This window comes from Camelus ferus, chromosome 3, assembly GCF_009834535.1.
Source record: "Camelus ferus isolate YT-003-E chromosome 3, BCGSAC_Cfer_1.0, whole genome shotgun sequence".
NCBI lineage: Eukaryota > Metazoa > Chordata > Mammalia > Artiodactyla > Camelidae > Camelus > Camelus ferus.
Window position 1 is genome coordinate 823,419 of NC_045698.1, and position 138,872 is coordinate 962,290.

The window sequence follows — 138,872 nt, forward strand, 5'->3', positions numbered from 1 at the left end:
CTCATTTTCATCACCTGCCCTCACCTGGCCGGCCTGCCCTGGTGTCCGTGGCCCTGGCCCCCTAGCTCTTCATTCCCGCTGCAGAGGGTGGAGGGTGTCTGCGCACGCCGGTTTTGTGGCACCACACCGGGAAACAAGGTCGGTGCCGGGTGCCCAGTGCCCTGGTCCCAATGCCCTCTGCTCGGGCACACGGCGGCCGCCACCTGCTGGGACTCATGCAGTCTGCTCTCCTCAGCCCCACCCTGGGGGGCACCGTGGCTCTCCGCTGACCTACCCGCCCTGGGCCTCCTCCTCCCCAGCTCTGGGTCCGCCTTGCCCTGGCCCGTACAGGGGGACAGAGGGGCCCCGCGGGGCTGCAGCCTGGGGTGACCAGCCATCCGGGGAAGTGCGGGGAGGACTGGGGTGGTCGGTCACTCTACCCAGGACAGGGCCCCAAGCGTTTGACCCGGACCTGCGAAGGCCTGTCTCCCCTCCCTGTTCCCCACCCACCCCTCATCTCCCTGTGTCTCTGTCATTCTCTGTCTCTGACCTTCGGTCTCTGTCTCTCCTTCATGCAGGTGAGGCACACACCTGAAACATCCCCAAAGCAGAACTTGCCCTTCTCGGATGCACTGACTCTCATATTTTCCGTTTTGCTAAATTAAGAGAAAAATCAAGCCAGACTTAGGACTAAACTGAAGTAGTCTGACGTTTTCCACTCTATGTGATGACGCCAAAGCTTGCCTGTCGTGGCCCGGGGCCTGGGTGGCACAGGTCACCTGGGGAGTGGTTCAGGGGCCGGCCCGTCCAGTTACCTCAGGGCCAGCAGGTGAGCAGGTGGAGGCCGGCTTGTGGCCATCAGCCTTGGCTTTGTTTTCCCTGGCTCTGGGGCGAGCCCTCTGTGCAGCCAGTTGGTACTGGTGCCCAGTGGGGTGTCGGTTTGCAGGACCCTGGTCTGCTGGGGGGCACCTATGCCTTGGGCTCTGTCCGCTGTGCCAGGGACCCGGGGTCCTGGGAGGAGGAGGGGAGCAGGTGGGCTCCCAGGAGGAGGGGGCGTGGTGGTGTCTCCACAGGGGACCACGGAACACAGGACTTGCTAATTAACTGTCTCGAAAAAGGTGACCTTTCCCTGCTGTCAGTGACTGGGAGACAAGCAGAGGCCACGGACGTGGCTGGTCGGGAGCACTGCAGAGAGATTAAAGGATTGGGGAACAGAGCAGAAAAAGCCAAACACGGAGGAATCCGTTTACCCTTTAAATCACCTGTTTCACTGTTGCCAAACCTTCACTAAAATGATTCTCTCAAAGGAAAAAATCACACGGCTTTTCTGGGCTTTAACACCCAGACTCTGTCTAAAGGTCACTGGGTGAAGAGCGTCAATCAGACGACAAAGTGCAGTGCGGACTGAGGCGCCGAGGCCTCCCGTGGGCGGAAGGCCGGGCGCAGGAAGCCCCTTCCTTCCGGGAGCTTGGTTCCCGCGCCGCATCAGTGGGAGAGGAGAATACTTCAGGTGTTCTGAAATGAACGCATTTCACTTGTGTTACAGCCTTACCTGTCCTTGGGGAACAGACACCAAACACAGCATTCATGTGTCTAGCCCGGCCGGGGGTGAGATTGGACCAGAATCACAGACTTTTAGATGCGATACAGGGCCTTCCATCATCTGTGCTTCCATCCACCCGCCTGCCCGTCCACCCACCCAAGTGCCCCTCCATCCACTCACCATCCGTCTACCCGTCCACCCGTCCACCATTCATCCATTTATCCACCCATCAACCCAACTACTTGCCATCGAACCTCCCTCCCTCCTTCGTCTGTCTAGACTTCACCTACCCATCCATTCTTCCACCCCTCTTCCCTCCCTCCTTTCTCCCCTCCTCCTTCTATCCACCCGCCTGCCCAGCCATCTAAATACCTACCCCTTAACTCATTCATCTGTAAATGCACATTAAGCCCCACTGTCTACTGTGTACAGGTCCATTGTAGACGCTGGCAGAAGCGAATGGGGCCAGCTCATTCCCAGGGGAGCTCTCCTCACACCGGGGAGACAGTGAGCACGCTCCCTCCGATGGGACACCTGCTGGGGAGGCCTGGGGAGAGTGGGGGGAGGTTTGAGGAGTGCTGACCAGGGGCCCAGCGCGGAGGCAGGGGTCGGAGCAGACTTCCAGAGGTGGTGTCCCAGAGAAGCTGTGATGGCGTTAGAGGTAAGTGGCTGGAAAGCAGGGGCCGGGAGTACGAAGGAGATTGTTCCCGGTGGAGAACAAGGTGAGGCACCAGGCAGGGAGAGGCATCAGGGGAGGCGGGTGGGTCTGGAGAGCCGAGGCGGTCCCGGACGTCTGGCAGGCTCACGTCTGTGCCAGTGTCCTGGGGCTGCTGTAATGGAGCACCGAGACCGTGGGCCGGGACCGCCAGGAATTCGTTCTCTCTGGAGGCGAGTCTGAAGTCAGCTGTGGGCGGGGCCGGTCCCTCCTGTGGGGCCCTGAGAGGGCGTGCGGCCCAGCCTCCCTCCCTCCCAGCGTCTGGTGCCCGGTGACCCCGGCATCACTCTGGCCTCTCTGGAGGCGGTCACACGCCATCTCCTGGGTGTGTCTTTGTGTCTCTCTCCATCTGTAAGGTCACCAGGCACATTGCTGCTCGTCTTAACTAACCCACCTCTCACATGCGTTGCCTGTGCGGGAAGATGCCTCCCCATCACCGCACAGCTAGCCCTGGAAGATGGCAGCCCCTGTATCGTGAGTCTGCGGGACAACAGGGGCTCCAGCCTGTCCAGCCCTCTGATGCTTCCTGGCACAGTGACGACCACGTGCTTCCAGCAAGGTCGCGGTCTGAGGACTGCCGCCCCGCGCCGCCCTGCTGGTCAGTGCCGTCTGCCGACAGGCCGGCCTCGCTGAGCTGAAAAGTGTCCGCTCAGCACCGGCCTGCGTCTCTGCGGTTCCAACTTGGGCTCGAGAACCCTCTCACATGTGTGTCCTGACTGCCGGCCGTGCTCGTTCTGCTGGGCGTGCAGTTAGAGGTGGAACTGTGTTCAGGGACGTGCACCTTCTCAGGCTGGGAATCCTGAGAAACAGAGCCTGAAACTGGGGTTCCCCCGATTCAGTGGCGGGGTGTTCAGGAGAGACGAGGAGGTGAAGGAAACAGGGCAGGGGAGGAGGGATCAGGTGAAGTCAGCCCAGCCTGACCCACGGGGAGCCCGGAGCAGGGACCACGGCAGAGCAGACCTGGAGCGGGGATGGTAGGCTCAGCTCAGACAGTGGTGGGCCAGGGCGGGCCGCCCGGCAGGCGCTGGGGGGGGGGGTCCCGGCGCGAGCGCCGGAGCTGCACCTGCAGCAGGTGGGGAGTGGCCACACCCAGCGGCAGGAGGAGTCCCACGTGACAGGGATGCGCCTGCAGACAAGGCCGGCTCTTCCCCGCTCACCACGGGACGCCTCTCCTGTACAGATGTGCCTGTTCCTGTCGCCCCTGCTCACTGGCGGGGTGTCAGCTGCTGAAACCGGCTGGGGCGGCGGGTGAGGGAGGTGTCTTGTCGGGGTTCCTCTGTGTGCCCTTGGCGACTGAGCTCAGGCGTCTCACACAGGCTCAGTGCCGGGCCCCCACCAAGGGTCCCGCCCGTTCCCTGTTGGGCTGTTAGGCAGCTGTGTGTGACTGTGACGCTGTGAGCAGTTACGCCGCCTCCCCCCCCCCCCACCGCTCAGGGCTGCTCACAAAACCCTCGGAACTTCCTGCGCAGTAACAGCAGCAGGCATGTCTTTCGCAACGATATTTGGTGTCTTGTCCACAGCTTCAAAGCAAGGATGGCGAGGGGGTGTCTCACTGTCCGTGCCGAGCCCCTCCCCCCACAGCGGGCGTGACGTGAATGAAGCAACTTGGAAGCGTCTAAGGTGGAGCTGGAGGCCGGGAGCCGACCAGAGACTAGAGGGTTGGAGCTTTCAGCCCTGACCTCCGAGGAGGGGAGAGGGGCTGGAGGTTGAGCCACTCCCCAGTGGCCAATGATTTAATCAATCGTGACTGTGTAATGAAGCCTCCATAAAAACCTGCAGAAGGGTGTTCAGAGAGCTTCTGGGTTGAGGACCCAGAACACTTCCCTGGGGCCCCAGCCTCCGCGAAAGCAGAAGCCCCTGTGTCCTGGTGCCGCGGTGGGAACAGCGGGTTCCTGAGTCTCGGGAGCCAGGCCAGAGGGTTCATCGAACCTGAGGAGTGGTTGTTGGCACCCCTGACCTCGAGCCCTCGGAAAACACAGGTGACAGCCTGGACTGTGACTGGCATCTGAGGCGGGGCAGTCGTGTGGGACAGAGCCCTGAACCCATGGGGTCGGACACCACCTCCAGGTGGGCGGCATCAGAGCTGAGCTGAATTGTCGGACACCCAGCTAGTGCCTGAGAGCTGCTCGGAGGGGTGGGAAACCCCCCACACACTGGACTTGGGTTCAGAATCGTAGTTCTTCTTGGTCTTATTGATTTGTGGGAGTTCTTTACATATGCAGGCTGTAAGCCCTTTGTCACTTCCTGATGTGGCTCAGCTCCTGGGCAGGACCCCAGCCTAGACACTTGAGGACGGGACACCAGCGAGACCCTGTCAGGACCCAGGGGCTGTGGAGGCAAGAACCCCCCGCTGTCCCAGGGCGGCCTGGCTCCCCAGAGCAGCCCCAGACTGTCCCGAGAGGCCCTGGGCACTGCAGCTGAGTGTGCACGCACACTCTCGTGTGTGAGGGGCAGCTGGCCGTGTGGGCTTGCGTGTGCGTGTGTGCAGGGGCTCGTGTGCGTGGGCGTGATGTGTGTGTCCTGCATGTGTACGCGGGCATGGGTGCCATGTTCAGCATGTCTCGAGGTGTGTAAGACACGTGCAGCACGCGTGGGGTGTGTCTGTGGGCACGTGTGTCCCCGTGGGTCGGGGGACATGGAGGAAGGACAGCCCTGGGAGCTCTGGGACGTCTTTTCCACTCTGAGCCTCCACCCTCACAGCTCCGCTCGCCTGGGGAGAGGCCCCTGAAGCCTCTGGGTCTGGGGCTTGACCCACAAACTTCTTCCAGGAAGCTGTGGGGTGAGGGGACCGCAGGGACAGAAATGGCCAGGGTCCTGCCCGCGCCACGGAGGCTGAGAACGGTGAGTCACAGTGGACCTCAGCGGTGGGGGGAGGGGACTGGGTGGCACTGAGATCAGGCCTTTGTCCCCTTGGGGTGAGTTTTGTGCCCAGCCCAGGATCGGCTATGACGTCTTCACCTGTGACACCTGGAGGCTGACCCAGAAGCAAACCCTGGGGAGACAGGTCCTGGAGACGGGAGAGCTACATCCGGGGGCAGACAGGACCCCAGGAGAGCAGCACCAGGAGGTGCTGGATGGTCCAGGCGAGGCCCGTCAGTATGTGGCTGGTGGGGAGGAGCCGCCAGGAGCAGCTGGTGTGGGCTCTGTGGTCCCTGGGAAAGGAGGATGTGCTCGGGGGATTTGGGAAAAGAAAGGTCATGTGGGCCCGGTATGGGTGTGCCCGCGGGATCCCCTGGCTGGGGCAGGACGGGGGCCTGGCAGAGAGACCAGTGTCCTATCAGGCGGGTCACAGCTGCCCGACCACTGATCACATCAGGGGCGTCAGTGTCTATTCCAGGCACCGTGACCCACCACAGGGGCCTCCTCTGGGCTGCAGCCAGAGCTGACTGGTGAAGAGAAGGACCCCTTTAGCCACAGAGTGGACAAGGGATCTTTAGGGACCTAAGGCAGGGAGCCACTCGGGACTCTGGTGTCATGTCCCCAGAAGAGGCACTTGGGCTGGGCAGTGGCGGTGGTCACACTGCAGGGCTGGAGTCTGGACGTGATGCAGGATGGGGTGGGGGGGCGGGACGGGGCAGCACTGAGCCAGCGGGGCCCTGGGCGGGTTCCAGGTAAGCCCAGCAGACCTGCAGGGGCCCCAGCTGTGCTCCCTTTCGGCTCAGGAGAAGCGCGTGAAGGCAGTTCTGGCGGGAGGGGAGTGGGGCCCGAGGCGGCCGGCCCTGGTGAAACGGTGGGCTGAGCAAGAACGTGGCCACGGAGCCACGGCCATTTTCCCACGGGTTTCTTTATTGTTGGTGACGACCGCAGGAGGCCCCGGTGGAGACCGACGGACATGGATGACACAGGGTTTTACATGAGCACGGGGCGCTCCTGGACAGGACAAGGGTCCCGGTTCCCCCCAAAACTGCACGCAAGCTCCGGCTGACAAGCTGGCTCCCCCCGAGCGGCTGGTTCCACCGCGCCTGGGCTGAGGTCCGCTCGCAGGGATGGCCGAGAAGGCTCCGCGGGCTGGAGCCGGCCCAGAGCGCACGGCCAGCCTCCGGGCGGCCGTGCCAGGAATGGTCCTTGGTCAACAGTCCAAAATCCTCGTCAACAGCAGGACACGAGCAGGCAGATTTCAGAAACCAGCCTGGATTCTGAGCACTGGTTCTGATTCACAGGTAAGCAGGATTCTAAAAGCCGTCCCCTAAGGAAACGAGTGCAGTTACTGATGTGACAGGTGCCCGGAGAAATCCCGGCAGGGTCTCCACCCGAGGTCGGGGTGTCCAGGCCGCAGCCTCGGGACAGGGTCTGCGCGGTCAGGGCCCACATGGGGGACGGTCTCCCTGTTCCCGGAGAGCTCGCTTTCTCCAGGGCAGGGTGTCCACGGTGAGGTGGCCAAGAGCTCTCTGGGACCCACATCGGGCAGGGGTGGTGGCAGCCCACGCGGACTTGGCGGAGCTCTGTTCCCTCGGCCGCAAGGAAATAGACAGCGCTCCCACTGCACACCCGGCCCCCACCCTCAGTGGGGGCTGAGCGGACGGGTGACGTGGGGACGTGTGGCCCCACGCTGTCATCTTCTGTGCGGACTCCTCCGTCTCACCTCTGCACAATCAGGCAGAATAGACACCTGGTTTTTCAATATGAGCGAAACAAAGGGTCCAGGAAGCTACTGTGAGCGCTGGGATTCTCAGCAGAGAATCTGTAATCTACAGGCATGGTGCTTCTCAGCACACGGGTGACAGCAGGTGCGGGCTGTGGGGGTGCTGGGGTGGGCGCGGCGGGGAGGGGCCAGCTCTACACACACGGCACAGGACTCCGACGTTGCTACCTGCGGAGCAGCACAGGCTACGTGAGTTACACAGTGGCGCGGACGGGCGGGGCACCTCCCCGCGGCCGAGAGGGCATGGGCGTCAGGGGTGAAGACGCGTGTGTCCAGTGGAGCAGAGGCTACAGAGAGGAGCAGCCCTCCTTTCTCTTAAGCTCAGGTTTTCCTTCTTCGTTTTCGTCTGTCCTGCAGCGGTCGGCGCCTGGGGTCTCCCTTCTCTGCTCCCCTACACCACGAGCCAGTGGCGGAGCTGAAAAGAAAAGAGGGTTGGTTCAGAAGCGAAGTGAGGAGCTGCTTGGATAAGGGCGGCTCCTCGGCTGAGGGCCCGGCTTGTCGCTGGGGACCCCTCAGCAGAGTGGATGGTGGGAGTGGGCGGGGGGCACAGCACTGCTCCCGGTGCACGACAGACCTGGTGCCTGCTTTAACCTTATGAAGGGAAGTCATCGCTTCACACAGAGCCATCAGGGAGCACAGAGGGGCCAGAGCACAGACCAGCAGCCTCTGCGGCCCCCAGACGTCGGCAGTGACATCAGCTGCTGGGTGGACGCTGGGTGCTGGCAAGCCTGGGCTGGTCTCAGGGCACCCCCGCCAGCTCACACAGGACCTGTGATGCCCCAGGCCCCCCGCAGCCACTCTCCTGGGGCCTCTGATCATCCCCGTGAAACCCGTGCCCTGCGCTCCATCTTCTCTGTGTGGCCCCAGGCGGTGTGGATGAGGCCTTGTGTGCCCCGCGGGGCGGACGAGATGGATGCGGCCGCTATTTAGTTGTCCACAGATGTCACCGCCTGTCATTACACAGCTGCTCCTTCAGCCTATTTTTGAAGCATAAGCCATTCGATTGCACTAAATGGCAAGAACTGTTTTTCAAACATTTCCAATTGAGAGCACGAAGGCTTGTTTCTGACACGCCACGCTGGGGACGGGGAGGTGCCAGGTCTCCCGCTGGCCCCACGATAGGCTCTCTGCTACCCCCGGAAGCCTGTGCAGCGCCGCCAGCCCTGCTCAGGTCACACCTGCGTGTTCACGAAGGGAGCCAGTGGGCGGGGCCTGACCGCGAGCAGCAGGAGCGGCCCTGTGGCCGGAGCAGTGGCTCCGTGGTGACGCCAGAGCCATGCAGAGGCTGGGGAGCCACACTCGGGCCCCAGCTGAGGCCCGAGCCCCTGTCCTGCCGCAGATGAGCCAGAGGTGACCCTCTCTGGAGGAGGTGAACTCACAGGCCGCTCAGAATTCCCACAACTGAACCAGCCCTCAACTAGAAGGACCGGACACACGGACAGCAGCCCACTGTGCGTGGATCAGCCGACACCAGAGCTCAGCTCAGACCCCCATGCACCAGCGGTTGTGGTCGTCAGATTTGGGGGCAGCTATGTAAGAAATGATTTAAAAAGTGAAATAAGTGACTTACAGTGATGCACTGTTCACCAGAAACAGGCAGGCCAAAGGCAGCTTCCGGAGACGGAGTCAGAATGGGGCTGGCGGTGAAACGGGACAAGGCAGGGGATACGAGAGGAGCTTAAGTAATGACGTAACATGGGTGCTGGGCAGCCTCGGAGGGAAGGGACCAGAGCCACATGCAAAGGTGCTGCTGGTCCAGATGGAGTGACTCTATCCCCTGAAGCAGTGTAAAATGAACAAAGTGCACATAATACGATTTCCCAGACTAGGACGTCAGACGACAAAGGACAGAGAGCCCAGAGAGATGAGCAGGGTGAGCCACCCCGCTGCCCCCAGCACGGCCTCCGGGGACCTTCTAGGTTCATCACGGGGAAGGGGAAGCCCAGGTAGGGCCCAGTGACCCCCTAGGCTGATGGGATGGGCTGAGCACTGGGAGCCCAAGGCTGCTGAGTTCACAGGCTGGAGTTTCAGAGTAAGTGTGCAGGGTCGCCGGGGGTCAGCTATTCTCAGTGCCCCCAAGGCCAGGGAGACCCTCCTGGCAGGATTCGGGGGACACCTCAGAAATGCACAGGCCAGGAGCTGTGTCCCCCTGTAGGTGAACAAGAGTATCACATGGAGGCTGGGGTCCTGGGGATGGTGTTCAGGAAGGTCTCGCTCCAGCAGCGGGAACCTTTAGCCTCGCACCAAACTCTGCTCTGTTCCCACCTCGCAAGTCTTAAAAAGCAAGCCCCCCAAAGATCAAACCGTCTCCAGGTAACTTAACAACATCCCAGAACAAAGCTCAAGAGCATCAAAAGGAATGCATCTAACAAGGTAAAACTCACAACATGTGGCGCACGATGAAAAAGGACTGAACACGAAAAGTGGCAGCAGAATCCAGCCCCTTGTGAGGAAAGTGAGCCAGGACGGACGCAACACAGACACAGACACCAGCGCCGGCGGACGAGGGCCTTCCGGTGGCCACAGCTGCGCTCCACGCATCCCAAGAGGTAGGCGGCACGAGGGACACAAGGGACCCAGCTGGGCCTCTAGGGAGGAGAACCGCCACGTGGGAGACGGCGGCTGTGCTGGGCGGGTTTTCAAAGAGTCGGGCTTTGCAGAGGAAAACACTTAGTGAACTAAACAAGGGCAACAGAAAGCATGCAAAATAAAACCACAGAGCAGAGAGAATAAGGCGACCGAAGATATGTGTGTAAGTGGAAGGGGTGGAGCAAAAAAATTGAAGAAACAATAGCCAAATATTTCTGAATATTTGCTGAAAATTGTGGGAGGAAAACTGAAGTCCTTGTAATATTCAGGATGGGGGTCAGAAAATATTTAACTTTATACTTGAAATATACATGGTACAATTTCAAAAACAACTATAAAGTTAATAGAATAAAGTATGTAAGTTCATAACAGAGAGGAAAGAGTAGAATAAGGAAAAAAACAATCATAAAAGGCAATAAAGAGCAAAAAATAAACATTAAAAAATGCAAGAGTTACAAAGAGCAGACTCAAGCCCAGCTGTATTAGTAATCACAACATGTAAATGGATTAACCTGCCCGACTGCCGAGGGAGGCATTCCAGTGTGCTCGAGGTCTGCAAAAGACACCTACGTTTTAAGATGACTGCAAAGCTGGAAGTTAAAAGGTTACAAAAGATATTTCAGGTAAACTCCGAAGAAACCTAGTGCGGCTGTGGTCGTCTCAGACAGACAGGGTTTCAGGGCAAGACCGTCACAAGGGGGAGAAGTCACCAGAAAGATGTGATAATTCTGAACACGTCTCTGTCTCAGAAGACAGGCTCAAAATAGAGCAAAAACTGGGTAAACTGGACAAATACACTTTTAAGGTGGGGTAGCCCGTTAAATATCTCCCAATTAATAACGGTCAGACAGAGCCAGAATCAGCAATGTTGTAGAAGGTCTGAACATGACTACAAGTCTACCCCAACGAACAGAAGGAGATCAACCGCTGAAGAATGCACCACATCTAAAGGCGCACGCACCACGCATGAGAGTCCACTAGGTACTGGCCATAAAGGAGGCTCAACGTTCTTCAAAGAATGAGTGAAACGGTGTCTGATCACAGTGCAATTAATTTAGAAATTAGTAACAGAAAGATAAAACATCTCCATGTATTTGGGAATTCAAAAGCTGACTTCTAAGCGACTCTTGGGATGAAGAAGTCACAGTGAAAATTAAGATGCATTTAAAATTAATGATAAAATGCTCCGTCAGAAGTTGTGGAATGCAGCCAACAGGGTATGTTGAGGGAAATTCTTAGCCTTGAATGCTTACATTACAAAAGAAGAAAGGTTGAAAATTGACGATCTAAGGTGTAAACTAAGAAGTTAGTAAAGGTGTAACAGAGTAGACCTAATGAGAAAAGGGAGCAATCAGGACACAGCTGAAATTAATGAGACAGGAAGTGCAGTGGGGACCGAGCATCCTGCGCCTTCAGTCTGCATAATAGGAGGTTTTCTGTCCCAGTAGGCCTCCCCTCCCCCACCCCTGCCTACAGTCGTGCCTTGTACATGGTTTCGAGTCAACGTGTCCGTGTCCTGGAGGGACTCGGCCATGCAGCACCCACGGCTGATACTGGTGCCCTGACCAGGCCCCTCGCTGGGGGAGTGGAGGAGGGGGCACCCACCCAGGCCGCCCCTGCGACCGGCATGGGGAGAGCGGCACTCACCGTGAACTGGCGCACCTCCCCGCTGTCCGCCCGCTGGCGCTCCTTCTCGGGCGTGATGGCATAGGCCAGTTTCTAGAAGAGAGGGAACAGCTGTGGTGCCTGCCCCGCCCAGCAGGGTGAGTAGGCCCAGGTGGACCGAACTCAGACGCGGAGCTGTCGGCTCGGGTCTCCCCAGACCCCGGAGCAGAGTCCAGCCCAGCCTGAAGGAAGCCGCTGCTGGAGGGGGTTTTGTCCCCACGTGAAGCTTGCAGGGCCTGAGTAAAGGTGGACCACGCTCTCTCCCAGCGGGCAGGCGAGGAAACCGCTCTCTGCCACTTTCCCTAGGGAAGCTCTCCTTCTGCCTCCTGCCCACGTCAGCAGCTCAGGCTTGGCCGTACTGAGCAGCTGGCTCTCTGGCCCTGAGGCCAGGCTTCCCCTCCAGGTGTCACTACCCTAGGGACTGCCCCACATGGCAGTGGCAGCCTCACCTGTCTCAGCACCGAGACTCTATGTGGCTTATGTTCAGGGTGTGGCTGGCAGAGGGTCAGGCCCTCCCTCCCCCGGTGACACAGAGGGGTCTCCCACAGAGATGACCTGTCACCTGCTCTTTCCAGGGCTGGTCCCTGCTTGCCAGCGAGGGGGGCTGTGGGAGGGGTCTCTATCACACAACACCATCTGGCTTTTCGGGGACCCCGAGGAGGCGGGGGCAGCCTGAGGGACTGGTGACCCTGCCCTGCTGCTGTGCCTGTCACCTCTGGTCCGTCTGACTGCTGTGGGACCAGCTGGACACCCACCTTGGGCAACCAGACCCTAGGGATGCTGGGTGGCCCCAGGGGGGGTCCTTGGACCAGTAACAGGTCTTCACTGCCCACTGTTCCCAAGAGAGACTGCAGAATTTGGGTACAGAGCAGCTTCCGAGAACTCCCAGCCACAGCTCTGAGCAGGTTTGTAAGTGGTCCTTCCAAGGAGGCCCATGTCCTCTGTCACTTCCAGGAATCTCAGTGCCAAGATATGAAGCGGAGGGACCCCTGCGACCAGCTCAACCCTCCCAGCAGGTGCCTGACTGCAAGGCCCGGAGCAACCCCCTGGTCTACATGACGGCTCCAGCCTGGGGGTCCCGCTGGCCCTGCTCGGCCCCAGGAGAGAACTTGGGGCCCCCTGATTCCACTCCTCCAGACCTCTGCCCTTCTCACCTGGACCACACTCTGTAGAGCACATATGCACACATGTGGCGTGGACACAGGCAAGTCCACACACATACGTGCCCCTGTGAGGACGCAAACACACACAGGGCCACACACACAGACACACAGACACAGACGCCCACACAGGCGCAGCCCCCTTCCTCCCACGGCCAGTGTCTCCGGCATGGTCGCTATCCTCTCCGGCCCTCCTGCAGTCAGAGGTGAGCAGGCTGGAGCCGGCCTGGGACGAGGACACCCACCGGACCCCGCTGGTGGCCTCACAACCGGGTGGAAGGGCAGGGCAAGGGAGCCCTGTCCAAATACGCACCTCCCGCAAGGACCCGGGAAGGCTGCAGAGCTTGTAGGCCGCGTAGACGGGGACCATGCACATGGAGGACGCGGCGATGGCCCAGCCCAGCACGTTGGCCCACTCGGGGAAGACGTAGGCGCCGTAGTGTGGGGGCCTGTAGGTGGCGATGCTGACCACAACCACGAACTGAAACCAAGGGACAGGGGTCAGGCGCAGCTCCGGGCTGGGGCCAGGGCGAGGTGGGGAGGAGCGGGTCTCTCTGCTGGAGGGTGCCCCTTCACGCCCAGGCCCTGCAGACAGCAGACCCGGGCAGCGGGAGGCTGTGGCAGGACCGGGCCGGGGGGCGCACGGAACCTCCAGCTCTTAGGTCCTAGGGGCAGGCATTCTCCCACTGTCCTTTGCAAGCCTCCCACATTGCCGCCCCAGGAGAAGCAGGACCGCTCGCTGGCCTGGAGTGACCCCTTGGGATGAGCGGTTGAGAAACAGAGCCCAGGCTCCCAGGTGGGCAGGGTGACGAACAGGTCCTGAAGCTCGGGGGTAATGCCGCTTGGCCAGGACCTGCACCCCCACTGCACCCCCCCTCACTGGCCATGGTGGGGGCTGCCCGAGCTGCCTGCCCAGTCCACGCACACCCTGAGCACTGCTGGGCTGGCTGGGCGGGAGGAGGGTCATGGAGGCGCTCGTCTGCCCACGGCGCTGTTCTCAGACCTGGACAGCCCCTGAATGTCTGTTTGTGGCCACCAGGCAGGGCAGACGGTTCAGGCTTCGTGAGCCATCAGGGCTGGGTCACAACCACCCTGCTGTGCAGCCAGACAGTCGTAAATGACCCTGCACAGCCATGCTCCAGTGTGACAAGTGAGCAGTGGACTTGGCCGTGGGCCTGAGCTTGCAAACCCCCGGCCCAGACGACAGAAGCCAGGCAGGTGCTGGACGCGCTGGTGCCCGTGCCTGGGGAGGCCCCCAGGGCCGCGCTGTGTCAGTCCAAGTGGCTCCTGTCCTCGAGGTCTGAGTACCTGTCGCCCCTGAGCTCTAAATTTCATCATGGTCCTTCAGGCAAAGGTCAGCTGACAGCCTTGCTCATCTCTGGCCTCCCCTCCAAGCAGGATGCACATGGCTTTAATCGGGTAGGAGACCCCCCTGCACCCCATGTGAGGTTTCTCAGTGGGTCCAGCAGGGAGCCACACCTTCAGGAGACCAGAGGATTCTAGCGGCCAGCCTGCCCTCCTGCAGCGTCCTGTGACCTGCCAACTGCTGTCCAGAGACCCAGGTCCCCAGGCAGCGCTGAGCCCCACCCCAGCCTCAGGCTTTGCTTTACTCAAGGACAAGCCTGGGTGTGGCCACTGCTGGCTCTGGGGTGGCCTGAGGACTGGGCAGAGCGGGCCCTCACCAAGAGGAAGCAGGGGCTGATGAACTTCCAGCACAGCCGCCAGTACAGGCTGGGCCGCTGCCCGGTCATCTGTCTGATGTCCTCGCCGAACTGCCACACGCCTGTGGGGAGGCAGCCGAGTAGGGCAGGTCAGCACAGCGCATTCCTGGCACTGCGGGCGCTGCTGGTCCTCGCTAACCCCCGGGCCAGTCCCCATGACCTCAGGTGCCCAGGCCGCCCCACTCAGGCCCCCCAGGGGTCTTGCTGACCAGGAGTCCCCATGTTTGTCCCCCTGCTGACACTGGGATCACCGACGCCCCCTAAGGGAGACCTGTGGGGCCCCGGCAATGCTCCCTGCTGGTCCCCGCCCTCCTCCCGCCTCGGGTGATCTGCCCCTTGCCCCACTGCTGTCCCTGCCTCCCCTCTGCAATCATTTTTCTTCACTTACAAAAGTCACGCTAAATACATATATAACGTAGAGTTGACCACTTTAGTGCACAGTTTGTGGCATTAAGCACGTTCACATGGTTGTGCAGCCATCACCACCATCATCTCCAGAACTCTCTCATCTTCCCAAACTGAAACTGTTCCCATGAAACACCAGCCTCCCAAAGCCCAAGGACGCCAGCCAGCCAGTCGCATTGCCGGGGCAGCAGCTGGGTCTTAGCGGTTGGAGCACACCGGCCCCCAGGGAGGCTCCATCTGTCCTTACCGTAGAACCAGGCCACCCCGATGACCTCGACGAGCACCCCGAAGAGGATGGACGTGCCAGCCGCGAAGTGGTCCAGCAGCGTGAAGACGTAGATGCCGCCCTGGGAGGGAGGGGAGCGCCTGCCGACGGGGGTGCCCCCACCCCCGCCTCGCCCACTAAAGCACTCTCCCCAAATATAAACCTGGCCTGCAGTTTCTGTTGACAGATATCTTCTGCTTTAGTCCCTACAAAGTGTCATTCAAGTCACTAAGATTCATTCGCAAGCAGCTTCTTAGGGACCTGTCTATCACAAAAACTAAAACCCCTCTCCTCCCCTTTCCCAGCGCTCCGGGCATAATTAGCAGTGAAAGCAAGCAAGCAAATGCCAGAGAGCAGAGCCCCCGTGGGGGGGAGGGCACCCGGGCCCTGCACCCCCAGACAGGCCTCCCTCCCCCACCAGCCCCACAAGCCCAACCAGCAGGAGCTCAGCCAAGGGCACTGCCCGGGAGCTGTCCAGGTGCTGAAGTAACTGGGGCTTCGGCGACCTCCACCTGCCAGTGCCCAAGGTGGCCCCTCCTGTGACCGCAGCCCGTGAGTCATCATGAGTCATGGGTTGCTCGGGGGATGCAGCCCTCGGGAACGCTCTGGTCGCTGCCCGGCCCCGAGTGCTAACAGACATCAGCCGGTGGATTGAGCGCTGGTACGTACGTTGGTGACACAGAAGAGGGAGAGGAGGAAGGTGGCCAGGACCACGAAGAGGGTGAAGAGCTCGCGGTGCCTGTGCAGCAGCTGGAACTCGTCAATGAGCCCGGTGATCACCGATTCCATCCCGCCCATCTGCAGGCAGCACAGAGCAGGGCTGTGCTGTGCCAGGGCCCTCGGCACCATGCCTGGGCCCGTTTGTGTGTAATTCAATGGACATGCACCGAGCAGGGAGCTGTGCAGGCAGCAGCCAGGGTGCAGAACACACCCTCGGCCAGGGCTCCTCTCCTGACATGGCTACTGGAGAGAGAGGACCTGGGGTGGACTCTCTGTCCCCTGGTGGTGATTTGCACAGCCACTCTGGAGGCCCTGGGGGTGGAGTGCTACCTGGCTGATGTAATGCCACCCACTGCATCGCCACAAAGGCTCAGCTCTGCTGGGCTTCTCTAAGCAAACCTCTGACCCACAAACAGCTTAGTTTTGCTCCCAGGGAGGACCTGGCCGGGCCACTGGCTATGTCCTCACTGGCAGAGCCTTCCTGACTCTCGGGACTGTCGTGATGGGGTGTCACCCACGAGGCCTGGCCCGCAGGGGAGACTCTGCCCTGCTCTGTCGAACCGCCTCCTCCAGGAAGAACTGCTCATGAGATTTGTCTCCCCAGACATGCAGCTCAAAGGCCGTGTCCGCCCAGTGGGCGGGCGGCCAGGCTGGCTGGGAGATGGAGGCGGAAGGCGGAGCTGTGTACCCAGCATTTACAAGGGGAGGGTTCGTGGTCCTCTGCACTTCCCAGGAAGCTCGGGTGAACAGGGGACCCCAAGTTCTCAGCTGTTGGTCTCCAGTAGGAGGAGCGTGAGAAAGTCCAGAGGCCAGAGCCGACCCATCCACCCGCCTCCTGAGTGCCCATGGCCACCACAGGACGTTCACTGGACCAGGCTTTGCCCCCGCCCTCACCCCGAATGTGCACCCCTTCCTCCTGGTGGCTAAGGAACAGGGAACACGAGTTCCTGGGCCTGCCTGGGCTCTGCGTGGTCTCCCCACCCCATTTCCTCATTTTCCTACACTGCCCGCTGGCCTGACCTGCCCTGTTGTGTGTGTGTTTAGGACCCTCAGAGGGCTCAGGGAGAGGGCGGCTGGCACCCCCGAGGGAAAGAACAAGGGGTGAGCTGGTCACGTAATTGTGGGACCCCTCCGTCCTCCCATGCAGGGGCTGCGTGAGCACAGGAACTTGGGGGACCCCCAGGGAGAGCCCGGGGCCGGTCTGGTCTGCGAGGCGGAGGTGAGCCACTGCCACCGGCGGGCCCCAGGGCACGTGGAGCACTGAGGTCACTCACAGCACTGTCAATCCCCAAGGTTAGCAGCATGATGAAGAAAACCACGGCCCAGACGGAGGACAGCGGGAGCGTGGCCAGCGCCTCGGGGTAGATGATGAAGATCAGCCCCGGCCCTGGAAGCAGACCCCCCGGTCGCCCCGCGCTTTGGCTCCAGGTCAGCCCCCGCCAGGGAGGCCGCCCAGCGCCCCAGCAACAGGACCGTGGAACCCCTCCCAATGCCTTCTCTCCTGCTCTCCCTGGAAAGCCCTCCCTCCGTGGGCTCAGGGTCAGGACCCCGGAAATGGGGTCATCTGGGGGGAGGGCCTTGTTCAGCCCCCACTGTTCCGCCAAACCTCTCCCATCCATGCGGGTCTGTGGGGGCGCAGGGAGAGGAGGAGGGCGGGGGGCCTCTGGGGGTCCTGCCCTTCATCCCTGAAAACCCCGGGGGCGCCTGCTGGCTGGTTCTCCCCACGCTCGTCGTGGACGCACGTGCACACGCTCACACGCGGGCTTGCTGTCATTCACGCAGCCACCACCGTATTTTTCCGCACCAATGTCTGACTCTAAGATGATCTTTAGAAACCCCGTGATGAACGCAGAGCTGCCACAATCAGTGAGTGCTTCCCACATGCTGCTGCTTGCAGAGCGTGTATCTCTGCTCACACACGAGCCCCCTCGACGGTGCCTCAGAGACGTACTGGGAGTGGGAGTGCTGGGTCAGGGCACACGTGGGGGCCACACTGGCTCCCTCAGCCCCAGCAAGTGGGGGCTGGGCGGAGGTGGGGGACGGGAGCAGTGCAGGACTCAACCCAGACTCCAGGCAGTTTGGCTGCTGTCGATCCCAAAGTCAAAAATATTCCCACAGGAGAGTGCTAGCTGACCATTTTCATGGTTAATTTTCAAAGACGTGCACACGTAGGTCGCTGGCACGGCCTCCTGAGCTAACAGAGGTGTAGGGCACAGCTTTCCTGGTTCTCCCAGCCTTAGTGGGGGGGCCTGTGTCTGGCACCAGCCCATAGGAACGGGGCACTTCCTGATCCTTCCCGAGAATCAAAGGCCAGAGCCAGGGTCCACCTCCCAAGGCCCTGGTGTCAGGCCGGGCACGCCCCACGGAAGGGGCAGGGTTTCCAACACGGGACTAGTGGGTGGCTGGTTTGAAACACTCTGAAGTCTAAACGCCATGAACCAGGAAGCCAGGAAGACACCCGCTCGCTCGGTAGAACGTAGCAACATCCTCGCCTTTCGTTTCTGTTCCCGAGGTAACATTTTACCGTTTCCCTGAGAATTAGGGCTATAAATGACATTTACTTTGCTTGTCAAGGAAACGCACAGAAGACATTCAGCTTAATCTCAGGGGTTAATGGAGGTTCTTGCCAGCTACGGCTATTTACCATAATAAAGGGCAAAAGAGGGTCAAAATGCACAAATGCGAAGGCGAGCACATTTCTCTGCTCTGAGTTTTGTTTGCGTTATGTTCCCTTTCCCCTGTCTTAATTGAAATTTTTTCCTAGAGGAAAGAATGTGGACCTGGAAACGTACTGAGATTTCATCCCAGCCCCCAACTTTCTTGCCGTAGTTTCAGAGGGGCCCGTCTGTCCATCCTCCCTGTCTCCAAATCTCTGATTCCCAACACTCAGCAACTCGAGAAGCCGGTGGGATGATGGGCTGAATGGCCGAGAGCTCAGGGCTCAGTGGGGCCGACCCCTCCCTGAACGCCACCCTCCCACCCAAGAGCAAGAAGACCCAGGAGGTCAGCAGCTCCCCGGCCCCCAGAGAAGAGGGGCCTCCCAGGGGAAGCAAGGGCCCAGCCCTGATCTGGGGCTGGTCTCAGGGATCCCGGAGGCCCTGGAGTCCTGGACTGACCTAGCTTCAGGCTGCCCAAGCCGTGACTCTCCCCACAGGTTCTAGAACCAGCAGACCTTCCCCCAATGCCTGGGGGGCCCCAGCACTCAGAGCCTCTCGGCACCGCATCTGTGCCGGGCCCCGGGCTCTGTCTCCCTGGGGCCAGGCCTGCTCCCTGCCTCACCTGCACCCATGCCCTCCGCCCGCCTGCGCCCCCTCCACTGACTTCAGTTTGCAGACACGCCAGGCCCACGTTGGCTGGGTGAGCAGGTTGGGAACATGGCTCTCTGTTGCCACCTTAAGACTTCAGGGGTTTCCTGGCTGTTACCATCTGAATGTGTCGTGGCCGCTGGATGTTTGGCGGAAAAGCTTTAGAACAGTTTAGCTGCTCGTGTCAAAAACAGCCCAGCTTCCTTCTGGCTGACCACGTTGCGGTCCGGATCCTGGCTCTGCGGCCTGGCCGTCTGTGCTGCTTGGAGCAGCCCTGTGCAGCTGCGTGTCCCCTCCCCGTTGTGAACAAAGACTGCGGACTGCTGAATGAGGGGAACCAGGAACCGGACCCTCGTCCTGCAGCCCGAGTGGCCTCCCCAAGGGGCAGCGTGCCCGGACCTCGGCATCCCAGCACGGCCGTCCGAGAGGCAGGGGCAGGGAGGGGGCGGGGGAGGTGGCCGCGCCCCTGAGCCTCAGTGGAGTCGGCAGTCTTGGGAAGGGCTCTGCAGGCCTCTGCGTTTCCCTGTCCTTTTGCAGGGAAACCCCTTTTGAGAACTGGGCGGCCTGAGCCACGAGGTCAGGCGGGGGGCTCACCGTCCTTGGCCACGTCCCCGATGGGCACGCTGTGCTTCTGCGCCATGTAGCCCAGGAAGGAGAAGACCACGAAGCCGGAGGAGAAGCTCGTCAGGGAGTTCACGGAGGTGGTGATGACCGCGTCTCTGTGAGAACAAGACACGCTGTCCCAGCGCCCCGGCCCCGGCGCCGCTGCAATTTCCTGTCATTATTCGTAATTTGCTGTGTCTGGGAAGGCGCTTCCCCAGACGAGTGCCGCAGCCGCTCCTGCAGCCACAGCGCCTGTCCCGGGCCGCCCTGCAGGAGGCTGCCGCCCGCTGGGTGACGGGACCTTCCACGGGACCCCCGCCGAGCGGCTCTGGGCTCTGGGCTCCGGCCAGACTTCGGCCGATCCAGGCCCTATGGTGACCAACTGTCCATGTTTGCCTGGGGACCAAGAGGATCCTGGGACTCTCGACTCAGTGCTGAAGGCGATACTGCCCCACCAGCAACGCTGGGGCTCCGGGTGGGCAGAGCAGCTGACTGGCGGGGGAGTCCCCACCCCTGTTCCACGGAGGCTGCCAGGCGGGGCTTCTAGGTGCCTTCCAGGGACCTAGTTAAAATGCAGGCTCTGACGGGGTGGGTCTGGGGAGCCACAGATGCTGCATTTCCCACATGCTCCCAGGGTCTGAGGCTGCTGGCCTGGGGACCCCACTCCAAGGGCTGGGGATTCAGAGGGCCAGAGCAAGGGAGGGGGTAGGTGTGGGGTCAGCCCTCCGGGTGCCAGCTGCAAGGACGTCCGCAGAGCGCCCAGACGCAGGTGGGCCCGGGTTGGCTGGCAGAAGCTGCCCTGCCGTGCGGAGGGCACCCTTGTACTTTTACTGAATTTTTATCCTCATGATGTGAAAGAAAATAAACAGAGGCTCGTAAAGGTCAAAGAAAGCGGCCCCAGACGGAATTCTTGTTCTGCTTTCAGAAGGATTTCGGGTCCAGCAGGTGGCTGCGGGTCACTCAGGGCATCCTGGGCCTTGTGGCACCAGCGCGGGTGTGGGCGCTCAGTGCTGCTGCTGTCCTGCCTGCCTGGTGCTGGGGCACCAGGGTGCCGCTGCACAGGGTCTGGGACGTCCCCCGGGGCCCAGGCTCCCTTGGTGCAGGCCCTTCCTCATGGGGGCGACGTCTGGAGAGGAGTGGACCCTGAGCACTGGGAGGACGAGCTGGAGCCGGGCAGGGGATGGAGGAGGGAGGCAGAGGGAAGGGCCTGGGGGTGGGGGGATCCGGGAGACTTCCTCCCAGGGGGGCGCCAACACCTTCCCTGCTTCAAAACCTCCCTTGAAGCAGGAAACACTGTGCCTGTAGCTTCCCTGTTTCATTTCCATTTCAACAGCCATTTTGGCTTAGAGGTTTGCAAGCACAAATTATTCCCTTCTCCCTTCATCCAGGGACACAACATTTCCAAAAGTCAGTGACATGCCCCCACATCAGCAATGCCCCCGCCTGACTTTGCAGACCCTCCTCCGGCACCTCAGGACTCACCTGTAGCAGTTGTTGGTGAACTTATTGTAACTGGAGAAGGCAATCAGGACCCCAAGCCCAACTCCCAGCGAGAAGCATATCTGGATGGCAGCATCGATCCAAACCTGCAGGAGCCCGAGGGAGACAGGGTGGTCAGAGGTCACGGCGGACAGGGTCGGACTGAAACTCAAGGTCATGGTCAAGGACAGATGGCGTCAACCACGTGGTCCGGGCAAACACCTGTCTCAGGGAACAAGCCCTTCCCGGGTCGCCGGTGTGAAGGAACCTGATGAAAGGAGCGCAGAGCCTGCAATTTCCTGTTGCCGGCGTGACGACCCGTGACCCTCGTGACAGCACTGATCTGTCAAAATGCTGTGTGATGCTGGTGCCTCGACAGAGACACCCACTCATGTCTGCTTTCTCCCCAGACCGCGGCGCCAGAAGCACACAGGAGGAGCAGCACGCAGTGGCCAGCTCCTCCCCTCCCAGGTTCCTGGGGCCGGAGCCACGGCGCCCTCCCCCGCCCCCTCCACCCACCACGAGCCCCACTCCCCACCCAGCACCACCCAGCAGCACCGCCAGCTCCCACTCCCCTCCCCCGCTTGCTTCTCCTGGAGTGGCTGACGGGGCCCCCACCATTTGCCAGAACTAGTCCACTGGAATTTCCTACAATTCCCGCCTCCTGCCAGTGGCCACTCCCACTTCTGGGCCTGGTTTCCCTGCAATGCTGCTGCCTCTCCCTCTCCCGCTCCCGTCGTCTCCTTCAGTTGCCCAATCGAGCCTTGTCTCTGCATGAGGTTGTCGCCAAGTATTTCAGGCCAGATTTCTTTCTTTCTTTGCTGGAGAAATTTGCAGCTTGACTGGGGACTCAGTTTTGGATGGGATGTGATTAGATCACTCCCTGGTTCACACAACGTCACCTTGTCCCAGTCTAGCTCGGAACACCCCCACGGAGCCAGAGCTCAGGGCTGCGAGCCAGGTGAGCAGCCCCCAGCCCCAGCCCCCTAGCGCAGACTGGCAGCCCCACAGGTGCTGATCAAGGAATGAGGAACCGGAGCCTTCCTCCAGGAAGTGGGATGGGCCAAGGGGGGGAGGTCGAGTGGCAGCAGCCTTCCGCTCTCTTCCTGCAGAGACCGAGGTGGCGTCCCCCAAACTTCCTTATCTGGTCCATTCAGCCCCTCCTGTGCCCACCGTCCCCGTCTCAACTGGATGGTGAGCTCTCCCTGGCGGGCCAGGTCTTCCCACAGAGCCGGGCGCACTGCAGGGCGAGTGAGAAGTTCCCGCCCAGCAGCTGCCATTGGGGTCTCCTGCTGCGGAACGCCAGTGCCTGTGGACCACGGGGCGGCGAGCCATGGATGTACTCACGGAGGCCTCGCAGAGCCGATGGAAGTCCACACTCAGGTATGCCCTGATGCCGTCCATGGCCCCAGGCAGAGTGATTCCTCGCAGGAGCAGAGCAAAGAGGACCACGTACGGCATGGTGGCTGTGATCCACACGACCTGGTGAGAGGAGGCATCACTGGGCGGCCCCGGCCACCCGTGGGCAGGAACAGGCACAGGGTCACCCTGAGGGTTTGAGGAGGGGCCTCAAACTGGGAAGCCCGACACCCCAAACATCTACAGGACACCAGCTCAGCAAATGCCGGCTGGAGCCAGACTGCTAAATGCCCTCTGCCCTGCACGTCCTTCCCAGGGATTAAAGCAGGACAAACAGCTTGGCAGGGAAGGAACATTCCTAGTCTGCATTCGCCCTGCTGCTGTAGGAGTGGCTGCACTTCCGGTGAGTGAGGTGGGGATGAATTTGCACTGACTGTGAATGTGCACCTGGATTATGCGTGAAAGGTGGCCTCTGGGCTGGGGGTGGTGAGGAGGAGGGCGCCTGTCGTTGGAAGGCTCGTGTGCTGGAACTGCACTGCGAGTATTGTCCCAAGTGATGGTCACGGCTTGGTCAGTGTTGCTTTGGGAGCCCACATATTTTCATGGGCAAAAACCAATTCGTGTTGTGCTGGTCTTCATGCTGAAAACACTCTGCTGTGGGTGCATTTCCCCTTGACACCGTTTCTCAGCCAGAGCTACCTGCCCACTCCCTGACCACGCCCACCTGTCCACTCCCCGACCACGCCCACCTGTCCACTCCCCAGGGGGCAGCCCTGAGCCTCACCTTCCCAGAGGTCTTCACTCCCTTCCACAAGCTGAAATAGAGCAGGACGATGACCAGCACCAGGCAGGATGCGAGCTGCCAGCGGGGCGGGCCCAGGTCGTCGATGCCGTGGCTCTCGTGCAGATGCAGCACACCACGCCTGGACAGGAGGGAGGAGGTGGGGTCCTGCAGGGGTGCTGCCTCCTGCCCAGAGCCAGAACTGGATGGCCGAGCCTGCCCCAAGACCCACCTTCCCCAACTTGGCTTGGCAGGAAGGGCCTGGCCTGATGGGCCCGGAGACCCCCTACCCACCCCAGAAGGGCCAGGTGCCCCCAGCCTAGAGGAGATGCAAGGTCCATCTTCAAGGCCACTGGAGGAGACGGGCCAGAGCTCTCCGGGAGCCCACAGAAGCCCAGCCTTGGCCTCTGGCCCTCAGCACCCCTGCTTTTTGGAACTGGAAGAGGGAAGGGCACCGGGGTCTTTGAAGGAAAGGAGCTGCAGAACCAGGGGACGCTGCTCCGTGGGGCAGAGCCGCTGCTGCCTGCTGGACGGCCCAGAGCCACTTCTGGCAGGGAGGAGGCCGAGTGGACTCAGAGCAATAAAGCAGGACGCACAGTGCCTGGCTGTTCTCTAACGGTGGCAGCGGACAACACCTGCTCCCACAGCTCCAGCTGCGTCAGGGGGGATCCCACAGACTCAGGACGGCCCCGCTTAGGGACCCGTCTTGTGGGGGCTCCGTCACAGGGGCAGAACAGGAGGCTGTGCAGAGGGGACGGAACTCATGGCCAGAGGTGCACGCCCTGTGCCAGGCAGGGATCTGGGCACTTGTCTGCACAGGATCCTGTTAAGTCCTGGTGACCATCTGTGGGGAAGGAGGCAGCACCGTCATGTCCCCGGCACACCTGCTGCCTCTCCTTCGCAGGCAGGAGTTTTGAATCAATCGAAGGCGACTCCATGGCTGTCCTGCTGCCTCAGGGAGTGGAGGAGCCGGGCTGTGAAAGGAGTCGCTGGCAGCAACCGAGTTTGCCTGGATCCCTAGGAAGTAATTCTGGCTCCAGGGTGGGATGCTGCAGACCCAGCTTTCCAGAGCTTTCCGCCAGCTTCAGGCATTGTGGTGGCATGTAGAAGGAACTCGGGTCTTCAGAGCATCACAGTCTCGCAGCAGGGGAGGCAAGGGAGGCCATGACAGGCATGGAGAGAGGTCTGGGAGGCGCACCTGCGCACTCCAGGGTGGGCGCGCGGGAGGAGGCCACTGCGGGACACCGCTCAGCCTGCCGTGCCTGCCTGTCCTCCCCGGGGCTGCCCTCCCTGGCGTCTCCTCCAGATTTCTGGGGCGGTAGAACTCCCAGCATCTTCCTCTCCTCCCCCTAGCTCAGCGCTGGCGCTGCGCCTGCTGCCCAGTGTCCCCTCTTGTCCCACCCACCCCAGCCAGGTCTTATCACCCCGACCTTCTCTCCAGCAACGGGCTGGCACCGCCAGGTGAAGCCACACTGTCAAAAGGTGGCTGTGTGAGAGACGGACCCTCTCCATGCAATCCAGCTGCACCTCAGCCTCCTCACACACGCACCTGCCAGGGTATGCACCCACACCTGGGGGCGGACGGCCCTTTACCATCGGCCTGCGAAAGGAGCACTGCGGCCCACAGGCATCCGTGGCCTCCCAGGCCAACAGGGCGGGGCTCCACAGAAAGCGCTCAGCTCTCCTGGTGAGGGCAGGGGGAGGGGAGGCCCAGGCACTGGTTCCACGTTCAGACATTTCAAATCCAACTGGTTCGATGCTCTTCTCCAAGACTAAAAAGCCATCTTGCTTTGAAGTTGTGTGACGTCCCACAGACAGAGGCCAGGCCTCTCCAGGTTGCTGTCAGCCCGGGAAGGGGCCACTGTGCCCCTTCGCCATGCGGGGCAGCCCCCCCCAGTCAGCAAGGACAGCAGCGGGGCAGGGACGATGCTGCCTAAGAGCAGGAGCACGGCCTGGAGGGACGGTGGGGGACAACGGGGCAGCTGGTCTGGGGCTGAAACAGGCGTTTCTGCAGCTGTAAGTGGTCTGGGGCATCCGACGGAGAGGCCCGGGCCGTGGCCAGCCTTGGGGAAGGCACAGACTCCCACTGTCGGCTGGGCTCCTTTTCCAGGTGAGTTTGTGGTTGTGCCATCCTGCATCTGGATGACGTGAGAGCACCTGAGGCACAGCCTCGCTGAACCTGCATGGCGGCCCCCTCACCCATGCACAGATGAGGGCCCCGGCACCAAGGGGTGAGGCCCCAGCCTAACCCAGAGGCAGAGAACAGCAAAGCGGACTTTGGCTCAGGGAACGCCAGATGCCGTGCTCTGCCAGGAGGGAGATGGCTGCTGTGGGGAGGGGGTGGGGGCCCTCTGCTCCGGCCATGAGAGAGCGACATCGCCGAAGACCAGAAAACTGGACAAAGCAATGAAGCGAGACAAACCAGGCGAGGGTTTTCAGACCCAGGCCTGGAGGTGACGCATGGCTAAGCCCTCCTGCCCAGCTTCCTGCCTGGAGGCCCCTCCCGATGGCCGGGCAGGGGTGCTGAGCGCGGCGCAGGGTCTTGCTGGGCGCAGGAAGCAGGGTTGGAGCCCGGGCAGCCCGAGGCGCTAGAGCGGGCCTCCCCAGGACCCCCAGACTCCCAGGAGGCCGTGCGGGTCGGCAGCGCGGCTGCAGAACAGCCCTCAGAGCTCGCGCGCCCCGGCCCTGGGAAAGCCGCACTGCAGCAGGCGAACAGACTGTCCCCAAAGCAAGGGCCACCCAGGAACCATGTCAACAAGCTTTAAAGCCAGCTTCAAAAGGATAACCCGATACAGCGAGCAAATTAACTTCCTGCCAGAACAAATCTCATGTTCTTTAAAGAAAGACAAGAAAATCTAAACACCCACAAATGTGAAACTCCTCAAGTTGAGCGTGCGGTAAAAAAATCACTAGACACAAGAAGCAGCAAGGAAAAGGGACCCACGACCAGCAGAAAGACAGTCACTGGCTCCCTCACACCAGATGCAAATCTGGTTCAAAACCGGTGAGAGACTAAATGCAAGGGCGCAAATGATAAACCTCCTGGAGGAAATGGGGGAAGTCTTCATGCCTTTGGGTTTGCCAATGGGTTTTTGATATGAAGCCCAAAGCACAAAAATAGATAAATTAACTTTGTCGAAACTGAAAATTTTCCTGCGTCAAAGATGCTACTAGGAGAGTGAAAAGGCAACCAACAGAGTGGGAGAAAACACTTGCAGGCCACGCATCTGATAAGGGTTAGTATCCAGAATATGTAAAGAGCCCCTAAAATGCAACAACAGCAACAGGAAACCAAACCACTCAGTTTGAAAACAGGCGAAGGGCTTGAATAAACATTCCTCCGAAGAAGACACACAGACGGCCAGTAAACACAGACAGTGATGCGCGAGTCACTAGTCATGAGAGAAAAGCAAGTCGAAACCACAATGGGAGACAATTCCATTCTCATCAGGATGGCTACTGTTGGGAAAAAATCAGAAATCAAGGACCCAGGATGTGGACAAACTGGAGTCCTTATGCATCGCTGGTGGGAATGTACATAAAATGGTCCTGCGGAAAAGGGTATGGTGGTTTCTCAAAAAAATAAACAGAACTATCATATGACCCAGAAGTCCCACTTCTGGGTCTATCTCAAAAGAACTGGAAGGAGGGACTCATGCACCCATGTTCACAGCAGCGCTATTCACAGTAGCCAAAGGGTGGAAGCAACCCCAGTGTCCACTGGTGGATGATGGATGAACTCAGCGTGGTCCATACACACAGCAGCATGTGATTCAGCTTTAAAGGAGTGGATTCCTGACACCTGCTACAACATGGATGAACTTTGACAACATTATGCTCAGTAAGAGAAGCAAGATACGAAGGACAAATACTGTATGAGTCCACCTATCCGAGGTCCCCAGGGCCACCAGATTCACAGAGACACAACGTACAGTGTGGGTGCTGGGGGTCGGGGAGGGAGACGGGGAGTTAGCGTTTAATGGGTTGAGTTCAGTTTCAGGGGATGAAGTTCTGGAGGCAGATGATGGTGACGGTTGCACAACCGTGTGACTATTTTTAATACCACTGAATTGTACATTTAAAAATGGTTAAAATGGTAAATTCCATGGGATGAATGTTACTACAATTTTAAAAATGCCCCCTAAAGAAGGCAACATGCTTTTCAGAAAAACTAAGGCTACAAGAGTTCATTGCCAGCACGACTACCCTGTAAGGAGTCTACACTGCAAGAAACGTCAAAGGGAGTTCTTCAGATGGAAGGAAGCGATGCCAGGTGGGAACCTGGATCTGCATCAGGGGAGAGGGGTCCCGGAAGCGCTGACTACGTGCATAGATAGAAAAGATCTTTTTCGGTTTTCAATTTATTTAAAATGTTTAAAGCAAAGATAGTAACAACATATGGAGTTTATAACATATAGAAACAAACCCTATGACAACAGTTGCACAAAGGACATGAGAGAAAAATGGAAACACATCGTTGTGAGGGCCTTACATCATACGTGAAGCCGTGTGATGTCATCCGAAGGCGGACTGTGGTGACTGAAAGCTGTACCCTGCAGACCCTAGCGTAGCCACCAGGAAAGTAGAACAGAGAGCTACAGCTTATTAGCAAACGGTGCAGATGAAGCGGAAGCCAGAAATTAATTCGAAAGAAGAAGTAAACAGAGGAAACAACAATAAACAGTGAAGAGATGGGACAAATTGGACAAAAAATAGCAAGATGAGAGACTTAACCCCAACCATACTGACAGTTACTGACTGGACACTGGAACTAACGGACAGAGATCGTCACAGTGAACTAACAGCCAAGAGCCAACTCTCTGCTGTTTACGTGAAGCCCTCTCTAAATATGACACGTACGGTGGGATTTAACAGGATAGAAGAAGAAATCTCATGTGAACACTACTCACAGGAAAGCTGGGGTGCTCATAAGAGCACCAGGAAAAGCTGACATCAGCAGGGTGAGTATCACCAAGAGGGACACTTCATAAGGGAGCGGAGTCGATTAAAAGGCTTGATGTTACCTATTCTGGAGGTTCCTGTCTTTTCATAGCGTATTTATTTTTTCACTTAATAGAGGGTTTCACTCTTTATTCATGACCAAGGTGGCCCTGTTCCGGTACCAATGTCTGGTCCACCAATTACGTCCTGGAAAATTCTTAAAGGTACTAATAGCTAGGGAGCACTCTTCATCACCTTTAAGTAACTCAGTATAGTCTCGGTTCATACATTTGAAACAAAATCAAACTCAATAATGATCACTTTTATAGGCTTATAATTTCCATTAAACTTTCAGAAATATTAAAAGCAAAACCAAGAAAGCAGAACAAAAATAAAAGACTTGATATTCACAAACATCCATGTCCTTCAGAAAGAGAGCTTCAAAATACATGAATGAAGCAAAAACGGATAGAACTGTAAAGAGAAGCAGGCAAATCCATGAGAGATTATGGCTGAGATTTCTGACCCCTCCCTCAGTAACTGGCGGAGCAAACAGGCAGCGAGGCTGTGGGAGGCCCGGGCAGACCGGAGCCAGCACGACCGGGCTGGACACACGTTCTTCTTAAGGGCATGTGGAACATGCGCCAGGATAAACCACATCCTGGGTGACAAGTCTCAGTGTATTTTGAAACAATGGAGCTTTATAAACATATTATCTCACCGAGTCAGAATTAAATCAGAAATCAGTAACAGAAATATGTCTAGAAAACCTCTAAACATTTCAAAATCAAACGACAAACTTTTAAAATGTCCTGTAAGTCAAAGAAGAAGTCACAAGGCAGATCAGGGGGTACTTTAAACTGATGACAGTGAGACCCCACTGTGCCCAACATGCAGGAGGCAGCTAAAGCCGCCTCTTGGAGGCAAATCTGTAGCTTTAAATACATAGCTTTCTAGTTTATATTAGAAAGAAGGTGAAGGAGGCTTTAATAAGTATTTATGGAACTGAGGGAAATCTAAGGCTGGTTGGTGTTACGGGGGCCTATCTGGGGGTTTCCAAAGCCACACACGCTTTGCAGGACGTGCAGCTTTCCTACTTCAATGGTCACAGCTACCTTGGCCTTTGTGGCATTTCGTGGTGGGACGTGCCTTCAGAAACATGCAATGCTTCTCACGATGACCCACTTTATAAAGTGAGTTTCAATTCCAGAGAACCCTTGCAGGCCTGACAGTCACTGGGGCCTGTCTCGGGGCAACGCAGTCAGCACCGTTAGTGAAGTCACCCGGGGAATCCTCAGCACAGTTTAGTAACTCACCGTGTTGTTAGTGATCGATGACTTCGCCACAGACCTTCCACGGCCCCGCCTTTGCCCCGGGGTCACCTCCAGCCTCGGAGGGTCACCTGCCACTGTGACAGCCCTTCCCGGGGAGGGTCCTCCCTTCCAGGCTGGGAGCTTCCAGACGGACTCCACTGGTCTGCTCTTTTTTTCCTTTCAATTCACGGGTCGCATATATTCTTCCTTTCTAGCATTCTTAATAACAAATCACTAGATGGATCAGGTTTTCCTCCTATTTTTCTTACCTGAAAATCACTTGGGTAACTCGGCCCCTCCTACGTCCCCAACAGAAGACGAGTGTCCCCAGATGGCAGTGTTACTGGCACCTCTGACATCTCAGAAAGCTTCTAAGTGTTCTAAATGGCACCTAAATCCATCTCAAAATTTGAAAAGACACACTAGCTCAACAATCTAGCCAGTTTTGTGGGTGAAATGATAAATTAAAGCCGGCTCTAGCGGGAGCTGAGACCACGTCTGCGCCTCGGCTTCCTGGTGCAGGGGCTCCCCCGCCCCTGCCGGCCTCTTCTCTCCGTCACTCGTGAACCCCGAGCTGGGCCACGTGGCGAGAATGCGAGCAGCCCTGGCCTCGACCTGTTCACGAGTCGCTATGAAATTTGGGAAACACAGTAGCGGACCAGCCCGCGGCGAGCTCCTGAGAACTGCAAACCTGACTCCGACCAATACTCTGCTGCCCTTTTCTGGACAGATCTACCATTCCCTGTCTGCTTGTCACACACGCCCAGGTAGCCGCACTGCGTCTCCCCTTCTCGTGGGTCTGCCCACCTGCGGCTCTTGGAGGCAGATCTAAGGGGGCCGATCCCAGGGGCCGTTCCCGGGGGCCTCCTGTCTCCAGCCCATCTTGGGAACCAGCTCGCCCCTCCTGAGAGCTCTGGAGGCCAAGGCCCAGCCTCGGCTTTGGAGCCTCCCTTCTCCCGCCCGGCAGGCGGGCTCGCAGTGGCCCCACCTCCCCATCACGGAACTTCACTCCCTCCCCTCCGCACACTCCTTCTGTCTCCAATCCCAAACCACAGGAGCATGAGCAGGCCCCTTCACACACACCCCTCGCCCCCGACCACGCTGTCCCCAACAACGCCTGAGCAAGGATCCCAGAGCACAGGGCTCAGGCTCTGCCTGTCTGCCACGCGTCACAGCCGGAGGCTCCAGTCCGCGGGTCCGCGAGCCCTGCCCTTCTGGCTGCTCCTGCGTCCAGGCGACGAATCCTCCTGGGGCCCGGAGGCTCTGCTCTCCTCTCCTGCACGTCTGAGGGGCCTCACCCATCTAGACGGGGCCCCAGGAGCGGGCGGCCCCTTCCCCGCAGGGAAGGCCAGGGTCCACCCTCTGCTCAGCGAGGCCGGGCGGGTGGCTCTGCTCAGCCCCGGGGCCCGGCCCTCCCACCGTGACGGACTTCAGCGCTTCCGCAGCGAGGCCTCCTCACCTTCAGTCTCAGGGTTTTCTAACTCAAAACGAGTTTTGCGGTTCCCACTTGCTGTTAAAACCTGAATCACTTGATTTTTATTGGTTGAGATTCCTTTTTCTGAATTGTAAGTGGCATCATTTTTACCTGTAAACACGAGCAGACTGCACCTAACTACGCAGGAGGACTTCAGCCCCAAGGAGGAACACCAGTCAGCGCGAACTTTGAAGCTGGTGGGAGGCGCTCTGGATATTCCTTAAGAGGAGCTGCTTCAGTCAGGACGTCAGGACACTGGGGGTGGGGTGGGGGGGGAGCGGGTCTGGGGGAGGGGTCCTCGCAGAGCCTGCCCCGCCCCCTCGCGGCGGCTGCCACTGGCCCTGCACATTCGTGGACCTGGGTGTCTGCGTGACAGCAGGGTGTCCTCAGCTCAGGGACACCCCTTCAGGATCACGTCACAGAGGGGGCCACCCAGTGACAGAGCCTGGCTCCTCTGGGCAACCGTCTCTCCCAAACCTGCCTGGATTCCGGGCGGGCGCTGACCTGGGGCCGCCGCGGCGCCTGCCCGGCCTCCGCCCTCCCCAGGGCGGACCCGGCAGGACCCGCAGGGCCCCACTCACTCGAAGTACTCGGCGGCCGGCGTGGTCCTGAAGGAGTCGTTGGGGCCGGGGCCGGAGCCGCGGGCGTCGGAGCAGTTGGGGCTGTTCCAGGAGTTGTTGCAGCCGGTCCAGGGCAGCTCGGCGCTGAAGGAGGAGAAGAGGTAGTGCAGCGCCCAGGCGATGATGACGTTGTAGAAGAAGCCCACGTAGAGCGAGATGAGGATGACCGTGTAGCCCACGCCTGCGGGACGCAGCGCCGTCAGCCCCCGCCTCCCCACCCCAGCAGCCCCAAAGCCGCCAGCGCCTTCAGACGCTCGGGAAGACGAGCGGAAGGGGGGGTGCAATCGCGCCATCTAGGCCGTCCACGTCTACCAGACACACAGGGGCACCCAGGACCCCCTGGCACAGCCAGGTCACTGCAGACACACAGGTAGCTAAGGCCCGCCCGTGGCTAGCCACGCCCCTCACAGCCACTCATGCAGGCTCACTTATGGTCACCTAGGGCCACTCTGGGCCACTCTGGGCCACCCAGGGCCACCCAACCCAGGGCCGCTGGCCATACAAAACCATCAGAATCACCCACAGCCACCCAATGTTACAGAACACCACCAAGAGTCAACAAAGGCCACCCCCAACCATTCAGGGCCCCCCAGGGACCTCCAGGGCTGCCCTTGCCAACAGAGCCAGAGGGCCCTCCAGGGTCACCCAGGAACATCCAGGGTCGCCCATGGCCATCCAGGCCACCAAGAGTCACTGAAGGACAACAAGGGTCTTCCACAGCCAATCACAGCCATCCAGGCTCATCCAGGACCATCGAGGGCATCCGAGACCGTCCATGCCTACCTGGGCTTCCCAGGGCCATCCAGGTCATTCATGTTCAGCCATGGCCAGTCACGCCCCCTCAAGACTACTCAGGGCAGAGTCATCTGGGTCCACACAGCTACAGAGCCACCTAATGCCACCCAGGGCCGTGCATGACCATCCAGGGCCGCCAGTGTCATTCATATATGACCCTCCAGGGTCTCTTATGGTCACCAGGGCCTTTCAGTGTGACTTTTCTGGATCACAACACCTGGAATTTGGAACAGTCACTGACTCTTGGAGCAGAGCAGAGTGGTGAGCAGTCTCTGAGCTGTGCCAGCCTGACTGTGGGGGACAGACGGTCTGGCAGTAGAAGACCTTCCGTTGGTCAGGGAGCCCCTCTCTATTCGAGGTCCTCCCTGGACAAGCACTGTCACGTTTACTTTATCCAGCCCCACGCAGAGTTCTTTTATTTCCACATCCCTTCCCAGCTCTGTGAGGAGGACTGGCTCGGGCTGCAACTCCCACGTGCCAGGCCCTGTCTTGCCTGCTGGTGGCCAGGGCGGAGCACAGCTTTTGCAGGAGTGGCCTGGCTTGCTTTTATGGGTCCAACTGATAAAACCTGAGCTATTCTCATGCTCAGGACACTTCGGTAGAGTTTGCTTTCTACCCTGAAAGCAAAAAGAGAGCACCACCATTCATCTGTGTGTGGATATTAGACACAGGAGTTTAATATCGGAGTGTGGCTGGGCTGCAAGTGACGTGAAGGAGGAACTTGAAGGCCCGTGGCTTCCTGAGGCTGCAGTCGGGGGTGATTTACCCGAAATCCACTCACATGTCACCCCCCTTGGAAGACACGCTTGGCAGCAGTGATGGCAGGACCCACGCGCTCCCTTCGGAAGGCCCTCTCCAAGATGGAACGATCCCGCTCGCCCACTCCTGAGGAGGCGGCAGAGTCCCAGCGGGCTCGCCCGGGGGGCCGAGCCTTCGGGGCTGTTCCGAGGAGCATCACGGAGGGTTTTCCCGGCGGTGAGCTGGCTGTGGATCCGGGCTTGTGATCTTTGGAAGGTGAAAACTCTGCACAGCAAACCCTCAGCTCGAAACTCTGGGAATTCAGAGGGGCTTTTGCTCAAACACTAGGCAGACCCAAGACCGGTGTCCGAAGGGAGGGCTGATCCTTTGGAACCGGCACCACGTGCACAGCCCTCCACCTGGGCAGGCCAGGCTTCTCGACCTTCACAACAGCGACAAGGGCACCACGGGCTGACGGGGCTCCCAGAGCCTGAGGACTTGCCCCACCAGCAGCACCGCACAGCCCCAGAGGCCCCCCCGCCAAAGGCACAGCCTCCTTGCGCCGTGGTCCAGCTGCCCCAAGGGACCTGGGGGCGGGCCGACTCCCCAGGACAGCGGCTGCTGGTGTCGGCCACTCGTCTGGTCACCGGAGTTCTGTCCTCTAGGACCACAGAGCCTCAGGAAGCCACGGGCCTTCAAGTTCCTCCTTCACGTCACTTGCAGCCCAGCCACACGAAATGCATGGTCCTGTTTGCTCTGAGAATGTTCCTGTGACCGCTGTTCACGTGTCACCACATCCTCTAATAAAGTACCATCTGATGCGTTTCTTCCACTGTCTTCCACGGGAACTTCTTTCCCAAGAAGGTGCAGGTCAGTCCCCTCTAACTTTTCCAGTGAAAATACTGATGAAAACTTGACCTGCTCCTCTTTTGTCTGACGCGCAGGAAGCCGAGGCTCAGTGCGAGTCTCAACCACAACACTTAACGTCAGTTTTCTTACATTTCCATTTTTTAAGCATCTTTATATCAACTTGTGTGCATTCTATTTTATCTTAGGCCTCTTTAAATTATTTTTAGAAGGAGAGGAAGTTTGGTAAATCATCAATATCACTGACTACAAAATATAATGAATTATTCTGTATTTGATAAAATGGACCGGTGATGCTGCCACACTGTACACACAAAGGTGGCGCCTGCGGCGGTGACCCTGACAACCTGAGGTGCATTCTCGGACCTCAGCGGAGCACCACAGTCCCCCTCCTCCACCACGAGAGCCAGGTCACTCCAGTGTCCCCAGCGCTGGCTTCAGGAGGAAGAGGGTGTCACAGACAAGCAGTACTCCCAGGACACCAGCTGGAGAACGCATCCCTGACCAAGCAGGTGACCTATTCCTGGTGAGTCACCACGGGTCTCCGAGAAAACAGGAGAGAATTCCTCCCCCGGTGGTCCGAGTGTCTTTAGTGTCTGCTTGGGGGGGGGGGTGCATGCATGTGCACACGTGAATGTGTATGTAAGTGTGTGTGCACTTGTGTATGTGTGTATGAGAGTGCACACTTGTGCACGCATGTGTGTGCACGCGCACCAGAGAGAGAGGTGGGGGGGCGGGGAGGGACAGAGAATGACGGGGCCTGGGGGGGGGGAGGCAGATGCAGACAGAGACGAGGGGCGGGGGAGAGGGCTCTGAGAGCCCTCCTCCCAGGCCCTGTGATGACAGTGGGTGCCGAGGGCCACCTGGGGCCTCTGCAGCTGCGTGCCCACCTGGGGGGCTCTGGAGAGACTGTGCAGGGGACTGTGGATGACGTCTGGCCCCCGAAGGCCCTCACCCTGACCATGGACTTCACAGTCTGGCTTTCTCAGGTGGATCTCAGTGCAGTCAGGCACACGGAGGGGCTCCCAGGTCCAAGGGAGGGAAGGACGGGGGAGCGGGCTCCCTGGAGAGCTGGGCTCTGCTCCCACAGAGGGGACTTTACAGGGGCCCAGACGCACCGACCACCCACTGGAGGACTGGACCACCTCTTAGCTCCACAGAGACCATGAAGGACTTTGTAACTGATGTCTTCATTTACCACGTGTCCCCTAGTCAATGACAGGCGAAAGCACCTGCAATGTTACTGAGTTTTTAAAAAGAGAAAGAAGGAAAGGCAGGCATGTGTATCAGGGTTTCCCGAACAGCGAGGTTTGGCCTCACCAAATGCAAGGGGCAACACCAGCATCCTATCAAGCAGGCGTCCTCTTACCCAGTGGGTGAAACTCGCCCTGAGCAGGCAGGGAGTCCCCTGCCAGGAGCCGCCGCTTTGCGAGTGTTGAACTAGTTGAGATGTCTGCTCTTCACAAGCAAAAGTCCTTGCGCGGATTCCCCGGCCCCCACCGGACACCGCCCTGTGCTGGTTACGCAGAGCTCAGGCTCCACAGTCGACCTGCAGTGATTTGTGATTTCTCTTGATTCCTGCTTACGAGACAGGGTGATCAGGCTCTGGCCGAGGCTCTGGCCGAGACTCTGCCCACGGGGGCCACACGGCACTGCTTCTGCAGCCTCCCTTGGCCATGCACATCCCTCCACATGGATGAGTTTCCAGACCTGGATGAGACCAACCTGGGATGCAGGAGCCTGAATCTAGGGCTGCGACGTGGAGCACATGGTGGAACCTGTCCTCATCTGCCCGGCTCTCCAGGCGCTGCTGCTGCGCTGCTGGGCGAGCTGGCTGCCCCACATCTACTCTCGGGACTGATCCGTGGGCAGGGCTGACCGTCATACCCACTGGAGGCAGGTTTTCCGTAGCAGCCACGTTCATCAGGATTAACTAGTCCTCCGAGATCCTTGGAAATCACTTACCGACGTTTTATAAGCTGGCAGCTTTGTTACGGAAAATTCCTTCTGTGGCAGGACGTACAGCCAGAAATTTACTTCCCTCTGCTGGCCCACAGCCCCGGGGTGGGCGCCCTTTTACTCCCTGAGTCCCTGGCCCGAGCTCTGCCCGCCTGGATGCTTGGGAACAAGGTGGCTTTACTTGGGTTGAGCTTTGGACTCCCTCGTGGGAGGCGGGGGCACAGGGTTACGTCACACCTCACAGCACACTCCAGACTCGAGGGGGTGGCGCTCAGAAATCCGGAGATGAGGACACGGTTTGACACACAGCCTGCATCCTTCCTCAGCAGCCCCCAGGATGGCCGCTCAAGGGGGCGCCACTTCATTTCCAATAGGCGCCTTGATTCTGTGTAAATACTGACCGCATTGCAGGCCCACTGTGGTGCCTGCCCGAGAGATGCTCGCTGCCCCGCGGACCTGAGAGGACAGGGTGAACTCACTGGTCCTGAAGTGTCAGTGTGGGTTCTCAGCCCTCGAGGGCAAAGCCCCCAGCCCCGCTCCCTCAGCCCGCCCTGCTCTGAAGGGATGCTGCAGTCTTCAGCTTCCCGATAGCACCAGAAACCATTCCAGGAACTTACTTGAGCTCCGACTTCTGCGTGCAAATCTGCTCAGGGGACGCCCAGCTCCAGCACCTGGACCCAGAGCTGCCTGCCTCCAGCTGAGCGGCGGGTGGGCTGGGCTGGGCTGGGCGGAGGGCTCTCTGTAGCTCCATTACTGGGGGGCCCAGAATCATTTAGCCTCGGAAAAAACTGCTCATGTCTTCAGATTCCCCAGCAGGCCATTAAGAAGGCAGAAAGCAGTGCCTGGGAGGAGCCCTCATGCCTGGCCAGGCCCAGCGCCTCCGCTGCCTTGAGGGCAATTTTCTCCTCGAGGACTGGCCCCCGCAGCTGCAAGATGCCCTCACTCTTCGGCTGCATCAGTTCCTTCTCAGGGTAAACCCGCTGACGCATCCACGGCGCGTCCATGGGGACCCACCAGGGCTTCCGTTCTCCAAACGCACCGACTTGGCAAGAACTTCTAAGGAAACCCAAAGACTGGGCTTTGCATCGCCGTTTTCTTAACGAAGCCAGCTGTCTAAGCAGGCACCTCCCTGGTCTCTTTGAGGAAATGCCTGAATCTTCCCTGGACCACCGGCTCCTGAGACTCAGGTGTGACCTGGAGGCTGGACTGGGGGTCAGAGAAGTCTGGGATTGAATCGCCCTGTCCTTGTCCAGATGATGACAGGGTGAGTTACTCCAGCCCCTGACCCCCAGCGCCTGCATCTACAGACAGCACCTGGGGCCAGGGGACCACGGACGGTCAGCAGACACCAGCTCACCACCTGGACTCAGCATGAGCTGTTTGCCTCACGCGCTGGGGCATCATGTTAGCAGCCTGGACAGCTCAGTGAATAGCCAGACGGTTGGAGAGATGACAGCTACAGAGACAGATGACAGGTACTGGGTAAGCAGGTACAATATGGTCGGTGGGTGGGTGGGTGGGTGACAGATAGCTGGGTGACAGATGGTAGGTGGATAGACGGGTAGACTGATGGGTGGCTGTGTGGATGACAGGTGGACAGACAGTGTGACGGGTGGACAGTGTCCTCCAAAATTTGTTTGTTGCTGTTTTAACCCCCAGTTTTTCAGAATGTGGACTTATGTGGAAGCAGGGTCCTTACAGAGAAAATCAAGTTAAAGTGAGGCTGTCAGGGTGGGCCTGAGCCCAGGGTGACTGACGTCCCTGGGGAAAGGGCCAGAGACACATGCAGGGAAGACGTGAAGTCACGGGGAGAAGGCCGCCAGCCACGGCCCACGGGTAGCGTCCTGGACCCTCTCCCAGCCCTCAGAAGGGATCGCCCCCGACCCCCTGACTTCACCTCAGAACTTCAAGACAATGACCCTGCTGTTGAAGCCCCTCGGCTTGTGGCACTTTGTACGGTGGCAGAACAAACCAGTGCAGATGGACGGACGGACAGCTGACCGAGGAGAGACGACAGATCAACAGGGGAGTGTTTCATCTTTTCTACCATTTAGCACTTTGACCAAATAACATCACTGCTGAATGACAGCATGGCCTCCCTGGAGGCCAGGGAATGCACCCCCGAGTGCTCGGGCCTTACGGATCTTTAAGGTCGGACCAGAGCCAAAGCAGTGTCTGCACGGGCATGGAGCCCCAGCGAAGCGGGCCCAAAGCTCACAACCCGGGCTCACTCGCTTTGAAAGCGCTCCAGCCACGCCTTGCTCTGTGGCCGCTGGGTGCAAGGGGGCGTCCCCGCTGTTACCTTTCAGTAAGGGGCAGATCTTCCAGACGCCGGCAGCCCCCTCCCTGTTGAACTGCCCGAGGGCCAGCTCCATGTAGAACAGCGGCATCCCGGCAATGACCATGAAGAGCAGGTAGGGGACCAGGAAGGCACCTGGGGGCACGACAGCGGTCAGCTGGGGCCGCGGGCGGTCAGCTGGGGCCGTGGGCGGGCGGCCTGTCCTCACTGCGGCTGCGGCTGCCCTGCCCGGCACGCGCTTGGGCATGGCCATTTTCACCCCAGGGCCCTGTCCCTGTCTCTCCCTGAAGCTCCTGTGTGTCCACCCCACAAAGGAAAGTTGCAGCAGGCATGGGTGAGCCTCCTGACCCAATGCCCGGCCTTGCGGCCATCAGCGCCCCGACACCCCCTGCTGCGGTCCCGGGCACCTCCCACCCCGAGTTACAATTCGTGCGTGGGAGCAGATGACCAGAGGACGCTGCCGTCCCTTCCCCACCTGCCGGGGGCCCGCCCTCGGCCCCTCCCTCTCCCCTGCACAAACGTCTGCCCTCCCGAGTAGTGATTCCTCTGGGATCCGACCCTGCCTGGGGGCTTTCATTCATCTTGAGCCCTGAGTTCAGAACCCAAGCTCTCTGGGGGCAGGAGCTGCCCTGGGGGCTGGAGACTCTCCAGGGAAGCAGCCAGTTCCTCATCAGATCACCAACGTCAGGGGCCCACGGGCTCAGCCTCCTTAAGCCCTCTTGCTCTGTCTCAGATGAAGGGGGCTTTGCACAGCTCTCTTCCGGGGAGGGGGAGTCCAGGAGATGTCTTAGGGCAACTTCTGTATTTGCTCAGGCCTCAGTCTTCTCCCCTCAGGTTGGGGACAGTAATGCCCACCGGCTCACAGGCGCACTGGAAGGCACCCCACCCCAAGGAGGCCTCCAGAGGCCCTCCGATTGTGCGGCAGGGCTGGCTGCCCAGCGGCAGCATTCGGGGAACTCACAGGAACCTGGCACCAACCCAACTGGCTTCTCAACTTGAATATGTTGGGCGACCCTGTGCCACTTCTTAGTTTTCTGCCTGGGATCCAGACATCCTGGTTCTAGAACTGGTTGTTCAGGGACTGGGGGGAGCACGGGAGGGAGACAGGCACGCCTCTGGTGCATCTTGGCTACTCCAAGTTCAAGGGCCTCGGAGCACTTTGCAGACACTGGTCAGTTGGCCAGGTACCATTCTTTGGGCCTTTGAGGATTTTCTTTCCCAGAGTGAAATCATCTTTGGAAACAGAAGCAGAGCCAAGTGCCTCTGACCACCAGCCCCTGCTTCTGCTTTCCTGGCCTCGGTGTCCTCGACTGGAAAGAACAGACAGGCCACGAGATCCCTGAGTCCCACATCCACCCGGGGAAACCTGCACCCTGCTGACGCTACGCTTCTCCAAAGCCCTTCCTCCAGCTGCCCCCTGGCTCCAGCCCCAGGGGAGTGCACGGGGAGGGTAGCACGACTCACCCCCGCCGTTTTTGTAGCACAGGTACGGAAACCGCCAGACGTTGGCCAGGTCCACGGCAAAGCCGATCACGGAGAGGAGGAAGTCGATCTTCTTGCCCCAGGTCTCCCGTTCCTGGGCCTCCTCGGGGGTCTGCGGAGGGTTGACGAGGGTGGAGTTGGTGAGCTGCACCCCATTTTGCTCCTTGACCAGGACCAGTTCCACCGCCTTCGGGCCGGTGGCATTGGGCTCCTTAGCGGGGGCCACGGCAGAAGACATCAGTGCAACAGAGCATCTGCTTTGACTCATGGGCGACCTGGACTCGGGAGTGCGGTGCGCCGTCGCTCTTGGTCTTCAGCCGGCATGAAAATGAACACACACAGGAATGCATCGGTTTAGCAGCCAGGACGGCGATGCGCCGGTGGCCCGATGGAGAGTAAGGCTTTCACAGCTGCTGCTTCGGAGCAGAACAAACACATTCCAGGCCCCTGAGAGGATGCAGCCAGGGATGGGGCTGCTAGGACTGGGCCAGCCCTCCTGGCAGGGCTGGGAGATGGGCTGCGGAAGCTCGGGACAGACACCTGCTCTGCGCCCTCCTCCCCCGGCGCCCTCCCCGTTCCTATCAAAGTGCAAGGCTGCGTAATTTCGAATTTGGTTTTAATCATAACACAAGATGTTACCTCCACCCTCCCCCACAGTGCCAGGCAACAATGTTACAATCCTCGAAGAGTATTCAACAGTGAGACGCCACAACCGTACATATGTGTTCTTTATAGTTGGTGATGAAAGTGAAGAGCAAATTTTTAAAACTAACGTCAGCCACAGGAACTCAGTGATTTAAAGTAACAATGACAATGCTTTCCTTCAAGGAGCGGCTGCACCAACCCTGTCTGCCTGTGGCCCCACCTGGACGTACCTGGTGAGAGCTTCCTGCCAGGCTGCACCTGAGCATTTATAGGACTAGCTCCTGAACTAGCATCTTTACCAGGGAAATTGGCTCTGAGTTATGTTCATGAAACTCTGGGGACTTTAATGCAGGAGAACAGAAGAAATTACACAGTCACAGCCAAGAGCAGGGGGGGCCCTAAAGGCCAAGGGCAGCTGCAAATATACTTCTTCCGGCATTTTGTTTCAACTCTACACACTCGTGCATGCGTGCATGTGTGCGTACACACACACACACACACACACACACACAGGAGCAGAAGGGAGCAGGACGGCAGCAGTAATGGGGTAATTTTCCTCTGCATCCAAGTTTGAACAAAACTCAGAGCACAAGACATCTTCTGCGCGGCTTCTCCGTGACAAACCCGGCAGCACTTTTCTAGGGTGAGTGAAGAGGCCCAGGAGGGGCTTCACCAGAGGAGAGGGTGGGACTGGCTGGCTGTGGGGTCTGCTTGGGGAGGGATGGACTTGAACTGGTGGCAGATCACAGCCTTTTTGCTCTGACAGCGGCCCTCGCAGGCATTGAGGACCTCCTCCCGGGAAACCCCAGGCTGGGCATTTGGGGTGAACCCACACACTCCTGAAGCCGCCACCTCAGAGGCCAGGCTCGGGCACAGAAAGCAGAACGTGGTTCTGAGGAAGCTTGGATCTGCACCCAGAACAGAAACGGAGCTCCGGTCCTTCCCTGCAGGCAGCCTGGACAGCCAGCAACCCCGTGCCCCACCTCATCTCAAAATCAAAGACCAAACCCTGCAAGAGGCAGCAGCTGCCTGGGAAAACCACCCGCGCTGGGTCTGGGGCCGCTCGCCCGGGGCCGCCTCGCCCTGCGCTGCGTCTGGCTCAAGGGCGGAATCAGCCACAGCTGCCGCCCCCGAGTCCATGGCCCGGAAGCCTGGGACAGCCGCCCCCTGCCCGAACCGCTCCCCGCCTGGGGCAGGGCCGGGCCGAGGGCCCACGAGGGGCGCACACCAGCCCCGCACCCCCTCTTGTGTACACGCCTCGCGGCCACAGATCGCCTTAAGATCGCCAATGGCACTGATGCGGGGCGCTGTGCACCTCAACTGTTGGCCACTTTTGGAGACGCCGCCGCCTGCGGGATGTGGCACTCCCGACGGCGCCCGCCCCTGCCAGGCGCTCCTCGGCCGCAGCCTTCGGGATCCGAGTGGGGAGCGGCGCCCTCGAAGGATGTGCGGGGGACGCCTGCGGAGGGAGCGGCCCGGCCTCACCTGCGTGCCCGGCCTTGGCTCTGCCTGGGATCCCACCGCCGATCGTCCACCAAAGCTCCTTCTCTGGTCCCTCACAGCTCCGGGCTCTTATCTTGTCGCCGGGCCGCCCCGCCCGCCAACGGGGGCGCCCACCCGCCCTGGCTCCGCCTACGGGCCGCCCTGGGTGGGCGGGGGACGAGCTCGGCCCCGCCCCTGCACCCCGCCCCCGGGACCTGGACCGCAGGGTCGAGGCGGCGGCGCCAGTCCGCTGCCAGCAGCGCGCTCTGCCCGAGGCCTTGTGCCTCCCGGAGCCCGGGGCGCGTGGCAGCGGGAACACCTCTGGGTCCCAGGCCCCGAAGGACCCAGACGGGAGGTTCTCCGTCTCCGCCCCACCTCGCCTGCATCCCCCCAGGGCTGCCTTTGGGGGCTGCCTCGGCCCACCCACCGCTCCGCCCAGTGAGGCCCGGGAGGAGCCGCAGGCTGCGGGAGGGAGCTGGGCAGCGGGCGCGCGGGATCCCGCCGAGCGGAGCCGGTCTTGCCGATCCCTCCCCCGTGCTCCCACCCCCCACCATGCTGTCCCCAGACATTTTCTCCACTGTGGCCGCCCCTCCCGACGGCTGGCGCCCTGGGGACGTCTCCCGACCTGCGATCTTGCTCTCTTACTTGGAGTTGGAGGGGGAGCCAAGCGGCCAGGATGCCAGTCCGGTGCCTGGTGTCCTGTCCTGTTTCTAGCTGATGACACGACCCCTGCCCCTGCCCGGATGGACGGGCTCAGACCCCGCCCAGTCTGGCTATCTCTTCTCCCACTGTGCACCCAGGTCTCTGGGCGTCGAGGTACCAGATTGTCGCTTGGATCTGGGCTGCGGAGACGTGGGTCCTTCTGTGGCCACGTGAGCAGGGCCTGGTCTCCGTTAAGCTCGGGGCAAGGAGCAGAGGGTCCCCGTGCATTGCCACATCGAGTGCTAATGGATTGGAACCAAGGGGCAGGAGTCACACTCGCTCTGGAGAACGATTTCTGTGGACGGGCCTGGTGAGCCCGGCGTCAGCACCGGCTCTGGGAGGAGACTGACTGGAGTCTTTGCAGAGACGCCCCTGGCAGGACTGGGCCCTCACCACACAGCGGAGTGGCGTCCTCCGGCCACCAAGCCGGCCCAGGACCCTCAGGTGCAGACCAGCATCAAGGTAGGTAGGTGGCTGTCCTGGCTCTGCACGTCGAGGGGGGCCTGGCGACCAAGCCTGGGGCAGTCACCTCCCCACCCCGACCCCCACGTATGCTTTGATTTTCTCGCTGTGCATTTGCTGCGAGGCGGGGCCCACATGTGTCCCCACTCTCCACCCTGCTCAGCAGTGTCACAGATGCAGTGTCCCTCTGCCAGGGGTCCACAGAGCACCTTGGCTTCTCGTGCCCCGGCCTCCCACCACCTGGGCCTTATCCTGAGGCCACACCTCGCTGCCTCTCCCACAGCCTCCTGACTGGGGCGGGGGGGCTGGCACCGGGGGGAGCTGGCAGGGACTGCTCTTCCAGGCTGCGGGCTGAGTGAGGACCCCGCGGGGGAGCCCACGACCCAGTGCCTCGGTCCCTCTGGCCGCCGTAACACATACCACGGACTGGGAAGCTTAGGATAACGGAAATCTATGTGGCAGTGCTGGAGGCTGGAGGTCAAGTCCTCATGTGGCAGAAGGGACGTTCAAGTGCTCTGGGGCGCCTGTTACGAGAGTATCGGCCCCGTTCCTGGGGACCCAGTCCTCGTGACCTCCCAGGGCCCACCTTCCAGCACCGCTGCACGAGGGTTAGGATTTCAATAGACATTTTGGGGACGCATACTCAGAGAAGTGACAGGGGTTTCAGAAGATGGTGGCGAGCCACCTTGCATCTGCGCTGCCCCAGGGGCTGTCACAGCAGGCTGCCTCTCCCCACACTGCTCCTCAGTGTGGGTTTCAAGGAAAAAGAGCAGCCCTGCATTTGAGGGGCAGGAACACAGGGCGGGAGGGGCGAGCTCTGCCATACGTGCTGAAAGCACACACACTGGACGGAGACACCTGGGGAGGAGCTGAGTCCTGGGAGCAGCCGAGGCCCCTGCCCAACGTGCAGGAAAGAGAGAGCGGGGGTCGGGGGAGCACGGCAGGGCAGCCTCCCCGTCCAGGTGCAGCGTGGACCCAGTGGAGGATGTTGGCCTGGGCACAGGTGAGACAAGTGCAGCCTGGGCCCTCCAGCCCTGCTGACCCCCACCTCTAACCGCGACTCAGAGGAGCCCTGGGGGTGTTCGTGACCAGGGAGGTGTGCTGGCAGCCTGGCTGCAGGAGAGAGATTGCGAGCCGCCTGCTCCATCAGAACCCTGTGGTTAAGAGCTGGTTAAACCACAGCCTTCGAGCTCTTGGAACTTTGCCCCAGACTTGTCCTCAGCATGGCTGCCGTGGGCTGGGAGCCCTGGATGGGTGAAGGCAGAACTCAGGGCATCATCCTGCTCACCCTCAGGGCAGTTGCTCACCGTCTGGGGGGACTGGCTGCAGCTGCAGAGCTGGGGGAGGGCCGGCGGGGCAGGTGGCGGGAGAGTCCCGGGAGAGTCCCCTCAATTCCAACCAAAGTTCTAGCTGGCTTTTTTGAAGTTGGTTCTAAAATGTGTATGGACCTAGTGGAGCCAAAACAATGCTGGAAAAGAACAAGACTGGAGGACATAGGAAATGTCTTGTAATCCCAACATCCCAGCAAAACATCTTATCTTCTGTCGTTATCTTGCCATTCGTGTCCTTGCTTCACAAACAGCTTTGTTGGGTTGTGACTGGTGTGCAACACACTGCACATGTGTCAGGTGCACTATTTGGTAAGTCGTCTGTGTGGCCCCAGAACACGCTGAGGGCACCTCTTGCACTGTCCTCTTGCCCCTGCGTAGTCTGCCTTTGCCCACCCCAACCCACAACCGCTCAACTGCCCGCTGTCAGTTCGCTCATTCTTCCTAGAACTTTATGTAAATGGAACTGTTTGGGGATCTTTTCTCTTCCACTCAGCCTATTTGAGATGAATGTATGTTGTTGCACAAGTCAGTGCGTTCCTTTTCAGTGCTGAGTAGTACTCCATCACATAGATAGAGCGCAGTCTATTTATCCATCCACCTGCCGATGGGTGTTGGGCTCTTACAAGTAAAACTGCCGTGAATATTTGCACATGAGTCTTTGCAAGGTGTGTGTTCGTTTCTCCTGAGTGGAGACTTACTTGGGCAACGGCTGGGTCATTTGGTGGATGTATGTTTACTTGCTATTAAAAGCTGTCAAATTGTTCTGCCAAGTGGTTGCACTTTTGACATCTCCACAAACAGGCTGTGAGCTTCCATTGCTCCATGTCCTCCTCAGCACTTAGCATGGCCAGTCTTTTTAGTTTGAGTCTTTCTAATAGGCGTGTGGTAGTGCCCCATTTTCCCAGTGACCAGCGTGTCTTGGCTGCTGTTCACGTGCGTGGTGCCATCAGGGTAACTTCTCGACTAGTGTATGTTCAAATCTTTTGCACATTCAAGTTGTTTGTTGTATTATTACTGAGTTTTGAGTGTTCTTTGCCTGTTTTAGATGTACGTTCTTTCCACGTCTGATGGCTGCTTTGCAAACATTTTCCCCCAATCTTATAGTCTTTTCATTCTCTTGAGTCTTTTGAAGAACAGAGTTGCTCATTTTGATGAAGTCCAACTTACTGATTTGTTCTCCTTTATGAATCCTGCTTAAATTGAGACACTTTTACTTAACCCGACGTCACAAACATTTTCTCCTGAGTTTTCCTTTGAGAGTTTTAAAAATTTAGGCTGTACAGTTACGTATATGATTCATTTTAAATTAACCTGGTGTAAGGCAGAGATCAAAGTCCTTCTCTTCACATGTGAATGTCCAGTTGTTCCAGCATCATTTGTTGAAGAGACACCCTTTCTCCTTGGAGCGGCCTTGGCACCTTTGTTGAAAAATCATGACCATATGCTGAGGGTTTGTTTCTGAGGCCTCTGCTTCGTTGATCTATTCATTTATGATCGTCGGTGCCATTGGCTGGCATTTTGGTGCCAATACCATGCTTTCTGCGGATGAATTGTGTCCAGCATGCCCTCACCCCTAACGTGACTGTCTGGAGGTAAGGTCTGCAGGAGGTCATTAAGGGTGAATGAGGTCATCAGGGTGGGGCCCTATTCTGATAGGACTGTGGTCTTCCACGAAGAGGAGCCCCTCTCCTCTCTGTCTCTGTCTCTCTCTTTCTCTGCTGCGTAAGGACACAGCCAGACTGCGTCGGTCTGCGAGCAGGGAGAGAGCGCACGCCGGAAGCCGGACTGGCCAGTATCTTGATCTGACGCAGCCCCAGGACTAAGCAGAACTCAGTCTCTGCCGTTTGAGCCCCCAGCCGGTGGTGGTTTTTGTCATGGCAGCCTGAGCTGACTAGTGCACCACCATCATGGTTACTGTGGTTTCTAACACCCCTTCAGGTCAGGGGATGTCTTTCAAAGTTGTTCAGGTTATTCTAGGGCCTTTGCATTTTTATGCAAATTTTAAAATTAACTTTCCAATTTCCATGCAAAAAAGCCTGCTGGGATTTCTTCAGGTGGAGGCGCTCATTGACTTGTGACCGTCACTATTTTTTTTCTTCTTATCCTTTTTCAGTTTAGACCTTCAGTGCTATTAGTCCCCCGCAAGCTCTGCTGCAGCTGAATTCCATACAGTTGATACATTGTTTTTGTTTTCAGTCAGTTAAAAATTTTTAAATTTCTCTTTTGCTTTCTTCTTTGACCCACTAATATTTATACATGTTAATTAGTTTCCAGATATTTGAGGGCTTCACGAGTGTTTTTCTTTATTTTATTCTTCTCTGAATGTATTTCTTGCGTTGATGTCTAAGTGGTTTGCCTCTTCTGAGAGACCATACTTCTGTCGCGTGGGTCCTTGTAAGCTCATCGCGACTCACTTTATTGTTCAGAGCATGATCACGCTTGGGAAGGTTTTCTCGTGCTTTTGAAGAGACCGTGTGTGCTGTTACTGCTGGGTGAACGCTGTGTAACCCTCGCAGAGGGCAAGTTAGTTCGCGTTGTTTCCCTGCAAAGCCCCCGCCCCCTTGCCCGCTTGGTCGCGGCCGCGGGGAGAGGCGCCAACAGCTCTGTGCACAGGAGGGTGGGCGGCCTCATAGGGCCTGTGGTTCCGTCGTCTTTTCTTCATTCACGTGGAGGCTCGCTGATGTGTCTTAGGGCTGTGTCTCCTGGGGCCTGAATTCTTGTCATGAAATGACCTTGCTCGGGCCCGCTAACCAGCTCTGAGGGACGCTCACCCCTCCTTCTTCTGATGGCGCGGGTGCCGCCCTTCTCCTTTGGCCAGCTGGTGTCCACCTGACGCCTGCTCCTTGTAGGCCTCGTGTGCTCAGGTCTCGCTTTTGTATCCGGCCTGATGATTTCCGCGGATCACTGAGGCCGTCCAACCGTGTGCGGCAGGTGCGGTGCTGGCGCGGCTGGGTGGAACGCACCGTCTGCTGCAGTGCATCCTCTCCCCTGCACCACCACCGCCGCTGCTGCCCTTCAGACTGAGGGTTTTCTTCTTGAGTCCCACGTTCTCCCCACTTTGTTGGACCCTTAGCTACACCTCTCTGTCGTGTTATTTTGGTGTCTCCTTCAAGTGGCATCACACTGATGCACACGTCATTAGGACACACGAGGGGCACTCTGTTTACCGCTCCTGCTGCCTTGCCATTGCTGTCCAGGTGCCATGAGCCCCAGAACACACCACCCGCTTTGCTTTGGACAGTCAGTCATTGCTGAAAGAGACCTGAGTAATGCAGGAAGCCGTGTTGACAGCCGCCCTTGTGACTGTCGTGTCTGCGCCCCCTCGCCCCCCGTGTGGATCCGGATTTCAAAGTGGAGTCACTGCCCTCCTGCCTGAAGGACTCGCTTTCACACTGTGCGGTGAGGCCTACTGGCCAGTGGTGTATTCTTTCAGCTTTTGTGTCTGGAAACATCTGTATTCCTCTGTCTTGAAAGGTATTTTTGCTGGGTGAGGATTCCAGGCTGGCTGTGCTCTTTTCCTCTGCAGACTCGGCAGACGCTGACTTCTGGCTTCTGTTGTCTGTGAAGAGAAATCCGCTGCGTCTCCCTGTTCTTCTGTGTGAAGTGTGTCCTTTTCCTCTGGTTTTTGGCTTTCTCTTTGTTTTAAGCAGTGGGTTTCGATGCACCTGATGTAGTTTCCTCCACGGCTCTTGTGCTTGGAATTCACTGAGCTCCTCGGATCCACGGGTTTACAGTTCATGCCGCATCTGGGGAAGCGTTTCTTCACATACTTCTCTGTTCGCCCTTTCCCTGTGGGAGCCGCGGCAGCGCGTGCGTCGGGGGGCGTGAGGCCCCGCAGCTCGCTGGGGCTCAGCTCAGCTGCTTGTCTCTTTTCTCTGTGCTGTTCTGAATAGTTTCCACTGCTGTGTCCTCACGTGCACTTGCTGTCTCTTCTGTGGTGTCGAATCCACCCTCAAGCCCAACCCGGGCAGCTTGCGTTGCAAACATCATGGTTATCATCGACAGAGTCTGCGTGTGTGCTATTTAAAAGACACCTTTCACGTCTCAGCCAAGCACCATCGATCTCGCTCCTAGCGGGCTTTTGAACGAGAGGGGCCCAGGTATGCTGCACAGGGACTATCAATGCCATGGCCAGACTCACTTCTGGGTCTGGCTGTGTGGCCTACGCGTCTTCTTTCCCGCTTGTCTTGCCTCCGGTGGCCTCTGGCTGGGTCTGAGGGGTTGTAAGCTTTCCTCTCTGGGTGCTGGACGGCTGTGTTCCCCTGAATGTTCTGGAACCTTGGGCCGTAGGTTAGTTGCTCCCAGAGGGTTGGTTGTCCTTTCAGGTCTTGCCTCTAAACTTTGTTTGGCGGGACCGGAGTTGGGTTTGGGTTTGTGGAGGGGTTACTTTTTCTTCACAACTCAGGCAAACCCCTCTGCGTTTCCATCTGTGACCTCTTTTGGGACGAAGGGCGAATCCAGTCTCTGTTTTGCCATCTTGACTAGAAGCAAAATTGTGGACTAGTTCACTCTAAGTTTAAAAGAATTACCCAGAGCCGGAGCGGCCCTTGGCAATCACGGGGCAGAGGCTGGCCGCGCTGCAGCCCTCGCGCTGCTCTGCCCCCGGGCGGACACCTGCCGGCTCCTGTGCGGCTGGCGGGCTGGGGAGCCCGGTCCTGCCCCTGGAATGTGGGGAGCTTCGTCTCAATGAGGGAGCGTACTTCGTGTGATTTAAACATTTTAAGATGTCTTGAAATTTACTCTCTAGCCAAGCATAGAGTCTGATCAACTGCTTTATGTGCTCGTTTAATGGCCATTCAATGTGGTAAACGGCGTTGGTCACATTTTCCATATAATTGTGTTTCTTTCCCTGGTGGTTCTACTGATCACGGAGAGAAGTGTGTTAAAATCTCCAGCTCTGCTGATTTGTTTATTTCTCCTTTTCATTCCACCCCTGTTTGCTAAATGTATTTTAAGCTGTCGCGAGGGACGCGCGCCTTTAGCTGGACTGAACCTTCTATCGCTCAGTGTTTGTCTACACTGCGATTCTCCTCGTCTTAAAGGTCACTTTGTGTGGTTTAATCTTGCTACACCAGCCTTTTTGTGGTTACGTCTGCATATTATATTTCCCCCCTTTTTTTTAAACTTTCAGGGTGTGTTTAAACGGCGTGCAGCCGGGTTGGTGGCTGTGGCTCAGTCTGGCCTCGCAGCTGTCGTCTAGGAGTTTTAGTCTGTGTTTCGTGCAGTTACTGGCAGGGCTGGATTCAGGTCTTCCCTTTGCTGATCAGTTTGAGTGAAATTATAATTTTAAAAATCCCATTTTATTTCTACTATTGGCTTATTAGTCATACCACTACGTTTTTATTGTGTTTTCTCTGGGAGACTTAATACACTTTTACCCGTGCACCATCTGCCTTCAAATCACACTAGCCCCTCTGCACAGCCTGCTCTCCACGTGGGCTCCTCTTAGCCTGGCCCCGTGATATGCCCTTTTCCTCTGCCTGCTTTTGTCCTTTTTCTTTTTAATTGCAGGCTAGTTGGTTTATTCTCTGGCTGCTTTCACTGCCAGGGACTCCCAGGATCTTGTGCGACCTGCTTCGCTGCGTTTCGGTCATGAGTTTCCTACTAAGCTGCCTGGGTGTCTGTGCTCATGGACCTGGGGGAGCTCTGGCCAACATCTTGCCCAGTAGTTTTCCTGTCCTGCCCTCCCCTCCGCTGGGACTCCGGTCGCCGTGGCAGGACGCTTGGTGTTTTTTCAGTCAGGTCTCCTGTTGGTCTGTGCTTTACTGGGGCGGCGCGTTGCCCCGCACAGGCTCGTGGCATTTTCTCCGAGTGTGTGTCTCGGGTGGCCCTGTCCCAAGTGTGCATGTGGTGGGTGGGGCCTGCCTCTCCCCCCAGAGAGCCCAGTGTGACAACGTGGCTGCGGAAGGAGGGACTGGGGTGAGTCCCAGATCCTACACCGGAGTCGAGTGACCAGGAACAGCCCAGGCCGGAGGGGGACGTGGCTGGACCCCCCTTGTCAGATGCCGGCCCAGGACTTGGCTCCCGATGCGGCCCCCTCCCTGGGCGGCAGCACGCCTGGCTGGGCCCTCCTGCCAGGAGGGGAAACGCTTGTCCTCGTTTTAACACGCCGTTCCAGGCCCGGACCTGCCGTCTCTGCCTCTGAGCCTCCGCCAGCAGCACCTGCAGGCGCAGCGAGCGGCTGGCTCCCGTTGCCGCCTCGTGTTATGTCACGGAGGGGTGAACTTGACAGCACAGGGAAGCCTGACGCTCTGACCAGGCCCCCACCCCGAGAAGCAGCTGGCCCGATGACGTCGAAGCTTCAGTGAGGGGGTCCGTCCTAACATGGTGATCTCCACCACACTTTGAGGGTGCTTCCCAGCAGAACACAGGGCTGTGACCCCCAGGGCTGGAGGGTGGCTTGTGTGACTCTGTGTCTGCGAGCATTCCTGGCATCCCTGCACGGCCCTCGTCTGCAGGACACAGGGTCCCGCATAAACCCTGAGGGGCTGGTGCGCTTTGCTTTTGTGCAGAAGCTCCAGCACCCTCTCCATCCCTGTGTGTGCGCCTGGCGGGGCCCCAGGACAGGGCTGCGCTGTCAGACTGGGGGCCGCCCGAGAAGAGGCGGGTGAGGAGGAACTGTTTGCTGACCCGAATCTCGGGGCACGGAGCAGCCACCGCCCTGGCCCCACCACCAACGCCCGGAGGCTGCCCTCCAGTCCTCCAGCGGGGAGTTGGGAATGACCAGACCCCGGCTTCGCTTTCGCCTCTTCCTTCACTTAACAACAGGAGAACGATTCAAGCAATACACAGGCAATGCCCGTTTACTATGTCAGGAACAGCAAGTGCCTGTGAGCACGAAGGAGGTAAACAGCTCGGCTCGGGGCACACGCTCCGCTCCGGCCCGGCGGGGTCCGCGTGCACGCGCTCCCTTCACCAGCCTCCCCGAGCTGTCGCGGGAACAGCGCCCCGAGTGCCACTAGATCCCGAAGCCGTGGCCGCGTACGCAGCTCGCCTCTCTTATCCGGTTTCGGGGATTAACACGTCAGCTCTTCCTCCTACGTCTATTTCTACACCCTTCGCTGATTTAAGAGGGGGGCTGAGTGCGAGGCTGACGTTTCTCTCTGCTCCACAAAGCTTGTGTTTAAGGCGTGTGTGTGACACGGAGAAGCTGCAGAAGCCAACGCTCCAGGTCGGCAAACAGCCGTACAAGGTTGAGTTCTGTAACACGCTGGCCACCATCCATGTGATACGGAAACATCCAGACCTTCCCTTTGGGATCCAGAAAGCCTTTTCTGCAGAATTCCAAGTGCTGTGTTTTCCCAACACGCTGGAAGAGCAGCGAGAGCGATCTCAGCCGGGCTGGCGCGCCTGCCGCGGCCCAAGTCAGGTCTGCTGTTTTTCTAATTAAAAAACCACACGTAACAAACACAGCCGCAAGCACATAAACTAGGTTTTATTCGTTCCACTGAAAACCTGAAGTTGCCTGTGGGTGCCCGTCCCACCCGCCCTCGGACCCCGGCAGGACCCCCGCGGGCGGGCGGCCGCCCCCTCCTCGCCCTCCGCGGATTCGACTCCCAGACTAAGTACACCCCTGCTCTGGCCGCCCGCAACTCAGTTCTGTGAAGGAGAATCAGGAGGAACAAACATCCATTCGCGGTCTGTCTGTCAGAGACTTCCCTGAGAGCGCGCAGCAGCGCCTCATTCGAAAGCCCTTCATGCGCAGACGGGGGCCGAGGCCTCCCTCAGAACATCTCAGCTTGTTCACCTCCCTCATGCCACGTGCGGGGTTCTCTTCCAAAGCGAACCTTTACGCTCTCCACGACCACCAGGTCAGTCCTGTTCGCCACCAGGACTGCGCTGGGGGTTCTGTGTCCGGCGGGCCCGACGCCCTGAACGATGCCAGGTGGCCCCTCCCGCCTCGGCAGGAACGTAAGCGGAGGCGCCTTCCTCTTGCCAAGCCTCTGTGCCTCAGGAAGTTAGCAGACGTCTTCCCTGCGCTCCTGGCCCTGGCAGCCACTTTCCACAGAGACGCCCCCAAGAAAAAATCCAATTTTCTCAGAAATTAAAATAAATTTCCCCACGAAGCCCAGAGGTTCTGCTTGAGGGGACAAAGGTGAGTGTGTGGTTGTGACTGTGCCTTGATGGCAGGTCTCTGACTGCGTCCCAAGGAAGGGAATCAAGGCGCCTTCGTAAGAGGGCAGGGAGCTTCCTCCCGAGCCCAAGGTGCTGCTGCCCCAGCGCCAAGCGGGGCCCCGGCCCCCGCCCCCCCGGCCACCCACCGCCCGTCCCCACTGCGCCCACACCTCCCCCCGCCCCCCCCGCACGGCTCATGGTCTCCAGAGCCGCAGGGGTTGGGGCTGGGGGCACACTCAGCCGTGGACGGGCCTCCCGGAGCGTCACAGGCCCCCGGGGCACCTGACCTGGGGACTCCCTTCCCGGTTCTACCTTCTGCCTGACTTATCTCACCAGCACCCGGTGCTCTGATTAGAGCTGACGCTACGGCGGAGTGGATTCTGCCATATTGCAACAGAAACCCCAAGTAGTATAAAAACAGCGGCATCTGAAAAGGATCAAGGAGGCAGGAGAGCGGTTGGGGCCGGGTACCCGCGGCGCCCCAGCGGAAGCAGCGGCCTGGCCAGGGGAGGCCGGGGAGGCGCGCTCAGAGCCCCGCACAGCCTCAGGTTCTATCAAAAAAGGGCATATAAATAAATATCCTCTGACCCTGAAAGGAAAACGAAGTAGAAAAACAATGTTCTCTTTATAAAAAAAAGCTGACTGTTTCCTGGAGTATCTAAATGAAGTTTATAAAATCCTCATGAGCTCCTGCAAATATAGAAATGTTTAAAAATCAGACGGCGGCTCTGCCCTGCCTCCTCGGCGGTCGGGACTCGCTGCTGGGATCAGACGCAGGGGACACGTCCCGTTTCTCAAGTGCGCGTGCACGCACAGGGCCCGGCTGCCGAGAGTGGACCGGGGCTGTGGGGAGGGGGGCAGGCGGGAGAGGCGGATGGAAACTGAAACCCAGGATGCTGGAGGGGGGAGGGGAACACAAAGTGACGCCCGGGGCCGGCCTCGAGCACCTGCCGGAGGGAGAGCCCGGACACGCCCCCAGGAGCCCCCGTGTGCAGACCAGGCCTCTCCCTCCAGTGCTCTGCGCAGGGCCACGCGCTGGCCCCCGCCAGGACCTCGGGCCTGAGGGTGGGGACAGCACGTGTGGGAGGGCGAAACCGGACTCTGTTGCTGCAGCAGCCGGGCGGCGGCGGTAGGGAGAACCTTCCGTCCTAGTCCAGTTTCTTACACAAAGGGTCGGGCCCGATGCCCGAGTTTTCGGGGCTGAAGTCAGTGCAGAAGCCGTTGGCGGTCAGGGCTGGGGGCGTCTGTGTGCCGCTCTGGAAGCGCGTCTGGTCGGGGTACAGGTATTCCTCTGCAAAGTCGGGGTACGTTTCCGCAAACCTCTCGAAGTCGGCTGGAAAGACAAAGGCACCTTGGTTATGGGCCCACGGGGCGAAGGCCTGGAGTCTGGGGTCTTCCCGGGTGTCCCCCCACCCCCAGGGGCGGCAGGCCGTCTCTGCGGGCGTCGGAGGCCCGCACGCCGCTTTGGTTTTCCTCTGCTGCACAGCAGCCGCCGCGAGAACCAGGGCACCTGCCGGGCCTTTCGGCTCTTCCCGCTTCGGGGAAACTGAAGGATCGGGTTGGGTGCTTTCTGGGTGCTGGGCATGGGAGGGGCCTCCGCCCAAGCGCTGGTTTAGACACAAGGAGAGGCATCCTCTGGTGGCCTGACAGCTCACCAGGCAGGCGCGTGGGTGGATGCGGCTGTGCTCTGGGGAGGCCAGGTGCACGGAGGGCCACCCCGCTGTCACGCAGCCTTTGCCCCTGTGTGTCTCCTGGTGGCCACGGGCCTGGTGTTGGGGTGGAGAGCGCCCCCCAAGGGCTTGGTGATGCTCAGAGGCCCAGGCGCAGGGCACGGCGGGCTCCAGGTGGCTGTAGGAGATGCGCCCGTGTTCCCTTGGGAAGCGGGACCAGTGTCCCCCAGGAATGGCTGCCGTTGGTCAGGGCTCACTGTGAGCGGCCGTACCTGGCTCCCTGGGAGGCCTGCCCCCCCTTGATGCCGACACACACACACACCCCCCCTAAACCAACACTTGTGCCTGACATTTGGATGCAATTTAAAAGCACATCCAAACACGATGTGAACAGTGACCTTTCCTGAGCAAACATCTCTTATTTCAGGGAGATTACGCGTTCATCTTCAAATGTGCATGCCGGCTGGTGTGCTGGGCAGGGCCGCCTTCTGGGGGTGCTGCTGCCCACCCCTCCCTGCCTCAGCCCCAGACAGGTCTCAGGCCTGGTCCCCAAGGACCCCGGCCGCCCTGCTTTCTGTGGTGACAGTTTCCAAAGCCATCAACCCACCCCCCAGGAGACGCCCCCAGGATCAGCCCCGCTGGGCTGGCACAGATTCCCTCCGCCACCGGGGAGCCTGACCCTGCCGACCGTGGCCCGGGGACGGGACGCGTCTACGTGGGGGTTCTGGCCTCGGAACTTGCTTCCACTGATCACCTGCAGAAACAAGACTGGGAGCCCCCAGCCCCCTCCCCCTGCCCAGTCTTGGGAAGGGCCTTCCCTTGAATGTCCTCGTTCGGGACAATACAGTGTTTCCCCCTCATGCACGGGGGCGTCCTCCCTGCTCCCAGCCACTCACCAAACGTGATCTTCCCCGTCTCCTCTTGGTCGATGGCGCGGAAAAGCTCGGCCACGCTCAGCTCGGCCACCCCCAAGGCAGTCCTGAGGATGCAGGACAGGGCGCCCTGGTCGATGCTGCCGTCCTGGGACCCGTACATCTGTGAGGCAGAGGCTGCGTCACCCCACGGCCCACTCTGTCCATCGCCCCCCAGCCCCAGGAGTCCGGGGAGCCCGCTTTCCCTCCGCACGGCCTTCCCAGCTCTCCGGTGGCGCTGAGCCCATGGGTCAGAGCAGCAGGACTCAGCTCCTCGATGGGGCCCCCGGGGCAGGGCGCAGTCAGCAGCTCTAAATTCCTGTCTTAAGTCTTATTCACTAAGAAAGGGTGCTGCACACATTGTGGTGAGGAGGTCGGTCCACTCACAGATGTCCACCTGGGTGAACACCCTGCAGCCATGAGATGCAGTCACCCCTAAAACCTCTGGGTGAGGGGCCAGGCCACCCCCATGGGGTCCCCCATTCAGGACCCAGATAACTGACTGCTTCAGTGACCCCTTTTCTCCCTTCCCACCCCTTAATTCCCCCTCTTACGCTTTAAATTCACCGATATCACCTATAAAGAGTGAACCTGCCACACCCTTGCCCCCCCATAAAGGCGGAGCCCCAGGCCCATACTTCCCGCACCACCCTGCTGTGACCTCGCTGTGCCGTGCACCCTCCAGGACCTGTGAGTAACAAAACAGGTTTACAAGGTCCCCTGGAGGTTGCTGAGGGCGTCCTTCAGTCACAACAGGAACCGCAGGGGCCGGTGCAGCCACAGCACGGCTGTCAGTGGGCTGAGATCAGCACACAAGCCCCTTATGTCCTGCTGCCCCAACTTCTGAACTTCCTCCTCCTCCTGCCCAGGTCTGCGGGCAGCGCCCTGCCACTTCCAAGCTTGATCGGGGCTGCAGGAGATGGGTGGGCTGGCCCCCACGTGCCCTGCTCCCTGTCTGTGGGCTTCCCGCCCCTGCTCCGTGGCTCCAACCTCCGCCTGCCTCCCATGGGTGCTGAGACCTGGGGACCCCCGATCAAGCTGCTCCTCTGACCCTGAACTGTCTGGAGCATTCACGCTGCCCTCCCACTGGGGCAGAGCCCTGAGCCCTGCCAGGTACACGTGGGCTCTCAGGGCCTTTTGCTCAATGACACAAACTGGCCACCACCGCTCGGCCTTCAGGAGGCACGGACCCGCCGACCACGCCCTTTCCAGTGGCTTCTGCTTAGCTGCCCGTGTTGGCAGTGGACACCTCCTTCCCGCTCCCTGCCTGCGTCTGTGTCACTAGACCCTCCCTCGCACCCCTGGCCTCAGGTCGCACTGTCTGTGGAGCTGGCAGCCCCGGGCCCTCTTCAGCCGCATTTCTCTCCTGTTTTTAGACTTGCTGAATACTGCACCTGGAGACTGAGCCCTCTGGGACCTTCCAGAGCCCCCGGTCAAACCCTTCCACTCAGCCTCCCCCGCCAGGCCTGCAGCCCAGCCCGGGCGCCTCCCCGACCCGTGTTGACTGGCAGAGGGCCCGCCAGGCGCCCGCCCTGGAGTCTGACGCTGTAACATTCAGAGGAAGAGGACTTCTATTTCTCCATCCAGAAAGTGATTCTGAAGTCTGTCTGGGCCACGTCAGGAGGGACTGGGCTGCTGACGGGGAGGCAGACACTCAGGACCCACCACAAGCGGACGCCGCATTTGTACGGGGCAGTGGCGGCGCGGGCACTGACAACACCGGCAGTACTAGTCCCACGAGCAGGAGTGACAGGAGGCAGAAACAAAGGCCCAGAAGTCTGCGAGCTCCTCGGGGATGCCCCGGGGCAGGTGCACATCTCAGGAGCTAAGCACCCCGCACATGTGGCGTGTCCTCACTGCCAGCCCAGGAGGGGCTTTAACTGTGAAACGAGGAAGCCTCGGGCATACGTCCTCTGCAGGGCGACACCCACGTCACCTCCCTCCCCCCACCAGGTCCCGGGGGCGCCCCGCCCTGATGTGCCCAGGGACTCGGGTGTCCAGGGCTGCAGGCAGGGACAGAAAGAGGCTCCTCACTGTGACAGGGAGGCCAGGAGCCCCTGAGACCTAAACCTCACGCCGGGCAGGGCATCCACACAGGCAGAACATGCTGCGTTGCGAGGGGCGCCCAGGTGCTTCCCCAGCTCAGAGGGGGGCAGGCGGTCACTGCAAGGGCAGCGTGTGCTGATGACCTCGGCGTGAGGCCCGCAGGGAAGGTTGTTGAGAGGACACGCTGGCCGCACTCTCCGCCCCGTCGGGTGGGGCCGTCCTCCCCTGCAGCCCCTTCCGCCTGCCCTCAGGTGGGAGCTGGGCAGTGCCTCCTGAGAAAGGTCAGGCCCACAGTCGGTTGTTTACTGAGAAACAAGCCGCCAGCCACTGTCGTTGAAGCAGATTCCACTGGTGACAACAGAAACACCGCCCGTGGGGCCACCAGATGGGGTGTGGCGTAGGCAAGCCCCCACGGGGTGATGAACCACTGGCAGCCTTGGGAGATCCCTGCCCAGCCAGAGGAAGGGGCCAGGCTTCCTTGGGCAGGGCACTACCAAGGATTGATCCACCCGGCTAGTTCCCCTGGCATGACCCACAGAAGCCACCCTGCAGTGTGGGGGGTTCTCCTGGTGTGCCAGGGAGAGGGCCTGCCGGGTCAGGAGTGAGAGATGGGGGTTCTCCACGCAGTGAGTGACAGTCGCTTCCTGACTTACACATCAGGTTCTCATGAGTCAGGCTAATGTGAGTTGTACTTGGGAGACACATCCACAGTGAGACCCTGGCAGACTCGTGTCCCCTAGTGGACAAAGGCTGCCCAGCTCCATCTTAAGTCGCTGACCTGGCGAGCCCAGCCTTCAGGGCAGCCAGGTGAATCTGCAGGTGGGCTGGGACCCCGTCACGGGCCTTCCGGCTCCCAGACTCTCTGTGCCCGTGGTGAAAGGCCTGGCTCGGCTCTGCTGGGGCAGGCAGCACCTTAGCTTCCTTATCCCTGCTTTCCTCCATCAATGGCTAATGGGGAGGCTATGTTGGAAGAGCTGATGGATGCGGGGCCACGCACGGTGGTGTGTGGTACCCACCAGTCCCGCTCAGACGCCCTGGACTCAGGAAGACCCTCCTCCAAGCCCTCCTTCCAAGCATGGACCACCGATTCCAGGAAGAGATTGCCTAGAGGTTCGCGGGCACTTTTACAAACAACGGTCCATAGACACTTCCGTGAAAACAGCAGTGGGGCAAATAACCCATGTGCCAGTGTCACAGGGACTACAGACGCACCACAAGCCCGTCCCTGCACATGCAACTCACGTCAGTGCCGCACTTGCCTGGAACGCCAGCCGGACGGTGTCCAGGGTCTGGGACGGCCGGCACACGACGGACAAGGCGACCACGTACTCCCGCAGGTCTATCTCGCCGCCTCCGCCCTGCGGAGAGACGCCGTCAGGCGCCAGCCCCGCCGCCTGCGCGGGCGCGGGCAGCTGGGCTCAGCGCCGTCGCTGGTTGTTAGCTAAGAGGTTAGGGCCACTCTGACTTGGGGGCATTTGCCAACAAATGAGTGAAAAGAATGTTTTGGAAGAATGTTCACAACTGTTTCTCCAAGGTGGCTGAGGCTTCCTGCACAGTCTGCAAACTCTCGGGGGGTCTCCTGTGCCCAGCGGCCACCCCATCCTCCTCAGTTCTACCAAAGGCCACTGTGGCTGCTCCTTGTGGTCACACGGCACACTCAGTGTTGTCACTCTGAACACACAACACTGTCACTCGGGACATGCTATGTTGTTAACGTGGGACAGTCATGGCCGGAGGAGCCCGCCACACCCCCTGCCGCGGGTCGGCTCCTGCAGGGCCCAGCACGCGTGTCTGTGCGGTGTCGCGTGTGCGGGAGTCGTGGTCCTGACAGGCTGGCCCCGTGTCTGCCCGCTCCTCCCCGGGCCCTGAGGGCCGAGGGGCTGTGAACGCTGCCTCCTTGCTCAGCCAGAGTGTGTCTCCCTGCCGACGTGCGGGTGCAGGGGGGCCTGAGTGCTGCGCCAGGGAGAAGCCCACGCACCAGACAGGAGGCTGAGGGGACCCCTGGCCATTCAGGAGAGGAGGCCGCTGTTCAGAAATTCTGCAGACTGGCCACACAGGGTCAGCAGAGGCCTCTGGGGCAGGGGCCGCGGGCCAGGCCAGCGTGGCTGTGCGATGTTACAGGCCTTTAGCCACCATCTTCAAAAAACCCAAACTACAGGCATGTTTATCAGCAAATGTTGATTTAAAAGCCAAAACTCTATGTGCATTTAAAAGCATGGAGGAAACACCCCAAAGACAGGGTGGCTGGGGGGCGGTGGGGGGTCCATCCCCCTCCGCTTCTGGGGTCGCCTGCAGCATGCGCCCGTCCCGGGGCACACAGCTGCCCCCAGCCCAGGGCCCCACCTCGTCAAACAGGGAGAACAGGTCCTCCAGTGCCTCCGACACGGGGACCCCCAGCTGCGCGGCGAACTCGGGGAGCGTCACCCTCCCGCCCGGCTTCGCCCCAGCACGTTCCGCGTGTCTGTCCAGAGCTCGGTCAAGTTTTTCTGGTTTTAGCCTAAACAGAAAACAAGGGAAAGATTTAAAGAATGCTGAATGAGGGAGATGTGCCGCTATGTTTGAAGAGCCAAAAGATACTAAAATTAGAGACTGACAGCAGCCAGCCTTCAAGACGATGGCTGGCCTGGGCACAGCGTGTCCAGCGTGCCCGGTGTGTCCGGCGTGAGCATCTGCACACACGCTGACACTCAGGTGTGTGGGCCCCACCCTCTGGCAGGTCCGTCTGTGAACCCGGACGGTCCTGGCGGGGCGGGGGTTCAGGCATCCAAAAAGAGACAGCGGTGCCGACCATTAGGGGTTCAAGACGCTTACTTCTGCGTCGAATGAAGTTGGTCTTTGAAAAAAGAAAAACCCCAAACCTCAGAATAAGCACCACTAAGTACCTCCCCATCGCCTGCTGCCTGTGCCTCCAGCTCGGTCCCCAAGCGCCCGGCGGGGGCCCTGTGGGGGCCTGACGAAGCTTCCGGGCTGGCAAGAAGCCTCTCAGTGGCACTTTCAGGCTGTCCCCTATGCTGAACAATCTTGCTTTTTTGTCACAAGTGCCCGCAGCCCTGCACCTGGCACCGCCTTCCAGGGCCCACCATTCCCCCTGAAGCCCTCAGGAGGAAGGATAACCGGGAACTCACCCCAGGCCCCTCACCAGCCTGGCAAACTCTAGAAGGCAGGTGTCCTCGGGCAGGCGGAGCTGGCCTTCCGCTAGGGCCAGCTGGCAGTCTTCAAACGTGTAGTCAGTTATGGACACGCCCAGGGCCCTGCAAGAGAGGAGGGTGCCCCCGTTAGCTGCCCTGCACGCAGCTGCCCCCACTGTCCCCTCGGCCCTCGGGGCAGCAGAGCCAGGAGGACCTCCCGGGGATGGAAGGGGTCACACACCCAGGCCCCGATTCCCGCGACCCTCCACGCGGTCTCTCCGGACTCAGCTTTGATGGCAGAATTCCCTGTGGCCGTGACGTCTGCCAACCTAAGTGTCCCCCCCCTTGCTCCGGGACCCTCTCGGCATCCACGAGCAGTTTGTTCACGAGAATGGGTGCATTTTAAAAAGGAAGCGCCTCCTCCTGTGGGACCTGAGTTATTTATCTGCATCGTGAACAACACTTTTGCTGAGGTTTCCTTGTGTTAATTTTGTAGCCTCCATAAAACTTACTTTAGTTAAACATTAAAAGAAAAATTGATAATACCGGTCGTGTCTAGAATAGAAGTGAAGTCATGAAAAGAACCAGTTTCCCAAGAATGGGAACCACCCGGCGGCTGAGACGCGGAGGGGCAGCCGAGACGTGGGCGGCCTTGCACAGTGCAGCCCCTGGGTTTAAAGGGCTGGGGGGGGGCTGTGAGGGGGCGGCTATCAACGCTTGACCTTGAGAAAGAACTAGAGGACCTGGCATCAGGAGGGAGGCTGCATTTAAAAGCAAGACTAACGTCCACAAATGCATGAAGACACCGGGTGAGCAGTCTTCGGGTCTCGCGCTCCAGGCTCGAGCGCCCCCTGCCGCCCCTGCCCCTGCCAGCCTGGCAGGCGGATTCCGGACGCTCTGACCAAGCGAGTGCCAAGGGCCAGGAATGGAGGGAGGGCGCACTGTGGAGCACCTTCCTGCGGGTAAACCCACAAGGGCTGGACGGGAGGAACGTGCCGAGACACCAGCAAAGACCTCGCTTCCAAACCCCCTCCAGGTCAGAGGGTGCAGGCAGCTCCCCCCCAGCCAGAGGGCGTCTTGTCCTCCCTGAGCCGTCACACCCTCGAGTGACAAACAGGGGTGGCCACATGTCCTCGGGGAGCAGTGCCCCCCCCACCAGAGTGGGGCCCTTCCATCTGTCCCCTCCTAGAAGGGACATCTGGGCCAGTCTGAGCAGGACCTGGAAGGAGGAGACAGGACAGGACAGCGGGGCTGCAGGTAGGGTGATGTGGTTCCAGGACCCAGACCCTCAGCCCAGCCTCCTCCCTTAGCCTGTGGCATGAGCATACCCACCCCCCCGCCACCAGCAGGAGTTTTAACAGGAGTCACTGGGTGGCCAGGGCTCTGGACACCACAGTGTGTAGAAGGGCGATGCTGAGCGTCCATATGCAGCACCGAACAAAAGGCCTCACAGCTGACCCCAAACTTCAGTTCCTCGGACCTGGGGTGCCCCAGCTTCGTGGCTAGTGTGGTGCCACATGGTTTCCGCCCACTGGCCTGCGTCTGGTGCTATAAGCGTGACGCCGCCCACAGGGGTGCTTAATTCAGCTCAAGACATCTTTGCCGCAGGAGGGGCCACTGCTGTCAGGGCGGGCACTGCCCTGAAGTCAGAGGGAGTCAGAGCTCAGCCGTTCTGCAGACCTTGTCAGAGTCCCTGACAAGCGGCTTTTCCCTGAGATTAGACAGCACATCCACGACGGGAAACTCGCCAAGCACCCCCAGCCCAAGGACTGGCTGGGCCGTCCCACATTCTGGCGGTGCAGCCGGCCCTCGGCACCTGAGGGACCCACACCCCCGCCCCCACCAGTTTACACACGGGACGTGGCATCTGGGGGTCCTGGAGCCGCCGGCAGGTCCCGGGGGACAGGGATGCCGGCAGCTCCTTGTCGCCGCGGCAGCGCCGCATACGGCCTGGTAACGAGGAAGCAGAGACTTCGAAGGCTTCCTTCCGTGGCTGCTAAGACGCCCCTGGAGCACTTAGGCCTGGTCGAGTGGGGACAGAAGGCAGCCTCACAGGGAGCTCTCTGAGTATCCCACAGGGGAGGGATGACGCCGGGGCCCGCCCAGATGTGGGCCCTTCTCAGGCACATTTTTGGGTGGGGCTGAGGGCCAGGGAGGCGGCAGCCCACCCCCATGTTTCCAGAGTCCTGCTGCGCTGTGAGGCAGGGTGCACCTGGCGGGCCATCTGCCCTTCTCCACTGAACACGATGCATCTCCATTAACAGAGTATGGGGCGTCGTAAGAGTTTCTTTAGAATACATATTTTAAAATATTTAATAGTTAATTTATTTGAGCATAAACTAAAAAAAAAATTACATCTAACTTGTCGGGCCTGTGATTCTGTGATATGGTTTCCTTATCAAGAGGCTCATCGGGAGTGACCCCGAGCACCCTGTCTCCCCAGGGGCAAGTGCATCCTGAGTTCTGGCTGCTCTGCATCCCTGTGTGTGGTTCAGGGAAGGGCGATGGACTCCCCAGGGGCGGGAGCCCAAGGAGGGGGCAGGTTCCCCTGGACACCTGGTGCCTAACACTCTGCGGGGCGCATGGGCAGACTGAGCTCCTTGCTGAGTTTGATTCACGTGTGTTGAGGTGAATGCGTGATTTTGCTCAGCGCAGGCCCACGGGATGTGCTGAAAAGGGGATGGTGCGTATGAGGAGGTGGGGCTTCCTTTAGAACCTGTCACACCAGGGCAGTGGCAGCACCCCAACCCCCTGTAGCTGCGTGCTCCCCACGGGGAACACGGTCTAAGTGCCCCTCCCAGCACCACGGTGGCCAAACGCAGAGGCAGCCCCCGCCTGGGAGACGAGAGGAGGAGAAAGGGCAGACGTGGAGGGACGGAGGCGGTCGGGGGTGTGGGCCAAGGCTGCCGCAATCTGAAACAAGCCAGGAGCTGTGTGAACAGACACTGAGGATGTTGCAACCGCATGCGTGCTGTCGTGGAAGTGATGGGAGGCATGTTACGAGATCAGGTGCACACAGCTCGGATCAGATGCCACACCCAGCTGGGCAGGATGGAATCAGAGCCTTAATGGCATTACACAGACAGACAGCAGAGTCCAGGGTGCTCCACCCCAGACCCTCCAGTCTGCGCAGGCCGGTGCTCTGACCGTGGCCCTGCTGCCCAAGATTGGGGATGCACACGGACGCAGCCCCTAGGGAGACCAATGACCAACGGGGATGGGTGCAATTTGTAGGATTCAGTGGCAATTAACCACCTTCCAAATGTTGGACAAACAGAAATGTCCTTCAACAAAAGCAGGAGACAAAGTGTGCAGCCAAGCACACTCTGGCCTTTACTCGGCCCAGGCTGGTCCGAACACATCTTCCCGATGCTGCTGGTTGTTTTTACAGCAATGAGATGACAGTGGAGGAGGAAAGCTCCGGGCAGCTGGGCATGAACACTGAGTAATGAACACTTAGGGAGGCCAAGGGCATCGGGGCATCCCGTGGACACCGCCAGCCAGCCGCAGGGGCTGGCCGTGTACTCACTCTGCCATCACGCGCCGCACGTTGCTGGCATACAGAGCGGGGTCCTTCCTCTCCTCCTCCGAGGGGCTGTACACGGGCAGGAACTGAGCATACAGAGGAGCGGCATTACCTGCATGAGCACCATGAGCACCGCCCCACCGTCGCCCCGCAAGTGACGATCACGAGGCCGACAAGTTACGATCTGTCGGCACCTGCCCCTAGAATCACCTTCAAAGCTGCCACTTCCCCTGACACAGAAGCCAGCGCAGCGTATCATAACTTTGCACACAGGCTTAGTCTTTGGATGCTGAAGAATCACACACGTGCTTCCGTTTCTAAGGGTCTCAGTTTTGTGTTGTGGATAACAGCAAATTATTTCTAAATAAATGACTGTTCATAGCTTGTTGACATCTACCGCATTTGGAGAGCACAATGAGTCGCCTTGGGAGCATGTGCTGCATAACTGACGCGTACGCAGTGTGTTACACGAGTGAGTCCTACACTCCGTGCAGAAAAGGCAAAAGCCACCACCAAGCCCCTTTCCTTTAACGCAGACATTCACGAGCGCAGACCTTCCCGACCTCCCACCCGTTCTCGTCGTGTAGTTACGGCCTTCCATGCACGGCTACATTTTTAGAACTATGTCAACTGCATCTGATAAGAGTGACACAGGAAAGAATTCAGAGGGATTTACAAAGCCATACAGTTTCTTTTCAACCCTTAAAATTAGACACCAGGTCTGACACAGAGCGTCTTCCTCCCCGCCGCTGCCTCCCAGCCGCCAGCCAACAAGTCACATAAGAACACCCCACGTGGTGGGCCTGCCGCCCTTGGACTCGGGCCGCGGCCCTTTTGGCTCAGTCTTTTATAACTAAGTGGCTTATGTTCTACTGAAATGAAAAGCCTGGCTGAGAGCTGGGCCTGTTGATGACGTGAGTGTTAGTCTGGGGTACTTACTGGAAGGCAGCAATCAAACGCTTTAAGTTGTGTAAAACTCATCTTTCACTGTCAGGTGTAGGAGGAGCAAGTTAGTTCCCCTTTTAAGAAACTAAACGATTCCTTATCTACTCAGCGTAATTCACAGGCCGTGTGAATGGGACCATACTCATCTGAGCAGGGAGCAGGGAGCAGGGGTGTCGTGACTTTGGAGATGGGCTGAAAACCGGGAGGCAGGCTACCTGGTCTGATTGAGTGTTAAACAGAGGATGGAGGAATGATAAATTCAGCAGTATGATTTCAGCAGTGCTACGATCGGGGGGAGGTACAGGCCAAAAGAATCCTTAGCTGCATGTGTGTCAATTTCACATGCCCTTAAGCTATGCTAACCATGATAAAAGAATGAAGGTTTAGCTTCCTGTTGATTTAAAAATCCTATCTGGATGGATAAAAAGTCACGCAAGAGACACGAAGTGATTGATGCAAAACCACTGGGAAGCACCTCTAAGGAGCCATGAGAAATGGAAAGGGTTCAAAGCAAGAGAGAGGACACAACATGGTGCCTGGGCAGAGACCAACACAGCACTGTGTACCATTACATCCACGGGAACACCTGTGACACTGCATCTGCACAGACACCAGCATAACACTGTGCAACATTGTATCTACAGAGATGAATAGAACATTGTAACTATACAAATGACATTGTATCCACAGGTGTGTTCCAGAGTAACCTTGTGTAACACTGTATCTTTACAAACCTCAATTTCCACTTGATTGTGAAACTGACACAGCGTGAGCCACAGGATTTTCAACCTTAAAAACAAACAGATTTACACCACTGGTTAAAAGATTCTCAGTTCCTTGTAGTCAAATTACTCTCAGCTTGGGAGCAGAATCTGCAGACCCCGTTCCCCTGCAGAGGGCACTACTGAGCAGGCAATGCTCCTTCAGAGGGGGAGGCTGAGCCTTCCTCAGCCTAAATCTGAACCTCAAAACACGGTAATGAGCTGAGCTGAGCAGCAAAGCCACTTCTGTTAAACAGCCTGACTGATCTTATTAAATACACTTGCACCTGCTTGAGTGAGCCCTGCAAGCCCCCCGCTTGGCCCCCAGCTCAGGAACCCTCATCCACCTGACACTCGTCCTTCCCTGGCTGTCCTCCCCCCAGCTGTCCCCCTCCCTCCCTGGCTGTCCACCCTCCCTGGCTGTCCACTCTCCCTGGCTGTCCTCCTCCCTCCCTGGCTGTCCCCCTCCCTCCCTGGCTGTCCACTCTCCCTGGCTGTCCTCCTCCCTCCCTGGCTGTCCCCATCCCTCCCTGGCTGTCCGCCCTCCCTGGCTGTCCTCCTCTCTCCCTGGCTGTTCCCCCTCCCTCCCTGGCTGTCCCCCCTCCCTCCCTGGCTGTCCCCCCTCCCTGGCTGTCCCCCCTCCCTCCCTGGCTGTCCCCCCTCCCTGGCTGTCCACCCTCCCTGGCTGTCCTCCTCTCTCCCTGGCTGTTCCCCCTCCCTGGCTGTCCCCCCCTCCCTGGCTGTCCCCCTCCCTCCCTGGCTGTCCGCCCCTCCCTGGTTGTCCCCCCCCTCCCTGGCTGTCCGCCCCTCCCTGGCTGTCCCCAGGCAGCCCCAGTGCAGACCACACAGGCCCTACAATGTACTTGTCACTTCCAGCCCCAAGCCCAGGCCACCAGGACCCGAAGGGCCTCCTCCCTAGGCCTTCTCCCAGTCCCCACTCTCTCCTCATCACCCTCCCTCCACCTCCTGCCTCCGTGGCAGCACCACTGCCTCTTGAACGTCAGCTCCCACGTTGGCACCTGGACCCCTGTGTGCCTCTTGCAGCCACGCAAGAGGTGGGTCCTGGGTTCCCCTGTCTTCTCTGGGGTCGAAACGTGATGGTGATCACTGAGCTGACAGACAGGCGGGAAGAGACGTGCTCAGTTACCTTCCCGCCAGGGCTGAAGACAATTAAGTTAAGTCCCGGAATCCAGGAGTGTGAGAAAGGCCAGCCTCGTGCTGCAACAGCTGAATTAGCCTCAGGGGCTGAACCGAGCTGCGGTCCAGCAGCAGCGGGCCACGTGCTCCGCGTCCACGCTTGCTGCAGTCACTCGAGCGGGCCTGCGCTTTCCCGCAGGATGGGACAAACAAGACAGCACGGGGTCTGACTTACGCTCCGGGTCCTTGCCACGTCCACGTGATGGTGTCCTGGGGGCAAGAAAGGTGCGGATGAATCTGGACTGGGAACCCCGCATGTGCTGCGTCCCTCCTCCTCCTGCGGGCGAGCCCGCCTCGCCCCGCCCTCCACTCAGCCCACCTCGGACCCCAGAGATGCTGGTCTCCCTCATCGCTCACGTCCACTCTGGGGCAGGACAGAAGGCGCGTCTCACCGCCCCCGGGTCCCCCCAGACACGCTCACCTCTCTTCCCACAGCTGCACGGTCACCAGTTCCAGCATCCACCTAAGACCCAGTCCCGCCCCTCTTCCCACTGTCGCCCTCCTCCCGGTACGTGTGGCACCTGCAGGCTACGGCACGGGCGCCCGCTTTGTGTGCCTGACTCTCAGACATGCTCTGCAGGCCTTGCCCTGCCTGTCACCACCCCCCCAGCTTCACGATGCTGTTGGCAGCCTCCTTCCAACTCCACACCCACCTGTGCCCCCAAAGGTCCCCCTGCCCAGACTCTCAGTCAGAGACACTGGCAGGTCAGCCCCGGGCTCAGGAGGGAGCGGAACAGAGCACTGCTGGGCCACATCTCCCCCACCCCGTGTGTGTCCAGGGCCCCGTGGGGGCATTTCCGCAGCTCTCCATCTTCAGCCTCAGCCCTGTACCAGCCACCCAGGTGAGGACGGGGGTGACACGTGTTCCAATTCTCCCCTGACACAGGTCACATCACCAGCCTGGGCTTCCTTCTCCTGTAGGCCTGACACCACCTGGACCCCTCCCATGGCCCCTGGCAACCCCACTGCCATGGGGCCTCCCGCGGTCCCCGGCCAGCTCCCCCCGCCCACTGTGCAGGTCTGGGCTCAAACCCCAAGCAGCGAAAGAACATACGACACAGACTGTGAGCACAAGGCAGGCATCCTGCTTGGGCACAACCGAGCCGAACGCTCCAGAAGACCCAGTGCCGTGCTTCAAATAAGTCAAAACTTAAAGGGGGAAATCTAGAATTCCACACACTGATGGCGGAGTCTCCTTCTCAGAAACTGGCTAACGAACGCCTCTTCAGAGTCACAAGAACAGTCACATCTGCTGGTTCTGACTGGCCTCCGTTTCCTGGCCGCTCTCCTGGGCCTGTCCACACCCACAGGAACAGGATCAGTGCGCAAACCTTGGACCCGACAGGCTTGGCTGGGAAACGGGTGGCCCGAAAGCCCCTCGTGAGCACAGATGTCACAGGAATCCTGCCATGTCTGCACTGGCAACTCCAGAGCCCCCGGGCCATGCCCCGCGTTTCTCTGGCACCGTCAGAAAGACACAGTGGACAGAGGAGGCTCATGAACGAATCCACCTTTCATCCTCTGCTGAGTGACATTCGGTGGACCTGCACCCAGGAGGGCCGGGGCACGAGCCCGGGACCCCTCAGCTCAGAGGGCCCCACGTCCACTGAGGTACCTGCTGGAGGGGGTCACAGATGCACAGGGGAGGCTCGTCCCGGCCCCCCGGCCCATGAGACCGGCAGGACCTCTGAGTCCCAACGGCTGCCCCAGGCCTCCGGCCTTCAGGACGTAAAGATTCTCAATTTCAAAACATCCTGGCATGTGAGCTGGGCAGTGAGAGCGGCTGAGGGCACGGGAGTCTCACACCAGCACGTCCGGATCGAGACCAGCCACCACTCCCTGACCCACAAGAGTGGGACTTTGTGAGCGAGTGCCGGGGGAGGTTCCGGAACACCGGGGTTGACGGAAACGCGGTGCGCTGGGACGCCGCGCAGTTCTCATCCCCCGGGAATTTGCACGGACCCTTGTGCCCAGGAAAGCACACTTACCAGTCTGTTTGGGTACCGCAGAACAACGGGCTGGACGGGGACGCCCGGGATGAATGCGCCTGCGGGGGAAGGGACACCGTCTTACTTCTGGGCGGCAGGTCCTCCGCCCACCTTCGCGCGCGGGTCTCAGAACAGAACAGGCCTCTCCGCCAGGCCCTCCCAGTCGGTGGCCGGCGGTGCCCACGCGCCGTGCCTGCGTGGACACTCAGAAAGCCGGGGCGGCGGCACACAGGCACGGGGGCGCCTCCAGGCCGAGGCGTGCTGGCAGAGTGAGGGGCTCAGGGAGAACAGGAAATAAGAAAACTACGTACCAGGTTTGAAGGTAATCAGGCAGGTCCTGTTGGTACAAGTGCCTTCTGGAAAAATCATTATCTTGAAATGGAATAAAAAGACCAGCGTTAGGGGCGGGTTCAGAGCTCACAGGGGGCGATGCTCACAGCGCCTCTCTGACCGTCCGACCACACTCGGCTGAACAGGGCGGCGTGCCTGTGGAAGCGCTCACTGATCTCTCTGACGACTGGCTTTACTACCATCGGGAAGCAGCCCAGCTCGTGCCCCCATAGACGGCGGGGCTGGCAAACGGGTGGCGGTCCTGCCCACCGTGCGGCTGCTGCGAGGACTGGACACAGCTGCCCGGGGCAGGCACCCCACAAGCCCAAAGAGGGCAGGCGGGGAGCCCTGGCCGAGGATGGGGCCTCGGGCCGGGGTGCTGGGCCAGCAGCGCCAACGCCCACAGAACCAGCGGCTACGGCCGCCGTCCTCTCTGGGACTTCAGTTACTCTCTTGTGCTGACTTCCAGCGACGTAACTTAAGCGGAACCCTCCCCCGCGTGCTGGAAGGTCCAGCCGTGAGGCCGCATGCACTCCTGGCCCTGGAGGAAAGACTGCCTCACCCACAGAGCCAGCGTGGGCCCTACCAGGCCCGCCCGAGAGTCAGGCAGGTGAGCTGAGTGGAGGGCGTTCGACCTGCACTCGGAGGGGCAGCCAGAGCACCTGGAAGCCGCGGCCCATCCACGGGTGTGGGCGCCCCCAGCCAGGCCGTCGATGTCTTCTGAGCAGCCAGAACCCCACAGTTCTGTGGGATTTCCAGCTTCTCAGCGTCGGCTCAGCGGAAGACAAACAAGAACAAACCAGCTCGTGTCAAATGCGACCACGGGGAGTGTGAGCAGAGGCCCCGCCTCGCAGCCCAGCTCAGCCTCCCCGACGTCCCAGGGAGGCAGACGCTCCAGGCGAGCCCAGCGAGGGGTTCAGCAGTGCGTGGACACACCCTGCAGACTCACTGACTATTCGGACACGAGACTGTGCAGGGAGGCAGGGTGGTCAGCTCTTTCCAACTCAGAACGGACAAAAAGATTCATTTTTAATAAAGGTGATTTGGGAACTCGAGATGCCTGAGAACTGCTTTTCACTAGTTCTTTTGTTGTTAAAACTCCAGAACCCAAGCACCTCCTTGGATTTGCCACCTTGAAGGTAAAACGGAGCAAAACAAACCCCGCCTCCGGGAGGGCAGGCCTGCCCTCACACACCTCCTTTCTCCTCCAATCTCTAAGTTCCCGTTTTTAAGAATAAATCTGCTCAAAATGCGAGCAGGGCTGCGCACCTGTGGCCACTTCCCACCGGACTGTGCCCGCCTCTTGATCTCTTCCACTGTCTTCCTGCGGGAATCCTGGTCTGATCGGGACACGAACACGGGCCGGATGTACTTTATCAGAGCTGCAAGAGAGGATAGGGCACTCGGGTGGGGCCAGCGGCCAACGGGGGCCGCCCACGGCGACCAGGGAGACGTGAGGCTGCAGGTGCCCGACCACGAGGGAGTCGGGGAACCACCGAAGTCCCCTGGACTCAGACGACGCCAGGGAGCCTGACAACCCTCGGGGCCAGGAGTGACAGCTCCACAGATGACGCATCAGGAGAAAGAGACAGACGAGGCTGACCCTCCAGGGAGCAGAGAGCCTTCGGTCACCTGTGTCACCGGGGAAGGCGAGAAAGGCCCAGAACCAGAAGGGCCTGGGGCGTGTGGCTTGGACCCTGCCAGCCCCACTGTGGGTTGAGCTGTGTCCCTCAGAAAGACAGGCTGACGTCCTAGCCCAGGTGCCAGCTTCTGCAGATGTGGTCAAGTTAAGAGAAGGCTGTCCTGGACAGGGCTGGGCCTTCACCAGTGGCTGGTAACCCCAGAAGAAGGGAGAAGAGACGGACACCGAGGGAGAGCCCATGTGACAACGAAGGCAAAGACGAGAGATGCGGCCACAACCGGGGACGCCCGGAACAGCTAGGGGCCAGCAAAGGCTGGGGGGGGGGGCCCGGGACGGATTCTCCCTGGGAACTGACCTGCCCACACCTCGATTTTGGGCTCCTGGCCCCAGGGCGGTGAGACAGTGTACATTTCTTTCTATGTTAAGCTGCCCGGGCTGCAGCATCTGTCACGGCGGCCCCGGGACACTCACACAGGCCCTGTCCTAAGCGGGCGTGGCAGCCCAGGACCCCCTCGGCGAGGCTGGGGCGCCACCATTGAAGGTGGGAAGGCACTTCCGGGAAGTGAAGACTCTGACCCGAGGTGAGCGGGCCCCGCCCACCTGCCCCGCACCCGGCCCCGCCTCGCGGCGCCCAGGGCGAGCCTCGAGCTTCTTTCTGAGCACTTTTGCCACTGGTAAGGAGCAGTACTTCATGACTGATTTCTTGGAGGTCTTCCAAAAAGCAAAGAGAACACATTTTTTAAAAGAATAAAATTCCATGAAGCTGGCGCCACGGGACTCACAAAATCGAAGGCACATGGACCTGAGTGACGTTTTTTTTCTTACGTCTTGAAATATTTCGCTTGTTCGCCGAATTGGAACTGCTTCACCTTTCCTTGCCAACTATTCCTGACGCCGCTCAAAACGATGTGAGAAGGAAAGGGGGCTCGGGGGGAATAGCCCAGAGGGACAAGGGGACGGAGAAATAAGTGGCCGGCCGACCATCTCTCAGGCTTCTCACTGTCTGGCCCCGAGCACAGCGTCGCCTCCTGGAGGGCGGGGGGGAGGGGCCTGCAGACGTGGCCGGGGTGGGCTTTACTGGCCAGACCTGGAAGTCTCCCTTTTCTGTCTACATGGCAAAGACGGGAACACTGACGAAGAGGCTTTTTAAGCCTCTTGGATGAACTGGAAGCTGAAGGCAGAGAAGCAGAAGGGCTCTCTGGGCTCAGGCCGATGGGGAGCCCAGACTGTGCGTCTCGGGTGGCACCACACCGGTCCCCACCCTGGAGGACCATGCGCTCTGAGGACAGAAAGCAAACGCAGCCTCTGTACCGCGAGCCCCGAGCCACGTTTGCAGCAAGAGCTCGAACCCCCGTTTTACTAAAAGGAAGCGTGGCGGGCGCTGCCATCAGGACCTGAGCACCAAACTCCAAGAGTTTGTAAATGCAGCGGGCTCTACAGAGAGAAACCGGATGACGGAAAAATGGAAGAAGTCACCGGTCTGATCACTCAACTGGCCTTTATAAATCTAACTGTGAATGCATTTTGAATATTTTCAACAATCACCTCTTCACCAAAGCTGTGAGTTTTCAAAAGGTCCAAAAGTGTCATGCTTTATGGACAAGAGGGACGGCAATCACGATGGCTGGGCCACTGGGGGGCGCTCTGCACTCGGCTCAGGGTCAAGTCAGGGGTCAGGACGGCAGCGAGGCTCCCGGAGCCCTGCCTGCCTCCTGCCCAGACAGCCCTGCCCCTGAATCCACCCCGTCGTGCTCAGCGTGACACACTGGTCACCCGACTTGGCTCAGACTAACAGGAAGAGGGGCTGGTGGGCGAGGACGTGGGCAGCACAGGCCGGGCCAGGCAGGGGGCCGGGGGAGATGGAGCCCCGGGGAGAAGAAGCAGGCAACGGGTGGGCCGACCCACGAAGGGCAGCCGGAGCAGTGCTTTCTCGGCCAGGGCGCGGGGCGCGGGGCGCAGGGCTTGGGAAGGCGTCTTCCCTGAAGAGAGAGGGGCACATGGACGGCCGCAGTGCGGTGGACCCGGGGCGCCCAGAACCCGCGACGCGACCTCAGCTGGAAGAAAGGCTCTTTGCGGATGGACTTAGTGAGGGTCCGGAGAGGGTGTCACCCTGAATAATCCCACGTGTCTCTTTCACGGACACACACGGAGGAGAAGCCACGTGATGGTGAAGAGATGGAGAGGAGGCGGCCCCGAGCCCAGGACGCCTGGGGCCCCGGGAGCCTCTGACAGGAGCGCAGTCCTGGCGCCCCCAGGTGGCAGCTACAACTAACGCACTGGGACAGTTACTGAGCTGAGCCCGGCCTCTGGAACTTCTGTGTGATAAGGTAACGCGCTCTTATCAGAATCTGAAGAAGCATTTCAGCACATTACAGCCGAGGGCACTTGTGTGCTAGTAAGAAAGACCACAACGGTATTACAGAAGTCACAACAGAGAACAGGGATGCAAGGCCAGGCGCCGACTTCACGTGGGCGGATGTGACCTGTGTGGGTGCGTGCTGTCCTGTGCTGTGACCTGCACCGGCCAGAAGTGGGGGTTCCCTCCCAGCAGGATGGGGGCTCGCGCTCTGGGGCGGGGCTTACCCACTCCCAGTCGGGGAGGAGCTCCCTCCCTCCCAGTGGGGGGCGGGGGGCTCACTCACTCCCAGGGGGGAGCAGGGGGCTCACTCACTCCCAGCAGGGGGGGCGGGGGGCTCACTCACTCCCAGTGGAGGGGGGGGCTCACTCACTCCCAGTGGGGGGGGCAGGGGGGCTCACTCACTCCCAGTGAGGGGGTTGGGGGCTCACTCACTCCCAGCGGGGGTGGGCGGGGGGCTCACTCACTTCCCCATATCGGGATGTCTCTGCTCTCTGCCTTCATCACGATGGAGGACATTGTCATGGTGACGGGGATGGCATCGAAGTAGGAGGAGTGTGGTGCCAGGGTGAGGATGGCGGCCTCGGAGGGCAGTGCCTGCTGCCCCTTCACGGCCACGCGGTGGAAGCCGCCGGCGAACCACATGGTGCGCATGATGGCCCTGAGCAGAACATCCACGACCCTGCAACAGAAGCGCCACGTCACAGCCAGGCTGGCAGCGGACGCACCCTGATCCCCACAGCCCGGCAGGGGCCACGCCAACCCGAGGAGAACTGGGCCAGGGCCCACCCATCCGGCGCGTGGTCCAGGCCAGCCGGACCCGCCGCCGCAGTCACCAAAGCGTCCTGAGCAGGGAAGGAGAGGAGCTGCGCGCTCTTCCCTCTGGCTGTTTAAACATGTCTGGGACGACTCTCTCAGTCAGTCAAGGAAACCAAAGCTGGCTCTGCCACGTGGCACCCACCGCAGCTTGGACACGGCAGGGACCCTGAGGCAAAGAGTGGGGCCCATGGCCAGATCAGAGAGACGAGACTGTCAAGGGACTGATCAGCATTCTAAGCGTCTAAGTTTTCAATGGAAAATCGTCATTAACACCTAAAACATGTTATCGGGACGTGGAGGGGCAGTCGGCCGGGGTCAGGAGCAGAGACCTGTGGGCGAAACTCCCCAACCTCAGTTCCCACGGGCGGCCTGACGTCCCCAGGATGCAGGCGCGATGCTGTTTCCTGCCACGTGGCCCTGCGTGTGCAGCCATCTCGAGCCCCCTGTGGTTGGGGCCCATCCACAACAGGCCCAGAGCAGCCCGCTCTTGCCCAGGGTGATGCAGGCAATGGCAGAAAAGCCACCAACACGACGGAGAGCAGCCTGTGGGGGCCAAGAGGAGGGCGGCAGGGCTGGCCTCCACCACCTGGCCTTCCTGCGTCATTCTGGCAGAAGTGAGAGCGCGCACCCTGTCCCCAGTGAGCGCCCACAACCAGCCCTGCCCAGCTGAGGTTTGTCACCCTCTAGTGAGGGAAGGAAGAATTTTTAAAAATTAGTGAATTATGGACACTGAGTTAAAAAGAGACATTGTCCGTGAAAAGGTGAAACAGGAAGGAGAGAGAGGTGAGGAGGGTCAGAACAGAGAGGAGGCGGCTCAGGATGAAGCGGTGGGGCAGGGCTGAGGCTGCGCACGCTAGGTGGGGCTCATGCCACAGGGAGGACAGCCGTGCAAAGGCCCTGAGGCAGGGGCACCCTCAGTGGGGGACAGAGTGGGGAGGAGGACAGTGGGAGGGGCAGCACGTCTTGGGGGCCTGGTGGGTGCTGAAAGGCACTGGGGACGCGGATGTGGGCGCCCCTGCAGGGCTGAGCATGGAGGGGAGCTGTGCCCCGAAGCAGGTGTGCAGGAAGCAGGAGGGCAGGTGGCAGGCTGTTCCGGGAACTCAGGTGAGTGACAATGGGGGGTAGGCTGAGTGGAGGGGTCAAGGGCCTTCTGAGGGCAGTACAGGTGGGAGGCGTGAGGTGGGGGGTCCCAGTGAGGAGGGTGGAGGAGTGGCTGTAGCTACAACAGGTGGGGACATGGGAGCCAGCTGTCCAGTTCAGATGCGTTGAGCTGAGGTCACCCACAGACAGACAAGCTTGGCGTTTGGCGGGAGGAGAGCTGTTGGCTCATGGATGGTGGTCAGTGTCCCAGACCTGGATGAGCTCACCAGGAGAGCACAGGATACACGAAGTAGGGGCCGGGGGGAGGGAGAAGCAGTGATGGGGAGAGGTCCAGGTGGGGGGAGCCCCCGACACCTCGCCTGGGGCATGACTGTGGAGGGGCCCCCGACCAGGCGGGTGTGTGAGCCATGCAGCCCGGGCCCGGCCCACCTGGGACTTTAAGACACAGCAGAGAACACAGACCTGCACGTTTCAAATGGTTTTGCTCCGAAAGGGCGCTCACAGATGGGGCAGGAGCTGGCACTGGGAGGGGTGTGGGCTGGCCTGTGTGCTGGTGGGACCCCCAACCACCGACATCGGAGAGGGGCCTGAGCCTGTCCTGGAGCAGCGAGGAGCCCAGTGCTCAGTGCCGGGACAGGCCGGCCACTAGCAGGGGTGGTCCTGGCCGCAGGCAGGAGGTGATGCTGCGCTGCGGGGCTTCCCAGGGGCAGTTCCAAGCTGAGACACCGGGGAGTGGGGGGTGGGGAGGGCATCCCAGGAGAGCAGAGGAAAGCAAAAAGCAAGTCCAAGTTCGGGCTGCAGCCTCCTGTGTCCACGCGGCATCCCAGAGTCGCTAAGGAGACAGACTCAGATCTGGGGGTGGGAGCCCCACACAGCCACTCGGGCAAGCGTCCCCCCAGGTTCCTATGTTGAAGCCCTAAGCCCCCACCCCCCGCCGTGTGACTGGATTTGGTAAAAAGGTCCAGTGAGGTCCTGGGGAGGGGCTCTGGTCCAACAGGACTGCTGCCCTTATAAAAGAGAGAGAGGATGAATAAGAAGGTGGGTCTGCAGCCGGGAGGAGGTGTCACCAGGAGCCGGGTCTGCCGGCACCTTGATCTCTGACTTCTAGCCTCTAAAACCCTGAGAAATGAATCCCTGCGGTTTGAGCCCTCCACCTGCGGGACGTGGACGTCACACCGTCCTCCCAGACCGCGAGCTGGCCGAGGGCAGTGCCCACGGGAGCAGCCTGCCTGGCTCAGGGGTCAGCCTGCTGGCCGGGTTTTGTAAGAAGATGCTGCGGTTTTTACAACACTTTGTGTTTTGAAACATACAGCAAGTGTCTTTTATGAAATTGTGTCATTCCTCCTCTCACTGAAAACCTAAGATATATTTTTGAAAAGTCTGAATGACACTCTTACATTCAGCAAAAAGTCTCCCCAGTGCAGCATCGATCTACTCAAAACCACAGCGCTGTGCACAGTGCGAAATAAGGCGCCCCCCAGCTGCCTGCACGGTGTGTGTGCACGGTGCCTCCTAGTGCGTGTGTCCCACTCCCCGGACCCTGTTATTTCAAGCCAGTCTCCTCCCAGCCCCCCAGGGCTCAAGCCCAGCCGCTGCTGTCTCCATGTCTCCTCTGAGGAGCTCAGTGCCTGGTGTCTGTTCTCATCTCCCCGGAGACCCGGCCCAGCCCAGGGCTGCGCACTGAGCTCTCAATAAACACTGCTGCGTGGACACCCCGAGGGCTGCGCCAGGCGGGGGGGACTCAGCGTGCGCGACGTATGCAGCTGGGGTCCACACCAGGACACGTGCACACACATGTGCATACACACATGCTTACATGCACACGTACACAGGCACACAGACACAAATACGTGCACACATACATACACACAGACATGCACATACACTCGAATGCATATATGCACACACACATACTCAAACCCATGTGCACAGACACATGCACCTGTGCACACACAGAAAGATGCAGTCAGCCTCCACGGACCCGAACAGCCAGAGTTCCCAAGAAACTTAAAAAGCCCCGCATCTCCCTGCACAGGGCCCGCCAGGTGTGCACGTCACACACACGTCATGCGTGCATGTCACACACACACACGGGCACAACACACACATGCTCACGGGCATGTCAAACGCACAGCATGTGCGCACACCACACACATCACACACACGCACATGGGCACATCACACACTTGCTCACGGGCATGTCAAGCACACACCATGTGTGCACACCACACACGGGCACATCACACACGTCATGCGTGCACATCACACGTGCACGCGGGCATGTCACATGTGCACACCACACACTCACACACATGCACCTCACATACACACGCACACAGGCACCTGTGAAGTGGGCTGCAGCAACCCAACAGCTTGGCCGCTTAATTGCCCGATGAGACCGAGCACATTATTATCACAGACAGGAAAAGCCACGGGAGCCAGCAGGCGACGTGGAAATTGCCCTTCTCATCTGTTTTGAAAAGACAGACCCTGCGGTGTGAGGACCCCCCTCTGCGGGGGCACAGGAGGGCAGGAGCCCAGCCCAAGAGCAGAGCAGAGGGAACGGGGAGTCAGGTCACCTGTGAGTTGTCACAACCACAAAGTCTCGGCTTTCAAGCCATGGGTTCTCAACCCAGTGAAACTGAAATTCTGATTCTTATTTGGTCTAGATTTATTTTGTTTGATTATATATTTGATACGAAAATCATATTTTAGTTAAAACATACAAGAAACACCTCGAGGTAAAGCATGATTTCCAAAGAGCTTAGGAACCCAGCCCCCTCCCTCCCCGTCCCTCTCTCTCTCACTCACTGATGCATTCATGCTTTTGGGAGAGAGCTTCCTGCCCCCAGGCCAGGCTCCGCGCTGGGGACACATGGGGAGACGGTCTCGGGGCCTTCGGGCTTCCGGGGAGGAGCAGAGACCGAGGTTCACTTGAAACTGGGGAAGGTCTGAGAACATGAGGCACATCGGGACGGTGAGAGGCCCCAGGCTGCGCCCTGCTCAGTGATGGCTCAGCAAACCCCTGAACCTTAACCGGCCGTCTTCAGCCTGCACGTGGCTGACCGTGGCCCGCGGGCGGTGGAGAACCAACATCCCACAGAGATGCCATTTCCACAGCCTCTCAGGGGCACCAACGTTCCTGCAGCTCAGACACTGGAGAGGAAGGAGGGCCAAGCTGGTCCCTGTACCGTGAAGGGCCGGGGCCAGGAGCTCAGGCTTTGCTGGCCCGAGGGCTCGGCCACACAGCCTGCGATGGGGGCGGGGGCTGCGTCCCCATCAGGCTCCACTTGAAAACACAGGTGGCAGCTGGCCTTGGCCTGCGGCCCTCCTGCCACACCCCCGCCCCCGCACGAATCTAACAACATTTCTGTTCCAAATAAACCCTTCGCCCCTGTGACTGACCAGAGACGTGGACGGGGGAGGCCACCAGCGCCTGGCCTTCGCAGGACAGGTGTCCTCCAAGACGCTCAAAGCACTCGCCGAAATCCTTACAGCTGCGCAACCTTCCCTTTACTGAGGGCAGATACTACGAGTTAAAACCAGCGTTAGGTGTTCAAATACATGAGAAAGCGCTGTGACCTAATTTAGTATTTCGAGGTCCCTGTCGGGTCTGCAGTGAAGATGTGCCCACAGCCCGCCCCTCCGCAGGCGGCGGCTTATTCACGTTCTCTGTGTAAAAGAGGGCAATGCCTAGGTCTGTGAACCGGGGGGGACGTTGACCCTGCAGAGGCCAGGCCGGGGCCAGCGGGCGGGACAGACGTCGGCTGACGCGCAGCCCTGGGCAGGATAACACGGAGACACGGGGGACCTCTGCGCTCGGACATGCGGCTCGCAGAACCCTGGAAGGAGCCCCAGGCAGGACTGCGGCAGGGATGTGGCGGGGACCCTGGTGCTGGGCGGGGAAGATGGACTGGCCCACGGAGGGCTGGCTCTGTGACACCGGCCCTCGATCGGAGCCCCCACAGGCAGGCGACTTACTTCCTCCACGAGGCCAGGGGCTGTTCCGGTTCCCTCTCAGCGGATCCCAGCGAGGCCACAAGCGCCAGGGGCCAGGCCAGCAGCATCATGCAGGCGGCAAACAGCAGGCGGATGGGGAAGAGCGTCAGCGTCATGATGGTGACCTGGGGAGACAGGCCGTGTCACTGCGGAAGCGGCGTCCTCTGGGCCCCCTGGGCTGGCCCGCCCTGCCCGGGCCGCTGACCTCCCTCCCGTGGACAGCAGGGTGGGGCCAGCTCTGGACATCCCACTCGGGGTCCCTGGCCACGCTGCTGCCCCACCGGCCCGCTGCCTCCTGCAGGCACCCTGGGGGGCAGCATGGGAAAGGGGGCTCTCTCTCCCAGTGGACAGCGCTTGCCCACTCCCGGCGCCCCCACCAGGCAGCCCCCTCTCCAGGCCCAGCAGAGCCGCCCTGCTCCTCTGAGCCCCCCCGTAGTGCCCCCACCCCCACACACAGGAGGGGGCTTTCAGAGCACTGAGTGGCCATCTGTGAAGCGTCGAAGTAGCAGGTACAGCGTCGGCAAGAGTGAACCGTGGACAAGGGAGACTGGGGGTTCAGGGACTTTCCAGCCACAGGACAGGACAGGAGCCCAGCAGAGAGGGAGGTATTGAAGGCCAAAGGTCTGGTCAGGAGGACGGGGGTTGGGGGTGATGCACTGGGGATCAGTGGGGAGGGGCAGGTCCTGCAGGTTGCGGGGGAGGGAGCCACAAGTGCTGGGGGGTGGGGATGGACACACGGTTCAGCAGAGCAGCCGAGTCGGGGGAGGCCCGGGTGGACGGCAGCTATAACTCAGCTCATCGGTGCACAAAGTGACATCTGATTCCGCACGGGGGGCGGGGGGGCGCTGGGGTGGGGGCGGGGTGGGTGCTCCAGAACAACGTGTTTTGTGATGAACCCAATCTCAGGGGGTCAGCTAGAAATGGGGCAGCAGAGGGGTGACGAGACGTGAAACTCACTGAGCGCTGTGACCAGTAGACGCAGCTCTCTATTACTGCAAGGAAACACTCTCAGGACACGTAGGACTTGGTGCGGGGGAGACAGCAAAGACAGGGGAAGAGACCCAGGCCCACTGTGCCACATCGAGCTGCTCGAGGCCCCCGCCACCCCAGCTCACACTGCTGGCCTCTGCACCACAGGCCTGCACGCTGACCGCCCCCATGGGCCTGCGAGATTCTCCAGGGTCCCCAGCGAGGCCAGCATGGCCCAACAGGAGCCCGACTCAGGCCACATGTGCAATTGCACATTTTCCAGCAGCCAAATTAAAACCCATAGAGGTGATGAAACGAACTCAACGTGCGTTTAACTCAGCACACCCGAAGCAGCGTCCTTTCGGCACGTTCCCGGCACAGAAGTGCCGATGAGCCATTTCACGCTTCCCTCGTAAAGCCCAGGAAATCCCGTGTGTCTTCATCCCTCACACATGCCCACATTTTGAATCCCCAGCAGCTGAGAGGGGGCCCTGGGCCCGGGTCTCCACGTGTTGCAACAACGGTGATTTTTAACCTCCCTCCTCTCTGAGGGCCGGCTGTCACCCTGGCTGAACCTGCAGTTTGAACACGGGGTGGAACAGGATGGTGACACCAGATCTGTGTGGTGGACCTGGTGGCCACGTTTCCCGTTAAGTGGGGGGCTGCTCGAGGTTGTCAGAGGGCGTCCCTGCTGAGGGAATGCACCCTCCACCCCTGGTTTCCTAAGGGTTTGGTTTTGCCTTCAGCACGAGCGGGGCCGAATGTTACCACGTCTTCCCGTGACCCGCGGGGCCATCACACGCTTGTCTCCACGGCAGTCTCGGCTTTCCTGGCGTTACGACCTTGGTTGCTGGGCTGGAAAGCCACCTGCTATGACGTCTCTTTTAAGGACTCGGGTCTGTTTGCCCGCACGCGTCGGGGACAGTGGGCCTGGCCGTCACCCATCCTCGGGTGGGCCCCGCGGTCACAAGGCCAGACGCCAACACACATCAGAGGAGGAGCTTCTACAGAGCAGCGTTCTGATGGCCGCTCTGATGTCTTCTGACTGTTTACCTAGATTTCCTATTTTTCCTGAGTCACTTCAGCATTTTCTCAGGGAGAACATTCTCTCCGGGTGTCCCCAGCCGGCGTCTCCTCCCCACCCGGCTTCCTGACGGGCGTGTTTGCAGGATGACTGCCTGGAGCCGCTCCCGTGAAGTCGCGTCAACCCTGCCCTGACCCAGGGTGTCGCTGCAACACCGCTGCGCCTGCACTGCGGACGCGCTCCTCCTTTGTTCCTCCGTTTAGGGAACCGCGTCTGGACCCTCTCCTTGTCGCGCTGCGCCCTCCGCAGGCATCTGAATCGCGGCTCTTACAAGCACCTCTCTCGTCTGCTCTGCGTTCACTCTGAGGGTCTTTTTGACTTCTTGAGGGGAGAGCCTGGAGCATGACTTGCAGAAATATCTTATTTACCAAGACTCACATTGAGAAAACAGCTTTCTCGGAGTAACATTCTAATCCGACTCCACAAGCTTCAAACGTCGCCTTCCCTTCATTTTAAAATGCAGGTTAAGCATCACCTCCTGCTCCTTCCTTCCCTGTCACTTCGCAGTTCTGCTCGGAGGGAAAAGAGGTGCCGTCTGCAGACACTCCACCCCGCTGGGCCCCGCTTCTCGGGCTCCCGGCTCCGGGGAGGCTGTGCTGGAAACCCACACACCTGCGACCCCGCACACCTGCTCAGCGTTTCAACCCACTGCTGCCGGCTCGTCCAAGTTCAGAGCAGTTCCGTCACCGGAGAGTTTCCTGCATGTTCCCATAAGCAGACCCTGAAGCCGAGCCTGTGCCACAGACAAAATGAACGTGCGGCGAAGCAATGGCCCAGGCTCCCGGCGCCCACCACGCCCAGATCGCTCCCGAATGCTAGCGGACCACCCCCTACCCTGCAGCCACATTCCATGACCAGGATGGCTGCCACCACAAATGACGGCATAGAACAGGTGGTCCCAGGGGTTCCTGAGGCAGGACCCTGCTTCCAGAGCCCCACCCCAGGCCTCTGAGAACCGAGACTGTAGAGGGGCTCCTGGGGGCCCCGGGGAGGCAGCGCCCCACTCGGTCCCGACCAACAGGGAGGTGATGGCGAGTCTGGGGTGGGTGACCAGAGTCGGGGCAAGTACACTGCTCAATCTGCTGGTCCCAGAGGCTGGTCAGCAGGTGGGGTGCACTAGGCCACTGCATGTGGGACATCATGTGTGACCCCATGTGCACCTCGGGGGATGCATTCCTGCTCCCACTTGGTGTGCATCGGGGGAGAACACAGTCCTCGGTTCTGAGTTCCGCAGCAGGCAGGGAGAGGACGTGTGAGTGACCACAGAGCCTCTGACCCTCAGCAGACAGGCCCCCACGAGCCTGTCGGTCGGCCCTGCTGGCATGGAGGAGGGGGTGGGAGGCAGCGGTCCCAGCGCACGTGCCCTGAGGGCAGTGGAAGCTGCTTGGAGGGCCTGCACCTTCGGGAACCCACAGGCTGCCGGAGGGACTGGCTTCCTGAAATGCTTCCTGAGACGCTGCCCACAGCCTCGGTCCTGCACATCAGCATGAGCCTGGTCCCCTCGAAAGTGCCAGGTCAAACACAGGGAGGTCCCCGAGCCACACGAGGGTTTGTGACGCAATCCTACGGGCAGCGGCATCCAGAGTCTCTGCTGAGCTGCTCAGTTTAAACTGTTAGGGGGTTGGCTGCGAACACTGCCCCGTCAGAGGGTTTGACACAAGTCACCAGGACATGCACGTCCTCAGCGCATCCGAGTTGTCGGGCAGCCAGTTAAACCAGGTCTGAGGGTGCACAGCCACCCTCCCCGGGCATGTTTCGTTACGGGTCCCCAGCAGAGCTGTCCAGGCTCGGGTCAGCATTTCCTGCCAAAGGGACCCAAGGCTCCTGAGTGAAGTGGCTCCAGGTCCAGGTCGGGGTAAAAGTGTAGGAGGTGACCCTGGAACACTGGGACAGCCAAGGTCCCCGGACTCAGGCCCCCACGCAGAGGGGGCGATTGGAACACGGACAAGAACAGTCCACGCGTGACGTGACCTTCACACTGCACACCACCGCGACCCCATGGCGGGCACATGCACACATCCACACACACGCTCACAGGCACATGCCCCAGCCTCACCGGCCGCCTTTGGATGGCCCTAGGAAACCGGCCGAGAGCACAACAGGCTTCATGCTGTCTGTCCCTCGGGGCAGCCAAGGGGTGGAGGGGCTGTGTCCGTAGACCTGCCCACGAGGGGCTGGCACAGGCTTCCAGAACCCGCCCTCCAGGCACACTCAGATGACAGAAGGTCCTGCCCAGATGCAGATCAGCAGGCCTGCATGGCCGTGCGTGTGGGGGCCACGGAACACCCAACAGAAATGGCATCTCTCCAGTTCTAGACCAAGCCACCAGCTTCCAGAAAGCACCGAAGCCTGGGACACAGTCAGCAGAAGGCAGACTGGGAGACACAGACGCCCCACACGCACCGCAAGGAAAACAGCCAAGACAGAGCTAGAAGGGGGCCCTCTGATCAGGACGTGCCTGGGGCACCTGCTCGCTGACCCGCCCCACAATGGACACCTTGAAGCGGGCAGCTGGCACCTTCAGGGCTGATGATGGCCAGCGCGGGGTGGCCACTGCCTCCCGCGTGAGATGCAGGTGCAACGGGATGCTGTGGGTGAGATGCTGAGGTCTGGGCTTGGCTTCCGAATCACTGGTTCGGGGGGTGTCGGGGGCCCAGAGGGGCCCGAAGTGGGTGACTGCTGAAGCCGGGGGGTGGGGGGCTCGTTACACTTTTCTCTGCTTTGGTGTTAGGGGCTGAACTGTGTCCCCCAAACTCGTATGTTCAAGTCCTGACCCCCAGCACCTCAGAATGTGACTATTTTGGGAGGTGGGGTCTTCAAAGAAGAGATTAAGGTAAATGAGGCGAGTAGGGTGGCCCTAATCCCATGTGACTGGGGTCCCTCTGAGAAGCGATCAGGACACAGCCACGCACGGAGGGATGGCCGTGTGGGGGTACGGGGAGGAGACGGGGTCTGCCCGCCGGGAGAGGAGCCTCGGGAGGAAGCGGCCCCGTGACGCCCGGGTCTCCGCCTCCAGCCTCGAGGACCGGGAGAAAGCAGCTCTGTGAGGCCGCTCCCCGGCCCCGGCTGCGGGGCCTCCTCACGGCCGCCGAGCGAACGCGTTTGCCGTGTGTTTGAAATTTCCTGCGGTAAGGACTGTGAAAGTGACAGTGCTCGTTCTGGGTATAAAACAGTCACCAGTTCACAGTGAACTCACCAGGCCCACTGGGCACCTGCAGTGACAGTGCCGGCTCGGACCCGCCCGCCGTCACTCCTTCCCTGCCCCGGCCCCCAAGGAGCTGGAATCGCCCACGTGCAAGCCGGTCCACGTGCCTTGTGTTTCACGGCCGACTGGGAACCCTCAGGGCGCTGCTTCAGAGACAACATCTCTGGAGTGTGTGTCGCCCCGGTCTCCACCCACGCGGTGGCTGTGCCAGGCTGGGCCACCTCGCCCTCCCCAGAGCGACGCCAGATGGAGGGACCTCGGCCAGCCATGCTGGGTGCTGACTCAGCACGTGCGGCCAGCACGGCACAGGGGAGGTGCCAGCCGCCGTGTGACGGCAGCCGGGAACCCACTGAGCCATCAGCGCCATGCTGGTGGACACAGGGGAGACTCCGCTGGAGGCGTGTTCCAGCGCCAGCGCTTCAGTCACGGGAAATGGCCACCACTGCTCCAAAGGAACGGGAGGGGCGCCCACAGACAGACGGGTGGGAGCTCCCTCCCTCCTTCGTGCAGGAAGAGTCAGCGCACGTGGGGCCTGCCGCACACACGGACGGAGCCCGCCCTGAGGCCACAGCCTTGGCCGCTACCTCCTTCTCAGAGCTTCTGACAACCACGCGGATGGAAGCAGAAAGGGGCTTTGCTCAGTCGGCCCACGGTCACCACTAACCAGCCTCGGCCGGAGGGGAGGCTGGTGAGCCGATAAGGCAGGGTGGACGTCGGCTGCGCTGGCCCCGCAGTCCCGTGGCTGAGAGCGCAGCAGCCCTGCCCGCAAGGAGGCCGAGCACAGGCGCTTGGGGTTCCAGGGGCAGCTGCAGCTCAGGCTGGGCCTCCTGGGCCCGCCCCTCCTGCAGGGCTCCATGAGGGCCAAGCCACATCCCCCGCCCTGCGGGAGGGAATCGCCCCAAGCCTGTGCGGTCACCGGGGTAGCCGGCAGGCCCCACCATCAGGGAGCTGCACACACTGTCGCAGCACCCGGGGAGGCTGCTGAGCTCAGCGTTGCTGGTGGCAGCAGAGCTGGGTGCCACCCAGGGATGCCACCAGGGGACAGGTGCGCTGGAGGTCACCTGCGTGACAGACCCAGGGGCCAGCCAGGGGAGGAGCTGCAAGTTACATGAGGCACAGAGAACACAGCCCGAGATGACAGTCAGCACAAAAGATAAGACACAAAACAGGACTGACATCACCCATGTCTCCAAGCCACTTAGACTGCAACCTGAGCCAAGCGTCCCTCCGGGATGGCAGCGCGGGGTGAGCACGCGGAACGTGGACTCTCGCGGGTGTGGGGGTGCAGATGGGGCCTGGAGTGAAGGGGGTGCTGCCAGCCCAGGGAGCACGGGGGCAGCGCAGGCACCGTGTGCCGGGCTGCGCTGAGCGGGTGCTGGCAGGGCCCAGCTGCAGGGGAGCCAGAGATGATGGCGCTGATGGAGGCGGGGAGCAGGGTGCAGGCCACGCCCCAGATTGGAAACCCCCACAGTAAAGGGGCTGGGTCGCAGGAACCGAGGCCAGACCCCAGGGTCAGCCCCTAATCAGAGCAAAGCCTAGGCCGTAGGCGCGGCCAGCAGGAGACGGGCTGGCGCGGGGGGCTGGGGGACAGGTCCGAGCCCCCTTCCCTCTGTGAGAGCCCGCTCATGCGCGGGCATGGGCCTGGCGGGATGATGCCCCCTCTGTGCGCCCAGCCTGCCCAGGGCTCCAGACGCACCAGCGGGATGACTGGCAACCCGCCCTCCCGGACCAAACCAGCCCTGAGCTGACCCCGCTCGCCCGCCCCTTGGACACACACTTGGGAGCCACCTCGGTCTCTCACCAACTCCTATTGGCTCCACCTCCAAAACACCCAGAACCTGTGACCCCTCCCCTCCGAGGTGCAGCATGGGGACTCCGCGGCCCCTGGGGCTCAGCGTTCTGTGTGGCTGTGGGGTCAGCCCTACCCCCACTTCCTCGCCAGCCTCCCTCCTCTCACTGTGCCTGCACCTCCCCAGGGACAGTCCTTCCCCAAATTGCTACAGGGCGGGTTCCAGAACCTTCCCTCACCTTGGCCACAGAAAAGCTGCACTGACGGGTACACCGGCCCTCACTCTCTGCAGACCCCGGGGGATCCCTCCCGAGATGGGTCAGCTGGTGCCTGGGTCAGGGGAACAGGGCTCATCTCTGGACCCAAGCACGGGTAGGGTCAGACATCAAGGGAGCAGGACTCTGGGGCTGGTCTTGTGCGTCCCTGGGACACTGCTCTGGTCACCTCCAAGCGGTCCCACAAGGAGCAGAATAGGGACAAGACTCGCGGATTCTGCAGAGAGACCTCCAGGCACGTGAGATAAACAGGAACAACTTGCCCAGGAAATCAGTTTCTTTTTTTGGCTGTTACTTATAAAAAAAATACAAAGCTGGCTGTTTTTAAGAATCTTGATTCAGAGTAAACAGAAGGTCCTAAAACTGACACCTGAGGCCTGGGCAGCCTCGCACAGACAGGAAGTGGGGCAGAGCCTCAGGACGCGCGCAGCCTGCTGGACGCGGGGGCGAGAGGAAAGCGCACACCCTGCTTCACTGTGCTTTCTAAAGAAAGGAGACTGGAGAAGGCACGGCCACCCTCCCGGGGCCCCGTCAGCCGGCCCTGCCAAGCCCTGCGTCAAAAACGCCGCCGCCACACCTCTGAGCTCGCGGCTGCACAGGAGCAGCACCAGCCCTGGACCCGGCATCTCAGGTGCAGGCCCAGCCAGTCAGCCCAGAGAGCCTCCGCCCTCCGCTCCCCCGAAGGCAGAACACCTTCCAGCCCTAATCAGATGCTACTTTCAAATTGGAAACAAACAGTCGTTTGCACAAGTAATTCGAATAGTTAAAATTCTTGAAAGCAAAAGTGAAACAGAAAAGGCTGGCACTCTGCACGGTCACTGTTAGCTCCACCTGTCACACACACATCTGCTCTCGAGAAAAGTCCCCTCCTCACGATCAGACAAAACCCCGAGTGTGGCTAGAAATCCAAGAGGCCGACGGCGAGAGTGGAAATGGCCGGCTGGGCCCGGGGGCGCGGGTCATGCCCGAGGGCGCAGGCTCACGGCTACTGAGCGTTTTGTGTTGGGGGGTATCTGGGCTTCTTTGGTATGATTTGTCCATTTCCATAAACCCCATGCCCAGATTCACACTGGACTGATTTGTCTTTTTCTTACTAACGTGTGAATGTCTTCCTGACTTCAGGCCCTGGCTACATCGCCTCTGAGGGTCCCCACCAACCCGAGACTGTTAGGAAAATGTGTGCCTCCGCTCAGGAAAACTTTCCTTCCAGAGCCCATGCTCGCTGCTGTATACAAGCTATTTCTTATCTCTCCCACTCAAATCTAAAATTAAATATAGCTTTTCCAGAAGAGCTGTTTTTTTCTTTCAAACCCTCCCGCAGCCCCAACATCCCCATTGTCCCCGTCATCTCTATCCAAGAGCTTTCAGATCAAATCTTGGCATCTTCCACCCAATCTGGAGGCTTCTGCAAAATGAGGGTGTCTTTCAGTAATTCGCTGAATTGACAGTTCTGTCCTGCAGTCCAATGCACAGCGATTTTCCTCGACGACCACAGTTACCGTTTTCAGCACACCGCAGCTGATGGTGTGCGCTGTGCCTGTGCGGCTCTTTGTGGGGTCAGACCACCCTGTTCAAGGCAACCCTAATCCTGACGCCCCACCGCCCAGGCACGCCGAGACCCTCGGCACCAGGCCTGTCTCCTTTCAGCCAGGGCCCGAGGGCTCCCAGGAAGGTTGGAGCCTTTGCACCAGCTGATCCAGCCCAGCTCGGGCCTGTGTCCTGCCCCAGCACTCGGCACTGCCAGTTTCACAGGGCTGGTGTGCGTAGGTCCCTGGGGCAGCAGGGCCCACGGGCCACAAGTGGAGACAGAAAACCAACCACAAGGTCAGCGGTCAGCACAGAGGGGCAGCTGGGGGCTTCCAGGAGGATGCAGCAGAAAGCACCGGGGCCCCCGAGGAGGCCGGGCAGAGCTCTCAGTCCCAGCTTGAGGGCTTGGGGACACGTCAGACATCTTGGGACAGCGGGAGCCACCTGCCACGTGGACTCAGAGTCTCCAGGGCAGCTGAGAAAGGTCCCCATCACGACAGGTAGGTCAAGATGGAAGGAAGTGCATGGGGGCAGAGGGGCGCACTTCCAAGCAGAGGCAGGTCTGGGCCTGGAGATGTGGGTGGGCCAGGGGGCCAGGCAGGGTTCACTCTCCCTGGCCCTCCTCAGCCCCCCTCCCACACACTCAGTTTTATATAAAACGTCCTCTTTGAGTTTTCAGGACCCTCTGCTGGAGACAAGAGCTCCGTCCCTGGGGTCCTAGTGATTCCGACCTGCCGCTCCCCAGCCTCCAGGTTTGAACGTCGCAACGAAGCGACCCTCAGGCCGGAGGCCCTCCTGCGGCCCCGCCACCCACCCTGGAGAGCTCAGGGCCGCAGGTCGGGGGGTGGGGTGGAAATGCTGGAAGGCGTAAGCTCTCTCTCCTGGCTGGACGTCCCACCAGAGACAGGCTCAGATCCAAAGGTGGGAGATGGCGCGGAAATTCGGCAACACCTGACCTACTTCCTCCAGCATCTCACCTGTGGGGCCAGGACACCTGTAATTACACGTCCACAGAACGGAGCTTTCAAGGCACCAAGCTCCCGCTTGCAAAAATGGATGCAGGGGCTGTGAATTCCACAAACCAGCGCAGAGGCTTGGGCAGTGACCGAGGCGGGATGGGCAGCGTCAGGGGCAGGACCTGGTGCACGACGCAGCCTTGTCGCTGAGAAGGTCTGGCCGAGGGGGTGAGAGGCAGCGGGGCGGGCACAGGCCAGGCACGGAGAAGGCCCATCCTCCGCCCGCGTCCACAAACACACACCAGGTGGCACCTGAGGGAACACCCGAGCCAGTGCCAGGGCCAGAGGTAAAGGCTCGAGAGGCATGGACCCTGCTCCCCGGCCGTGGCTGCAGCCCCGCTCGCTCAGCTGGGAGAGCGCCCAGAAGCCAGACCCACCCTGGCTGCGGCTCAAGGAAATCCCTTGTCTCCGGGGCTCTCACTACAGGGCTGGAGTGAGAGAATCTCGAAATTCAAGAGCAGCAGCGCTTCCTGCCGTCCAGTCACTTCAGCAAATACCCTCAGGAAGTGACAGGCCTGGGGCCAGAGAGGGTGTCCTAGGCTCCGGGCTGTGAGACCACCACCCCACTCCCCCCACCCCCAGTCCCGGGCTGTCAGGGCTCCCAGCTGCAGGAGAACCTCTCCAGCTACAGGCAGCCCCTATCTGGGCACCTCCTACCCCATGGCACCCTCAGATAGGAGAGCATCCCCAGAACATCCTGCCTCAACCCCCACTCCCAGTGGCTGGAGGCCCCTCCAAAATTCTGGGTCCAGGGCCTCATCTGTGGGAAGCCCCAGGGAACATCCTAGCCCCACCCCCTAACTGCAAGGAGTTCCCCTCACCCACACCCTGGCTACAGCCCCCAGCTGTGGGAGTCCCCCTTTATCTTCGAGGAGACCCTTGGGCACATTCTGTACTTTCCAGTGGCAGGCAGCCCCCCAGAGCTTCCCAGCTCTGCCCCCAGCTGCAGAGAACCCCTGACCCACCAGTTACACTGTGGGGCCAGGCTGGGACACAGGGCCCCTGGTGCTGGTCAGTGGAGCAGGGGTGGAGAGCAGCCTGGGGCAGCCTACCCCCTGGCTGGGTGGTCATTCCTTGAGCACAGCGGGGAAGCATGGAGATGATCCGTCTGACTGCTCCTTAGAATGAAAGCACAGGTGCGGTTGAGATGGACTGGAAGGGGGCAGGCAGCTGGGAGACCACTGCACAGGGTGGGGCGGCGGCAGAAGTAGCCCCGACAACCCTGAGACCCCTCCACGCTGGGTGGCTGTAGGCGCTGACAGCAGCAAAAGGGAGCAGTCCAGCTGGAGACAGACTGAGCTGAGGGGGCCTGCGGGACCGCAGGAGGGTGCGGGGATGGTAAGTCACATGGCACAAAAGTGACCAATGACTCCCCCCTGTGGGCGAGAAAGGTCTACTGCTATAGAGAGGGGGGTTCTGTCACTTGCTCTGTGCATGAGACGGTGGGGGGCTGGCCTGGGGGAGTGAATGGACCCCAGTGTGAAAGACCCCCGCTCTGGGGTGGGCGTCCAGTGCCTGGCCCACCCCCGCACGCCCACTGGCTAGGGCACAGCTGCGCGCAGGCGCTGGGCGCAGCAGGAGCAGCAGGTCCCCGTCGAGTGGCACACGCCAGCCCTCACCTGCTGGACCTGGCACGAGACACACTTAGGGAGCCCTGCCCATGGCCCCATCCTCCGGGTCTGAAATGTGAAAATTGTGAAAGATGTTGTTTCAAAAGTTCTTAGGTGGCAACTAACTTTTTAGGGAAAATAAGTCACTCCTCCAGTGCCAAGATGGAAATATGGCTTTCCGGAGGAAAAAGGCCGCAGGTCCAGGCACCTGAGCTGGCCTCTCACAGGAGCACAGGGCGAGGCCAGCGGCTCCACCCGGGACGGTCCAGGAGCATCACCAAATGCAGCGAAGCCAGAAGCCGGGAGGCCAGCTGCCACTTGCAGGGCCTTTAGCAACGTTGACAACACCCCAGCTGACGATGCTGGAACGTGGTCAAAACACCAAGGAACATGCGCATCAGCTCTAATGCAAGACGTGGCACTGATGGCTGAGCGGTGACTTGGGCTTTAGAAGGACAAACCCGCCACCACATTTAAACATGCTTCCAAGTGCACACTTTCCTCCGGGCTCATCTCAGGATCACTCACAGCTGGAACGGAGATTTCCACTGCAACACCAACCCCGACCCCACGGCAGACCCACGAGAACTCGGCAGGGCTCCAGCCCCTGGGTCTGACGGCAGGGTGAGGTTGTGGGAGAGGGGCTCACAGAAGCTGTGCTGAGACTCACCGGGCAGGGGAGCCCCAGGTACTTCCTCCAAACTTCCCACCGCCTGGCGCCCTCTGGGGTCGGGCCTGTGGATGGCAGGGTGGGCAAGGCATTGGCTCCTTCAGTGGGGCTCAGTGCTCCCTTCAGGGACAAAATCCTGCGTTTTTAACATGAGAAGTAACCAACCTATATGTCCACCGACAGATGACCGGGTAAAGAAGCTGTGGTGTATTTACACAATGGAACACTGCTCAGCTATAAAAAGGAATAGAATAATGCCATTTGCAGCAACATGCACGGACCTGGAGGTCGTCATTCTAAGTGAAGGAAGCCAGAAAGAGAAAGAAAAATACCATATGAGATCACTCATATGTGGAATCTAAAACAATAAAAATAAAAGGACACTACAAACTCCTCGATAAAACAGAATCAGACTCACAGACAGAGTAAGCAATCTTGTGGTTACCGGGGAGGGGATAAATTTGGGAGTTTGCGATTTACAAATGTTAGCCACTGTATATAAAAATACATTAAAAAAACACACATTTCTTCTGTATAGCACAGGGAACTATGTTCAATATCTTGTAATAACCTTTAATGAAAAAATATGAAAATGAATGTATGTCTGTATATGCATGACTGGGACGTTGTGCTGTGCACCAGACATTGACACATTGTAACCGACTTTACTTCAATAAAAAAATTAAAATAAAATAAAATGAGAAGGAAGACTGACTGTGTCTTACTCAGTGTTGAGACATTAAAGAGGGGGTAAGACAGAACTATGCGTGTGGACGTGTGTGTCCCCATTCTGGGACAGAAAAGCATAAAAAATGAAGAGTCAAGTCTTAGAAGCTTGAATCCCCCGTCTCCCTCCTCAGCATCAACCACAGTTAAGTTCTGCATGTGCCCTTCCAGAGAACCAGAATCGGATTAAAGGAGGCTCCGGGGTGGGGGTGGGGGGTTAGCCGAGAAAGCGGCTGGGTCAGACTCCACGCTGAGCCAGCCCGCACCGCCCGGGGTCCGGGGTCAGCACAGCACCTGGGCCTGCGCCCCTCACCTGGGCAAGGGGACACGGCGCCCCCTCCTCCCCGCCTCCCAGCGGCAAGGACGCTGGAGTCACCAGGACCTCTGGGCACAGATGTACCAGTGCCACCATCAGGCAACCCCTCGGGGAGCAGCCTGGAAGCCCTGCTCCAGGGCCGCCACCCCTAACACAGACCCAGGCTGAGACATGGGGGCGCTTGCTGCCATCCTTTTATCAGAACTCGGGCATTCGGATAACAACTCAGAGAAAGACATTGCCCACTTTTGGGTAACGAAAGTCCACGCAGGCCACCGCACAGGCCTGTCCCTAGAGTCACCCCTCCTGGTAAGCCTCCCTACGGACTAGCCGGCGGAGGGGTGCACACAGTGGCCTCGCCTCCAAGGACTTGGTTCCAAAGTGTCTGGGAAACCAGGCTGCTTTCCAGGAAGTAAATCCTCACTGACACTGGTTACAGGGAATTCAGAAACAGGGAAGTGACAGAGCTGAAGTGGGGATGTGCCCACGACCACGGCTTCCAACGGGAAGTACCAAAAGGCTGGAGTGACGTAACACCCCTGCGTGACTCCCAGACCAACAAAGCACCCTGTGATCTGTCACTAAGTTTCTACCAGTCACGGTTGCTCTGATCTTAACGTGTGGTTCTCCCTCCAAAGAGATGCTTAAGCTCCTCACCAAATGTGCAGTTAAGTGACAGACGGACGGACCAGTCATTCACCCCCAGGCACGGGCAGCCCCTCCCCCACAGCCAATGCCAGCAGGTAACACAGGCACACTTGCTGGGCCATCTGCGCTCACAGCTCAGCGCCCTGGGGGGTCTCAGACGTTGCAGGTTCCATCTACTTACTGGTTTGGGGAGGCAGCGTTCTTTGCTTGGCTCGGCCAGTTCACTCTGTGGAAACTCTACCATAACGCAGTACGTAAAGGGGAAACGCTTTGCAGAGTGTTTTTGGTGAAAAGCAAAATGTTCCCGCAGAGCGGGGCTTGGAACTGGGAGGGTAAACTCAGGCTACACACCCTTGGCCTCACACTGCAGGCCTCGGAACAGGAGCAGGACTTGGTTACAAAGATGCCAAGATGATTCTGCAATGGCCCCTGAAACACTGCAACAAGGCACACACAAAGTGTCCCTCCCTCTCTGGAGGGTGAAGACACCCACCCGCCTGGTCCGCTCTTGAATTCTCGCAGACGCTCGGGCAAGAACGGCCCACAGGAGTTGCTCCAAACCGTAGGACGCTGTGACCCCGCCCGAGGGCGCTGGGATTTCTGACTCTACTCTGACGTCTGTCCCCTCCCTTGTTTACTCTCTCAGCAACCAGCTGACTCTCTGCAGTGGACCCCTCTCCCCTGGGGGCAGTGAGCACAGAGTCCTGGCCAGGACAGACATGGCCCCCCCCGTGCACCCGCAGGACCAGAGGCTCCTGGGGTGGTGGGAGCTCGGGGGGGCCATCCAGGCTGGAGGGGGCCCCTCTCAGAGGTGGTGTTTCACCGCGGGCCCGAGGGAGCTGCAGAGCGGCCAGACAGGGGGATAACAGCAGGAGGCCGGGTGACCAGCCAGGCCCAGGCAGCGCTGAGGGGTCAGGGCCCCACCCCAGGGGCACTCACCCCAGCGGGCTCTAAGCCGCAGAGCCGTGGGAGGAAGGCCCTGCTGGGTCACAGGGCGCACCTGCTCAGGAGCCCAGAGGAAGGGGCTGCGGATGCCGGGCAGAGCACCTGGTAGCAGACGAGGTGCCGACAGACCACACGGGCGAGTGGAGCTGGTGTCTGTTCCTTACACGCACAGGGACCAGCGGAGCACAGCCCTGCCCTTTCGCGTTCCAGGAGGCCCGCCACCCTATCCGCTCTTCCCTCGCCTCAGTCTTCGCTGCCTGTTTCTTCTCCCGCCGACAACAACTAAACCCGCCAAAGGAGGCACCGAGGGGAAAATCAGGCATCTGGAAAATGACAGCTTTAGACTGATTTCAAGACTTCTCACTCCAATATTATTTCAAATGAATTACCTTACACATTAAAAAACACTTTAATCTCCCCCCTAAAAGAGTTTTGTCACAGTCGGAGATACAGTCCCCACCGTCTGGACAAACGCTGCAGACCGGAAACTTCTCTGCTTCAACGTTCAGTTCTGGAGTCAGAGAAAGGCCGTCTCATGAGCAATTTACAGAAACGCAAACCCAACTCACAACCAGAGTCCGGAAGGCCAGCTTGCAGGTCCTACCGGCTCGGGGAAGTGTCCCTCCAGGCCAGGAGCCACGCGAAGGGAAGGGACAAGTGTGGGGACCCCAAGTCCTGCAGTGTGCACCCCTCAGCCAGGGCCGGGCCCCTCAACAGGTTAAACGTGCTGGAGCAGACGGCGCCCGCACGCTGTTCCCCAGGCTGGACCAGGTTGTGCACGACCGAGTCGGGCCGCAAGCTCAGCCCCACGCGGACCCCGGGAACAACTCGCAAACGCAGAGGCAGACGTCTTCCCGCCAGTTATCTGCAGGGCACCCCGCACAGTCCGCACCACACTGCCGCTGGCAATGACTCAAGTGACCAGCGAGGTCCCCACACACCAAGCGCATCAGGTGACAAAGTCACATCCGGGGGAGCCGCTCCGGTACCGCGCGGGGCCGGAACGCAGCGGGAGCGGGCGCCCGTACCAAGGGTGCGAGGCGCGGCCGACCTGCGTGCGGGTCTGAGGTCGGGGTGCAGGGATCCAGGGATCAGGGAAAGGGGCATAGGGACGGGTGCGGGGACCTAGGGACTGGGGATGCGGAGCCAGGTTCGGGGCACCGGCGGCGGGAACCAGAGGATGGGGTGAGGGCGGCGAGGATGCGGGTTGCGGGCCTCAGGGGAGTGTGGCGATCGCGGGTCCTGGGGCCCGGGGCCGCGAGGCTGGGCCGCGCCCGCGGTCCCCTTCCCAGCCCCCTCCGGCCGCGCATCCCGGACCCTCGGCGCAGCCCCGGGCCCGGGGCGTGTCGGGCACACGGCGGACACCCACCTGGGCCTTCTGCAGGGCGCTGAGGCGCAGCTCGTGTACGAAAGGGTTCCGCCCCGGGGGCGCCAGCCGCCGCGCGTCGCTGGTCCCCGCGCTGGAGGCGGGGGCGGCGCGGGAATCGCGTCCCCGCAGCCTCATGGCCGCGCCGCCCGCTGCGAGGGGCGCGGGGCGCGGAGCCAGGCGCCGAGGTGGGTGCGGAGCTGGGGACCGAGCGGGGCGCGGAGCTGGGCGCGGGGAGCCGGGCGCGGGCAGACGATGCGCGGCGGCAGGAGCGGGCCGGGAGCCCGGCCGCGCAGGCGCAGGAAGGGCAGCGGCATGACGTGGGCGGGGCGGGGCGGGGCGGGCTCGGGAGGGGCTCCGCGTGAGCCCCGCCTCCCGAGGGCCCCGAGAGGCAGCCCCTCCGCGCTCCCCCGCCGCGCGCCCTGCGCCTGGGTTAGCTCGCGGGGACCAAGGCCGACCCGTTCCCAGGGGCGCCGAGGCCCTGGCGGAGAGCCTCCTGCTGTGGCCGGACCACTGGGCTTTGCCAGCCGGGCCTGGTCCCCGAGAAGGGGAGATCCGGCCCCCAGCGCAGTGCTGCCCGCCACGTCGCCCCCTTCCGCCGCTCAGGGTATGGACCCGGGGGCGGGGCCGTGGGGGGAAGGGAGAGTCAGCGACACGGGGACAGAAGACCAGGAGGGCACGCGTTCCCATGGCGTGTGGGTGAGGAGCCCCCGGCAGTCCTGGTGCCAGGCCGCCCCAGCTGCCCAAATCCCGACGCACACGAGGAACAGGCCCCAGCCAGGCCGCACGTGTGACAGGCCTGCAGGAGATTCCACTGGGTCCCCGCCCCAGACCCAGCTCCCGCGGCTTTTCTTCCGTCTGTCCTGTCCTCAGAAGGGCTCCCCTGGGCTGCTCCGTGGTCCTGCCAGTCCTGGCTGTGAGCTGCACTAGGAGACCCTGAGGGCAGGCCTCATCCCGGACTCTCCAGGTCCTCTCGGGCCACAGGGTCCATTCGGGTGGTGGGCCCCGGCATGTGCGGACTGGGACCCAGTGATCTGAGAAGCAGGTGATGAATTGTTCCCATTCCCTAAGGACTCTGGTTCATGGAATAACACCTGTGGGTGAAGGGGGGTGCTGGGGGTCCCTATTTGTGGCACAGCACTAACCAGGGCAAAAGCAAAATAGCTCCCTCTTCAAAATTTATAAATTTCAAAACTTCACTGCAAACCTTTTGCAGTGAGAACAGCTACATTTCTGCACGTCTCTCCCTGCGGCCCTGACAGGCAGGAGACGGAAGGCGTGAGCTGGCATGGGCTGCGGGTGAGGAGAGGCTGGCGTACAGCAGCAGCCCCGTCAGGTCACACGTGGACGCCTGGAACCGCTGGGAGGAGCCCAGCTCTTCTGGAGTGCTCTGGGGCTGCCTGCCTGACCTCTCCAAGGCCCTGGGCTCCTGGGGGCACCTGTGTTCTGCCTGGGTAGTGGGTCAGGGAGTGGTTGACCCTCCGAGAACCCAACCTGCACCCTCGTGGACGACATGGTGAAGTATCTCCATGCTGAGGGTCCTTCTGTGTTTCGATGGAGAGAGAAGAGCCCAGGGACCCAAAGGGAGGCCATGGTCCTGCTGAAGTCTGCGGCATCCTACACACACCGTCAGTGTGGAAGGGAAAGAGCGGGGTGGGGTCCGAACTTCTTCAAAGCCTCATGCTTGACCTGGGCAGGTTACCTCTCCTCGGGACCTTGGCTGTCACATCTGCAAACAGAGCAGCGTCTGCCTCTTCCCCGGTGTCGCGATGACCCAGAAGCCTGGGGATTTGCTGGTGAACTCCAGTAGGCCCCATTTCCCTTGTCTCTGAAGCCATAAGCCATTCAGTTGCCAATTGCTCTGACCACAGAAACGAGCCGAGCTGGGAGAGCTGGTGGGCTGGGCGACGGGCTGTGCGGCGGGAGGGGAAGCTGGGTGGAGGGTGCAAACTGAAGGACACTCACCTCATCAAAACCAGCAGGGCCCTGGGGACCTGAGTGGCCCAGGAGGGCGGAAGCATCCCGGAGAGTGGACCACAGAAGGGACCACAGAAGGGGCGAGTCCGTGGACAGCAGGGCCAGGGAGTCAGGGGTGAGTCTGAAGTTACCTCCTCGGGAGGATGACCAGGGTAAACCTGGAATGGCCACTCAGCAGTGGGATCAGCAGTCGAGACCAGCCTGTGGTGAGCTGTGGTGTGGACGGGGAGATTTAAGAGCCTCTTTCTGGGAAGCTGTGTGATAGAGGATGGGGGAGGGGGTTAGGAGCCAGGACAGGCTCTTTAGGGAGGGGCTTGGGCATGAAGGCAAAGAGCCAGCCCTGCAGGGGAGGCTGAAACCCCTGTTGTGGCCCCATCTGGGTCCTAAAAGATCCTGGGTCAGGCGAAGGGATGGGCTGGGAGTCGGTTGGGGACCGCTCCCCACTGCAGCTGGAGAGGAAGACAGTAGTCACTGGGTGGGTTACTGCTGAGGCTGAGGGTCCTGAGTGGGTGGGGAAGTCAAGGGCTGTCCCCAGTGGTCTAGAGCTGGCCTGGAGTGGTGAAGGCAGGGCTCAGCGCCCCGAGTGTGGGTGCCCCACAGAGGAGAGGGCTGGGCTATGGGCTCCGGACTGGCTGGTCTGCATCTGGAAGGTGCGCTCCCGGAGGAGTAACCCTAAGAGCAGTCCCTCCAGCGTCAGCAAGGCCCCAAGATGTCAGTGAGTCAGGAAATACAGAAAATAAAAAAACATAGTCAATACAGAACACACAGATGCTTTGCAATTTCAAGCATTGTTTTTTCACCAATAGTTATTCTTTCATTTATTTAGGTCTTCTTTTTAATTCTTTGATAGTGTTTAAAATTTTTTTCTACATAAAGATTTCACATTTTACTAGATTGATTCCTGGATGTGTTGTAATTTTGCAGTGGTAAAATAAAGGAATCTATTTAAAAATTTAAAAAATTTTTATTGAAGTGTAGTTGATTTATACTGTTAGATTCAGATGTACAGCAAAAAGATCCAGTTATACATATATATATATATATAATTGTTTTTCTTTTCAGATTCTTTTCCATTATATGTTATTACAAGAAATTGAATACTGTTCCCTGTGCTCTACAGCAGATCCTTGCTGTCTATTTATTTTATGTAGAGTAGTGTGTATCCGTTAATCCCAAACGCCTGTTTTATCCCTCTCCCAGCCTTTCCCCCAAGGAATTTTTTTAAAGTCACTCTTTCTAATTGTTTGTGGCGCATGTTAGACGGCGGGGAGGAGGGGCCCTGGAGGATGCTCCGGCCCCAGGGGGACACGGCCCCAGGATGATGCAGCTGAGTGTCGGACCCCAGCACGTGCAGAGAGCAAGTGTCCAGGAGAACCACAGAATCCTGAGAAATAATCGATGGTGTGGTTTCCAGTCGCTGGTGGTGGTACGGTCTGGTAAGTATCAACAGCGTCTTTCAAAAAGGATGTTTTAAATTTTGATGAAGTCCAGTTTATCAATATGTTTCTCTTATGAATCATGCTTTTTATATCCTTTTTGGAAGTATTTACCTACACCAAGGTCATTAAGATTTTCTTATTTCCTAAGTCAGACGGAGAAAGACCAATACTGCATGACATCACGTACTTGCAGAATCTAAAAAACGCAACACAGCTAGTGACTATAACAAAAAGTAAACAGTCTCACGGTAGAGAACAAACTGGTGGTTACCAGTTGTGTGGGGGGGGGCGGTGTAGGGGTAGGGGGTTAAGAGGTACAAGCCACGATGTACAAAATAAATAAGCCAAGGATATATTGTGCAGCACGGGGACTGCGGCCAGTATTTTATAGTAACGGTAAATGGGGTAGAACCTTTGAAAACTGTGAATTACTGCATGGGACACCTGTACTTTATATAATATTGGACATCAACGATACTTCAGTAAAAAATAATGAGTAAAACAAAAAAGATTTCCTGATTTCAGAAGTTGTATAGTTTTAGCTTTCACATTACAGGTCTGCATTCCATTTCAAGCTAACGCTTGGGGGGGCCTGGAGTGAGGATGGAGGCTGCATGTCCGGCACCGTTTGTCAGTGTGAACATCCTCGCCCTATTGACTTCCCTCGACAGCTCTGTGATGTGCACATGTGGGTCCGTCTCTGGACCCTGCATGCTGACACCCGTGCTGGTATCACACCGCCCTGATTACTGACGCTTTAGGTTAAGCCTTGAAATCAGATAATGTGAATCCTCCAAATGTTCCTCTGCCAAAACTGCTTCGACCCACGTGGAGCCTTTCACTTCCCATATAAACTTCAGAATGAATTTGTTAGTATCCCAGAAACACTTGTTGGGATTTCTCATGAGATTGTGTTGAATCTGCTGGTCGGTTTGGGAAGATCAACCTCTTGGTAACGTGGTTGCCCGTCCCTGAGTGTGGTGCGCATCGCATTGATCTAGGTTGTCTTCCATTTTCTCAGCAGCGTTTTATCACTCTTGCTTATCGTCTGCAGGTCTCACCTCTGCTTGTCTAATTCTGCCCTTCATTGTATTATGTTTTGATGCTGTTGTAAATGAGATTGTTTCTATTTCAGTTTCCAGAGTCTGTTGCTAGTGTCCAGAAGCACAACTGAATTCCGTATGTTTGCGGTGTGTGCTTCGCCCTTGCTAAGTTCATGCATTAATCCTGTAGCATGTTTGTGGATTTCTTAAGACTCTCCCGACTCACAGCCACGCTACCCTGGGGAGGAAGATGGTTTTATTTTTTCCTCCTCATCCTGTGTGCCTTCATGGCTGTTATCTCCTTGCACTGACTGACACCCGCTGCCCAGTGCTGATCAGGGTGGTGCCTCGTTACCAATTTTAGGGGAAAACGTTCAGTCTGGACGTTAGCTGTGCATTTTCAGAGGCACATTTAGTAAAGTGGAGGACGTTGCCTTCTGTTCCCGGTTTGCTGAGAGTTCTCGTCATTCTGTCAAAGCTCTGTTGTATAGTTCTTCTCCTTCATTCAGTTAATATGTTGGATTAAATTGGTTGATGTTCCAATCTTAAACCAACCTTGTTTTTCTGGATAAGCCCCAACTTGATCACATAGAATTATATTTGTTTTTAACTATGTCTTTTGTGATTGTTTTTAAAGCTATCATTTAAAAATGAATCATGTTTTTTTGTGTCATATCTCAAGAATCCTGCTTAACCCAAGGTCACAAATACTTTCACCTATTCTCTTCAAAAAGTTTTATAATTTTATATTGTACATTTAAGTATGTAATCCTTCCTGAGCTACTTTTATATGATATTATACATACACATATATACATACACACAGAAGGGTTTTACAATTTTTTGCGCATGGTATCTGTGGTTCCGTACCGTTTATTGTAAGCACTACCGTTTCCCCACGGAACTGCATGCGCACCTTTGTCAGGAGCCAGCTGACAGCATGCATGTGCTTCTGTTTCCGGGCAGTCTGTCCTGCCCCGTTGATCTGTTTATCCATTTTAGCGCCCAGCCCGCCCCGCCTTGATCGCAGGAGCCCTACAACACGTCTTGAGGTCGCTTAGTGCTGGTCCTCAGGCTTGGTTTTCCTTTTTGAAAGTCGGTCCAGCTGTCCCAGGTCCTTTCCATTTCCACGTGAATCTTAGCATCAGCCGTGACTTTCCACAGAAAACCCTTCTGCCATTCTGAGTGGGACTGTGTTGCTCTGGATTTCGAATCACTTTGGGAGAAGCGACATCTTAGCAACCTCGAGTCTTGTGGTCCGTCAGCGTGCGTGTGTCGCAGCTTGTTAAGGTTTTCTTCGCTTTCCCTCGGCTCAGGGTGGAAATCTTGAACGCCTTCTGTCGGGTTTATCACAGCGCATTGAGTTTCTGGTGCTGCTGCACGTGACACTTGAGATGTCCGTTCTGATTGTTCATTGCTCGTGTGTAGGAGGGCATCTCACTTCTCGTGCAGATCTTGTGTCGTGAACTGACCAGGCTCCCTTGTGAGTTCTAGTAGCGCTCTCGTAAGCTCTGTGTCTTCTAGGCAGAAGACCGTGCTCTCTGCAAATAAAGGCATTTTCACTCCTCCTGTTCTCATGTTCTGACTTGGATCCCTTACTTCTCTTACTGGCTGGAACCCTGAGTGAGCTGTTGGACAGAAGTGGTGACAGTGGACAGCCCTGCGTTTCCCACTTGGGCAAAGCACGTTATCCTTTTCCTTATGCTGCTGGAGGCTGTGTGCAGACGCTTTAAATGGCGACGTGCCTGCGTATTCGAGCAGGCACAGCGTCCTCTCCTGCAGCGTCCACGTCTGGCTTCGGTGCCAGCGCAGCGCTGGCCTTTAGGAAGGGCTGTTTAGTTCTTCCGGAGTTTCTGGGCGAGTTTGCGTGGTGCCGGCATCACCTCTTCCTCAAATGTTTGGCGGGGGTTCCTGTGAAGCCACCTGGTGTCATTTTCTTTCTGGGGCCATTTTAATTCAAATTCAGATTCTTTAATAATCAGAGCGTAGTGCCCGTGAGCCTTTAATCGCCCTTTTCTTCCTCCTGGAAGGACGCAAGGCTCGTTCTGACTTAGGAGGATCTCACCTTGAGCTTTTACCTTAATTTCACCTGCAAAGACCCTGTTTCCAAATAAGGTCACATCCGCAGGTACTGGGGAGCGGGACTTGGGCATGTCTTTTTGGGGGGGACACCGTCCAGCCCACTGCAGCCCTCACAAATCTTGGGCAATTTTGGCAAAATCCATGACTAGATGTTAAAGATAAAAGCCAGTGTGTGTCGGCTCCACGTGACCCCTCTGTCCACGGCATCACTCTGTTGAGATCAGAGCTCAGGGCTCCCTTCCTCAGTGGGCTGGGGGTTACCACCTCCATGGAAGCGGCTCAACCAAGGAGCCCTCTTCCAAAAGCAGCCTAGTGAGTCTGCAAAGGACGGCTCAGGAACCCTGCACGATTTCCACCAGCTCTGGGGAGCGAGTTCGTCTGTGGGCCGGCAGCCCCTCTTGCCCTCAGGCTTTGTCTCACTGCAAGTTCCCCACCATCCTCATTACATTTGCTCGACAGGCCTTTAGGGCAGTCTTCCATACACATCTGGCCTTAAGATGCCCAAGCAACCAGTTTGCTGCAGACTGTCCCAGTCCTCAGCATCTTCTCCAAAACTGCCCACGCCTGGCCGACTGAGCACCTGCGGGCATCTGCTGTGTGTCTGGTCCTGGGAGCCCCCGTGAGGGAGGCGTCCAGCTGCAGTGCTCCCGGTGAGCCGGGGGACGGGGCTGCTGGGTCTGTGTTCTGCCCCAGGACCCCCCACCCCCGTGCAGGGAACAACTGTCAACGCGGCAGAGGTGACTGTGCAGGCGAATGAGTTTCTAAGACCGTGAAGTATTCCCTGCTGTGCTTTTGTATTCAACTCAGCATTGCTGCAGCTTGGACAAAAGGAAGAAAATATTGCCTATTTGGGGACTTCAACGTGTCAAAACACAACATCGAAGCAGGTCAACCAGCTAAAAGCCATTGCACACACCTGCGGGGTGGGTCCTGTGCACAGGAGAGTCACTTCCTCTGCAGTCAGTTTGGTTTCAAGGTGCACACCCAATACAGAAACACAGGGAAGCACTGCTTCATAGACTAAGGAATGTACACTGATGGTTCCTTGAAACAAAGATAACGCAGACATCTCGGTGTCCCTGAGTGCCCAGTGGAAGTCCTGTTTCTCCGCCTGTGTGAGGGTGAGGGTGGCTTCTGGCTGGAGGGCCTTCCAGAGCCCTCCCTCCTCCCCAGGCCAGCAGAGGCCGGGGCACTGGCCATGAGGGCATCCAGCTCCATCCAGCGTCCTGGCCCTTGGGGTGTCGTTGCCGAGCCGGGCTGCCCGGGAGCTGGTGACCCAGCCAACGTCACTCCCAGCCTGGGTCGGTTTGGTGCCCTCAGCACAGGCTTTTCTCTGGCGACCCCGCGTGGGCCCAGAACTGGCCAGAAGTGGCAGTGTTGTGTGCCCAGGGCAGCAGAAGGTGGCCTTCTCTGGATGGTGGGCACCGTGGCACCCATCTCCCCTGAGAGCTGGAGCTGGACAAGCCCTGAGCCCAGTGCCCTCAGACCCCTCTCCCTCCTGTGGCCACCTGGGCTCTGCGCGGCGCCGGGGTCCTTGTCCCTCAGCATCTGGACGCTCAAGGGCATCTCGCTGCTGCCCTCGCCCCTCCTCAGAGCCTTTCTCCTTGGGCTTCCTGGGGCCGGGAGTCTCCTGCCACCTTCCTGGCCTTGGCGGGTGACGCCTGCTCCCTCATCCACCCCTTGACAGCACCTTCCCCAGGCTCCCCCTCCCCTCCAGGCCTCTTGTTCCCTCCCTCCCTCCCCTCCTCCTCACTCCGGCAATATAGGGCCGTTCTACAGACAGAAAAATTGAGACACAAGAAACAGCGGCCGAGATCCTAGTCAGGACTGTGAAGGCTGCGGCCGTGACTCTCATGGGCTTTTCCCTCTGCTCGTGTGTCAGGACGGACGGTGTCCTGTGGTCACTCACGGCTGCAGGCTGCCTTCTCGACACAGGTCTTAGTTTTACAGAGCTTGGACTTGGATTTCAGATAAAACCGTCTTCCTCAGAGACACAGACATTTGACATCAAGTAAGGACACAGAGACTTGACATTGTTTTATATTTTATTTGTAATTTTCGACTCATTTACTTTTCAATGATCATTTAATGTCACCCTCACCACACAGGTGTGTGACGCCGACAGCGTGCCGGCGATCCACGCCACTGTCCTGGAGACGCAGGTTTAAGGGGCCCCTGGGGATTTAAAGTCTCATCAGTCCAGGCGGCAGCCTCCCTTAGCAGTGTCGCCTGTCCCACCTTCCTCGGCAGGAAGATGGTTCTCCTCGGCGTGGAGCACAGTCTGAGACGCTGCTCGTTTCAGGGGGCCTCTGGGCAAACCAAACCGCCTTAGAAACTCAGAGGCACAGCTCCTTCACATGCTGGGCTTGCAGAGCTAGTGTTTGCAGGTAAGTTTGCTTCCTAAAATGCCCCCCCAAAAGCACACATATGAAAACATGTTCTCAAAACCGTGCTGTCTTATGAAAAAAAATTGCTCGCAGTAACTCATTCCAGTTGACTTTGAGAAATAGTGTGTTGAATTATTTTCAACAAATTTGCAAAGAAAAATCTCACTTTTCAGAGGAAAGGCATGTTCCTGAAGGAGGAGATCGACGGTGAGGAGGGGACAGAGGCCAGGCCACATCCTTCCTCACCTCGTTAGTGACAGAACATGTACATCTCAGAAGGAAGTATTGTCACCCGGGATAAAGATGGCATTTCCCAGCCTACCAGCCAGTTAGCTGTACTCATGTGACTCAGTTTGGAGCCAGATGGGACACAAGCACAAGATTTGTGGGACTTCTGGGAAGCACCCTTAAGGAGAGGGTGCTTTCCTAATGGCTGGAAGGTGAATGTAATGGCTGGAGCTACAGCATCCATCTTGGGCCATGGAACAATTTTCGGAGTGGAAGGCGTGCTACCAGAGCAACCAGAGAGACGGAGCCTGAGTTCCAGACCTCGTGGAGCGTGGACGGTGCCCCCAAACCTGGGGCTGCCACTGGACTTCGTGACTGGGAAGAAGTGAGCTTCTAGCTTCAAGTTGTTGCCACTTTGGATCTTTCTGCAACTTGCAAGTGAACTTAGTCCTGATGAAAGAACAGGCCGCTAGGGATGCTTGGACTGAAAAAGCAAAGCTCGGGAAGATGTGGTTTTGATCCTTTGATGTCAGACTAGCATTTCGGCACTGGCCGCTGTGTACTGAGACTGCGGAGCCCTTTGAGGTCCCTCTGGCCGTCCCTGCCACCTGCTTCCTCTCTCAGCCCCGAGCCGTCCTCGCCCCAGTTTCCACAGGGCCCCTGGCCCGACCCCCTCACCCCTTCCCACACTGCTTCACTCCCCGAAGCCCCTGCTGTCCCTTCAGGAGAGCCCCCCGCCCTCAGTGCTCTGACGCCCCGGGACTTCTTTATTCATTGCGAAGCCTGAGAACGTTGTAAGGCACCAGGAGACGTTTCTCAAAAGTGTCACCTTTGCTCTAAGCTCTGGGGACATTTTGGTTGTATCATATCATTGTCTGAAAAAAAAGAGAGAAGAGACGCATTTGGAGAACTCAAACGTTCCTAGACGGTGTAGTGGCATAAATCTGCACACTCGCGATCTGACGAGCCTCGGTGCAGCCAGGGCCGGGGTGCTCGGGGTGGGGATGGGGTTCTGCCTCCAGCTGGGGGAGGACCCTGCACTGTCACAGGTGGGCCCAGCAGGTGCGTGTGGGGAAGGACCTGCTGGAAAGACCCAGAAGCTGGAAGAAGGAAGCGGTAACTCCTGCTGGAAGGTCAGGAAGGTGTCCGAGGAGGAGAGGGCATTTGAGAAGGTCTGAAAGGGGTCCAGGAGGAAAGCAGGGAGAGGCGCTGAGAACACCACTCCCTCCAGTGGAGGCCTGTCTTGTGAGGCCCAGAGCCAGGCCCAGCAGGGGTCGGCTGGGGGTGGGGTCGGTGTGAGCCCCCCTGCCCCCTCGCCTCCCTCTGGGGTGTGATTGCTGGGCACCGGGTCTTCGGCGAGGACTCTTACGCTCGAGGGCAGCGTCGCAGCCCTCACTCAGCCCGGAGCTGAGGGGCAGCGCGGATGGGCGAGCTGGGCAGTGGGGCCGCGGGCAGCCCTGAGTCCGCTGCTCGCAGCCTGTGCCCGCACGCAAGCCCGTACCTCGTGCAGAGCTGCCCCGCACGCACGGCTGCACGCACGCCTGCCCTCCTCACGCCCCTCCCCTCTGTGCACGGACGCCCCGGCGGTGGCCGCCCAGGGCTTCACTCGGTACGAGTGGTTCTTGCTTCAGCAAACAGGGACAATACCCCGTGCCGGAAGTGCTTGGTCTCCGGGAGCAGGTGCAGGGAACCACCTGACGCCCCGGCTTTCGGGGCGCCGGTTGCGACAGGACCCTTGTGCACATTTCAGTCCTTAAGTCGATAAGGCTGAGAACTCGCGTTGGGTCAGACGTCTTTTACAAGCCACTTGACCTTAAAGACTCGATAAAGAGGGCGTATCCGGTGAAACAGTAGAGGAGAGCAGCCCCGGTGCTTGAGGAAGGACCACGAGGCGGAACTGGGCGCGCCGGCCTCGCGGCCGGGAGGCTTGCGCAGCCCGACCTGAAGCAGCGTATCTTCCACTTCATCGTGTTTTTCCAACGGTCTCCACTTAGAGCGTGCACAGATAGCCCCAGGGAATCTGCTTATTCTGCATTCGTGTTTTTCAAGCTGGAAAGGAAGTACTTCCATGTGTCCGCGATGCCAGTCCCTTTGGTGAGGGCGAGGTTGCTGCCTGGCAGTGGTCCGGGCAGTCCCCCTCCCCCCACCCTGGCTCAGAATTAAGGGTTGTCCTGGAAACCCACTGGTAACCAGCTGGTGACCCCCTGGCTGGGACGAGCCAGCACCAGCCCCTAGCCCTTCCTAATCACGCAGCTGCCTTCTGTGACGTGAGGGGCTGAGGCTCAGGAGCTGGGGCTCTGCGATGCCCCTGGGGGGTCCGCGGCGCCCCGTCCTCGCCTGTGAAGCAGGGGTCAGCTGGGCCCGCCTGGAGGGTGTGTGCGTCTCTGGTGAGTGCAGGCGAGGTGTGTGGAAGGGCGCCAGGCGCGGCCAGGGCTCCAGAGCCCTCGCAGTCTCGGGGGGGTGGGGTGGGGGTGGGGGGCGCGTCTTCCCAGGCCGGTGCCCTGTGCACGGACAGGCGGGAACTCGGGCGGACGAGGGCGCGGCTCTGAGATCTCAGGACAGCCTTCTCTTTGCTGCAGCCGGGAAGCGCAAAGCGTGGGCTGCTTTGTGGAAGCTAGGGCGTTAGTCGCAGTTCTTTGAGAGCTGGATCCGGGACCAGCAAGTGGGGGTTTTTGGAAAGCTGGTGTGATTTCAGCTGGCGACAAGGTGACTGGGGAGAAAGCACTGCCAATGCGGCTGCACTTAGCAGAGTCCCGACCACCGTGCGCGCCTCAGCCCCTTCGGACAGGCGACTTCCTTCACACTCACACCTGGCCACGCTGGGTCCTGCCCTGATGGCGCGGCCCCCAGACCTCACCTCCACGTTCGGGTTTGTCGCCGTTCAGCACGCACGCACCCCGGACGTGCACCCCGAGCGCGGGCGCACAGCGACGTAAGCCCAGTGTGCGACGGCGCCCGCGTGCAGACGGGGCGCTGGGAGAGGAGCCTCTGCCCCCCCGGGGCCGCCGGGCCGCCGGGCCGCCGGGCCGCCGGGCCGGGCCAGGCCTTCAGACGGCTCGTTTCCGCTCGCAAGCCTGGGTTCTCTATGAAGGGGGTTCATACGATGGCCCGGCTCAAGGGTTACTGCAGGCAGCATCTTGGTGTCGAACTTCAGCAAAAGCGGGGCTTGCAGAAAGCTCTTAAGACACGGCCACCGTCAGCATCGGCACGACAAGCATGAACGACCTTCCCCACCGACACGCGGAGTCCAGCTGCTTGTCACGCTCTGCGCCCGCCGGGGGGCTTCCTTCCCTGTCTCATGGCGTCTAAAGCCTGGCCTGAGCCTGGGTCAGGACCTGCTCAGGGTTCATGACCGGTGGCCCATCCGCACCGCAGCCTCTCGGGGGCGAGCTGGGCTGATGTTCTGCAGTTGTTGTTGTTGTTGTTATTGTTGTTGTTTTAAATCCCAGACGGCTCCTGTCTCTAACTGTGATGTGTGCTCTTACTTGAAGCTGTTGACGCACACGTCTGGATGTCACCTGGGACTGCTGTGCTTTGGAGAAAAGTTAGTCAACAGGGGCTGGAGGTGGCTGGTTCAAATTCTGAATTCTAATTCCGCCCCCTGCTCACTGGAGTCCGTGGGAGTGGCTGCCTCCAGGCCCTGCTTCCTCTCTGATCATTGTCAGGAGATTTGCAGAGGAAACCACCAAGCGAGCGGTCCAGCCTCATACTTGTCCCGGCACCGAGGAAGTGAGCGGGGGTGGGGGGCGGGGGCGCGCAGAGCCGCCTCCAGCATCCAACGTCGATGGGCAGTAAGATCTAAGGAAACTGACTTTTCCCCTTGTGAGAAAGAAACCCCGGGGAATTCTGCATGTGGCAACACAGTATATTTGAGGTGAACTCATGAAGTGTCCACAACGCTGCTTGTTGCTTTAAACTGTTACTATGATTCACGAAGTGTCTTCAACAAAACAGTTTGGGGTCACTTCCTCATTCCTGGCATCCAGCCTGTCTTCCCGGGGGTGTGGGGCATCCCAGGGGCACAGCACTGCCCGGGGTTACGGGCATGCCTCCCACGTTGCTAAGCATCCACAGGCAATTCCTGCAGGTGGGGCGGTGACAGGAGACGGATCCTCTGAGCAGTTAGCCACGCAGGAGCCCCTCTGTGGCCCTTGCAACCTCGTCCCCCGTCATTTCTGCAGCCATGGTTGTACTGAACAAGCATGAGATGTGAAAATGGGTTCCGTGTGTAGCACACACACCGGGAAATGCGATGGGTCTCCCCGCACCCAAGGAGGTGCCCAGTGGATCTAAATCCCCACGATGGAAAGCAGGCAGTTCACTCGTCCTGCTGTGGAGTCCGTTACGTCTCGGGGTCAGGGCTTGGAGGGGGCGGTCGGGACGCCTGCGGCCTAGGGCTCCCTGCAGGTGGCTGGGTGGGGAGGCGGAACTCGGCACCAGACACCTCGCCTGTTTCGGGCCTTTGGGGCCACAGGGCTGCTGAACACGCCTCCCCTAGCTCACGCGAGTCCAGGCGCGAAGATGCACAGGGACCGCCTGAAGCAGACGTTCTTCAGAAGGTGCGTCCTGCAGTGCTGTCTGTCCTTAGAATCGCATTCCACCTCAAGACGTAACTCGCAGTAAAATCTGCAGCAAACCCGACCACCACGGGCCCTCGTCCGTGCCGCGCCTGTGGCTCCCGCTCCTGCGCCGTCAGCCCCACGCACTGCATGCAGCTGGCGCGTAGGCTCCAGCTTAATCTTTTTATCTTAATCCTTTACGACTTTTTTAAAAAACCTCAGTAGTAAAGGAAGTTTCGTGTAACAGGAGAGTCAGTGGAAAATAAGACCAGTGCGTGTGTCAGCACCTGACTGTGTTGCGGGTTCCCCTTTGCCTGTTGGCGCCGCCGTCTCCCCCCACGGCATCGTGGGGTCGGATCTCAGTTGTCACCTCATTGAACGGTTGTTTGTCACTGCTGGGGACCCCGGGCCTTGCCTTGGCTGAGGTCCTTTCAGAGCCTCAGTGCCAACTAGTTTCCTGACCACCAGACACGTAAGGGACGCCTGGATGTCAGCGCAGCTCAGGGGCGCGGGCGGAAGGAGGCAGAGCCGTCGGCAGTGTGCGTGGAGGGGACGCAGCCCAGAGGGAAGGGGTGGGGGAGACCGTGGCAGGGCAGGGGTCACCCTGAAGGCTGCTGGCTGGGGCCAAGGGGTTACTCACTGGGGGGCCAAGTTCAGGGGGGTCACGGTGGGAGAACAGAAGTGATGGCACTCGGGGCCCCGCGGTCTCCGGTGAGCCTCAGAGCATGGGCGGTGGGGGGCAGTAAAGGCCCCCGAGTGCCTCCCTCACCCCCCCTGCCAGCCTCAGTGACGCCTGCAGCGTCCCAGGGCCCGTGCCTCCGTGTTCACTGTTCTTGCAGGGAGAACGGCTCTAACAAAAGTCCTCGGTTCCAGGAAACAAGGCCTCGTCCCTCCTCTCTGGGCCAGGCAAGCCCAGGGCCAGCCTCAGGGACCCCGACCTCCAGCCCGTGTCTGTCCCCCAGACGCAGGCCTGCCACCTTGGCGTCCACGGGAGGGGCTGGCTGACGGCACGAGGGCAGGGAGCGCTCACCCACCAGCCACAGAGACGACAGCCGTCCCACCCAGGGCTCTGAGGAGCAACCACCCTCCAGCTCCAGGGGCCCCGCTTCCCTGGTCTTTCTGGAATGTTCTCGGGGATGAAGGGAGGAGGTGGGGGTGGGGCTGTCCCTTCCCCTGGTGAGGTCACAGCTCTGGGCGGTGGGCTGCCACACAACCTCCCCACCTCTGTGACGGCAAGGAGAAAAATCCAAACGTGGCCCTGGCCGAGGGGCGTGGGGCTGAGGGGGGCCAGAGGTCACAGGGCAGGGCTCCCCCAGGGAGTGGCCCAGCCGTGCTGGGCTCTGTGCTCCCGGGTCCAGGCTGCGGGCCGGCGGTGGGGAGGGTCCCAGGTTTGGGGGCGCAGGGCCAGACCTTGGCCCCTCCCGTGCTCTGGGCTGTTGCTGCGGACCTAAAGCATTTGCAAGTTTGCCGTTTCTTTTCCATCCTAAACAAACGCTCAGTCTTCCCTTATCTGCTATGTGGTTTTACACCTTTTTCTTAAAGGAAACGCTGACAGTTGAGCAGGCTTCAGGCCTCATGACCTGTTTTCCAGTCCGCAGCCCGGAATGGCCACCTGCTCCCTGAATCCTTGGCTGCTCTGCTCGCGTGCCGCCATGCGGACTCTGCGGGGTGAGCTACGGGGGCCCCGGGAGACCCTGGATGGTTCCTCCTCCTGGGATGGGCCTCTCCAGGCCCCACAGGGGCCTGCCTGCCTCAGCCACTGGCTCTGGGGACGTCTCCCTGATGGCTTTGTCTCCACGGTCTGACGGAACTCACTGGAGTGACATGACTTGGGACAGGCTGGACATGGCCGGGGGCCTGGGCTGGTGGGAGAGGTGCAGCACAGGGCGGCGAGCGCGTCCAGCCTCGGCTCAGTCAGGGGTCCCCAGCCATCCCCAGCTGGCCTGGCCAGAGGGCTCTTCCCTGGTGCCACGAGTCGGTCCAGAGGTGTCCCCAACACTGCTCGTTCATTTGGGGCGTGTTCTGAGCTGGGTGGCCTCACCACAGGTGGACACTCTGCCTCCACTGGCCAGACGTGCCACGGACGCCTATCCCAAGGAGACTGTCCCTGTTGGCAAACCCCGGGGAGCTGTGGCCACCCAGTGGCCCCACCAGCCGCATGTGAAGAGGCTGCTGGGGTATCCACGGAGGCCCCCGTCTCCTGGGACCCCAGGGCGGGGCTGTCCTCGAAGCCACCCCTCCCAGCGCCAGGACACCATCCACACCTCCAGGCCAGCCGGCACTCATCCTCCTCGTGTAGACCGGCCCCTGACCACTTGCATGGTGGCCTCACTGCCCACCCGGGGCCCCTCACTAGCCGCGTCTCATCTCTGCTCCAGAAAAACAGAAACCTGCCCGCAGGCGCCCTCACCTCGCTTTTGCCGCCGGGCGCCCTTTCTCAGCGGAAGCTCCTCCAGGCGAGCTGCGTCCTGTCAGAGTCAGAGCCAACCCGTGTGGCGGCGCACGGCCTCGCTCGTCACCTGGCAGGTCGGAGGGGCAGAGCACAGCCCTCCTGGCTCCCGGGTGCTGCCTGTCACTGGTCACTGAGGATGTGCGGGTGTCCTGAGGGCCAGCCCCCCGAGGACAGGGGTGTGCGATTATCTGGTCCCAGGGCTCTCGGGGGACGGTCCGGCACAGTCACAGTCTCTTGGAGGAACGAGTCTGGTGGGGCGAGGAGAGAGCCTGTGAGGCGGCGCAGGGGGAGAGTGGGCTGGATGCCGCTGGGTTGTACACTTAGCGTTAAAACGGCAGATCTTACATGACGTTTATTTTACCACAGTTTTAAAAGACACAAGTGAATACGTGGCTAAACGTGGAAAGTGTAACCTGAAAGGTGAAAACTGGAGACTGCCTTTTTTGACAGTCTTATTTTATTTAACGTATGAACAATGTTTTGCTGAAGTACAGCTGGCTTGCAGTGCTGTGTGCCAGCAACGTGCTCAGTTACACACACGTGTGCTCTGTCACACCCCTCCTTACTCTGGGCCATTGCAAGACCCCGAAGGCCGTTCCCTCGCTGTGCGGCAGGCCGGGCTGTCGCTCAGTGTGTGTCTGTTCACCTCGGGCTCCTCCTTCACCCGTCCCCGACCTCCCCCTCTGGGGACCGCAAGTTCGTGTTCTGCGTGTGGGAGCCTGCCTCTGTTTCGTAGATGGGTTTGTTTGTGTTGCTTTTTTTAGCTTCTACATGTAAGTGTTGTCGTGTGTGTCTTTCTCTGGAGATTATCTTAACGACTTTGTGGTAGAGGAGAATTCCTTACTAAGTTCAGCAAAAGCACAAGCCAAAGAGAGACATTTAAACTACGTTGGAAAAGCCTCACCTTAAACCAGCTGAAAATAAAAGCCGCAACTGGGCAAAAAGATGGTTACGGTGAATGCGGTTAGAAGAACCAGCCGCCTCTGATAACATAAGGACTTCTATTTGGCTCTGAGAAAGCAGAGGGACCCGCACTGCGGGGAACGCGCACACAGGCAGTTCCCAGACGGGGACGCTCGTGGGGCGGGCAGGGTCAGAGAGACGCTCGCGCCTGCTGGTACCCAGGACATGCGCCCCTGCGCCCCAGCCCGAGGGCCCGCCGAGGCCGGAGCTGGAGGCCAGCCCGCTGTGGAGCGCGGGCTGAGCGCAGCCCATCGGGGAACCCGTGTGCAGACACCAGAAGTGAAGATGCACACGCCTGTGACCCAGGAGCTCGCTCCTTGGAGCACACCCCGGAGAAACCCCACAGAGGAGGAGGATGTGTGTCTTGGAGTTGTGAGAAGCTGGGTGTCCGTCAAGGAGGGAAGTGGTAGGTGAAGACAGCAGAGTTGTGGGTGGAGCAGGCGGACTGACAGCCCCAGGCTAGGCGCAGCCCCAGGTCCCGGAGGTCGCGTAGGTCGCGTGAGAGCCTCAGGAGCATGGGAGCAACGGAGACCAAAGAAGAGGGCGTGGAGCGTGAGGGGGAAGCTGAGGCAGCCCTTTGCGTGGAGCCTCGGGGTCTTTCTGAGACGTGGAGCAGATTTTGGCAAGTAGACACGGACAGCGATGAAACATGGTTTGGAAAGTTGAAGCAACGGTGAATGAACCTAGCGTGGCTGTGTGGGGACAAAGGCAGTGGTGGGGGACCAGCACGGCGGGGGGACCACGGGGTCCCACGGTGGCAGCTGAGTGCTGTGTAGAAAAGCAGGCAGACTGGCTCCGCAGCCAGAGGAGGGGGTGCGGTGCTGAGAGCCCCTACAGGTGCCGAGTTATGAATGTAAATTGCATGTATTGAGCTTAAATTGGATGATGAATCCGTGGCTTTTGATACGTTTAGTTTGAATCTTAGTTTTTGGATTTTATTTTTACGTTTGAGAGGAAGAGTGTCGTCCTAACAAGGAACTGACGGCTAACAGCATTTACATGAGTCTACTTTTCAACGCAGCTCAGCGGCCAAGCCCTTTCACTTTCAGAATAAAATTAAAGAGAACTCACATGTCGTTTGTCCTGAGTGCTTCTGGTGGCGTCAGCGCCTCTGTGGGTGACGGCCTTTCACGGGGCTTGGAGTGACAGCTGGGGGATTATCTCAGGCCGACACTTGGCACAGACGGCTCTCAGCCCACTGTGCTTTTGAAGGGGAGGATTTGATCTCAATTATTCCATTCAGCTTTGTTGAAGGAGAGTAAGAAAAAGCGTTTACCCCAGCTTCAGTTCTACAGGATTTTTATTTTGAATCGAATTGCAGTGGCCCTGGCAGGCAGTGAGCTTTCTGCACGGACCGACATTTTGGCGACTTGGGAGAAAAAAAGAAACCCCATTGACACCAGCCAGAGTTTCAGGAACAGCCGGCCCACTTTCCCGCCGTGGCTGTGCTGTGATGTTGACCCAGCACGACACACAGATCCCTCTGTCCCCCGCTGGACGCTGGCCAGGCGGCCTCAGTCTATGGGGCAAGATCGCTCAGCGTGTGAAGCCAGCTCAGCCCTGGAAACTCAGCCCAACAGCAACCCTCTGTTCCCCTCCTGACAGGCTTTGAACAGGCAGGGTCCCGCCCCTGCCACGGATGCGGCGATGGACTCGCAGATGGACCCGGAGAGGAAGCGCTGTAGCCGGGTCAGCAGCTGGAGGACGGGGCAGAGGGCGCCCGACTCTGGTCCAGTGGGTGAGCCCCGTCCTGTGGATTCCCCAGAGGTGCCAGCAGCTGTGGGGCCTCACGGCCTCCTTTCCCTCCCCTTCCCGAGGAGCGCTGACCTGCGTGCGCTTCTGGGGAGTGGGCGCTGGCGTGAGCCAGCCCTCTTCAGACCCCACAGACTCAGAGCCAGGAGCCTGGTTTTGGGAAGACCTCCTTTGTGCCTACTTTGCCGGAATTGTTGTCGTAGTCAGTTCTCTCTCTGTCTCTTTTTTTTGGCCTTTGACACCTGAGCTGTTTGGATGGTGCCTGGAAGGCAGGGGGAGGGGCTCCCCGACACCAGAGGGGAAACCACAACCAGTCATGCTCCCTGGGGGGCCTGGAGGGCCCCAGACACAGCCAAAGGGGCCGCTCTGGTCACCACTCTTCACCTGACACGGGGAGGGGTACAGATGCCCTCAGCTCCCCAGCCCCACCCGACGGGGAGACTGCTGGAGGTCGTCGGTCACAGGCGCCCGCAGGCCACCAGGGCCAAGCCAGCGGAACTGAGGCGCGCCGGGCTGAGGCCCAGGTGGGCTGCGGCTGGTTCGAGGGCGGGGCCTTGCTGTCTCAGGCCTTAGGACAGGGGGCCTTGCCGGCCGCCGTGTGACTGTTCTTGGCTGTCCTGACGTTCTGATCCGGGACCCACGCACAGCTCCTAGGAGGCGACGGTGCCGCTTTGCGGGGCAGAAGCTGCTGGGCTGGCCCGTCTTCAGGAAGCAGCGGAGCAGAAAGAGCAGAGGGAGCGCTTCCTGTGGCTCTTCCAGGGGCCCCGGCCCGGTCCCCAGAGCGACGCCTGGCCTGGCCCCACGGGGTGGAACTGGCAGCTGGCGGTCAGCCAGGGGCCGGGTGGAGCTGAGCGCTCCGTCCCTCCAGGCAGACCCTGCAGTCCCAGTGGGCTCCCCGTGGGGTCTCCCCCCCAACTCCTCCCCTCTCTCCGCCGAAGTGTCGGGGGTGTCACTTGTGCACTTTCCCGCCTCTCTGAGGCCCAGGGGGCGCAGAGACATCAGGTGGGCGATCTGGAAGCTGTCGGGGTGTGTTTTGAGCTTAGCCACGCGGGGGAGGGGGAAGGATGGGAGATTCTGGAGGTGAGTGAGGCAGGGCCCACGCGCCCAACAGACATTCTGCAGGCTGAGCCGCACATGAGGCAGGGCAGGGGCAGGAGGTGGGCCAGGGCCTGGTCACCGCGTGTCCTTGGTCGAGGCTGGGTGCCCTTCCTCTGTGGAGTGACCAGACTGGTCCCCCCGCCCCGATGCCTTTGTGTATTTGAACTGTAGTTTGCAAGGCTGAACACATGCCCATCCAAGGCTCACCCTGAGGGCAGCACCCAGCGCCCGGTCAGACGCCCGCGAGGCTCAGGCCGCCGTGGCTGCGACTGACCCCGGGTGACCGCTGCCCTCTGACCGCAAGGCCGCGGCGCCGCCATGGGTGCAGTTTTCTCCGGGACGTAGCGTGTGAGGCTTCAGTTTTAGGACAGATTAATTTGGAAACTGCCTTTTCTGCTAAAACAAGGGTTCTCCAACCTCGCGCAAGGGTTCTCCGACTAATGAGTCCTTAGTTCTAAAGTGTCTTGGGGGCACCCGGACTGAGCCCAGGACCTCGTGCACGCTACGCGGGCGCCCCACCCCGAGCTCTACCCCCAACCCCACCCCACGTTTCTTTTTTTGACTGAGCGCTGCTTTTACGTGTCTGTGTCTGGACGGCCAGGCCGCCCCGCTGTGCGCAGGAAGCGTGCTGCTGCCTCTGCTTGCCTTTTGAACAGTATCTGATGGCTTCGATTACACACTGAGGGAGGGGGCGGAGGAGTGGTGTCTCGGGACCCCAGCCGTGTGGCTGCCCAGCTCACCCAGGAGCCGGCCAGCGTGGCCGGGGGCCTGTCTCCAGCTGGGCCGGGGGTGTGTCCCAACCCTCGACCGACTGCTGCTGGGAGGGACGGAGGGTCACCACGACTGGTCCCCCCACCCCTGCTGCCCCCCTGACTCTTGCAGAGCCTTGTCCACTTTTGGGCTCCGCGTCCCCCTCCGGAGCCGCAGAGGGTGTTTCGTGCTGTGCTAATATTTGCTGAGCGCTGGGATCTGAGGTTCCTTCCCAGAAAGGCTCTCAGGTGTTTCCTGCAAAAGGATGTGTTGGGCCCCACCTCCCACTCCCCTCCCTCTGCAAACAGTGCCAGGCTCCGGTTGTCCACGGAATTCCACCTGCTCCAGGTGACGCCCCAGCCCTTCCTGTCATTCTTCTCGCAGTTGACAGTTTGTGGTTCTGCTTGTGGGGAACACAGGGCTGGCCCGGGCTTTCCAGGAGCAGGAGGCAGGCGGGAGCTGCGCATCGGGACCCGCGGGGTCTGAGCTGCAGCGGGACGGCCGGGTCAGCGAGTCAACCTGCTGTTCGCGAGGCTGCGTGAATCGGTGACCTGGCCTGTGCTTTTCTCAATGGAATGAAGTTATCTGGGGGTCCCGTCCTGTCCTGCAAGGATGCGGTCAAGTCTGGGTGATTTAGGACCGTGAGGAATCCACACGGAGGGGAGGGGGCTGGGCCTGGGCCATCATTTTCCTTCCAGATCTTAGCATAGGTGTGGCCGTCTCATCGGGCTCCCCCACCTGCATGTCTTCCCAGCCGCTTGGACCAAGCTCCAGCGTGTAACCTGCTTTCCCACGGGCTCCCCCACATCAACTCCAGGACACGGAAGCACCTTCCGAGCTCAGACTGCGACCTGGGGAGGGGGCGGCTCGAGGAAGGCTGCCCCAAGGGAGAAATCTCCACAGGCAGTGAGGCTGGAGGAGTGAGGATGTCCTCAGAAGGGGGGACAGAAGTGAGGGGTGGACTTGGGGATGGACTCGGGGATGGAAGCCAAGGGGAGGGAACGTGTGGGAGCTGGCCCAGCACCTGGCCTGCAAGGGTGGGAGCTCAACGCAGGGAAGGGACCCGAAGTCCTGCGAACACATGCAACCCTCAGAATTACACTTCTGCCCACCATTTATGATACTGAAAAATCTTAGGAAGATATTCTATGCAAATGACAGGACACAGACAGCGTGCCCCCAGCCCCGAGAGTCTGAACACGGAAACGTCTGGGAAGGCCGGGCCGTGGTTTACCTTTCTCCCTGTTGCTTCTGTCAATGGTAAATTAACTCGTCAATCGAAGAAAAATGAAAATTTTATTCAAGCCAAACTGAGGATTATAAATGAGGAACACCAAAGCAGAAAGCTCGGAGAGCTGTTCCCCCATTAGCGGTCAAAGCACAGTTACACAGGTTTTTTGAGACGGAGGACTGGGCTTTAAACAACGTTTTTATTACCGACAGTTTACACAACCCACATCTGTGTCATCGTAGCCCCTTCCAAGAGCAAGACGGAATGCTGTCTTTTGAGGGGCTGTCTTGCTGATGCCAGGAGAACGTTGCCCTTTCTGGATGAGCAGGTGTTTCTGCTGTTGGGGACGCCTGGCTCATGCCTCGTGCAGCAGTGGGGAGAGGAGGCCGAAGGGCAGAGGACATTGTTTAATGTCTAAATTTTTTGGGCCTTGCCATAAAACGTGACTTTTCCTTCACACTTCTCTGCCTCTTCGATTCTATTGCGTCAGCGTAAGTTGCTTTCATAAGTTGAAAAGGGTTGATCGTTGTGGGGCCTGGGTTCAGAGGTAAAGCTCTGTCTGGATATTTGTCTGACTCTGACCTGCTACTGGCGGGCGACTGCCCTAGATAGCCGGGCGAGAGGGCCGGGGTCACTGTCTGCACACGGGGGACCTGCTGTGTGGAGGTGCCCTCTCAAACCGCAGCCTATGGAAGGACCCTCTGGGCCACGAATCTCTCCGTCTGTGGGCTCTTCAGCTCCCGGCTTGTCTGACGGGACGGTTTCCCTGGGTCCTAGGCATCTATCTGAGGCTTCTTCCCTCCTGCTTCAGGCACCAGGCTTGACCTGCAGGTCCCAGCGCAGCGTCCAGGACACAGGTCCACAAGGACACCTGCGTCCACGGCTGGAGCGCACAGCCCCTGCTGTCCACCTGGGGGCCGGACAAATGGCCAGGATTGCCCTGAGTGACCCCGGCCGCATCGGAGCATTGAGCTGGGTCTCCCCCCATGGAGACCAGTGCCCTGGCCAAGAGGTGGACACCTTCTCCCAGGCGCCCTCCCGACTCTCCCATCCATCCAGGCCCCTTGGAGCAGGGGAAGCACTGAGCTCAGACTCCAGCTGTCACCTCCCTCCCTCCTTGGGAGGCGGGACCCCTGGGAGTGAGTCTAAGCATTTCAGTTCTTTGTCCAGGGTCACAAGTCACAGGTCACGGGTCACAGGGAATGTCATCACACCTACTCTGTCCCTGGGGCACTGACTCAGTCTTGTTCCCAACGCCCAGGGGGGCAGGTCTGAGGACCCAGCCGGTTCTCTGCCCTCCGGCTTTCTGGAAAGCCCCTGCTTCCTGGGGGTGGGGCTTCCCTCGGCCACTTCTGCTCCAACGGAACAGGGAAGTGGAGGTGGGCTGCCCAGAGCAGACCCAGCTCCTCCCCCTGCCTCTGCCAAGCCAGGCGCGGCCGAGCGGTGACCCCTCTGTGCTCAAAGCCTGCCCGCGGGCCACCCCTCAAAGCTCAGGTCGACAGTTCTACTGCCCCAGAAGGTGAATAGGAAATTGAAATTCTGTTCATCAAGGTCTGGAGAAGTGACTTCTGAGGCAAGACTGATTTTTCTGAAAGGCTACAGTTTGGAAAACTCTGGTACACCTGACCGTGTGAGCATTTTCGATTACAGCCTTTCACGTCTGCATGCGATACACCAGTGGGTGCCGCACTTTCACTGGCATTTTAAGTGGGACTTTATGTGAAATAACATTCATGTTTTATAGCAAGATGATAAAAATTTAAACATGAAAACTTTTCTCTGCCCTTCGGCCCCCCCTCCCCACCGCGCGGGTCTGCGTCTGTACGGGGCCACGCGGCAGAAGCGCCGGCTCAGCCGCAGAGCGAGTCTCCCGGCGTCAGCAAGGCGGCTCCTGGAAGGCAGCGCTGCGTCCTGACCCCGTGAGGGGCCACGATGGCGCTCAGCGCTGGTTTGTGTGAACCGTCAGAAACGCGTCATTTAACGCACAGCCCTGCGTCTCAAAAAACCTGTGTAACTGCTTTGACTGCTACCAGGGGGAACGCGTCTCTGCTTTCTGAGATGCCATCTTGGCTTATAATCCTCAGTTTGGCTCAAATAAAATTTTCCATTTCTTTCTTAGACGGACTGGTTAATTTCTGTCACCATGTGTAAGGTCATAATAATAACAGCAATGCCACAACAGACAGTGCCACGTCTGCAAGGCGCCACGCAGATCGCCCTGCCGGGCCCCGGCAGGCAGTGCCAGGTGGGGAGTGCCACCTGCCCACAGGTGAGGGAGGCTGACTCGCAGGAGAGGCCCTCACAAGGGCTGGGAACTCAGCTGGAGCCGGCGTGAAGGGGCACAGCCTTGTGCCCAGCGGTGGCTGTGGCCAGCCGGTCCCCTGGTCTTCTGCTTTGTTTCTTTCAGAAACACTCCTTGAGCCAACTTTCCCCATAAGGTGAATCATAAAATCAAAGTGGGGCTTGGACTGTCTAAGCCTTCGAAGAAGCACCCAAGAGGAGGACAGAAAGTGGCAAGTTTGACCTTAATTCCCCTAAAATACACAGATGGCAAAGATAAGATATTGAGACAATCTCTAGCGAGTTAAGGTTAAACATGTGGTGGAAGAATGAAGATTCTCCAGAAAGCAGTCATGCCTGGAACCGACCTCAGAAGGCCTGTCGCCTTCCTTCAGGAAGGAAGGGGTCTCCTCAGCAGGCGGGACAGCCCTGCCGCAGCAGGTGTCCCCAGCGTAGCCCTGTTCAGGCCTCCCTGTGTTTCCCTCTGGATTTTGCTGCAGTGGCGGTGTCACTCTGCAGGTGGATTGCAGGCACGGCTTTCCCCAGCAGTCACAGGCCGGACGTGTCTCCACTCTGCTGCCCACCCGGGTGAGGCGGGGCAGTGTGTGGACTCATGGCACCGTCACCACCTGTCTTTGGGACAGCTGGTAACACACTGTCTGCCCGGCTCCACATCCCCGGTCTCTCGCTGGCAGGGCCATGCTCGCCAGAGTGAGATTTTTATCTTCAAAAGGCCCCTTGGGGTTCACAGTCAGGTGGCAACTACATAATGCCAGCGGGACACGAGGTGCTGGGCTGGCTCCCACAGGCGCGCTTCTGCCTGCCACACGGCTCCTGGAAGGTGTCTGCTCCAGGTCCTGCCCGGTGGCCCACTGCTCACCTTTGTCCCCCATCCCAGGTGCAGGATGGTCCAGCCGGAGAGAGGGATAAAGACCAGGCTGCTGCAGCCGGTCCTTGTCGACCTGGTTCTGTGCTTCTGAATCCACTCACTCGCTGAAGACTGTCTGTGACTCTGGTCGTCAGGGGACGAGCCAGTGTGGTCCTGCCACATGTGGTCCCCGCCGAGGTCTGAGCAGGGACACTGCCTTCTTGTCTCAGCTCCACTCTGACACGTGGTGGCCTTCTTGAGGTCTGGAAGAGCCACACCTTTTTGCATTTTTGTGCTTTTTGGGTGATTTCGCTGCTTAAAATGCCCCCGAGCCCGGTGTGGAAGGGCTGCCTTGCGCCTGAAGCTGAGGGAGGAGGGTCTGTGCCTTCGTTGGGCCTGAGTTCTGTGCTTTGGCTGACGGTTCCATGTCGTGGCACCAACAGCACACATTCAGTAGGGTGTCCCTCAGCAGACACACACGTAGCACGTGGCTAGGTGTTGATCGGTTGAGGGAAAAGTAACCAGGGGCCCCCGGGAAGCCAGCCCCAGGTCCACCAGGAGCAGAGGCTCAGGTCTCGCTAACTCAGGGTTTGGGCATCTCTGTAGACAGAGCTCCCCGTGTTGAGAATCAGCTGTGCTTTACTGTGATCTGTAAAAATGGAACAATGTTTCCTTCAACAGTAGAACCACCGGGCGGTGAAGTTGAGTATTGGTTTCTGAAGAAGAGAAAACACAGGTCTTACGTAGCTGGCTGCTCCAGGGTCTGAGCTTTCTCCGCGAAGTGTCAGAGCCCCTGATGTTGCCAGCAGGCCACCCCCACAGGGACCTGGCTCAGAGCCATCTGCACTCCCCAAACTCTGCTTTTCCAGGACACGTTCACGGCTGTTCTTCCTGACAGCCCAGGGAAGTGGGTCATCTGATTCTGACCAACACACTCAGCATTGCCAAACCAGGGAGGGAGATGGTGGGATGGCAGATGGTGGTCCATGCTGGAGAAGCCTGGCCCTGCCCGGGTAGGGAGGGGCCAACAGGAGCCCGGAAGTAGAGGTCCCCAAATCAGTCCCCCCGGAAGCCCCACATCAGGTTGGAGCTGGAGGGGAGGCACCGTGCAACAGAGGAAGCTGGCCCTGGGGCCGTCTGGGGCCTCGGACTCTCGGGGTGGGTCCATCCCCGCAGGGTTCCGCAGTGGCCCCTGGAGGCACCTCCAGCCTCTTCTCCTGCCCGCCCGACAGCATTTCTCCAGACAGAAGCCAGAACTACTTGTGACAATGCCACTCAGTGTGATGGTCAGTTTTATGGGTCAGCCTAACTGGATCACAGAGTGGCCAGATATGTGACCAAACATGGTTCTGGGCATGTCTGGGTGAGATTAGCCTTTGGTTCCTTGGACTCCGTAAAGCATCCTCCGTAAAGGATCGGTGTGGTGGGCCTCTTCTAATCAGCTGACGGCTGCGCCTGGCACACCCACCTGGCACAGGGCCACTTTCTTCCTGTCTTTCTTGCCGACCAAGATGTTTATTCTGGGATGGCAGGGACACGGTCTGTATGGAGAATAGTGCCCGGCTCGGAGTAAGAGAGGCCACATTTGCTGAATGAGTTTATAGGAGGCAATGAATGAGGCAGACGTGCCAGCTGTGTGTGACTGATAATTGTTATGAGGGACACTAAAGCTTTACGCTGGGACATGGCTGGGGACCTGCGTTTTTTAAATTTTATTAAAAATTTTGGGTTTTTTGGGAGGGAATTAGGGTATTTCATTTATTTATTTGTTTATTTTAATGGAGGTGGTGGGGATTGGACCCTGGACCTCGTGCCTGCTAAGCACACATTTTACCACTGAGCTACATCCTCCTCCTCGGGACCTGGTTTTAACAATTGAAGAGTCTGAATTAGAGATTCTCTTTAAAGAAACACAGGCTGATTTCAACACATTAAAGAACAAATGGCAAAAGAAATCAGTAACTATGTGCCTCCAGGAAGAACTCCTGCCTGTAGGTGAATAGATAAATGATCTGTGATCCATCCAGACAACGGAATATTATTCAGTGCTTAAAAGAAATGTGTTATCAAGCCATGAAAAGACATGGAGGGACCTTATATTCATGTTGCTAGGTGAAGAAAGCTGATCTGAAAAGGCTGCATGCTGTGTGATTCCAGTGATAAGACAGTTTGGAGAAGGCAAGACTGTGGAGACAGTGAAAAGAGCAGTGGTTGCTGGGGCTCCGGGGTGGGGGGATGAAGAGGGAGCACAGGGCGTTTCAGGGCAGTGAAACCACTGTGTGTGATATGGTAGCAATGGGTACAGATCATTAGACACTTGTCTAAACCCACAGAATAAACAAACCAAGAGTGACTGCAGTGTGAACTGTGGAACTTAGTTAATCCCAGTGTATTAGCATTGGCTCCTCAAGCGTAACAGACGTACCACGTTAATGGAAGATGCTAATAATAAAAAACCCGCAGGATGTGGGGCATGAGAATTCTCTGTGCTTTCTGTTCAATTTTTCTGTAAACTTAAAAGTGTTGTAAAAGATGAAGTCTATGAGTTATTTAAAGATCTGTTGTATTTCTATATATTAGCAATAATACTTAGAAAAGAGTTTTTAAGGGTTTAGAGCTGCACTAAAACCCCCAGATAATCAAGAAAAAATCTAATCAAATATGCTCACAATCTTTTACAAAAATCTGTACAACATTATTCAGAAAAAAATTTAAAGCTTAAAGAATAGGGAGATATACCATGTTCATGGATTGGATGTATCATATTTAAAGCTGTTAATTCTCTCCAAGATGATTTATGGATTCACTACAATCCAGATAAAATCTCAGCAGATTGTGTGTATACGTGGACATTGAGAAAACATTTCTAAAAAATACATTGAAATACAAACAGTCAGTAATAGCCATAGTCTTGAAGAAGAACAAAATTGGAGAATTATCACTGCTGGAGAGGGGACTAATTTTAAAGTTACAGTAAGTAGCAAAATGTGGGAGCCTTGAAAGAAAAGCAGACCAACAGGACACATAGGGCCTCCAGAAAAAACACACAGAGACATTGCACTTACACCAAAATCAAGAATTTCTGCTCCACACTAGGATGGCTACAATGGAGACAGAGAGACACTGAGTGAAGGCACTGGTGTGGAGCAACTGGAGCTGGTGGTTGGAGCACGCCGTGACATGCAGGCTCAGCTCCTAGGCACAAACCTGGCACAACAATGGGCACGAACGCTCACCAGAACGCTTACAGCCCCAACCTGGACACAGTTCCAGTGTCTGTTAGTAACGCAGTGGATGGATAAACGGGGGCCAGTTAGCACAGCAGAGTCCAATGAGCGAGGACGATAAACAAACCACAAACGCATCCAACTCAGCCGCAGCTCAGGAGCTCCGTGTCGGAGGCCAGGCAGGAGCCTGTGTCCTGTTTGCTGCCAAGAGCAAGTCCAAAACTGGGCAAAGCGCCCAGTGGTGTCGGGGTGGGGACAGGGTCTCTGATGGGGCTGGGCGACGGCTGGTCGGTGGGGCTGTGGGCGTGCCGGCTTTGGTCTGAGTTCTGGTTATACTGACCTGGCCACCGAATGCATGAAATTATGTACTATTTGACAGTCACACATTGCAAAACTTTTCTTGAAAACATGACAATGCTATAAATACAGTTCCACTTAAATGCACCCTTATCACCTAAGCAAGCATTTCGCAACCAACCGTCACTTTAAATCTCTGTGCTTTCAAAGGGCTCTCAGTGAAAGTAAACCTGTTTCAATTGATTGCCTTATTTGCTGAGCTCTGAATCAATGTTTTCTCTTGGCTCGGACATGCTCCCCACGTGTCGAGGGCAGATGGGTTGATGAGGCTGTGGCCGGCAAACACCTTCTTCCACACAACCCGTGGGACAGTGTGAGTCCACCCCGTGGCCCCTCCGGCCCCCATGGGGAGCATGGAGGGCACAGGGCAGAGGTTCAGCCCTGCAGCACCCTGACCAGGGTGGCCTCTGGGAGTTTTGGCAGCTACACCCTCATTTTCTTCAGAATGCAAATCACCCAGAGTTCCTGAAAAACAGCAGTTGAATCTCCTTACTTGGAAGCATTCCTCTCCTTCCCCGAGCCCCGTGCCCCCACGCAGACTTGGCTGTGACTTGGGTTTGCAGCTGCCCCAGACTGAAGAGCATCCCCAGCTGGTCCCCTGTTGACCCCAAGCGGGGCACTGCTTCAGAGACAGCAGCCCACACACCAGTGGCCCTTCAAAATGAAGCCCACCCAATGCCCATCACCCCCTGCCCACCACGGCCAACCGCGGGCCTCGCCCGGACGGGCATGCCGCCTGGTCACGGCTCCCGTCAGGCCAGCGCAGTCGCCTAGTTAACCACGGCCCTTTGGACCGAGGTTGCCTGGCTGTGCCCTGAGGGGCTCCTCGCAGATGGCTAAACGTGGGACACGACGTGGAAACCAGAGGAAAGCGTGTGGGGGGTGGCGCCTGCAGGCTGGTGGGCGGCATCTCCGTTTAAAACCTTAATTCAAAGTGCTGACAAGTCTTGTCTCCCACGGGCGGTGAGGGCCGAGCCTGCAGTGGGGAGTCTGCCTCAGCCTCAGTGGCCAGGGAGCCGAAAGGAGCAGGGATGTAAAAACAAAACCACGGTGGCTGGTGGTTGGGCAGGGACGCACCCCCTTTGTTCTGTGTCTCTGCTGTCCCCACTCTGCGGGTCCACTTGGGCTTCTACTCCAGCCCTCATGTCCCTCCGGAGCCAGCCCATGGGAAGGAAGGGTGTCCCCCCGCCACTGGCTGGGGGCACACAGCCTGCCCTCCACTCATGAGCCGTGGCCCCGCCACACAGCCATGCAGTTGCAGGGAAGCTGGGAAATAAACCTCTCCTGGAAGCAGTGTCCCAGCTCAGAGTCCAGGACTCTCTTACAGGGATCAAGGAGGGATGCACGTTGCTGGACACCTGGGCTCTATCACAGACCCTTTCCTTCCTCCCCAGAGAAAAGACCTGGTGGTGGCAGGTCAGCTCCCCAAACGCTCTCCTTCGCCAGCCGCTTGCCCGCTGCGGGCTGGGCCCGCAGCCAGCACCCTGCATCTCTACGCCCCAGGCTTTTGCTCCCTCCACTGAGGGGAGCTGTGCCACCCACCCCACAGCCCTAGCCTGTGACCTGTGGTGTCGTCTGAGGACTGGGCTCTGCCTGTATGTGGCCAGGGAGCCCCACCTGGGCCTCCCATCATGAAGGTTCCAGGCATCAGGCCCCTCAGCCCACCACACACGCTGAGAGTCCAGTGTGGAGCAGAGTCCGTTCCAGGGAGGGCGGTCAGGTCACGGGTGGCTCCCCGGGTCCGGTGGCCCGTGCAGGACGCCCGTCCAGGCTGCTCCCAGGCCTGCACCTTGTCTGCCTCCCCTTGGTGCCCACTTCCTGAACATTGCTCTCCAGCCTCCCATCAGACAATCCGGTGTCCTCCCCGTGGCTTTGGGGCAGATCCTGGTCCCCTGCACCTGTGAATGTGACCTTCCAGAAGGAGAAATATGGTTCAGCAGATGTGATCAAGTTAAAGATCCTGGTTGAGGAGATTATCCTGGATGAAGGGGTTGGCCTACAGGCGTCCCCGGTGTCCCTGGGAGAGAGGCTGAGGGGATTAGAGACGCACTGGGTGGGGGGCGGGGGCACGTGAAGATGGAGGCCGGGACTGGAGCGACGGGCCACCAGCAGGAAGAGGCAGGAGTGTCTTTCCCAGGCCTCTGGAGGGAGGGGACCGCCACGTCGGACTTCGGCCTCCAGATCTGGGGGGTGACATGTTTCTGTTGTTCGGAGACAGCAGGTGTGGCGACTTGCTGTGGCCACCCCCGGACACTCAGACCCTCCTTCTGTGGGGAGCCTGCCAGCCTCAGGAAGGTGACCACTCAGGACAGCCAGCGGCCCCCCCAGGCAGGGTGAGCCCCATGGTCCTGTGCCCACTTAGCCTGGGGCCCTCACCTGCAGTGACACACGGGCGTGTGGGCAGCACTCTGGGGTCCTCAGAACCACACGCCAAATTCAGGAAGCTGCGGCCCGCCCCCCCACCCCCAACGCCCGCTGGCCAGGCCCGTCCCCGGGTCTCCTCTGACCCTCTGCTCTGGGCTCAGGAGCCCCGCCTCCCCGTGACCCACTGCGGTCTCACTTCCGTCCCTGTCCCTGTCCCTGTCCTCGATGTGAGCTCGGGCTGTGCCTGCCGCCTGCCCCTCGGGGTCCTGGCTCAGCCGGGGCACCTGGGCTGCTTCCCGAGCGCACTGATCTCAGGTGAGACGGCTGAGCGAGGCGCCCCCACTGCGAGCGGGGGGTCCACGGGGCAGCTTCTGTGGCTCCCCAGGCTGCTCATTTCCGTCACCGCCGACACCTACCTGACAGGTGTGGGAGGCCTTCTTCCCCCTCTGAGCTGTAGGGACGGCCTCGCTGGGCCCCGCCTGGACCCAGAGCAGGCTCATGACGCTTCTCACAACAGAAGACACCATGAATGCACTTGGGTTTCACTCAGCCGTGTCAGCCAGTGTTAGACCCGGGGCTTTAACAGCCTGTCTTGGTGCTTGTGGGTTTTGGGTCTGGAATTCCAGGAGTTTCTGGGTTTCCCTGGAAGGGTCTTGGGTGGGGCCGGGTGTTGGCTGAGCTGCAAGATGGGGTGTCAGGATGTGGGGCAGCTGGCGGCTGGCCAGCCCCTCGCTCCCTCTGGGTGGTCTCAGGGCCTCCCAACGTGGCCTCCCCAAAGGCCATTTGCCTAGAGGGTGGCTGAGCTCACAGCCTGGGGTCCAGTCTCCCCGGCTCGAATGAACCCTCCTCATGCTGCCCAAAGGCCCACGTGTTCCTGCCTCGGCACCCCGGCCCTCGACTTCCAGGCACCGTGATGACGTTTACCAGGCTGTGTGTTCCAATCTCGTGTCGTGTGGATGCGCAGCTACTCACAGAGCCCAGGCCTGCAGTCACACAGCGGCAGACACAGATGTCTACCTCGCCCCGGGAAACACCACCTGCGGGGGCAGAGCTCCTGCAACGCCATCACCGAAGGCAGTCTGCCTGAGCTCAAACTCCACAAAACGGAACCACAGCTACGATCTGCATCCTCCTCGCGGGGGCACCTGTAATATCCCCGCCCCATATTCAGGCCCCGAAATCCCCCCACACGGGTAGGGCTGACCCTTGAAGCCGGTGTGAACACGACCCTGCAGCCTCAGGTCGCTGTGACTGGGTGTCCCAGGCCCCTGCCCTGGCCACCATCCTGCACAGCTGTCCTGGCCCCAGCCACGTGGGCACCGTCCTACACAGGCGTCCTGGCACAGCTGCCCTGGAACCTCAAATGCCCCAGTGGGCCTTCCAGGCAGGGGCAGGGGAGGAGGCTGAACGGTGAAGCAGCCATAGGGGTGGCGAGTTGGGGTTGGGATGGACTGAAGAGTCGCCAGGGTGGGGCCTGGGGGGAGGAGCTGGGAAGACAGGAGTGAGGCGGAGCGGGAAGGGGGGGCGGCCGAGCACATGCCTGAGACCCCACCTCCTCGGTGCCCAGCAGAATAGGGTGTGGGGCTGGTGGGCCACAGTCCTAGGCCTCTCCGGGGACAGTGAGGAATCAGTTCTGGCCACGTGGCTTCTTCGTGAAGCTGTCTGGGGGGCAGGGACTGCAGGCTGGGCGGAGGACAGGGCAGAACCCCCCTCTCCCCAGTGCTGGGGCGTCCTTGACTCCTCGGGCAGCTGAGAGCTCTGTGTGACTGCACAGCGCACTGGTGGGCCGAGCAAAGTCAGGACCGTCTCAAAAGAAAGGAGGAGAAACATTGCCTTTTAGCAAGAACTGATACGGTAGCAAATCATTTTCTAAATTATCTGCCCATTTTCTCGGTCACTTGCACTCATTTAATCAATACATATATACAAAACCATGGGAAAAGTGCTACATAAACTGTTTACGAAGCATTTAAGACGTCTGTGAAGTTTAACCGGCACTAAGTGTGGTCGGGGGGTGATCCACTGCCTGCGTTTCGTTGCGTGATCGCGGTCGGTCACTGAGACGGCCTACAGGTTCTCTGTGTTGTATTCTCTGTACTTCTCCAGTGGGCATCTTTCTCTATAAACCTAGTGGGCTCTTCGGATTATCTCTAAAAAAGATCAGAAGAAAGAACAAGGAATTAGAGTGTGTAAACATTTGGGGCCTTTGAAGCAGAGGAAGTTTTACGAACGACAGTCTGCCACTGTAGTCAAGGGGGGTGACCGTGTCTCAGGAGACCCTTCACTGGGACGTCCCAGCTGATGGCACGAACCCTGTGAGGGCCACGCAGGTGCCAACTCAGGGACAGTTCTTCATCGGCACGAGGGGACGCTTCAGAGGCTGGACGGCTCTGACGGTTTTACGGGTGAGGAAAGCTCGGCTTGCCCTGTTGGTGGGCCCTCCGCCCAGTGCTCACCAGCCTGGGCTGGCAAGGGGGACCTGCCAGCCCCCAAAGGGTTCACGAAGCCTGGAGAGTTCGCCCAGGCAAGGGCTGAGGGTCTTTAATTAGGCTGGTGGCACACGGGGTCACACACTGTGTCAAATACTGTGGAGCCAAGTGGGCTCAAAAGGGGCTGGCCCCCACCTCCTCCAGAGAAGCGTTCTCTTCCTGTCTGGAGGGCGGGTTGGCCACAAGGTTGGCTCCTTTCTTAGGGCAAGGTCCACCCCACCCCCAGCTTTCCTCACTTATGCCTGGGGCTCTAGTGTATGGATACCCCCAAACCCGGCTACCCCACCATGGAGAGTGGGCCAGTCACATGTGACGCCAGCACGCCAGGCGCCAGATGCACCTAAACAGTCCCCAGGCTGGGGGCCCAAACATGCCTTCTCACGCCAGTGCGTAACAACCCGGGGCCTTGCTACTGACCTGACATCTGCGGGCCCGCAGCGGTCGGCGTGCCGCGGTGAAGTGTCGGGAAGAGCCGCCTGCAGCCCTGAGCCTCCACACCCGCGACGTCGCTCCTGGTGATGCCGTGAGTGGGGACAAAGCCGAATCACAGTCAGATGCCAGCTGCTGGACCTTCATGCTCACATTTTCTCTGGAGGAGCACGACGTCGTCCTGGTCTCAAGTTTTCCTCCCAGATCATTGCAAACAGTACGTCAGGCAGAAAATGAAGAAGCGACCAGGGCCGCACAAAGAGGCGGCAGCACGTGTGAGCGGGAGAAGCGACAGGCCGTGGAGCATCAGCACGAGCGCTCCAGGCGCAGGGCTTCCCACGGGCGTTTCTCAGAATGACCTTCGCGGCCTTGTTCAGGATAAAAAGACCAAAGACTATTTAGGAATTTCAGCAGAGAGTTAAAAATTCCAAAAAGGAAATTCAAAAACTAAAAAGAACGGTTAATAAGCAAGATTTAAAAGCTGCATGAATGGGTTTAACAAGAATTTAAATGTAACTGAAAAGAGAATTCTGAACTGGAAAACAGGCCAGGAGGAAACGTCCAAAGTGAATGAGAGAAACGAAGGGAGGGAAATAAGGAAGCTGCGTGGAGGGCTCGGGGCTGCGGGGCTCTGGGAGGCCAGGACAGAGGGCGGCAAGCCCGGCGAGTGAGGAGAGAGGGGCGGGGAGCTCCCAGCCCCGACGGAAGTCCCTCTGGCTCCCCAGCCGGCTCAGTGGAGGGCCCCTGTTTCTCCGCACCTCCACCCTCTGCAGCCGTGGGCCCGCATCTGCCCAGAGGCCAGCTCCCTGGTGGGAAAGTGCCGGGTTAGGGGGGCTGGGGCCCTCGTGGACCTGTCCTTTCTTCCACTGCTGGTAACTCTGTGACTGCCTGTGTCCCTTCAAAACTCATTCTTGAAACCTGGTGCCCAGAGTGATGGCGTCTGGAGGCAGAGCCTTTGGGAGGTGAGGGGGTCGTGTGGGTGGGGCCCTCAGGATGGGACTAGTCACACGAGAGAGGCTCATGGAGCGCCCATGACCTTTCTGCCGGTGCGAGGACCCAGCCGGAAGTCCTCATCTCAGGAGAGGGCCCCAGACGGCCAGTTTGGCACCCTGACCTTGGACCTCCAGCCCCCAGAACCTCTGTGGCGCTTTGCGGTAGTGGTCCGAATGGACTTGCAACAACCTGAAGACTCGGAGTTCTTCAGCAGCGAGAGCCTGTGTGTCCAGGGCGCTCCGCACCTAGCGCTCCCGCCCCGTCCCGCGTAGCTGGCCTGCTGCGGATTCAGTCTGAGCGGCTTTCCCGCTAAGGAAGCTGCCTGGAGCCGTGTGCCCTGTGGGGTTGGCGGTGTCGGATGGGCTGCCGAGGTTGTGTGCCTGAATGTGGGGACGGACCACGCCCAGGTTTGGCTCCAAGTGGGAGCCGGTCCCCTGCACTGTGACAGGGGACTTCAAGGGCCCCTCTTGGGGAAGAGGCGGGGAGGACGTGAGGTGGGCACTGGGTTGGGCTCACATGCCTCCCCCGGGCACCGAGCTCTCCTGCAGGCCCTCGGGAGGGCGGGGAGCGTGGACATGTCCCTTCTGCCTGGCAGGAGTGTGGGCTCTGAGAGCCAGTCCCAGAGAGGCTAAGCTCCGCGCGGCTGTTCGGCACAGTGGATGGGGGACCGGCCCTGCAGGCCCCTGACTCGTCCGGCCGTGCCTCGACCATTAGGAGGACAGGCGGCTGCACTGGTGTCGTGCCTGTGCCGACGCATCTTCCATGTCCGCTGTGGTCCCCACCCCGACCTGGGCAGCGTCCCTGCGGGAAGCGGAGGGTCCCAGGCACACATGTCAGCCTCGGGGGACCAAATCCCTGTTAGCTACCCCCGGCTTCTGTCTTTGTGAGTCTTGCCCCCACCGAGGAGGCAGCCCAAAGGGCGTTCCACCCGAGCAAGACCTAGGCCTGGGCCTCCCTGCGTGAGACTGGCTCCCAGCGGATCTTGAGGGACCAAATCTGCATCCTGGGCAGCGGTTAGCAGAGCCTGGCCCTGCCCACCGAACGCAGTGGCCTCCCCACTCTCAGTCGGACAGTTAGGCGAGTCCCCACCCCCCAAGTGTCCGTCTGTCCTCCTCTCCTCTCCACTGCTGGGGGTTGAGGGGGTGAGTCTCATGTCCGCAGGGAACGTCCCCCGTGCCAGGCTCTGGGGGACGGGGCACTGGGGATGGGGCTCCCTCTGGGTGGGCCGAGAGGGGTGTGGCCGGCAGGTGGGATGGGAAAGGACACTCACCTCAGCTCCGCGCTGTCTGCTCTGGGTGGGGGGTCTTCTTGGGAAGCGGACCCCCAGATCCCGCTCCTGGGGGGCTGCTGGGTCCGATGTTCGGAAGCCCAGGTTCTCACCCCTCTAGGCTTCTTCCTTCAACCCCGCCTTTGTCAGGGGCTTGGCAGGCTGTTACTGCCTCGTCTTAGTTCTAATTTGTCCAGAACTGTGTGCAGTAAAGGGCATGTTAAAAGATACGCTTAAAGAATCATTTAAAAGATATTTAGAAAGGCAAATTTCATATGATATCACTTACATGTGGAATCTAAAAAGAAAGATATAACTTCTATTTACAAACCAGGAACAGGCCCACAGACATAGAAAACAAGCTATAGTCACCACAGGGGAGAGGGCGGGGAGGGTTAGGTTAGGAGTTTGGGATTAGCAGACACACACTACTGTGTATGAAACAGATAAACAACAGGGGCCTGCTGTGCAGCGCAGGGAACTGCATCCAACACCTTGTAACGACACGTAATGGGAAAGAACCCGAAAAATATGCACGTGTGTCTGTGTGTAACTGAACCACTTTGCTTGCGCCTGAAGCTAACATTGCAAATCAACTGCACTTCAATTAATTTTTTTTTAAAGACATGGGTTTTAAACAGTGTAGAGTTAAAAAACCTTAAGGTGTTAAAGACTGGTTCAAGGGAGAATTCAGTCAGGAATGCCGAGACATTTATCACAGGAGGAAAACCCGGTCAGTGTCCGGCTACCAGGTGCGCCCTCCCCAGGCACGCCTGTCTGCATTGCTGTCGGTTTTCCACGCCCACGGAGCTGCAAAATTATTCCAGAACAAAGAAAGGGGCAGAGTACGCAGGGTTAGGGCACAGGAGTGTGGCATCTGCTGTTTCAAATTCTTTCAGAATTTTCGCTGACGTGTTACGGTCAGAGTCGCGGGGCGGGGAGGACCTGTGCTTTAAGCTGTTAGGGAAATGGAGCCTCGGCAGGATGCCCAGCCCTGCCCTGCCCTCTGCACCCCCGCAGGGGCTCAGCCAGGCCGTCCTCGCTCGTACCCCCTCCCTGGCCCTCCTGGTGTTTAAACCCCCTCCCCCGGTTCTGGGACCTCAGGCCGGTCTGGACTGATGGCTATCGGGCCCCCATCCTGCTGTCTCAGCTCTCTCCATAGACCTTCTTGGCAAGACTTCACCAAAGATGGTCCCTGTGTGTCCTGAAGCAGAACCCCTTCCTTTGTGAGAAGCCTTTAAAGGGTTCTAAGCATTTCAGACAAACCTCAGTGTGCAAATCCGAGGTGTAAGTCCTCGTGCCCCGGAGGCTGTTACGCGAATTTATGAAAAGAAGCGAATCCTCAGTCCTGACCGTCAGACGCTCTGCCAGCGCTGACTGACGCCTGCCTGCTGGACGCAGTTCTAAGCCCGGCAGCCCGACCACCCTCATCCTGGGTCCGTGGTGAGCAGAGGAGATGGATCCCAGAAGGTGACATGGCAGACGTGGCCCCGGGGGCGGAGCAGGTCAGAGGGAAGATGCCAAAGAGCCCAGACTTCAGCCGTTCTGACGGGCTGAGGTGACTGTCACTGTGGTTTTGATTTGCGTTTCCCTGACGGTCAGCGATGTGGATCACCTTTCCACAGGGCTGCTGGCCACCTTCATTTCCCTCTTTGGAGATTTTATTTAATGGAGGTGCTGGGGATTGAACACAGGACCTCGTGCACGCTAAGCGCGTGCTCTATCCCCAAGCTACACCCTCCGCCCCGTGTGTCCTCTCTGCAAGGACAGAAGCGTTGACTCCCACACTGAGTGGCCACCCACTGAGGTCAGCCCGAGGCGTTGCCATGCGGCTTTGTTGTTTGAGGCCCACACCCCGTCTTCTGGTCCCCTGTCTCTGGTGTTTCAGTGGTTGAGGGGCTCACAGTCAGCGGTTCCTGATCCTCGAGGCCCCTTCGGTGACCCCGGGAGGCAGTGGGGTGGGGTCGCCCATCCCTGCCGCGACCAGCAGCTCGGCTCCTCCTTGCGTTTGTTTGCCTACCTCCTTGTGTTTGGATCCCCCGCGTGCTGGCCGCTTGGGTTTTGTGACCAGCTGGCTCTTGTCGCACCATCCTGTTCAGGGTTTTGTTGGCACAAAACATGCTTTGGCTGAACGTCTTGGAGAGGGTTCTGCCTCCTGCAGCCCCGTTTTCATGGAGCTTCTGACCTTTAGTCGTTCATCCCTGGAAGCCAGACTCAGTGTCTTCTGTTCAGAACAGACTTTTGAGGCGGCTCGTGGGACGGAACAGGGAGGGAACGGGGAGAGAGACGGGGCCCGGGCCGCAGATGGCCCCACCTGATCAGCTCTCAGCCGGGCAGCTTCCGCGGCCTGGCCCAAGTTTTCTGCCACTTTGATTGATGTACTGCAGCTGAGTTGTCTTGTATAATGACAATAAATGCTGATTGTGAACATTTCTATTAGACTTCGTTGTCCTTATATAATTTTACTTCCTTTATTTACTAAATAAATGGCACCAGAAAAACAAATCCATTCTCTTCTAACAGAATAGCCATGAAAATGGTAGGAAATGGTCAAGGCAAGCGTAAGAGGAAGAATCGGTCCACTTAGGAGATAAACTGAAAGTTTTATTCGAGTCAGATTGAGGATTATCGCCTGGGAACCGCCGCTCAGAAAGCTCCAGGAACTGCTGTGCTGTCGCGAGGTCAGTGCACAGCCATCCAGGCTTTGGACGGATGGGCGTCAAATGGCGTAGACTGTCTGCCCAACGCAGGCCTGTAAGTGCAGCGGGGGGCGTTGTGGCCCCTCCCAGCATCAGGGCGGAGTGTTACCCTCGAAGGAGTGGCCTGCTGGTGCCGGGAGAATGCTGGACCTCGTGGCATGTGTCCACGTGAGACACAGACTCGCGATGTGCAGGGTGGGGAGGGGAGGCCGAAAGGGACAGAGAAATTTTTTCTGTGTTTAAATTTTTCACGTCTTGCCACAAAAATCCAAGTTTTATTTCACAGAATAATTTCTTAGGGAGGTTATTTTTCACAACAAACAGCTGATTCAACCAAGAGGCGGGTGTGTGGGCGAGTTGAGACCCACCTCCTCCCGGCCCCACACCTCGCGTCGCCGGCCGCCGCCCTCCAGACCCGCCGCCCACCTCGCGGAGGGCGTCCAGCGGCGCCCCAGTCACACGTCGTGTGGAACCCCCAGGCCTCCTGCTCGGTGTGCGTGTTTCGTGAGGGAGTGGAGACTGCTATTCAGCACGGAGCGGGCACACGGTCTCTTCGTCGCAGTCACCCCAGAGTCATGAAAGACCCTGTTTAGGAGGACAATTCCTCTGTTAGTCGAGAGGTGTTTTTTCAGAAAAGCCTTTTAGAAATCTGCACTGGAAGGGGGAAGACAAGCCCCCTGTGATGGCAGATTTTATGTGCCAACTTGGCTGGGCCCTGGGGTGCCCAGCCGCCTGGCCAAACGCACTTCCGGGTGTGTCTGGATATGATGAGTGTCTGAATCAGTGGATGGAGAAGCAGATGGCCCTCCCCAGTGTGGTGGGCCTCATCCGATCAGTTGAAGGCCTGAAGAGGACAGAAAGTAGGAGACACCCCCCCCACCCCTTGACGGTCTGAGCTGGGACGTTAGTCTTTTGCAGCCTTTGGACTTGAACTGAAACTTCGGGCCTTCCCAGATCTCAGCCAGCAGCCTTCGGGCTGGTGCTCACTCCAGTAGCTCCCCCGGCCTCCAGCACGCTGCCCGCCGAGCCTGGGACTAGCCAGCTCCGTAATCATGTGGGTCAGTTCCTCACAATGAACCTCAGGACGCGGACTCATCTCCATGCCCTGCTTCCCCAGGGGCCCTGCAAACACACTCCCTCTTCACACAGTTCAGAGGCCACTTCTGAATCTGTTTCTTGGATGACAGGGAGCCCATGCCGCGAGTGGCCGGGATGGACCTGCCTCAGGTCCGGGCTCTGGGAGGAACTGGCCGCGCAGGGTCACTTCCTCACCCGCAGAGCAAAGGGCAGGGCCACCAGGGCCGCGGTGAGGTGAACAGGAGTGAGGTGCAAGTCGCCCCACGAGCAGGCAGGTGCTCTGGTGGAGGGAGCTGGCCGGGCCTCCGCTCCCCACCCACGTCCACCAGCGCCCGGGACATTCAGTCCCCCTTGGCCTCCTCTGCAGTCCCCAGCCAGGCAGGTCCCCAAGTCCCCTGCCCTCTCAGGGAAGCAGTTTCCGCCGCCCGCGGCCTCCCCCCCCAGGCTGGTCCAGGCCGCTCGGCCGGGACTGTCCGTGCTCACGCACCTGCCAGGCCTGCCACGGGGAGGAGAGGACTGTGTCAGCAGTTCTGCGTGACCTGGGACACAAGGCTCCTGGAGCGCCACCTTCATCTCCTGCCTCCGCTCTGTGACCTGGAGGCCACAGGCTCCAGAGTGGGGTGGGGAGGCCCCTGGCCCCTGGCCCGTGCCCAGCAGTGACGTGGTGAGACAGGGACCCTTGTCGTTACTGCAGCGTGGTCCCCCTGCCCCGGCTGAGGCCTGGCACGTGGCTCTCCTGCAGGATGCCCGCCTCCTCGCCCGGCCACGGGCCTCTGGGGCATCTCCCGCAGCTCCTTGTAGGAGTCTGATGCTGCCGGTGGGAAGACTGAAAAACGGGATGCGGGCAGGCCCTAACTTGCGGGGTGAAGAGGATGGCGGTCCCGCTCTGCCCCGGGGCCCCAGAGAGGCTCTTCGGGGGCCTTCTCCGTCAGCCCTGTGACCTCGGGGCGGTCTCTCAGCCCATCGTCCCAGACCGGTGGCCTGTCCCGACATTTCAGCAGGAGACTCTGCAGGGGGCGGTGTGAGAAGGTCCCAGGGAAGCAGGAGGCTCGGGAGGTTGGGCCGAGGTTGGGCCTGTGCCCCGGACGGGGGGAGCTCAGCGGCCAAGCAGCACTGAGGGCGGCGCCACGCCTTGGGCTGCGGCCACCGAGGTGAAGTCCTCCTCTGCCTCTGGACCTTCTTGGAGGCAGTGTTCCTGTACCTGTATAGGTGTTTGTGCCTGGGCAGCTCCTGAGTGTCCCAGTGCGCCCCGCCCACAGGCCCCAAGATGCATGAATACCAGCAGGTCCCGCCCCCAACGGGCAGCCCCAGCTCCCTTCTCAGAGAAAGTTCCAGGCCTTTCCCACCGGAGGGGCTCTGCCTGGGACACGTGCGTCCTGCGCGGTTGCAGGAGTGGGGCGTGATGGGGGCTCGGAGGGGCTTCAGAGAGGCTGGGAGAGGCAGCGAGCTGGGGGCACAGTCGGGGGCTCTCTCCATTGGGCTGTGGGCCCCCAACAACAGACACACCCACCTCGCCCCCAGGGAAGCGGCAGCTGCAGCGAGGGCTCACGTTCCGTGCCCCGCCGTCCCTGGAGATGCCCCCTCGTGTGTGCATGCCTGACCGCGAAGTCCACCAACGTGTCACATGCTTTGGGCCACTTGTGTTTCCTGCCTTGGAGGTATGTGTTCACACTTTCCCCTGAGCTTTCGTCTTTTCCTCGTTGACTTGTAGGAGCTTAAGGAAACAGACATCACCCCTCCAGCGCCCCCAGCGTGCTCCTATCTCAGTCTCTCATTTTGATTTTCCTTCCTTCTGTCCCCCGCACTGTTCTGATCACTCGGACGTTGTTAAATGTAGTCGTCTTTCATGGACGTTTTCATCTTCTTTTCATGGTTCTTAAATCTGTTAGGAAAGAGTTCTGCTTTCTGCTTGGGGAGATCCTGACTCTAGAGAAACGAACCATTTGGGGAAACTGGCCGGGAGGCCACAAGACACACCCGGAAGTTCGCGTCAAGGCCAGAGCCACCCTGCGTGGTTAACGAGAACCGACAGGCCGGGCGTGCCTGGGAACCTGCCCCTGGCCTGCCAGCACCACCCACTCCTGCCTGTGCGGGCGGCTTCTCCAAGCCCACCCGCCTGTCCCCCGTCCCCGTCCCCTTTGCCTGGGCCACTTCCCCTGCCTGCGGACCTGCCTTGGAGGAGCTCCTGCCTCCAGCTCGGCCCCCAGTCTGCTATGATGGTCTCAGGCCAGCGGTGACCTCGGGCCAGCCCAGGGGCCCCTCCTTCTTGGCCGGAGCGGGGCGTGCTCCTCCTCCAGGCTCCCCTGTCTGCCTGGCTCCCATTTCACCAGCTGTTGGACCTGGGAGGCCACAGTGACAGGTCCAGGTGGCCAGCGGCAGGGTTTGGGCTCCACCTGTGGTTTCCCTCCAGAAACACAGGTCTGAGCACCTGGCCCCTGCTCTTGGCAGCAGAAGCGTGAGCACCTGTTAGCACCGGCCGGGCGCCCACCTGAGGGCACCTGTCAGAGGTGATCAGTGTGCGTGGTGGCCGTAACCAACTGCCTCAGACGGGTGCCTGAAACACTGGATGTCTGTGGACTCCCGGTTCTGGAGGTTGGAAGTCCAAGTTTAGGTGTCGGAGGGTGGTCCCCTCTGCTCCAGGCCTCTCTCCTGGGCATGTGGACGGCCGTCTCCCCGCTGCGTCTTCGCACCGTCACTGTTTCCTGTGCCTTTCTGTTCACGTGTCATTCTTCCTCTGAGGACACGGGTCCTGCTGGGTCGTGCTCACTCTCATGACCCCACCTTGACTTGATTACCTCTGTGAGGCCCCATCTCCAACAAGGCCATATTCATAGATGCTGGGAGGTAGGACTTCCACCATGAATGTGCAGGGACACAGTTCAACCCATGACACAGATTGCGAGGAAATTGACAAGGAGGCTTTCGAAGTGAGCCATGGGAGGCAGGTCTCAGGAATCGAGGGTCAGTGGCGGCGGGCAGGCCTTGGGGAAGCTTCCAGACGGCCTGAGTGTCCTGTAGAGGAGTCACTGAGGTGTGCACCAGTGCTCAACACAGGCCCCTGCACTGGTGGCTGAGGGTGGCGCCTCCCCTCTCCCCCCGCATCCCCTCAGGTAACTGTCCCTACGCCCTGCTGGGAACGCACCTCACCAGCCCTTCCCCCGGGCTGCCCTCCCCCCAAGGATGCACGAAGGACCATCAGAGATGTGAGCCAGCCAGGACAGTTCTCTAGCCTTCTGTGCGGCCTCCAATGGCCCCTGACGCCTTGAGCCTGACTCGTCCAAGGCTGTGGGCAGGTGCTCAGAGGTGGAAAGGTCAAGAAAGGGGGCGCCATGTCTTCTGGGTCCCTGCTTGGCTCTTGCTCTGTGACAGCCGTGGACTCGCACCTCTTCCAGATGCTGCAGGGGAGCAGGTGAACAGCACCTGGGACCTTGTCCTCAGACCTCCCAGGTCAAGACAGCATTACCGTCCAACACAACATTGTAAAATGACTATAACTCATATATATATATATATATATATATATATATATATATATATATGTATGACAGCATTACTGCCCAAGCCCCCAGGGAAGGGGCGTGCCAGCTGGACCTGCTGGAGTGCTCCAGCCCGGGGCTCCTCCCAGACAGCGTGTGGCCCAGAGCCAGCAGGGGACATGTAGGAATTTGGGTTCTGACCCAGCACTGTTGGTGGGCTCAGCTCAGGGGGTCTGGATGGAAGCCAGGCTCCTGGGGCGAAACTGCCCTGAGTTCAGAAGCTGGGCTTGCCCCTGGTGACGGGGGGTGGGGTGGGGTGGGGATCTGGGGCAGCCCAGGTGACTCCTCCAAGCCTGGGGGAGAAACACGTTGCTTCCAGTAAGACCCCGGGATGGGGAGCCCCTGGGGCTCCCAATCCCCCAGATGGGCCAGTTTGGAACACTCCACCTTGCAAAGACAGGACAAGATGCTTCTCTGAGGATGCCTGCCTGGACCACGGGGGCCTGTGAACCTGTGAATCAGGTAGTGATTTTGTTAAAATGACTCCCTGGAGAGTGTGCGTATGCATGCATGTGACAGCGTGAGCACAGCCTCCCTCTTACCCTCACCCAGAGAGCACGACCAGGTACCAACTCTCTATTAAAGAAGTGTTTTAAAGGAAAAT

The 138,872-nt window shown here is 59.3% G+C and overlaps 2 protein-coding genes and 1 long non-coding RNA gene across 9 annotated transcripts; 1 reads left to right on the top strand and 2 right to left on the bottom strand.

The window, feature by feature from the left end:
• Positions 1 to 5,991: 5,991 nt before the first annotated feature.
• On the bottom strand, positions 5,992 to 39,687 carry SLC6A3 (solute carrier family 6 member 3). The gene is made up of 14 exons (XM_032469511.1): positions 39,402 to 39,687; positions 37,941 to 38,072; positions 31,241 to 31,460; positions 22,935 to 23,073; positions 22,139 to 22,273; positions 20,795 to 20,898; positions 19,304 to 19,428; positions 16,679 to 16,791; positions 15,354 to 15,482; positions 14,667 to 14,766; positions 13,976 to 14,076; positions 12,607 to 12,774; positions 11,116 to 11,187; positions 5,992 to 7,294 (listed from the first exon to the last, which is right to left on the bottom strand). Exons 1-14 carry the CDS (start codon positions 39,685 to 39,687, stop codon positions 7,271 to 7,273), a joined length of 1,848 nt encoding a protein of 615 aa, XP_032325402.1. The 3' UTR covers positions 5,992 to 7,270.
• An 11,766-nt stretch (positions 39,688 to 51,453) lies between these two features.
• On the bottom strand, positions 51,454 to 95,003 carry LPCAT1 (lysophosphatidylcholine acyltransferase 1). 5 transcript variants are annotated; one of them, XM_032469539.1, is made up of 15 exons: positions 78,558 to 78,585; positions 77,982 to 78,092; positions 73,826 to 74,018; positions 73,124 to 73,338; positions 69,928 to 70,040; positions 68,640 to 68,700; positions 68,329 to 68,387; positions 66,516 to 66,550; positions 65,117 to 65,171; positions 63,441 to 63,523; positions 59,909 to 60,034; positions 59,127 to 59,280; positions 58,043 to 58,141; positions 54,723 to 54,861; positions 51,454 to 53,489 (listed from the first exon to the last, which is right to left on the bottom strand). In XM_032469539.1, exons 3-15 carry the CDS (start codon positions 73,933 to 73,935, stop codon positions 53,305 to 53,307), a joined length of 1,434 nt encoding a protein of 477 aa, XP_032325430.1. In that variant the 5' UTR covers positions 73,936 to 74,018; positions 77,982 to 78,092; positions 78,558 to 78,585; the 3' UTR covers positions 51,454 to 53,304. The 5 variants fall into 5 exon arrangements, with proteins under 5 accessions (XP_032325430.1, XP_032325413.1, XP_032325424.1 ...); XM_032469522.1 differs by lacking the exons at positions 73,826 to 74,018; positions 77,982 to 78,092 and adding an exon at positions 94,725 to 95,003 and having other exon boundaries at positions 78,558 to 78,700; XM_032469533.1 differs by lacking the exon at positions 73,826 to 74,018 and having other exon boundaries at positions 78,558 to 78,684.
• Positions 95,004 to 95,099: 96 nt separating this feature from the next.
• On the top strand, positions 95,100 to 104,793 carry LOC106728695. 3 transcript variants are annotated; one of them, XR_004315789.1, is made up of 5 exons: positions 95,152 to 96,813; positions 97,959 to 98,134; positions 103,371 to 103,424; positions 103,513 to 103,649; positions 103,823 to 104,793. It is a non-coding gene; the product is annotated as an uncharacterized LOC106728695 (long non-coding RNA). The 3 variants fall into 3 exon arrangements; XR_004315788.1 differs by lacking the exon at positions 103,371 to 103,424 and having other exon boundaries at positions 95,100 to 96,813; XR_004315787.1 differs by having other exon boundaries at positions 103,371 to 103,649.
• The last annotated feature ends 34,079 nt before the right edge of the window (positions 104,794 to 138,872 follow it).

Coding starts and splice junctions, on each gene's coding strand:
- SLC6A3 (XM_032469511.1), bottom strand. CDS start 39,687: ATGAGTCAAAGCAGATGCTCTGTTGCACTGATGTCTTCTGCCGTGGCC. Junction 38,073..39,401: donor GTGCTACAAAAACGGCGGGG/GTGAGTCGTGCT, acceptor TCGTGCCCCCAG/GTGCCTTCCTGGTCCCCTAC. Junction 16,792..19,303: donor CGGGGACGTGGCCAAGGACG/GTGAGCCCCCCG, acceptor GTCTGCTTCCAG/GGCCGGGGCTGATCTTCATC.
- LPCAT1 (XM_032469522.1), bottom strand. CDS start 94,859: ATGAGGCTGCGGGGACGCGATTCCCGCGCCGCCCCCGCCTCCAGCGCG. Junction 66,551..68,328: donor TGCGGTACCCAAACAGACTG/GTAAGTGTGCTT, acceptor TCTTGCCCCCAG/GACACCATCACGTGGACGTG. Junction 59,281..59,908: donor AGGCTGGTGAGGGGCCTGGG/GTGAGTTCCCGG, acceptor TTTTCTGTTTAG/GCTAAAACCAGAAAAACTTG.